The 144,179-nt window shown below is 34.8% G+C and overlaps 2 protein-coding genes and 1 pseudogene across 3 annotated transcripts; 2 read left to right on the top strand and 1 right to left on the bottom strand.

Annotated features, from left to right (window-relative positions):
- The first annotated feature begins 55,587 nt into the window (after nt 1–55,587).
- LOC114310117 (heat shock cognate 70 kDa protein-like) lies at nt 55,588–75,432 on the top strand (annotated as a pseudogene). The gene is made up of 3 exons (XR_014350209.1): nt 55,588–55,953; nt 66,137–66,876; nt 74,483–75,432. The product of XR_014350209.1 is annotated as a heat shock cognate 70 kDa protein-like (transcript).
- Nucleotides 75,433–76,664: 1,232 nt separating this feature from the next.
- Nucleotides 76,665–83,742, bottom strand: LOC114290855 (WUSCHEL-related homeobox 2). The gene is made up of 2 exons (XM_028234864.2): nt 83,316–83,742; nt 76,665–77,317 (listed from the first exon to the last, which is right to left on the bottom strand). The coding sequence occupies exons 1-2, from the start codon at nt 83,647–83,649 to the stop codon at nt 76,881–76,883; spliced, it is 771 nt and encodes a 256-aa protein (XP_028090665.2). The 5' UTR covers nt 83,650–83,742; the 3' UTR covers nt 76,665–76,880.
- A 21,201-nt stretch (nt 83,743–104,943) lies between these two features.
- Nucleotides 104,944–106,617, top strand: LOC114261383 (uncharacterized). The gene has a single exon (XM_028201652.2). The coding sequence runs from the start codon at nt 105,555–105,557 to the stop codon at nt 106,479–106,481; it is 927 nt and encodes a 308-aa protein (XP_028057453.1). The 5' UTR covers nt 104,944–105,554; the 3' UTR covers nt 106,482–106,617.
- The last annotated feature ends 37,562 nt before the right edge of the window (nt 106,618–144,179 follow it).

Genomic DNA, 144,179 nt, shown 5'->3' with positions numbered 1-144,179 from the left:
ACGTAAGGCTTGATTCCCATCTTTGGGATATGTAGGCAACTTCATTCTGAAGTCCAGCCCTAAACAATTCAAACTCAACTGTTCTGTCCATGAGATTGTTCAAGGCATCTTTGTCTTTTCTACATCCAAGAGTCCGGTTGTCATCTTCATTATGAGAGCTGGTTACAGTACAGTGCTATTCAGACAAAGGGCAACTTTCCAGTTATTGGATTCGGGGTTGCACACCTCGAGCATAGATTCCATGTGTGTCAAGTTGTGATCCTTATCGAAAATGGTTTTGAAAAGTTTTAATAAAAGTTGATTTTGTTCAAGTTAATCTTTTTACAACTTAGACCATTTTTGGACCAAAAGGAAAATTTTCAATACTCACAACTTCAATTTCATTGATTTCAATACAAAGTTCTCTAACTCTTGATACATATCAAAGTTGCTTTTTATTACATTCAAAGGAAAACTTGAAAGTTAGATCAAAGCAATAAACTTGGGGCACAGATGAGTTAGGTGTTCTTGTGTCCCCTCCCAGAGCTTGTGGAAGTTTTAGATGCTAAAGTAGGCCCAGTTTGTGCCTCTTCTTCAAGCCAAGCTATGCATTCGAGAAAAGGTGCAATTGAAATTGGAAGCGAGAGCCAGAAGTTCTCTTGTCCTCCATGCAATGGGATATCGAGCTAGTTGTGAACCTCGAATCAAAAATGAAGCCGGGTACTCCACCCCCTCTTCTAGGCAAGTCTGGTCATGTCCGAACTGACACCAGAATCGGAATAGAAAATAGAAGGCACAATGAGTTAGCCCAATCAACTGAATACTAGGTTGTCGGGACATGCTATAGCTCATCTCGGGCAGATCAAACTAGGGCAATGCCAAGCAATGTCAGTAGCAGACCTGTTACACATCCAATGGCACCACCATCCCTCGTTCGGAAAATCAACTAGCCATTGGCGAAAGAAATAGCCTCGTGCTGAGTATGCAGGGCAAGAGTCCACTACCTTCAACTTGTCCATGAGCCATATCTGGGGAGGGATGAAAAATAAGAGAGATTAAAGAATAGAGAGGTCTATGTTGAGAGAGAAAGTGAGAAAGGGTTGTAAAAGAAAAAAAAAACAGAGCATGAGTGTTGAGTGATATGAGAAACACATGTGAGATAGGGTGGGAAAGAGTACCTGCAAAAGTAGTGGACTCCCTGCCAATTTCGTTGTCTCTCGCCAATGGAAAGCGTCCAAGCCTATCAAAGTCTCGGCTAGTGTCAAGCCAATACAGCTCTTGCCCTCTTTCAAGCCTTGGGCCACTTTGATCAGGTGAATACTAGACCCTCCAGAACCGGGGGCAAGTAGAAAATTAGCCAACATACACAAACAGAGGACATGCTGTCGAAAACTCTGCCAAAGACGGTTGTCGCGGTCCACAGCATCAGAAAATCGATGAATGAGACTAGGAATATCCAGCTCTCCATTGTGAACCAATGATCAAGCCTCATGTAAAGTGAGCCCGCATATCCTTCCTAGAGTTAGGATGTGGCCAAAACGGGACTGGGGCAAAATTGCCTCGTCAGGCCGGGATTCCATCAGAACTTGGAATTCTTCAATTGTTAGGCATAGTTCTTGCCCCCCGAAGCTGAACACATGTGTAACTGGGTTCCAACACCTAGCTGCGGCATGAAGGAATGAAAAACACAGCGGGGTACGACTTAGTGGGAATAGTGCATTTATCCCGAAATCCCGGAAATTCACATTTTCCAAGCCATCTAAAGTTGCAATCCAAGTTGAGAGTTTTTCAGCGAGGAATGGCTCCATATGTGGCAAAAACAGAGCTGGAAGGAAAAAACTACGAAGTCCCAAACTTTTGTAGAAGATAAGGCACTGAGTGGAAGATAGGTGACAACAATCTGAAGGCCCCTGCATTAATGGCCAATCGGCCAGTTCTGGTGGCCGACCGGCCACCTTATATAGCCGACCAACCACTATTGGTGGCTGACAGCTACCACTAGTGGCCAACAGCCCCTGTTTATGGCCAACAGAATTCCTTCAGTCATCCTGTGTTTTAAGAGTGCTGAGAACTTGTGTCTTGTTCTGCTCTTGATGCATTCTGCTATTTTGTTTTAGTAGTTTTGTTGAGTTGCTTGTAAATTGCTTCAATTTGTTTATTGAGTTATTTCACTCTGTTTATCGAGTTGTTGTATTGCTTATTGAGTTGTATTTGTTTTGTTTAGTGAGTTATTGTATTGTTCATTGAGTTATTTTACTCAGTTTGTTATGTGTTGGTCGATTCATTATCTGATTAAGCAAATGTCATTACAATGTATAGTGTTCAATGTCCCTCAATCTTGTTTTTTATGTTATGTGGTGCAATGCAGTGCTCAGAATGCAAAAGAAATACAAACACTTTTTCATCAAAAGTTATTTTCATTCCGATCATGGTTTCTTTTTACAAAAGAGTACAAGTTTTTTTTAAAGAAAATAAAACTGTCTAAGCTGTACAATGTGCTACACTACTAGCTAAAAGAAACTAAGCAAAATACAAAAAATCAGCGTCAGCTAGCTCAAGCTCTAGAGGCCCTCTTCGTCCTCTTCCTCCTCTTCCTCGGCGGAGTGGACTCTACAGAGCTGTCTCCATCCGCACCGCTATCTAAACCTGATGCTGAATCAGAACCGAAACTGGAGTTGCCGTCACCCTCTACATCAGAACCTAACTCAACCTCATCTCCACTAGCAGAATCTGAGCCAGTATCATCATTTCCACTCTCGGATGACTTGGCATGCTGGTCTACAGTCTCCTCGATCTCGCTAGTCTCTTTGTCATCACGCATGATAGGCTCACGACAGCTCTCTTGGTCGTGTGCCGGAGCCTGTCTCTCTCTCCCTGTTGCTGGAGAGGGTGCTGATGGTCCTGCTCCTACTGTCGCCAGTGCCGTCGGTAGAGGTGGGACCTGAAAAGGCAGTTTAAATATGTCAGCCACAGTATGTCTATCAGATACAAGTATGGTGTGTGGAATGAGTACATGCAAAAGTCAAATATGGTGGGTATATGCAATGTGTCAGATGTGATCTATCAGTGCAGTTTGGGGAAATGTTCAGTTGAAGTGCCAGTTTCAGTATGTCAGCAGAAATGTGGTGACCGAAATACAAGGGAACTAAAAAATTACCTGGATACCGTGGAAGCCGAGCAGTTCCTCCCTCCTAAAGATCATGCCCTCGAATAAGGCCAACATCTTGAGCAATCCCTCGACGTACCTACAGGTGCCTGCAAATGCAATTTGGAATGATCAGTGTCCAGAAGGAATGAATGTCTGAGTATCTGAGCAAGAATGGAAAAAATGAAAACTGTAGTACATACCAGAGGTGAATCAGGTGTCCTGACATATCTGTGACCAGGCAACAGAGGCTCAATTAGATTCTGATAAGCCTCTCCGGAGTACCGCCAACCTGTTAACTCAGTCGGGAGCTTTGGCTAGCCAAAACTCTGCCTAGCGGGGGGCATCCCTCTAGCCCTGCCCCTCAGTGCTCGGGCCATGCTTATCGAAGGGGCATTAACTACTCTCCCGGCATGAGCATGAATACCCATCAAAAGAGACATGAGGTGCGTCTGGACGTACGTCGTATAGTCTCCTTCTCCAAGAAAATAACCGACCTCCGTGTAAAGTCAATAATCTCCTGGGATGAGAGATTCTCCGTGGCCTGCATGGATGGCGGAGGTGGCATGGGAATTGTCTGTAGTGGCAAACCTAAAGTCTGGCGTAGAAAGCACTCGCCCAGGAACCAGGCTTGGCCTATCGATCCTTCAAGCACAAGCCGATAATGAGAAGCGCCCCAAGCGCCGGCAAACTCATATCTGACACCTTCTGTCATCGTCTCCCAGGGCTGCCATGAGATCTGTGGACATCAAATGCACAGATTATTAGTTGCGATTGGACATGTAATATGAATTAAAGCCGAAGATAGAAAGAACTGTAGGTTTTGAATTACCTCTGCTACCCTCACTGTATCGAAATATCGACAGAAAAATGAAAGAGTCTCTCGGGCCCTCGGCTGGCATCTCCCATCATACCAGTGAGAGTATAGCACGCCAAGAGGCATCTCGACCTCCGGCTCTGGGGCAAGTGTCAGAAAATAGGCATACACCCATAGCTACAGAAGCAAAAGGGTGAGAGTGAGCATACAACCGATAAACACAAGTAATGCGAAAAGCAAAATATGTGTGCAATGTCTAGAAAATGCAGAACGCAAAGAATACAGAATATCGAGAAAATGCAAAAAGCAAGATGTGTAGTACAGCGTACGGAAAGTGCAAATGCAAAGTAGAAATCAGACTATGTGTGTGCAGTGAACAGAACATGCAAAGCAGAAAGCAGGAAAGTAAAACATACCTCCCAGGCTCTCTAATAGCCACCGACTCTGTTCCCGTTCTTACAGGACATCGAGCTCATGTAGCAGTACAAAGTAGCGAGGCCAACGCCGCCCCAGTCGTAATGCTAGGCCTGAGACAAGTCCACCAAGGCACTCAATAGATATAGCCCAACAGTGTTCGCCCTGTCGGCGAATAAGGTGGTGCCAAAAAGGAACATCAAGAAGCCTCGGACATACTACTCGATCTCCTCTAGGGTCTTAGGCTGTGTCCCTCTGAAATGGTCTGCAAACCACCTATATCGAACTATCCCCGATCGAAAAAGAGGTGGGCGTGTCCCCAGCAAATAAATCTAGGCGGCCTTCCACTCGCCCATGTCAGTATCATATGGGATCGGCCGGCCTCCTACCTCGATGCCGATGAGCATAGCAAAGTCGTACGGGGTCATTGTCATGTCTCCTATGGCAGAGAAGTGGAAAGAGTTAGTAGTGTCCCATCACCTCTCAACTAGCGCGCCAAGCAGGGACCTACTCGTCATGAGACGCGACAAACCCATGCAGAATAAACCAAACCCGGCCTTGTCGACGATCTGGCAAACACTAGCGGGGAGGTCCATGTACCACTCTCTTGCAAACGTGGTCCCATATCCTTGGGTAAAGCAAGAGTCCACCTGTGTTCAGAATGAGCAGATGAAAAGCAGTGTAAGAAATACAGTGCATGAATATGTTTGGAATGAACAGATAAAATACAGTGCAAACGTGTGAGCTATATAGGAAATGTAAGTACGTTATAGAAAATATGAGAAAACGATGCGTACTCGGAGGCCTCATAGGATAAGTGAGACTCTGGCTCTCGCAGCAGGAGATCCTCTGGCGCGCCTCGTGTAAATCCGCTGAAATGACGGACTGTATCGGACGGTAATACATGCACCTCCGAGTGATATGCCGTTGGGTCGAAGGGTCGAACTTGAGGTGGCAATGGGATGTGCTCGGGATCTCCCTCTATCCCTGGAGAATCTCGGTCATGTGGAACGTCGTCTGCCATCTGGAAAGAAGGTGAAAAGGTGTGCGAAAATGAGCAAAATGGGTACAGAACGCCAAAAGTCAACAAAAGTCAACTCTTGGAGAGATAAAATGGAAGAAAAAGTCAAAGCTCAGGAAAAGGCACCAAACCCAAGAGAAACTCGAGGGAAACAAACCTTAAGTGGCAAAAATGGAGGAAAAAGCACCGAAAACAAATTCCAATCTGCTCAAAACGGAGGAAATCAAGAGGTTTTAGCGAATCAACTTCGCGTGGGGCATTAGAAAACACGTATAAAGCACAGATCTAGGAAGGAAAAGTGTCTAGAGAGGAAGATGAAGCAATTTCGGCAATGGAGGTGTGAGGAAATAAGGCTTGGAGATGTGTACTTGAAGATCTATATGCAAAAAGACCAAAATGGCCTCAGATTGCCACAGGTGGCCGACAGCCACCATTTGTGGCCGACAACATTCATAAGTGGTCTACAGGTGGCCAACACCCCTCCAGGGTGGCCAACAACCTCCCAGTGTTCTCCCTGTGTGTTTTGTTGCTGTTTTGTGCCCTTGGTTCTTAAGAAAGTGCAAGGAATGTTCACTTTTTAGCTCAAAGTGTCTCTGCGGAAGTTTCGAACCATGTCTTCGGTGCATGACTCATCACTAGTCAACCTGAACGAGGTGTATCCTTTTGAAATATATTGTGACTCCTCCGAGAGGTAAATCAGAGGTTGCAATTAAGTCGGTGTTATTGCTAGAATGTGCATTTCTTTATTTGGTGTTTTGTATCAAGCATGGTGTTAATCTCGCATTGAAAATGCATTTTCTACAATTGGCCATTGCATGCATCCTATCCTATTGTGTAGGATATGCATTTCTCTGTCTCTTGCATAGAACATGCTTTTGTCGTTACTGCATAGAACATGCTTTGCTAACCTTGAGTAGAACATGCACTCTTATTGTGTTATGCTTGTTAAGTCTCTTTCTTATGCAGGCACGATATTGTATGTACGGTTCATTCAGAGGAATTCCAGGTGAAATCATTCCTGTCCTTCAAAATACTCTTTTCGGTTAGAAACATTCAGATACGCCCGGTGTTTACACCCCTCTCTTTCTCCTCTCGCACGCAACGCGTTAGGATGCTTTGGTTAGAAACATTTGGGTACGCCCGGTGTTTACACCACTCTCTTTCTCCTCTCACGCGCGACACGTTAGGATGCTTTGGTTAGAAACATTCAGGTACGCCCGGTGTTTACACCACTCTCTTTCTCCTCTCGTGTGCGACGCATTAGGATGCTTTGGTTAGAAATATTCAGGTACGCCCGGTGTTTACACCACTCTCTTTCTCCTCTTGCGCGCGACGCGTTAGGATGCTTTGGTTAGAAACATTCGGGTATGCCCAATGTTTACACCACTCTCTTTCTCCTCTCACATGCAACGCGTTAGGATGCTTTCAGTTAGAAACATTTGGGTTTGTCCAGTGTTTACGCCACTCTGTTTCTCCTCTCGCGTGCGACGTGTTAGAACACTTTGGTTAGAAACATTCAGGTACGCCCGATGTTTACACCACTCTCTTTCTCCTCTCGCATGAGACGCGTTAGGACGCTTTTGGTTAGAGACATTTTGGTGCGTCCCAGTGTTCTCATTGCCTTTTCTCCTCTCGCGTGCAACGCGTTAGGATGCTTCAGTTTAAAACATTTGGGTATGTCCCTGTGTTTGCATCATCTTTCTTCTCACGTAGGCAACGCGTTGGAATCTTGTTTAACGCCTCGAGTGCGCCCGACGTTTGTGTTATTCTTTGCCTTTCTTGCGTGATGCATAGGTGAGTTTGCGTAATTTTCTTACATCCTTTCTGCATGAAATGTGGTTTGGCCCATGTACTTACTTCTTTTATGTATGAGATTACTGTAACATTTCTTTGCATAACATTTGCATCTAGATGTTTCATTACAGCATCATTGCATGATCATAAGTTATGTTTTTGCATCGTGCATGTCACTCGCATCTTGCCCCAGAACTACGCTGGTTTGATCCTTGTAAAGGGGTATGTAGGCAGCGTGCAGGCGTAACCGCTCTTTGTGTTACTTGTCTGTTTGTCCAAGTCTTTGGCCTTGTCAAAAATGGGTCGTCTCTGGGCTTTGACATTCACTCCCGTCACTTTATGACTTCCCAGTTCTGTCAAAGAGGGGCAACTGTAAACACCCCGTTTTTTACCATCCTCAAGACTTGGACGTTATCGTTTGTACACTCAATGATTATCCTCGCTTGTGTTCATTTGAGCACCGAAAGTCTTCGACGGAACGCCCTGACTTTGAGCCTTGAACCTTGATTGTTTTGTGCTTGTTTTTGGACCAAGGGTTTGTTACCTCTTTCCTGGAAAGGGGAGGGGACCTGTCGGCCAGCCCAAGGCCTTGTCGGCCACTTGTTGTGCCTACCAATGGTGGCCGACAGCCATTTGTCCCTATTTTTAGATATTTGTTTGCCAACTATGCCAGGTGTTGCTCACTAAAGTGCATCATCATACACGTGTATGGTAGGATGAATTCAAGCTTAAACCTTGGTTTTCTATATATAGGGGGTGCTCTCCCCCATTTGGAGGGGTTAGAAAATTTGGATCAAATTTCTCTCTCACTCTCTAGAATTCTCTCGCTCTCTCTTCTTATTTTGTGCCTTAAAGTCTAGTTCCTCTGCACCTTTGCACATAAAGCCTTAACCAAACACTCTCATCTTTGAGCTGAGGTTCTTTGAAGTTTAGTTTGAGCTCTTGAAGGATGTTTGAGCTAGAATTTGGGGTTGTTTTGTGCTTGAGCTTCAAGAGGTAATTCACTTGCTTAGTGTACTTGCTTTGACTGCTTATTTCACTATCCTTTTGTATTGTTTTTTAGCTGGTTTTCAACCACAAAAAAACTCAAGTTTTTTAGGCTTAACATGATGGTTTGAGGCTATTTTGTGTTAAGGAGTGATCCACCCTTCTTGTTGCTTAATTGTGTAGACTTTTACACCATCTTTTAACATATTCAAATCAAACTTTTTGGGCCTTTAAACCACTGAAATTCAGAGTTATTTCAGTGGCAAAAACCTTCTTTTGAAGTCCAAAATTGGAGGGGTTAACCTCCCCTCCTTGTGTCTTGTTTGCATGCCTAGGTAGCTTAACATGTGAGCATGTTTTCCTAGCATTTTGTACCTTAATCTCAACATATTTTTTCTACTATTTTGATTGGTTGTAGCTCTGTTTTGAGCTGGTTTGGTCCTTTAAGGCTTGTATTGTGTGGTGGTAGCATAATTTCCTTCACTAGTTTGTTGTTTCAATGCTTTGATCATCATTCTTTTGAGTCAAAAGCATGTCTTAGTGTTATTTTGCATTCCATTTCAGCATCATAAGCTCTGTTACATACTCTTTTGTTTCACTCCTTCATTTATTTTGAAAGTGACTTTGAACCCCTTGTTGGCTAAAGTGTGAAATTGAGACACTCGTACTTAATGGTTTAATTCCTTTGGGAGTTCATTATCAACGGCATGAGGTCTCTTTCATGCTCAAGGCACTTGTGGTTTAAGCCTACTTTCAATTAGAGGACACTCACCTTTTGGACTAATCAATTAAAAAATGGATTGGTAATCTAAAATAAGTAAACAAAATGAAGAAAGTAAAAGAGGCAAGATAAAGCATCTTTTGTGTTACATTGCATGTATTTGAATCGGACGTTAATTCGAACACGAGAAAAATGGGACGTTTCATACTTAGAGTGATGAAACGTGCCATTTTTCTCAGTCACCATCACCCTTGATCATACGTGATAGGGTTATGGCTTTGTTGAGTCTTGTTTTTGCACTCATTAAGCTTGCACAAGCTTGGTTCTCTAGCCATCATGCATTGAAAATGCTTGGTTGATAGTTTGAGGGCCAAAAGTTACTCTCCTTTGAGCTTATGTGATGATAAGGAGAGTAACAGTACACACATTCTGTGAGAATACACTGTTTTGCCTCTGTTTGCTCTCTGTTGCAGCAAAAGAAGAAGTCCAAGGAAGAGGTGGCCGACGGGCCACCAGCATTAGCCGACGGGCCACCATTTGTAGCCGACCGGCCATAAATGAAAAATTGCACAAGTGTGCTCCTGAGTTGGAGCAGAGGCATTCTGGAAGGTGGCAGCACTGTTGGTGTTCAAGCATGTGCAAACAGAGGTTGCAATGGCAAGGCGGTGGCATTTTTGGGAGGAGAATCCCAGCATGCATGCATCCTTCGCCCCGAGGTCATTTATTCGCTTTATTCATACAAGTGTCAAGTGTTGTAATTATTCGATTAGCGTAGATAGTTAATTAGTTTAATTGCTTTAATTAGCTTAGCATAGCTAGTTATTCAACTTTGGTTTGCAATAATTAGTTAACTAAAATAGTTAATTAGTTTCGGTTTGTAATAGCTTAGCTTAGCTTAATTAGTATAGCTAGTTAACTTTTATTCATTCGGACCCTCCTTCTTGAGGGCGTAATGTTGTAATAAGTGTGTGTGTGTGTGCGTATGTCTTCCAACACCACATCTTTCTCCCTTTTATTTAATCGCTTTTGATGGTTTGATTAGGAATCATGTTTCAATTAGCATACCTTATGCTTGCATGTTTGCATCCATTCATTTGTCTTGCATGCACCGAGGCTCGGCGTATCATTCAAACTGCATTGTCAATTCAATACTTCTTTGAATGCGTGTTTCGAAGCATGCTATCAAAGTGTTGCAAATACCATGCAGGTTGTGTGACACCTCAGCTGATGTTGTAACACCTTTCCGTTCGCTCTTTTCAAGCCCCATTCCCGAGAAATGCCGCAGCTTGTTCATGAAGTAGATGGATTGGGCACTGACGTACATGCCTTCGTCCACGGCCAATGTTGTCTGCACTACCCGGGCCTCTGTCAAAGTGAATCCCAAGAAAAACACATCCTCCTCACCAGGGTTGATCTCTAGCACTGGTGTAGTCACCTCTGGTGGCTGGCGGATAGACGAGTTCCAAAAAACGGTTGCTACTCCTCCCTCATGAGGATACTTCAACATCTAATGGAGGGTGGAGGACACAGCCTTCACATCATGTAACCACGGCCTCCCTAATAGCAAGTTAAAGGTAGCTGGCATATCCAACATGTGGAATTCAATCTCTTGCTCTGATGGGCCCACCTAGACTCGCACTTTCACTGTACCCATGACCTTTCTGCTTATATTGTCATACGCCCGTATCACCTAGGCTGTGGAGATAAAGTCTGCGAGTTTGAGGCCAACCGCATAGGTAGTATGGGAAGGACAGACATTAATGACAGAACCAGTATCTACTAACACCACTGGTACCCACTTCTCACTGCATTCCACAGATATGTATAATGGCTTGTTGTGAGCCGAGCCTTTCGATGGTAGCTCTTTGTTAGAGAAAGCGAGCATTGGCTTGGCACCATTTAGAAAGTCCAGGCGCACAAGTTATTTGGCCATAATATCAATGGACAATTTAGCCTTGTCCATTGCCGACAATATTGTCTGCCGGTGCACTCATGAAGCCATAAAGAGCCCCCAGATAGAGATATCAGCTTGGATTTTCTTGAGCTGCTTTAGAACTAACTCCTCTTCTAGTTGCTTCTCCTTCTATTTCTCAACCTCCTTGTCCTTTCCTGATGGCTCTGCTTGATCTAGGTGTGGCGGCTTAAAGTGCCGTCCACTTTAGGTAAAATGGTTTATCTCCTCAGCAAACCATGTATTATCTGGGATGCAATCCCCCCAATCTTCGTCAGTATGGGCCAAATGCAAATCATTGTCATCCCACCACTCACCCTTGGCTGCCGACAAAAAGTTATTTGGCTCTACTCAAATCATCTTCGTAGTATAAGTGTCCTCCTTAGGGAGACATGCAGTTGCGATTTTCTGGTTGTCTTCAATTCTTTCATTGTCAAACCGCATCAGCTCAGCTTCCTGTTCAGTATTGATAGTGTTCACAACGCCCACTTCTTGGGTTAGGTCTCCCACACATGCGCCCTCCGACAGTTTTCTTTTCTCATAAGCCTTCCTAGCCACCTCAGCTACCTCTATTTCCTTTCCCTCTGGTTTCATCCTAGGTTTTTCTTCCTTGTCTAGCTCATGACTCAGTCATCTGGTATTATTAGTCGATCCGTTCAGGTCAAACCACCCGATATGTACATCTCCCTGATCATGCTCAAGTTGTCTAGATCTTCTCTGAGATCTGCCAGGTCGTCCAACCCTTGGCTCGGGCCATCCTCCCTAACCACATTAATCTCCACCGAGGTTGGTAACACCACTTCGGGCCTGGTTTGAGTGTTTGGCATGATATAGCAAATTGGATCATATGCCCTTTCAAATAGGCCCCGAGACACCCCAATGATAAACTAGTACCTCCCTCTGAGGCCAAAACCTCATTTACTGCAAGTATTGTCACAACATTGTAAGGCTCAAGTTGTGGATTAAATGTGCCCATCATGCACAAATTTGTGCCCTCAGGAATGAACGACATCGGTTTTGGTAAGTGGAGGGGGTAATATATACGCTGGAGTCATAAAAGGTGGCCAGTGTATAGATAAGTTTAAGGTTTTGAGGTGGAGGGGACTTGATTATGTGTTGGGAGCAGGTTGGTGGTTACATTTGATTTCTAGGATGGAGTGATGACGTTGTTGTCAATAAGATCCAAAATCTCATGACACAACTGGAAGCACTAGTCGGTGTCATGACCGTGCTGCAGGTGAAAAGCACAGTATTTTGCGGGGTTATGCTTGGGTGAAAGCAGGTCAGGAAATGGGTGAGGTTCTAAGGGTTTTAGGTGTCCTTTCTTAACCAGCACCTGCATGGCTTTGGAGAGGGTCATGTATAGTTAGTTAAAGTTCTACCCTGAGGTCGGGTAGGGTTGGATGATGTTTGTGAGCTTATATTGGCGAAGGGGTCAGCAGATTTTTTTTGTGGTGACAACACTTACGTCTGATGGCCTCGCAACTGTGCTACCACTGGCAGCATTGGAACTGTGAACAAACGACCTGTTAACCGGCTCCTTATTGTCGGTGATAATCCCTTGCTTCATGGCATCCTCGATTTGAACCCCCATCTCATAAAGTTCTTTGAATGTAAATAGGGGGAGAACAATCATTTTTTGCAATAACTTGCCATGCAGATTTCGAACAACCATTCTGATCTAGTCCTTTTCTGAGGGTCGAGTGGTCATCATTGATTCTTTAGCCCTCCATCTTGTCACAAACTCGGAGGAACCTTCCTTTGGCTCTCGATGCGTCATCTTAAGATCATGAGTTGTGACCTCAATTTGTGTATTGTAAGAGTACTGAGTAATGAAGGACTCAACTAACTCCTCCCAGTTCTGTTTTACGAAATCTTCCAATTTGGCATACGAAATGGCCGCTATACCTAACATAGTGCGACCCAAGAGTGATAGCTTCCACGGTCTTGTTAAACTTATTGGTCGCAAAATAGCTGAAAATAGCTGTAAATGAACCATCGGGTCCCCGGAGCCATTAAAGTAGTCAATGTGTGGCATCTTAAATCGCTCTGGTAAAGTAACCACAGACTTAGTGTATCCCTCCTCTATGTCTGGAATGGAATTGACTCCTTGTGCTTTCTTGAACAACTTTTCCACCTTGTTGACTTTGAGTGCGGTTAAATCAACCTCAAATTTGAACGGTGCCTCGGTCTGATAAGCCGGGGCTTTGGAAGCTTGTGTTGGGATGGGTTATGTTTGAGCGGAGAAAATCAGAATACCCTTGGTTTGTGGATCTTGAGCAGTGGCAGTATTAGTAGCGGCACCAGGCATAGGGATAGCCGCGTTGGGTACATGTAAGGTAGAGGCTGCAGCCGGCTACTGCTGTTGCTATAGCCTAGTTATGACCTTGACCTGACGGGCTGCATCATGCTGTAGTGTCTCGATTGTCTATTGCAGTTGGAGTATCAAGTCTTCCATATTTTCCATGGGATACTGCGCCATGGGAATAGGTAACTGTCCCTGGGCTGGACTAGAAGTAGATGACTATTCCTGAACCAGACTAAACACAGGTGAGCTGATGGGTGACTGTTGTAAGAACTGGACTGGTGAATTCTATCTGATCCTCCTTCGCCTGTAACTGGTGATAATAAAGCAAACACAGGCTGTCCTCAAAAAAGATCTCCAACCTTGCACAGTCTTCCGACTCGAGTCCAGAGTACTTGGGGGATATCAGAACCTTCTGAAGCTATGGTTTTAAACTACCTAGCAAAAGAAATAAAGTAAAAGAGCAGTAATCAGAAATTGTACAGCACCTCAGCTAAGATGTTATCAACACAAACATGATCAAAGCTGTAAGACTGTACTCCACACTGAATTCTGTCCCAAAAAAGATACCAACTTGGCAACTGATATGCACATTCTTGTACAGTTTCATTGTAAAGCACATACCAGTTAAGAGAGAGCCAAAACACCCCTATGAAGGGATAGGGTTACCCTATCCTAGTTTTGGCATGAACTAGGGTTCCACTACTTCAAACAAGTAGTTTCATGCAATCCTACATTCGGGTGAGCATCATGTCCTTGTTTGGAACAGTCACTATGGCTTTACTATATGCAACTAGGCTAAATGGTCAAAGTGGGTACCTTAGCAAGACTACCTAATATACCCCTCATACCTAACATCGAGAAGTGAAAGGAGGATCAAACGGTACAGCGACAGTCCAGATCCAAGGGTTGTGTTTCCCATATGGCAGAGCTTATAACCGATCAGCCTTTTGGCGAGTATTTTAGGCAAACCTCTGGCAAACCATCCAGGAATAGCAAATGGAAAACACAGTGATTTATAGTAACAATACAAATGAAAATGCAAAGAACATGTATTTGTAGATAAAATTTTACATCATGAATTTCAAGTCAAGTTCTCTAATTTCCCCAGCAAAGTCACCAGAAACTGTAGCTTGCTTTTCGTGCTCCTTTCAGATACGACTAGCCCTATAGTTCAAACTCCCATGATTCTAAATCTAATTCCACAAATGCAATGTGAAATAGATAAACACAAATGAGTCCAAATCCGACAATTCTTTTGGAAAATCAATTTTGAATCAAAATGCCAAAAATGAACTGCTTTGCCAGATTACAGAGTCGCCACCTAAATATTTTTGAGCAATTTAGAAAACTTGAGACTCATGCCAGAGGCCACTTATCCATTATCACCAAAATGTCTCGGCTCGGGAACTTAGGTACGAGGGGGGAAGGTCATGATTTGAGCACCCCACTCGCTCGATCAAAGATCGGCCTCTACTAATCATGATGTGAATCTTATGTACATTATATGCTCTTGTTCTGATTTATTAGGCTAATCTATTATGTGTTGCACACAAGTATAGACTAATTTGAAAAATTTGGAACGCTTTGATCTTATGTTTGTTTTGAAAGGTGTTTGAACATGTACCACTTGAAAAAGTGATCTCATATGTACATTTATCAAATTATCCCAATTTAAGCAATTAGTCTTCATCAACAGGCATTGAAATAGGCATATCACTTAAGCTCTTAGCCACATGGTATTATGTTTGATATGGCAACAATCACACACATGCTATGTGCTAAAGCAATAAGTGTTCACCTAGTACTCCGAGACAAGCCAAGCAAAGCAAAAGAATTAGAAAACATGCATGCCCCTAACTAGTGCAATATGACTAATGCAACACATGCAACATTCAATTTATATAGGCTTGGCTACTAACATGGTATGTGAATCAATTTGATAGCATGTGGTTTAAGCACATTTTCAAAGAAGTAATAAATAACAATGTGAGTTAGAATGATGAGCCGACCTTTTATGCATGCAAAACATGTGGACGCAAAGCATGAAAAATGCTAATCGAAATATGATGTACTATACCATCCATCATAAGCAGGTAAATAAAATGGAGAAAGAACAGGAGTTGGAAGACATACACAAATTATTACACATTTGCCCTCGCACAAGAGGGTCTGATTAAATGTTCTAGCTAATTACTACAAATTAACTAACTATTACAATACCCAAAATAAATGAATCAACTATTCTAGCTAATTATTTACAAGTTAGAACCTATTAAGCAATTACAACACAAAATTTAATCAACTAAGCAATTCCAAGTGTGAAGGAACTACACTTAATTACTTGCAAGAGACTAATTAACGAGCCACAATGAGGAATTGTTCATGCATGAAATATGGATTTGCCACCCGAAAATGCCCCTGTTTGGCTGCCAAAATGATATTGTTTTGCAGTCAGAAAATTGCACTGTTTTTCACCTCAGTCTCTGCTCTGTTCTGTAGGAAAAAATGACACTGCCTGGCTGAAAAAGGTGGTCGGCCGACCAGAAAAAGTGGTCGATTGTACAGTAATGTGGTCGGCCGGCCACTAATGTTTGATACTACCCTGCTGCAACAGACATGAAACAAAGCACAAACAGAGTATTTTTAAGATATGTGTAGCTCGACTTTCTTCGTGCCCCCTTTTGGAGAGCTCGAATTGGTCCTACAGTTTGGACTCCTGTCACGATTCTGAATCTAATTTCACAAAGTGCAATGTGAAACTAATAAACACCAAAGAGTCCAATCTGGCACATCATTTTGGAAAATCGATTTTGAATCAAATAATGCCAAAACTGGACTGCTTTGCCAGATTACAGAGTCGCCACCTAAATATTTTATTTTGGGAAAATTTAGGAAACCCTGACTCGTGCCCTAACTCGTGCCAAAGGCCACGTGTCCGTCATCACCAAAGTTGTCTCAGCTCAGGAACTTGGGTACGAGATGGGAAGGTCTTGAAATGAGCACCCCCGCTCGCCCGATCAAAGATCGACCTCTACTATCATAATATATCATTTTATAAACACATGTGTTCTTATTCCAGTTGTTAGCTAACTTTACTATGTGACGCACACAAGCAAGTATAGACTAAGTCGCAAGACTTGGAACAAATTCAACTCATGTTTGTTTTCAAAAATGGTTTGAAGTTGCCACCCTCAAGTGGCTTAGAAATGCGGATTTTTCCATCAAACATGATGGGCTTAAAACATGATTTTCCACTTCGTAAAGTGGGCTTAAAACTCACATTTATCGAATTGTTTCAATTCAAACAACAAAGCCTTCATCCACAGGCATTCATGTAGTTAATCACTTAAGCACATAGCCTCATGGCAAGCATGCGAAACATGGTATGTATGGCAATCGCACTCACGCAATATGCTAAAGTGTAAAAGCTTACCAAGTACTCCAAGCCAAAACAAAAGCTAGTTAGAAATATGCTTGATCCTAACTATGCTAGATGCCTAATGCAACATATGCAATAATGCAACTAAATAGGATCGGCTACCTAATCATGGTATTTGCAACACTTTGATAGCATGCTTTGAAAACACGTATTCAAAGAAGTGTATTGAAATAACGATGCAGTTTGAATGATGCACCGAGCCTCGGTGCATGCAAGACAAATGAATGATGCAAACATGCAAATATAAGGTATGCTAATCGAAACATGATCCCTAATCTAACCATCAAAAACGGATAAATAAAAAGGAGAAAGACATGGGGTTAGAAGACACGCACACACACACGCACACTTATTACAACATTACGCCCTCTCGAAGGAGGGTCCGAATAAATAAGCTAAGTTACACTAAGCTAATTATTACAAAACGAAACTAATTGACTATTCTAGTTAACTAATTATTACAACACAATTGAATAACTAGCTACACTAAGCTAATTAAAATATTACAAAACGAATTGAATGATTAGCTACGCTAACTAACTCGTAAAGAAATTTAAATGGCCTCGAGGGATGAGGGATGCATGCATGCTCGGTTGCTTCCTCTCGAAAATGCTCTTGCCTTGCCATTGGATGCCTCTGTTTGCACTCATTTGATCTTGGAAAATTACACCAACTTCTAGATTGCCTCTGCTCCAACACAAGAACACACTTGCACAAAAATTCACTGGTGGCCGGTCGGCCACAAAAAGTGGTTGTCGGCCACCTTAACTGGCCGGTCGGCTACTGCAAGTGGCTGGTCGGCCACCCCTATTTTCTGGACTTCTGCTTTTGCTGCAACAGAGAGCAACATGGGCAAAACAAAGTATTTTCAAGGAATGTGTGTACTACTCCTTATCATTTCTCAAACTCAAAGGAGTGTAGCTCTTGGCTCTCAAGCCATTAACCAAGCATTTTCAATGCATGATGGCTAGAAAACCAAGCTTGTAAAAGCTTAATGAATGCACAAATAAGACTCGAAAGACCACCACCCTATCATGCATGATCAAGGGTGTCGGTGACTAAGAAAAGTGGCACGTTTCATCACTTTGAGTATGAAACATCCCATTTTTCTTGTGTTTGAATTAATGTCTGATCCAAACACATGCAATGCAACACAAATATGCTTGTCTTGCTCAAGTTTTACTTGGTTCATTTTGTTTACACATTTTACATTACCGATTAGTCCTTTAACCGATTAAGTCCAAAGTGAGAGTCCTCTAATTGGAAAGAGGGCTTAAGCCACAAGTACCTTGAGCATGAAAGAGACCTCATGTTGTTGGTTAGTAGAAACCCTTAACAGAGGATTAAAACCATTAGACATGAGAGCCTCAATTCCATACTCAAGCCAACAAGAGGCTCATAACCACTTTCAAAACAAAGTAAAAAGTGAAGAATAGAGGGAGGTTGCAGATATTTCAGTGCTAAAATGGCATGCAAAAAGACACTAAATCATGCAAGCAACACATGCAAGACATGCTTAAGAGCCTAAAGCATCAAACTAGTGAAGATCACAACACTATAAGCATGTAACACAGCTCAATTGACCAAACCAGCTCTGAAAAAAGTTAAAACATGCCAAAACAGTGGCTAAAATATGCTGAGATTGAAGCATAAAAGGCTAGAAAAACATCCTCACATGCTAGCTTGCAAATAAGACTCAAGACACAACTCTCAAAAGCAATGAAAGAGAGAAATAAATGAGCATGTGATAGAGCTATGATACACTGAAATTACATGCAAAATGACGCTACACCATGCAAGAAACTCAAACACTTCATGCTTAAAGCCTTAAAACAATGAGCTAGTGAAGACCATTACACTATAGCCTTGCAAAACAAGCCTCGAAGGGCTTAACCGACCCAAAACAGAGTTAAAGTAGGCCAAAATAGTAGCTAAAACAAGCTAAAGTTAAGCTAACACAAGCTACAAAAATAGGCTAAACCATTAGGCATGCTAGACTAGTAAGCACAATTGCACTACAAGTACAAAAAACAAGCAACAAATGGTCCAACCAACCCAAAATAGAGTTGAACCATGCCAAAACAGAGCCTAAAACATGCTTGAATTAAGCTAAGTTAAGCTAGAAAATTAAGCTAACATGTAAAGCAACCTAGGCATGGAAGCAAGGCACAAAAAGGGGAGGCCAACTCCTTCATTTTTGGACTTCAAAATAACTTTTCCACCACTGAAATAACTTTGAATTTTAGTGGTTTAAAGGCCCAAAAAGTCTAAAGGCCCAAAAAGTTTGACTTTAACATGCTAAAAGATGGTGCAAAGGCTCATACAAATAAGCTACAAGAAGGGTAGACAACCCCTTAACATAAAATGGCTTCAAACCAACATGTTAAGGCTCAAAAATTAGAACTTTTTGTAGTTGAAAACTAGGCCCAAAAAAGTATAAAAAGATGGCCAAGCAAGTGATTAAAACTAAGCCTACAAGGTAAGCAATATACCTCTTTAAGCTCAGCACAAAACAAGCACTTTCTTAGGCTCAAACAACCTTCGAACAGCCCAAAATAGGTTCCAAGGGGCCTCATCCCAAAGATATGCAACTTTGGTTGAGGATGTCTACGCAAAGGAGAGGTGTATCTCTACTTCTATGCACAAAAGGGCAAGAGAGAGAGAGAAATCTAGAGAAAGAGAATTATAGAGAGAGAGAGAGAGAGAGAGAAATTTTAGAGAGAGAGGCTCCCAAACTTTTCAACCTTCCAATATAAGAGATATGACCTCTATATATAGAAAAAAAAAAGAGCCTTGGTCGAAAATATCTGAAAATAAGACAGTTGGAGCAGTGCAGAACAGCTAGAGGAGAAATATCTGTAAAAAATCTTAGTTTTGGACACCAGTGGCAGACCGGCCATCATTGGTGGCCAACTGGACAAATCCGTGGCTGACCGTACACGCCCATTTCCGACTAGCCACTACCGTGGCCGACAGCAAAAATCTGTTCTCCAGGTCCAACTTCAAACAGCCATAACTCCTTCATCTAGACTTCTTTTCAGGTCATTCTTGACCCTAAATTAAAGCTCCAGAAGTCTTTGTTCCAATGGTGGCAGCCTCATATCAAAATTCAAAGTGTGCGAAGAGATATGCTTCTTTTAGTGCAGACTGCTAAGTTTTGGTCCTCACAGATTGATACCTAACTGCTCCTCAGCTAGTTTTCAAAGTGTGCAAAGAAATAAGATGTTTTAAAGATTTTTTCCAAGAGTTCACCTCTCTTTCATTTATTTCCACTTTGTCCTTGCTCAGTTTACCAAAAAGCGCAACATTTAATGAAATGCGAGTTTCAGAACATCGTAGGAACTTTGTTTCAAAAATATTTTGAAAGAGAGGATTTTAGGGTCTAAAAATCATTTTGGTCAAAAGTCTTGGTCCAAAAATGGGGTGTGAGGTTGGGATTTGACACTTTCCTTGCCAAAGAAATCGAACATTTGCACTACACAACTTTCATCACCAAGGAAGAAATTAGTGGTGCCCAAGTCTTACAGGCGATCAAAAATGGAGTGTCTACAGTATGTTTGTCTACCCTGCCTCTTCTTATCATCAAACAGATCAAAGGAGGGGTAGGCTCGATTCACAAGCCATCAATCGACGCAAACGCATTGCATGATAGTTTATGAATCAAGGGGCAAAAGCTTAATAAATGAAGCTAAAGACCAACAAAAACATCTCCCTATCATGATATTGATCAAGGGAAATGGTTGACTTGACATTTTGAACCATTACCATTACAAGAGAGTATAAAATGGCTCAAAACTCAATGGGTTCAATTAATGTCCGATTAAACCTCAACCATTTTATTATCATGTTACCTCTTAGTCTAATTTTATTATCTCTTTTAATTACCTTTCCATTCATTAGTCATTTTAGTCCAATAATGAAGATTAAGTCCACTAATGGAGAGAAGTGTCAAACAAAAGGTTGTTTTGGGCATGAGAGAGATTTCATGCCTTTGGTAATGAACCTCCAACAAGATTAAAGCATTAAGTACAAAGATCTCTATCTTAAGCTTTAAATAATACTTATTTGAAACAACTCTCAAAGCAATGAAAAGCCAAGAAAAGAGGGAGTGTAGAGACGATTAGAGGTGAACACAAGTATGGAAAGCTTGAAATAAATACTATCAACTCAAATCGGTTGGCATCTAATGCCTACAACACCAAACCTATACGGACCATTACACTACAAACCTACTATACAAAGCATGAATGAAACTAACACATAAAAATAGTCCTAAATTAGGCTGAAATAGTGCTGGAATTAAGGTAAAAATAGCTAAAAAAGCAAGCTAAAATAATGGAGCGATTACGCTAGCAAACAAGCTAAAAGAGGGGTGGCTAACCCTTCTATTTTTAGGACTTCAAAATAGCATTTTTAGCCTCTGAAAACCTCTGAAAATCAGTGGGAAAAAGTTAAATAAATGATGGGAAACACAAGGGTAAAAGCTTAGGAAATAAGGTTCAAAGAAGGGTAATTAATCCCTCTACCTTTAATATCTTTTAACCACAAGTTTCAGCCCATAACTACAATTAAAAAAAAAAAGCCCAAAAACAGTAAGAAAATATAAGAAATAATTAAATGAAAGAACCTAGAAGTATACCTCTTGAAGAGGAATAACCCCTTGGAGTTATAAACCACCAATTTATCACCCTCAAGAGCTAATATGCAAGCTCAATAACCTCAACAAAGAACCCTTAAGATTTGGTTTACGAAGTGTAAGTGAGGTGTGTGTAGGTTGCAAGGAAGAGAGAGATATTTTTTCCAAGAATTTTGCTTCACCAAAATTTTTCTAACCTAATTTTATGAGAAGGGGTCAAGTATATATAGAAAAACATGTTACTCCCTCAAAAATATCAATATAGAAATAACTGGTGCAGTGCATGCACCTGTGGAGACAACTGGCACAAATATCTATTTTTACTGACACAAGTGACTGGCCGGCCACTAAAGGGACAGCCGTACACTTATTTGTGGCCAGCCGGCCACTAAGTGGCTTGCAGGCTTCTGGGTGGTCAAGCTTGGAAAAAAAAACCGTTTTGGTCCAAAAATGGTGCAAGGTTTATAGGTTTCTGAGGCTTAAAATCGAGGCTTCATGTTGAGGAAATCGAGCGTTTGACAAGCGTATAAATTCATCATTGGGTGATCAATCGGTGGCGCCCAAGTCTTAAGGGTGGTCAAAAATGGGGTGTCTACACCCTCATTTATCCCCTAATTCTGGTTGCCATGTCTTAAACATTGCACATCCATTCTTGTCTTGCTTTATGTTGTATTCTTGGACATGCTTCATTGTCTGTTCCTATACTTCTGGAGTGTCAGTTATACTGCTTGTGGTTGTTGCATATTGCCTCACACACACCTACTCAATGTTCATGAATTTTGTCGCTCTGTATATGCATATCTATTTTCTTGAATTCCTGGTACTGTTCTTGTGATATTTGTATTTTTCACTGTTTCCTTCTTGGTTTTGAATCATGTTGCGTTTCTGTTTTTCTTTCTTGTTTTCAAATCTTTGCCAGATCTTTGCATTTGATACCTATTTTTGTAGTGCTAGGTTTGGGATTTGCTTAGAACTCTTTACAAATTAGGAAAATTGAAACAAAATCCTCGCCTTGATCTTCAAAAACCCTCACCCTAGTGCTCTCTAGGGTTTAGCCGAGCTCTTCAAACCTGCCTTAACTACTTTTCTCTGAAAATCAGCACAAAATACTTTGAGCCGATATCATGGGTATGTTCAAGCAGAGGGTAAACACCCCTACCAAGTTAGATTACATCAGGAAAGAGTTCTCCATTCCAGCCAACGTTCAATTTAGGTTGGCTGGGAAAGAAGACTCCATGATGCCTGGAGAGACTTTCTACCCTTTTCCTATTGTATCCATAATCGAGGGTGAAGTCAGATTCTCCATTGATATCTTGTTTAGAGAAGTCCTTCATTACTACAAAATTAACCCCATGCAACTCGCAGTAAAACTTTTAGGGTCATCAATTGTGTTACCGAGTTGGCACGCCGAGAAAATGCTCAAATTACCCTATCCGACCTTCAGTACTGTTCTATCATGTGTGGCCTCAAATCTAAGAGCGGTTACACTTACTATCTTAAGCCTAGATCCACCGCCTACAAACTCATTACCGACCTGCCTAATTCTAACAAAGGCGCTAGAGACGTCTACCTGATTGTCTCGGGCAATTAGGAGTTTCACACCGAACGATGATCTTCACCTCTACCCTCTACGTTGAGGAGTTTTTAGAGAGGATGAGGGTAAGGACTTAGTTATCTCATGGTTTTATTTTTGTTAACACTTAGTAATTTATTTCTCTTAAACATAAAAATGTTGCTTCATTATTTTTGTTGCTCATCCCCAACCATCGAAAGAATTTTCGCCAAGAATACATCCCAAGCCAAGATCTTATCTGGCTTCTGGGTCTGCCAATTGAAAAACGCAAGGCCTCTATCCTTCTAAATTTCATCCCCACGTACAAGTCTCCCTGGTCAAATGTCCCCAAACGAAGCAGGACCCCTCCTTCTGCCACAACTCCACTGGTTGCTTCATCGCCAAGGCCAGATCAAACCTCCACATCAGATCCAACAGACCAACCGTTCATTTTTGTCGCCTAGTTAATTCCATCTTCTCAGCATCGTCGCAGATGCTGAGCTCCTCCGAACGTTCCTACCGACAGAACTCGCAGCCGCAAATATCGAGAATCTGAGGCATCGGCTTACGATCCAGCAAACCCTCCCATAGCCTTTCCTGCAATCCATTTTGGTACAAAGATTACCCTCGCTGCAACAGTAGATGAGATGGGCCACAAACCAACCATTGTTGAAGACCTCCTTACCAATATTCTTGGGGTTATGACCATCCAGTCCTCCTTCTCTCCATCCCAATCCAAACCAAAGCCAAAAAGACTGAAGAAGGCCAAGGCCAAGGCCACAGTGACTCAGGTTCCTTCTGAATCTGAGAAGAATCCTGAGGATTCTATGTCAATATCAAAGCTGGCCCAGTCCGAAAAGAGGCCAGCCGAGGCCGCAAGATCCAATGTCCCACCACCAAAGAAGCTGAGGTCTGACCGCCTAGAGGTTAGTAACAGCTTCCCCCACGATCAGACCTGGGTGCCCGAGGTTATGGTTGGGGACTGACCTTTGACAGTCGGCGACAGTGTAATCGAGAACGTAGAGCTCGGCACCGCCCTGTTAACGGCTATGCTCCTTTCAATTGACATGAATCATATGGCCAATCTTCATGAGTATGAGAACTTCGACCTTATGATGTAGCACTCCATCTTGGTAAGTTCCTAACTTTATCCTTTAAAGCCTTCCAACACTTAGCCAAATTTTACTAATCTGCTCTATTCCTTGCAGGCTATCCAGCATGCATATTCGTACGCAGTCAACACTGAGATGACAAAGAATGAGTTAGCGAAGAAAACTCAAGAAGCTGCCAAGCTCTTTTCCTCACTGAACAATGCTAAGACTAGTAATCAAAATTTCCTAGATCAAGTTAAGGTTGCCAAGGCTGCGCAAAGCCAAGCTGAGGCTAAAGCCGAAGCTGCCGAGGCCGATGTTGAGGCTTCCAATGCCAGGGTAGCGGAGTCCGAGGCCAAGCTCAAGGAGGCCATTAAATCAAAGGAGGCTGTGGTCAAGGCGGCCAATGGGAAGGCTTTTAAAGAAGGCCAAGCTGCTGTCTGTGATCAGTACAAGGAGCAACTTAACCTAGCCTACAACATAGGCTACTACTTAGGCTGGGTAGCTGCTCTTAGCAAGCTGGTGGTGCCCCTTGACTCGCCACTCTGAGATATTACCCAACTGCAAGTTCCCTTCCCCCCTTCTTCGGATACTTCCGACGCTTAGGCCGAAGAAGAGGATGAGGTCGAGGTAGAGGTTGAAGCTACCATTTAGGCCGAGGTTGATGCAGTGGCCAAGTCCCCAACCTTTAACTATCAAGCCCTAGACTTGATCAGAGAGGATAAGAACGAGGTCCCCAAAGAAACCTTTACTGGGAAAACTACATCTAAGGCCAAAATCACCTCGGCCGAGAAGAGTCTTAACCAGACCTTACTCGAAATCGACGCCGAGATTCAAGCTGAAAAATCTGCCCAGCTGACTGTCGAGGCTAAAACAATGCCAATTGCCGAGGCTGAAATAATGCCAATTGCCGAGGCAGGACAGTTTGAGGAAAATATTGGAGACTCATGTACTTAGGATTTTTTTTCCTTTTTTATTTGAACTTTTCTCTTTTCATTACTTGTAATCTTTTTTCTTGTAAATAATGCTTGCTTTTGTTTAGCCAATGTGCCTTTTTTTGTATCTGAACAAGTTGTCTTTTTTAGCAAGTCCTCTTTTTGACCAAGTGTTGAATGTTTGTCTCTGTCTTTAATGTCTTGTATGTTTCCATACTTAAAATATTTTTGTACTTCTCCCAAGTATACTTTAACTGTGTAATCATTTCAAGTTTGAACACATTTGACATGTATCACCTCGAATCCACTTCATCTTGGGTGCACCTTTAGTTGGTCACCTCGGACCAACTTAGTTCGGAGTTCACCTTTTACTATGATCTCGGCCAACGGGCACTTCATAAAAATTCTTTGAATAACATTCAATAAGTATTGTTTTCTCACTTGTACTTGTTGTCTTTTATCAATACTTCACCCTTCCAACATTTCTAGGTTTGACGACTTGGTTAGTGATCTCGGGTAACAAACAACTCGAGTGTCCCCTCATCTGGATACCTCGGCTAACTCTAACTTGTAAATTTTTTCAAAAATTTAAACAAGCGTCAAGCCTATTCCTTATTCCTGCTTCCTGCCCTCTAATGTGAACCTAACTACCACTTATGTTCACATTAAGCATGTATCTCCAATTTTTGCCGAAGTCTGATTCAGACCAATTTTAGCCGAGGTTTTCTACCTCGATGTCTCTGTTAATCTGACTAGATAAAACTTAGTTCAACTCTACCGTATGGCAAGTTTAATTTATTGATCATGTTTCATTCTGAAACATCGCCAACTTAGTTCAACTCTACCATATGGCAAGTCTAAGCTATTCATCATGTTTCATTTGGAAACATCACCAACTTAGTTCAACTCTACTATAGGCAAGTTGAGTTCAACTCTACCATATGGCAAGTCTAATTTATTCATCATGTTTCATTTAGAAACACAGCCAACTTACTTCAAGTCTACCATAGGCAAGTTGAATTCAACTCTACCATATGGCAAGTCTAAGCTATTCATCATGTTTCATTCGGAAATATCGCCAACTTAGTTCACCTCTACCATATGGCAAGTTGAATTCAACTCTACCATATGACAAGTTTAAGTTATTCGTCATGTTTCATTCAGAAACATCGCCAAGTTAGTTTAACTCTACCATATGGCAAGTCTAAGTTATTCATCATGTTTTATTCAGAAACATCATCATAAGACTATTCAGTCTTATTGCACAAATTTCAACAATAATAAAAAATCAAGCTAGTGTTTTATTAAAACTTAGGCTAATAAAATAATTACATAAATCTCAAAAAAAACAAAAACTAATGGTAGAAAAACTTCAAATTGCAAGTGTTCCAAGGTTTTGGCAACTCCTTCCCATCACTGTCTTCCAGTCGATATGCTCTATTGCCGGCAACCAAGATGATGCGACATGGTCCTTCCTAGTTTGGGCCAAGCTTGCCCTCCCTAAGATCCTTCTTATTACTGACAACCTTTCTTAGGACGAGGTCCCCAACCTTGAACTCCCTTGGGTTGACCTTCTTGTTGTAAGCCCTAGCAAACTGTTGTTGGCATGCTCCCAGCCGAATTGTTACTCTCTCCCTTCTTTCTTCCAAAAGATTCAAATGTCGAGCCAAGAATGCCTCGTTGGTCCCATTCTCCACTCGTTGAGTTCTTATTCCGGGGATGCCAACCTCCAATAGAATGACTGCTTCAGTGCTATATGCCATGGCAAAAGGAGACTCCCCAATTGATCTTTGCAACGTAGTCTGATATGCCCACAACACATTGGGCAATTCCTCTACCCACTTTTCCTTGGCTGCTTCCAGCCTCTTCTTGATCCCAGATGGTCTTATTGGATGCTTCTGCGCGACCATTACTTTGGAGAAAACTAGGAGTAGAGTAATATTTCTTAATCTTGTACTTTGCACAAAAGCTCTTGATCAGCTTACTATCAAACTAGGTGTCATTTTCTACCACAATGGCTCTTAGAATCCAAAACCTAATGATTATATTCTCCAAATGAAGTTCTTCACATCCACATCTCGGATTTTGGCCAAAGGTTCTGTCTCTACCTATTTTGTCAAGTAGTCAATAGCTACCAGCAGGAACTTTCTCTGTCCAGTTTCCTGGGGCAATTGCCTAACAAGATCCATGCCCCACTGGGCAAATAGCTAGGGGCTAGATACTAGATTCAAATCTCCAGTTGGCTAGTGTATCAAAAGTGAAAACCTTTGACACTTTTCACACTTTCTCACATAGGCTTCAGCATCCTTCTGCATGTAGGACCACCAATATCCCTGAGTTATGGTCCTAGGAGCAAGTGTTCTGCCCCAGCATGGCTTCCGCATATACCTTCATAGATCTCGTACATAAAGTTCTCAACCTGGGATGGATGCACATATCTCAGGAGGGGCCTAGTGAAGTTCTATAGAGATGGCCTTCTGCTGACAGGCAAAATCTGGCTGACTTTAATCTGATTTTGTGTGCTTCCTTTCTGTCAAATGGCAGCCTGCCATCTCTGAGGAATACAACTATGGCATCCATCAAACTTGGACCCATCTCCACGCACATTGCTTCATATTCTGTGATGAGGGGCTCTATACTTGGGCTTGACAAATAATCAACCATTATTATTCTTGCCTCACCTGATTTCATCACGCTGGCTAGGTTAGCCAAGGCATCGACATGACTATTATTATCTCAGCTAACATGTTGTAGTTGGCAATTTTCAAGCAGTGTTAGCAGCCTGACAACCTTCTTGACATAACCTATCATCCTCTCATCTCTGGCTGCATACTCGCCTGTTGTTTGATTTACAATGACTTGGGAGTTGCAGAAGGCTACCACATCGCCGGCCTCACATAGCTACTGCTAGTTTCAGCCCTATAATCAATGCCTCATACTCTACTTCGTTGTTTGAAGCCTTAAACCCCAAACGAATAGACTGCTCAATCATTCACCCATTTGGCGATACCAACACTACTCCTGCCCCGCTCCCTGCCAGTTGGAGCTGTCGTCAATGAAAAGCTAGAAGGAGTCTCCGATGTAGATATCGTGTGACACCTTAAATATTTAATTAATACCATAACCAATCACGATAATAATAATAATAATAATAATAATAATAATAATAATAATAATAATAATAATAATAATAATAATAATAATAATAATAATAGTGGTAGTAGTAAAATAAAATGATTAATTTTATGGTTGTATGTGATAAAATGTAATTTGATTGGATTATTAAGATTTGGGGTCAAAGTAGAATTAAATCAAAAATTAAGCAAAATTGGCACTCGTTGGGATAAAGACGTATCTAAGCAGGATTCGGCTTAAGATTTGGCCTATCTAAGCAAGATTGGCCCATAAGCACGTGGCACACCTAGGAGACTCCATGTGGATGGCTAATCATGGTTTGCCTCCATATAAATAGGGACGATACGCTCTAGGTTAGGAAAATAAAAACAAAAGGAAAGAAAAGGGGGGAAAAGAGAGGGGAGCAAGAGAACAGGCATGAATAGTCCAAAAAAATAGGGGGAAAATAGTAAGAATTAATATTACGGTGACTTATATTATACTTGGAGTCACCATAATATATTTTACGTATGTTTTGAGTTACCATAATTTATTTTATCCAAGTTATGTTTTATAACTTATATTTATATTTCAATTACGTTAATTATTTTCTGAACTCCATTTGCTTAAATTGAAACCCATGGATATGTTTGTTTAAATTTTAGAAATTATTTGACAATAATTTTGTAAACAATTATTTTCTGTAAGTACCACCACGAGAGTCTCATGCCTTACGAGACTTAAATAATCATTGGCCTCTGTTTGGCCACTTTGTGGTCCTCTGTTTGTCATGAATCTATTGACCTCTGTTCTGATTGTCACTCATGTGACCTCTGTTCTGTACCGTAGTTATGGTTATAATTTATGTATTTTAGTTTATGTCACTTTAAATAATTTGTTTATTCAAAATCAGTTATGTAAATGTTTTAGCTTAACTAACTATCCATGGTTATTTTGTGTTCCCTATACTCTTGGTATAATGTTTCTCACTCCGCTATGTGCTTATAGTTGTTACCCTTTTAGGTGATGAGATGAAAGGAAGACTAGTAACCTCATGTAGTGGAACCCACACAAGAATTTGATACTGATCCGCTATTTTAATTTTCTTTTCTTTTCTCCCTTTTGTTTTTTTTACTGATAGTCGGTCATTGAATAATAAAATAATAAAAGTCCTATAGATGTTCCTTTTTTTTATCAAAATAGTAGAATGCAGTAAATATTCTGTTTAATTATTTTTATTTCCATTTGCCTCCGCCTACACCATTTAATTTGCTACGATTAGAATTATTTAGTATGTTGCGATTCCAGCCCTAAGCCCCTGGGGTTGTGTCATTACCCGAACCCGTCCCTATAGATTAAGGTCATAACCGACCAATAATCATGAGATTACCTACGGCCTCAAACCTGATATCAGTTAACTATTAATAATATGGGGCCAGATACGGAAGCAAGCTTAAAAATTTTGCCCAATGAGCTATGCTTACATGGCATATCAAAACATTTTACATATACTTAATAATAACTCACACCACATATCAGTAGTTAACATCTTCTATACCCAGGATCATTCAAACACATAGTCAGCCATGCCAAAAGCTTATACAGATAAATGGTCTATCATGACCAATAGAAATAGCAAAAGAAATACAAAAGATCATAAACAAAGCCTCTTGCGTGAAGCACCTGGGCTGACTTCACAAAACTCGGGTTCCTTTCTTAAATTCCACTAAGGCTGGGGTTGAACGTCCTTTTGCTCACCTACATACATATAAATAAGAGTGAGCTAACGCCTAGTGAATAATATCAAAATAAAGAAGTTAATGAATGAGATTCATTCATAGATGAGTCATACTTATAATGTACACATTTGAACCATTATTCTCATTCACATCAGATTTACAAATCTCAACAAAGCAAAACGACCTTGGGTCCAACACATCATATCCATATGCAGAACGATCTTAGGTCCAATTCTTATATAAGACAAAACAACCTTGGGTCCATCTATACAGAACGACCTTTGGTCCAACCGACTCCTTATTCAAAACGACCTTTGGTCCAATTCAAACATATCAAACGGCCTCGAGCCCAATTCAAACATATAAGGCGTATCAAACGACCTCGGGCCCATTCTCTTTATATTCATATCTATGCGTATTTCATATTCATGATCATGATCCCTTTTCATTCAAACGGCCTTTGGCCCATCATGGTATTCAAACGGCCTTTGGCCCATCATCATTATATTCAAACGGCCTTTAGCCCATCTTTATATTCAAACATATCAAATGGAAAACGGCCCTAGGCCCAATTTGGACATATCGAACGTGTCAAACGGCAAAGGGCCTTAGGCCCAATTCAGATATATCAAACATATCAAACAGTAAACAACCTTATAGGCCCAATTCAGATATATCAAATGTATCAAACGACCTTATACAAAATTATGCATATAGAATACTCATTCATATTTCAAATGAACAAATCCATGAAGCTTATACAGAAGTAGCATTTAGAAAGTAACATACTTGAAAATATCTTTACTAAGATATTACTCACAGTGTTTCGCCGATGAACTTGCCCTTGCGCTTGGCCCTACACATTTCATATTACAATGGGTCAAAAGCGATTCAATCCGTTCTTAACTTATTATTTCCCTTAGGCTTCTTTCTTATCCCTTTAGGTCATATACAAAGCTCAATGCATGCCTAAAAGTGCTTAGAAATGAAAGAGAACGGAAAATGAAACACAAAACATTTTTACAAAATTTCTGAAACAAGGCTCCCTGCTCGAGCGTGGATTCTGCCGCTCGAGCGGACCCCTTTTGGTCTGCAAAAGTACTGGTCACCTTATTTTTACGCTCGAGCGTGACTTCGAACGCTCGAGCTTAAGAGTCGAAACATGTGACTTACGCTCAAGCGTGACTCTCCCCGCTCAAGCAGACATCAAAGCCTGCAAAAGTACTGGGTATTCACATTTCACGCTCGAATGGTCATTACCCTGCACGAGCGGGATTGACAAATTATAGGTTTTTCTAGCAACCAATTTGAGCGTCAAACTTGCATTCAAATTAACATAGCTTGCATTTTATAACCCATAACTCTTATACACGATTTTCAAATCTTAAGAATCAATCAAATGCAAACCCAAATTATGCCAAACTTACTTCCAATACATTAAATTCATGCATTCCACACTCACACCTCTACAAATTGCTCTTGCATGTGGGATATAATCTCTATTCTCAAGTTAAATGGTGAAGAGATGATCAAAAGCATGAACTCCAATCAAAATTCAACATGGATTATACACTTTATGCTCAAATATGCAAATTCATAGCAATTTCTTACATGCATGCATTCATTGACTCCAAATTCATCAATTACCACTCAATTCTTGCTCTTGGTCACATATTCTCTTTGAATTCATATAGTTACAACCTCAAACTCATGAATTAAGGGCTGATTACTCACCTAGGAGCTTCAATTCTTCCAATTATAGCCAAATCTTGAGTTAATCCTCTTAGTTTCGTGAATTCTCTTGCAATATCTTCAAGAATGGCTCCTTTCTCTCTCTAAATTCGGTTCACCCTCTCTCTCTAGAGTGTAGAATCTGATTTGGGCTAAAAAATATGAGCTTAAGCATGTATGGTTCATTTATATAGGCTTTCTTTAATCACACTTAATTAGAACTAATCAATGGTGCTTAATTAATTCGATTTAAACTAATTAATTCGTTCCAAATCAGTTTTCAATTCAATTTCACCGTAGGTTTTAAAAATTACGCTAATCACAATGGCGTAGTCAATTTCGGTTTCGGTGGCCAATAAGGCCTTCAATTTTCAGTTCAAAATACAGATTCTAACAGATTTTCCTACGATGAATAGATACAAAGCCAAAATCACATATATTCATGAAATTAACACCCAAATTCAAATTAAGCACATTATTACAGACATAATCATGATTAATTAACATAGCACAGGATAAGGTTATTATAATCTTCTCCCCTTTAGGAAGTTTGGTCCTCCAAACTTATTCTACCTTTAGTCGAAAACAATTCGGAATACTTTTATTCAACGATTTCAATCTTTTTGATAATCATTTGCATAGTCTCCGAATCAGGCAACACTCTGTCCTCAACCAGTCGGAGGTCCACCTTTTCTGCCAATGGTGAATAGGTCTTTCCAACTTCCCTGAAAATCTAATGCATACATTTGGAACATTTTTTCAAAATCTAAAAAGTTCTTTCTGACTATACATTGATTTGCGGATGGAAAGCGGCATTGAATCACAATTCAGTTCCCATTACCTCTTGAAGGCTTATCAGAATTCAGACACATTTTAGGATTCCTGTCTAAAACAATAGATACTGGGACCCCATGCAAATGAGCAATCTTATTGATGTAAACAGTGGCTAGTCTATAAGCATCATACGAAAATTTTACAGAGAGGAAATGAGCAGACTTAGTAATTCTATATACAATAACTCAAACGGGACTTATATCTTGGGTGTCCAAGGCAGCCCCACAATGAAATTCGTAGTCACATATTCTTATTTCCATTTCGAAATAGAGAGAGGTTAAAGTAGTCCCGTCTATATCTAATATTCGACTTTGACTCATTGGCACCGAAAATATTTAGACACAAATTCAACAATTTCCTTCTTCATTATAGGTCACCAACATATTTACTTCAAATGTCAGCTAACTTTACCATAGAAGTTTGGTCTATTCCCTTGTCACAGAAGTTCAATTCATTCTTCAATAATTCCGCAATTCACAGTCCAATTCGGTATTTAGTTTAGTGACTCATCACAATTATCTAAGGTCAATCAGAAGTCTCCAGGAATATAAAGTGGATCCAGACACTGATTCCCGAGTCAACAAAGGTAACAACAAAGCAATCAACCACACGACGTACATAACTCATATATCCCCATAGTATCGATTGTAAAGTACAGTAATATCGAAGTAGTCAATTTCTAACATAATACACGTGTTTTCAATTTATTCAACAGTTTACAATGCAGTCCAGTATTCAATTCCCTGTTCCATCAAGTCTTTCCACATTATCTGATAGTCGTCAAAAGCATAAGGCAATTCATATATTAATCCCCATGACGTCAAAGATAATATCAAAGGAGTCAATCACATGTTAAGCACAATTTACACATCCTCAGAGCCGCAATTGCATAATACAATGGCACTGAGCAGTTATTTACAAGGCGTACTGAATTCACACACTTTCGAATAATTAAGGTTTTCTAATTCTAATAGTGTTCACAATCAAAACAGTTCACGGTCAGCAGTTACCATAACATGATTTCCCAAAATCCGATAGCACTGAAGCAACTATTTTCCCATACAAAACATATTCTGATCAGTCAAGATAAATGTTCAGTACTATTTATAATCAAATCAATCTGCCATCATCGGTTTCCATAGCGTCAAATAAGTAAGCATATGGTAATATACAAGCATTGTTCCTTAAACATCCAATCACTAGATTTGCACAATTCTGTTCATCTATAACACGTATGTCTCCAACAATTAAAGGTTGGTTCTTAATGGTGTTCATGGTTAGGTCGATCTATTGATAGCCCACATAAGGTCCTCTAAATAAGTCAAGTATTCCAAACGGATTCAAGTTTTGGGTCTGTCAGTTTCCTTGCCAAGAATAATCTGGTTTTTTATTCATAAGCAATTCGTAATCTCCCTTAAACGAAATCAAATCAGATTGAGGTTCTTATCAAATCAATCCAAGCAAAGGTCTTGTCAAATTAAATCCAACAAAGGTCCCATCAAGTTACATCAAATGAGGATTCTATCAGGCCAAATCAAACAAAAGTTCTATCAGATTGAATCAGATAAAAGTTTTCTCAAATAGGGTACATTTGGTTCTGTAAGGCATACTTCGTTTGCTTAGGTACATAGTCAATAGTTTCACAACTATCCTAAGTTCATCAGTTCTCAAAGTCACATCAGAGTCATTCATCACAACTGTTCATATCAAAGTATTTCAAGTCATGTACAATATGGCATTGTCCACATAAGTTCAAGTGTAGTTGCATATGCATGCAGTTGTTCATATCAGGAGATATGCATCATAATCAATATAGCAGTTCCCAAATAAGTTTTATATGCAAGTACATGGTACACAGTAACACACTAAACAAAGTTCCTCAATTGCACATAATATAGGATTTGTTATGCAAAAGTCTCAAATCAGTCACAAAAACATAGGCTTACGGGTCAAGCCTAGTATAGTCACATAGTCCAGTCAATTTTCTATCAATCAAAATACACGATCTCACAATTTATAGCGTTCATCATTTGGGGTGCTCGACTCAGTCACACAATCACAGAATCATAATTCCAGCGGTTTAGTCGTTGATGGCAATGACATAACAAATCACCCTGAGCATAAATTTAGATGTATATATGCATGTGCAGAGTCAATCAATATCCCAATACGTATTTCACAATTTCTCAAATGGGGCAGATACATACAGTAAATAAGGTATTGATCTTGTGGGTCTGACCAATCTAGATACATATAGCAAATATGAAAGAATGCGCCAAATCGAATCAAATAATATCCCAAGCAAAGATGTACCATGTACCAGTCCAGAATCAGTCAACATATAGGCATTCGTTTATAAACAGTATAAATACTTGGGATAGCGGTCGCAGTATTCTGAGTACTTTCTAGGACGAGTGCAATTACTATATCTTGATTAGCAATTCCTACTATTGGTACGAATCCAACTGAGGCAGAGGATCTATTCACATTTTGTTCAGTTCGAGGACAGTTTCTTACCAGATGGTCCATTCCTCGAGGACAGTTCATATTTTTATCTCTATTTTTTTTTTTTTTTTGTTCATATATAAATAATTATCTTTTATTTTAAAAATTATTTGACTCATAATATTTTTTTATTTAAATATTTTTAATTGTTCATATATAAATAGTTAAATTTTTATTTTTAAAATTAATTGATTCGTAATATTTTTTATTTAGTTATTTTTTAATCTTTTATTTGACTCTTTATATTATTTTGTGGTTGAAATTTGAGTAGTTATCTTTCTATTTTATATTTTTTTATATATTTTTATCTCTACCTCTTTGTTATTCATATCTAAATATCTTTTATTTTATTTAAATATATATAATATTTTTGGCTTTAGAGATTTAGATAATTCACAAATGTTTAAAAATTAGAAAAAATGGGAGGGAAGACTTGAGAGGTGACACGTGGAAGAGAGAATTCGTAAGAGTTTAACATTAAGAGTTTGGATAATTCTCATAGTCCACTCATGTTTTTGGAATTTATATCTTAATCTTAATCAATTTAAATATTTTTTTTATCTTTTATTTTTAATATTTATTTTTCAATTCAAATCTAAATAGTTATATATTTTTTTGGTATATATTTTTATCTCTATTTCTTTTTTCATATACAAATAATTATCTTTTTATTTTAAAAAATTTTTGAATCGTAATATTTTTTTATTTAAATATTTTGTAATTGTTCATATATAAATAGTTAACTTTTTATTTTTAAAACTAATCGACTCTTTTTATTTAGTTATTTTTTAATCTTTTATTTGACTCTTTATATTATTTTGTGGTTAAAATTTGAATTGTTTTTCTATTTTATTTTTTTATTTTTTTATCTATACCTCTTTATCATTTTATTTAAATATATATAATCTTTTTTATTTTTGAGATTTAAATAATTGACAAATGATTAAAAATTAAGAAAAGTGAGAGTGGAGATTTGAGTGGTGACATGTAGGAGAAAGAATCTATAAGAATTTGGCATTAACTCATACTCCACTATATTTACTTATATATATAGTATAAATAGATAGATAAGACACTTCAATATACAACACACAACATGCACGGTTTTTTTTTTTTTTTGAATGCTTCTAATTTTGATATTTTCCCTCTCTTCATCCTTTTTTTTTTTTTTATTTCTCTTTCTAGTTGCCAATTATTCACGCTAACTGTTCTTGAACAATTATGATTCGAATATATATGGCGCATTTTGTGTGTTTATCAAAAAAATTAGAGTTGAACTTGGGCTTATTTTAACTTTGTTTGGAAAAGACTATTTTTTATTTTTTATGTTAAAATTTATAAAAAAATAAAATAAGTTAAAATAATTAGTAAAATAAAATATCACATCAAATTTATAATTATTTCATTTTTTCTCTCACAAACATCATATTTAACTAAAAAAATCTAACTATCTTCTCAAATATAAATATTTTAATCTACTAAAATAGTCAAAAACTAAAACAGCTACCTTTCCAAACAAAGCCTTTGGATATATAAAAAAAATAAGTAATTTATTAGCTTATTTAGGGTATTTTTGGAAGATGGTTAAAAGTTGATTTTTTAATTTTTTTGACTCTTCTGATTTTTTTTATGTGAAAGATAGTGTGACCCAAAATGAGTTAAAAGTTTACTTTTAACTTTTTTTTAGAAAGTTTAATAAATAAAAAAATGAAATATAATAAGTTGTATCCGAAATAAACTTTAAGCTCAAATTTGACTTTTGAACAAGTAGGACATAAGCATCATACTGTTTAAATCATATGTAAATAAAAATGAGTTGCTCAAATTACGTAAGGCTTCGTTTGGGAAGCCAAACCTTGGGCCTTTTTTATTAAAATAGTCACAAAAAATAAAATAGGCCTTTTAGTCACAAAAAACAAAACATTACTCCCTCCGTCCCATAATATTAGTCCCTTATTCCATTTTTTATTGTCCTAAAATATTTGTCCCTCTTCAAAAATCAAGTACAAAAATAATATAAATTTCCCATTTTGTCCTTCTTTTAAATTCATAAATAATATAAAAAGTACAATTATGACATTGATATTCCCAAAAAGGTGTACTATCAAAGGGTAATTTTGGAAAACCAACTTTTTAAAAGTACAATAATTGTACTACCAAAAAAAGTTGGATTCCCCAAAAGGGACCATTAATTTGGGACGGAGGGAGTATATCCAATCCATAATCAGTACATTCTTTCTCTCACAAAAAAAGTCAAAAAAGCCAAAAAAATCAAAAGTCCTTCCCAAACAAGGTTTTTTAGTCTCAAACTAAAATAGTCAAAAAAATCAAAAAGCTAAAAAGCCAACCCACTTCCCAAACAAGCCCTAAGATTAGCCCCAAGTTCGTGTACCTTGTCTATATATATATATAAGGAAGAAGAATTTTTTAAGGACATTGATTGTAGGAGATCCAAACTCTCAAACTAATTTTGTTAATTTGTTAATTAAATAAAAAAATCTAAATATCTATAATTTTGAATTTTAAAATTCAAAACAATATGATAAGTCACCCTTACTCTTTTCAAAAATAATATTGATCAAAATAATTCAAATAAAGAAACAACAAAGGCACTAATTATCTATGATTTTAAATTTTAAAATTCAAAACAATATGGTAAGCCACCCTCATCCTTTCCGAAAATAATATGGTACCTTATCTATATATATAAGGAAAATAAACTTTTTAAGAATATTGATTGTGGGAGCTCTAAACTCCCAAATTAATTTTGCTAATTTGTTAACTTTAAAATAAATTAAAAAAATCTATTGGTTAGTTCCTCAAGTAAAAAAAAAAAAAAAAAAAAAAAAAAAAAAAAAAAAAAAAACTCTAATTATCTATGATTTTGAATTTTAAAATTCAAAACAATATGTTAAGTCATCCTCACTCATTTCAAAAATAATATTGATCAAAACAATTCAAATAAAGAAACAATAAAGGCACTAATTATCTATGATTTTAAATTTTAAAATTCAAAATAATATTGTAAGCCACCCTCATCCATTTCGAAAATAATATAAATCATAAAATTTTAAAAACACAATCAAATTAAAAATTCAATACAATTCTCTTCTTAGAATAGTCAATATTTGATCCTTTTTTTTTCAGTCTGGTCAACTCCTCTCCAAATGTAATGATGAAAAGATCAGTCTCTTTCTTTGTCAATAATCCAAACTTATTTCAACTTTGTTTATTTGTATTTTTTTATTTTTTATTTTTTTTGAAAATTTCTATTTTCATGTGAGTATTTTTTTTTTCTCTATATGACTTTTTTTTCCAACTAAATTGATAATATATATGTATATATATATATATATATATCTCTTTGTTTAACCGTCTTTGTTTTGGGAGTTAATTTGAGTTTGATGTTTATTTTTTTGGTGGATGTTTGTGTATTTTTTATATTATTGTTATTATTATTTTTGATATATGCAAATCGATAATACAGTTATGAGTTTTTTAATAAAATAAGACGTCTTATATTATACGCCATTTTTTTTAATTTCTTAAACAAATTTTTCAATTTTTTTTATTTGTAAAAAATTAAAAACATTTAATTGACTTGCCCATCAATAAATAAAATTTTAAATAATGAACACTTTTCTATAATTTATAGATTTAAAAAACAAATTATCACCCATATATGGAGTAAGAAAAACTAAAATCACACATTTTTTTCATTTTTTATTTTTAATTCTTTAAAACTCTAACAGTACCTTTTTATTTCTCTAACATTGTCTTTTTAAATTTGCAAAGATAAAAAACTATACCGGAGTTGTATAGTAGTTAGTGGAGATGGTGAGCATGGCAACAATAAGGATAATAATGAACTCGGTCGGAGTATTGTTTAGGCGAGTTTTGAAAATGTAAATATTACTTAAAAGAATAGTAAATAGTTTGGGTGATGAATTGATTCAAAAAACTAATGTGTTGTTGAGATAAAGTGTAAATTTTACTATATAAAAATTGAATATGGGTCATATATTATTTTTTTATATATCATTTTGGGTATTTTGTATAACTATAAAAAATTATTGTGATCACATGTTATTTATCATCTGATATATTATTATTGTATTATTGTAATGACTTTTATTATTAATGTCTATTATCAATATAGTGGTGAGATGTCACATGATAAATAAAAATATGTTTTATTATTATTATTCAAAAAACAATTTATGTTCATTGTTAGTTTCTGTAGATGAGAAGTCAAAAATAAATTATATATAATTCAAGTTATATCTAATTTGATATTGAAAAGGAAAGTTCCAAAAGAAATTATAATTATATATAATTTTAAAATATTTTTAAAAAAATAGAAAGAAAAATTGGAACTATAAATTATAATTATCAAACAACCTAATTTTATTACGAAAAAAATTAAATGAAAAATTGATCAAATTTAAATTTATAATTATTAAATATTTTTAATAAGTCATCAATTTTTTATTTAAGTTCCAATCTGATCTGGTTTTAAATAGTTTTTCTGATATAAATATATATTTAAGAAGGGTAAATTATATCGATAGTTTTCGCATTTTGTCTCTTGTGTCAATTTGACCTCTATAATTTTAATTAGCTTGATTTTGACCATTAATTTTAGATTTTGTATCAATTTAGTTCAATTGATAATATCGATTAAGGTTTTTAAAATAAAATAGTTATTGAGTTAGTTGACCTTAACTTACTAAGTTGAACAAATTTCTAATTTTATTTATAAAATCATAACAGATGCTACTCATGTGTACATTTTCAATAAAAAAGAAAACACTAGCAATTATAACAATTGAATCAAATTGAGACAAAATTATAAATTCAGCATCAAAATCGATCAAATTAAAATTATAAGGACAAAAATAACACAAAAGTTAAAATATAAGGACTACCAATGTAATTTATTCTTTTAAAAATAACTCCATAATTTCTTAAGTAATTTTAAAATTTTTAATAAATATACCAAACAAATATGTACATAATTCCTATTTTGGTTATAAATTTTTTTAAAAATATATTTTCTAATTAAAAATTAAATAAATATGTGAGTCTACTAACTCATGGATTGGACATAAACTATACGATTCTCCAAGGATTAGGTTTAAATCAAGAATTATTGGTAAAAAAATCGACTTGAACTAAATTTTCTTAACTACTTTTTAGTGTTTAATCCAATATTAAAACCTCCAAAATTTGCTCATATCAGTTACGAATTGATAAGCTATGATAAAATTTAAATTCATTAGGACTAGAATATGACCTACAATTTAACATGGCTCTATCTTAGATAATTTTTTTATCCATAAATATATATAACTATTCATTTAATTGTTTTAAACATAAATATATAATTTTTTTAAACTAAGTTCAAAATTTTTAATTATTATAAAAAAATACTTACAAATATCCATTTATTAATTTAATAAATAGATAGGTCAAATGATTCATATAAGTTGGAAATAAACAAAGATAAGTTTTAATGATTAGGTGAATGACAAGTTTGTATAAATCTAATGTTAAGCCTAAATTTAATATCACAAGTGAATTCTAATCCATTTTTACGTAAATCTTATAATATAAGATAAATTATAATTTTGATGCTAGACAAATTTTTAGACTTTACAAAATATGAAAAGATTAATATATTGACAAACGTAATTTACCATTATCCTTTGATAAATTAAATTTACGAAACTCAGAAAAAGCCCTTGAAAGACGGCATATAGCCCTTGAAAAGTTGGCATGAAGCCCTTGGAATGGCATAAAGCCCTTGTAACTTGTAATGGCATAAAGCCCTTGTGATGGCATAAAGCCCATGTAACTTGTAATGGCATAAAGCCCATGTAACTTGTAATGAGGATGATTTCAGTCTTCTTAAGGTATCAGTATGCAATAATGTACATAAGTTTCCCATGGCCTGATTACAAATGAATACAGGTGTCTCGCAAGCAACTGGATAATAATAATCATAACAATTCTTAACTGAGGCCACATAATAATATTAAACATTGCATGCGTGTCATAGGTTCTTGATGACCTCGGGTCCATAAGTAACACAATAGAATAATCTCAGTTTCATACAGATACTTGGCTTAAAGATGAACATAATTCTATTTATTCATTAAGAAACGACGTAGTTTGCTTATAGATAATAGAGAATTATTATTCGCTATTGATAGAACGAAGTCATTCCAAAGTCATACCGATATATGCCAATCTTTCAACGTTCACATTGACTTTCACTCATCATAATTGTTCATGTAACATGTTCGTGCAACACTTACAAGAAACAGAGCGTTAGTGATAATAATCATCAATAATAAATAAAATGCACATCTTCGTACTATTACTCACAGTGCATTGGTGGAGCATTTATTCCTCCCGAAGCGTGTCCTACACACATATGAAGTCACACATTAATTCTTTAAATCATTTCCCATAATTTCCTTTCTCAATTTAACATGATTTATAATGCCCATAACAAGGTTCATTCGTAAATTTTTAACATTATTGCAAAACATCTCAAAAATCCAATTAAACTTGTACACGTATAACTCAACCCACCAATTCCATGATTCTATTTCCAATTTGAGCAAAATCATTCTTTATCATCACAAATTCATCTAGGGTTTCAAGGACATAAAGTTTTCCATAAAAAAATTCATACTTCTCATACCATGACCTTACATCCCAATTCCCTCATTGATTATACATCTAGGGATCATACTCCATCACTTTAACCCATCAATTGAACCTTCAATGTTTCAAACTCAAAATTCCCAAAATCTCATAATTTCCTCTATATGCTCAAAATGAAAATTTATACATTTATACAATGAAAATACCTCAAATCTAACCATGGATGTAAGTATTGGAGAGAAATAGAACCCCTACCTCAATAATCAAGCAAAAGAGTGACCTTGGAAAGAAGCCTTCGCAAATCCAAGTTCCAATCGGGTAAAAACATTAATCCTCCCTTGTTCTTCATCCTTGATGCCAAAAACCATGGTGGATCGTGATCAAAGTAAAGGAATTCAAGGGTTTGGCGGCTAAGGTTTCAGGCATGGAAGAGAGGAAGGAAGAGGAAAGAAGAAAAACATCTAAAATGATCCAAAATCCCGTTTTTAAAGCTGCTGGTCCGAAAAACCCGCTCGAGCGCACATATTCACGCTCGAGCGTACATGCATTCAGCACAGATGTCAAAACTTCAAATAGGCATAACTCTCCCATCCGGACTCCGTTTTAAGTCGTTCTTGTGCTCAAATTGAAGCCCCGAAAAAAAGATTTCCAATGGTTCTAACCTCACATCCAAATTCAAAGTGTGGAAAAAGAAAAGGGCAAAAGAGTGACGGCTGATCGTAGACAAAATATTCAAACTAAAGTTTTTGTTCCAATCTTACTCTACCATCATATTACCACCACAATCAAGACCCCAAATAAAATAACGAGGTTCCAAATACACCACTACAATGACAAGGGAAATCTTACTTCTCACGCTCGAGCGTCGCTTCAACCGCTCTACCGTGCACAGACCAATAAAGCAGTCCGCTCGAGCGTCAACTTCTCCGCTCGAGCGGAGATTCACAACTCCCAAAATCTCAGGCCGTCTGCAAAATTGCTGAGAACCCCAAAAGTCCGCTCGAGCGTAAACTCCTCCGCTCGAGCGGAGGGAAAAATTCTGGGTCGTTACATCCTTCCCGCCTTAAGAAATTTCATCCTCGAAATTGAAGAAACCAAATAGAAGACAGTTCAAACATAAACGGAAACACACCCTGCAATGTTCCAAAACTAGATCCACACTTGGGATAGGATAGGGTCACAAATACTTTCGATCAACACATACATATCAGAATTTCAACGGGTAAGGAGCAACACTAACCATTTATAATCCCAAAGTCCATAATAACTTCTCAATTAACAACAAATTTTCAATTACACTTCACTTAACGGCATCATCAATTCTTTATTCCACTTGACATAAAAAAAAAAAAAAAAAAAAAAAAAAAAAAAAAAAAAACAGAAACAGTGATGACCATCATACAATTACTCCTTAAAAACAATTACGTAGAGGAGTTCCTACTTAACTTCAAGAGAGGCCAAACAAACATACCTTAAGTTTTAGGATTTCTATACCCTCTTTCACTTTCTCATTTGCTCCCTAGAAGATCTATGCTCTTCTTTTCAACCCTTATTCCTTGCGTATGAAGACTTAGGTATACATATAGATAGTCATATATAAAAACATATAGGACAAAATCCAATCGTTAAATCATTCCGAAATTGTCATACTTAAGATTACATAAAATTATGTTAATCACAGGTACATAATCAATTCAAATAATTAAACCTTTAAGGATTCCAATTCCTTATTCGATTATTCTAAGTATAACAGATACGTTTCTTGTTAAACAGATAGGCATCCTTAAACATGGTTCCACTATTTAGTCTTAACTGTTCAGGGGATTTCACCGTAAACATTTAAAGGTACAAAACAAGGACTGAAAACATGATTTATAAATTCCCACAGCATACATTAATTCCTTAAGTGAATCTTATAAGGCAATTTACTCGGTGGTTCATGACCCTTACGGTTACGTATAGTTCTCAAAACAACTTAATTACGTGGTCAAATAAAAATCCGATTTTGCATCATTGAACCAGATCTTATAACCTACCAAATAAGGTTCTGCCTAAGAGGCACGATATATTCCATTTCACCAGTCCCCAATACAGTGATAAGCTCAAAGTCATATTTCATTTCCGAAAACATATCAAAATCATATCGTTATGTGGAGTCAAAACCACATTTACTAATTGTTGACAAGATCGGAACGTTGGGAAGAAGAATCCCCATTATAAACACCTGATCATGCCGTCATAAGTTCAAATCTGGATAATATATACAGTTATCAAACAAGGCTAGAAATCGAATTCAAAATCTTACTTGATTAATCAATCATAACCATAAGGTATGATATTTTCCTCTGCTAACACTTTTTCTTGTCATAGCACAAATTAATTTGGCCTCTTCTCTTCTTTTTTTTTTTTTTTTTATCTTTCAAACGATTCTTCTTTTTCTTACTGGAAGACACGAGGTCAATCACATGGTTTCGTATTCACATCATAACTGCCATATAAGTGATATAGGACAATGTCATAATTGCTAACATTTGCGTAGTTACACAGATAGTTCACAGGAATGATTTTCTCAATCTTAAATCACTTAATATACAAAAACAGAATTTGAATTCTTGCAGTAGCTTAGCTATTTACCGATCATTTAGTTTGACGTCGAAGTAGTCAATAGCTACTCTCTCTTCTTCTTTTTTTTGTCTCGTGTAAGTAGACACGCGATGTGGGTAAGGTCCTTTATATCATTCAATCATTTTTTTACACGAAATCCTGATCGCAAAATTACAGGATACACGTAAACAAATCAGATTACAGACTTCAAATCACAAATCATGGATTCCATAATCGATCCCGATTGCACATAAACGAAACAGATAAATAGAAACATATTCATACATATTCCTAGTTATGCTTGAATCAAAAACAGAAATCAGAGTTTATGCTTGATCATAATCCACCCGTACAAGACCGTCAGTGGCACCATCCGTACAAGACCGTCGATGGCAAAACATATCTTGTAACATACTGAAACCATCATCATTCCTTAATTCGTAACATAACATATCAGAAAATAAAGCATTGCTTGTCATATCATGTCATTGTCATGCGCTTAACAAAATAGGATAATCAAAGTACATATCCCAATATTTTGTTTTCAAATCATAGGTCCATACAGTACCATGACAAGGAAGACATAACTGTATCATAAATATTCCATACTTAGTATTTAAGCAATTTGCAAATCATCTAAATAAATGATAGGTAACTATCAGTTCAAAATCAACCAAAAATTGCATGTGCATTACTCACCAATCACTTTCCCTTTTCATTTTGTCTAACCAACCCGAGGTGATCCTCTATCCTTATTTCCGTCATGCTCTACACAACAATCAATCAAAATATACACAAGGAATATACAATAAACATGACTCATAATCATTAACGTGAACAAATTACATTTACCGTTGCTATCCGTCTTTTCGTATGTACTAAGGATGTCATGCATGAAGCCTAAGTCTTTTCTAGACATCCTACAGCTCAATGGATCCGTGTGTGAGATAGCAACTCGTGCTCTGATACCACTTGTCACACCCTGTACTCGCCCCTAAAAGTTTTGGCATGACCACCTCAGAAAAACGGACATAAAACCTGATGAATATAATCTACGGGGCCTGAACGAAAGCATTTAATAGTATATAATAGCAAACAAAAATAATAATAATTATAACAATATATCCATTGAGCTACCACTACCATGCCAGGATCACAAACAGAACATAATGCAATTAAATATGACGTGCACCTGAAGATAGCTATGTACATATACATATACGCCGATCTTAACGGACATTTAGGGTACAAATTAAAACTAGCAAAACTCCATAACTTGAACAATCAACATCTAAGGGCTTAGATACTCAGGGTTTGACAACTGGTTAACAAAAGCCACAAGTGAAGGTTGATCTCCAGGTTGAGTGCCTACAGAAACAAACATAAAATAGAGTGAGTCAAGCTCAGTGAATAATAATACATAACAATTCAATGCTCAACGTGAATTATAATCCATATTCGTGTGTTTATCAATAAAGAGAACATATGGTTTATTTGTTTCTATATGCATAGCTAAGTATCTTTTTCAGAAGACTTGTCATATCTTGAACATTCGGGGTTCCATAGTGCATCTGGGCATTTTGGGGAAAATTATCCGGCAAGCATATCATATTATAAACATATCATAAGTTCATAGCATTTTTCTCATTTCAGAAATTACTTATCATATGAAACATTTCGTAACTCCAAATACGGATTTCATCAAAGTCATTTATATTTTAAGTATCTTTTACGGAACGGCCTTGAGCCTAATCTTGAACACAATGGCTTTAAGCCCTTAACAGAACGGCTTGAAATCCTTAACAAAATGACATGAAGCTCTTATCAAAACGGCATAAGGCCCTTGAAACACATTGGCATTAAAGCCCTGAAACATATGGCATAAAAGCCCTTGGAACATGAAACATATGACATAAAAAGCCCTTGAAAGACGGCATATAGCCCTTGAAAAGTTGGCATGAAGCCCTTGGAATGGCATAAAGCCCTTGTAACTTGTGATGGCATAAAGCCCTTGTAATGGCATAAAGCCCATGTAACTTGTAATGGCATAAAGCCCATGTAACTTGTAATGAGGATGATTTCAGTCTTCTTAAGGTATCAGTATCCAATAATGCACATAAGTTTCCCATGGCCTGATTACAAATGAATACAGGTGTCTCGCAAACAACTGGATAATAATAATCATAACAATTCTTAACTGAGGCCACATAATAATATTAAACATTGCATGCGTGTCATAGGTTCTTGATGACCTCGGGTCCATAAGTAACACAATAGAATAATCTCAGTTTCATACAGATACTTGGCTTAAAGATGAACATAATTCTATTTATTCATTAAGAAACGACGTAGTTTGCTTATAGATAATAGAGAATTATTATTCGCTATTGATAGAACGAAGTCATTCCAAAGTCATACCGATATATGCCAATCTTTCAACGTTCACATTGACTTTCACTCATCATAATTGTTCATGTAACATGTTCGTGCAACACTTACAAGAAACAGAGCGTTAGTGATAATAATCATCAATAATAAATAAAATGCACATCTTCGTACTATTACTCACAGTGCATTGGTGGAGCATTTATTCCTCCCGAAGCGTGTCCTACACACATATGAAGTCACACATTAATTCTTTAAATCATTTCCCCTAATTTCCTTTCTCAATTTAACATGATTTATAATGCCCATAACAAGGTTCATTCGTAAATTTTTAACATTATTGCAAAACATCTCAAAAATCCAATTAAACTTGTACACGTATAACTCAACCCACCAATTCCATGATTCTATTTCCAATTTGAGCAAAATCATTCTTTATCATCACAAATTCATCTAGGGTTTCAAGGACATAAAGTTTTCCATAAAAAAATTCATACTTCTCATACCATGACCTTACATCCCAATTCCCTCATTGATTATACATCTAGGGATCATACTCCATCACTTTAACCCATCAATTGAACCTTCAATGTTTCAAACTCAAAATTCCCAAAATCTCATAATTTCCTCTATATGCTCAAAATGAAAATTTATACATTTATACAATGAAAATACCTCAAATCTAACCATGGATGTAAGTATTGGAGAGAAATAGAACCCCTACCTCAATAATCAAGCAAAAGAGTGACCTTGGAAAGAAGCCTTCGCAAATCCAAGTTCCAATCGGGTAAAAACATTAATCCTCCCTTGTTCTTCATCCTTGATGCCAAAAACCATGGTGGATCGTGATCAAAGTAAAGGAATTCAAGGGTTTGGCAGCTAAGGTTTCGGACATGGAAGAGAGGAAGGAAGAGGAAAGAAGAAAAACATCTAAAATGATCCAAAATCCCGTTTTTAAAGCTGCTGGTCCGAAAAACTCGCTCGAGCGCACATATTCACGCTCGAGCGTACATGCATTCAGCACAGATGTCAAAACTTCAAATAGGCATAACTCTCCCATCCGGACTCCGTTTTAAGTCGTTCTTGTGCTCAAATTGAAGCCCCGAAAAAAATCTTTCCAATGGTTCCAACCTCACATCCAAATTCAAAGTGTGGAAAAAGAAAAGGGCAAAAGAGTGACGGCTGATCGTAGACAAAATATTCAGACTAAAGTTTTTGATCCAATCTTACTCTACCATCATATTACCACCACAATCAAGACCCCAAAATAAAATAACGAGGTTCCAAATACACCACTACAATGACAAGGGAAATCTTACTTCTCACGCTCGAGCGTCGCTTCAACCACTCGACCGCGCACAGACCAATAAAGCAGTCTGCTCGAGCGTCAACTTCTCCGCTCGAGCGGAGATTCACAACTCCCAGAATCTCAGGCCGTCTGCAAAATTGCTGAGAACCCCAAAAGTCCGCTCGAGCGTAAACTCCTCCGCTCGAGCGGAGGGAAAAATTCTGGGTCGTTACACCAAACCTCATCAAACCCCGCCTAGGTGATATTTTCAAGAAGACATGATCACCGGCTTCAAATGCCAAAGGCCTCCGCCTACGATCGGCATAACACTTTTGGCGACTCTGGGCTGTAACAAGCCTCCTACGGATAAACTCAACTTTCTCCGTCGTTTCCTGAACCTACTCCGGGCCCAACAAAGGTGCATCACCCACCTCAGCCCAACAAACTGGAGACCTACACGGTCGGCCATACAAGGCCTCAAACGGTGCCATACCGATACTCGACTGAAAACTGTTGTTGTAGGCAAACTCTACCAAGGGCAAGTGTCTCTCCCACGACCCACTAAAGTCAAGAACACAACCTCGAAGCATATCCTCAAGGATCTAAATAGTATGCTCGGACTGCCCGTCAGTCTGAGGATAATAAGCCGTGCTAAAGGTCAATCTAGTGCCCAAGGCACTCTGCAAACTCTGCCACAACCTAGCAGTAAAACGTGGATCTCTATCTGAGATGATCGACATTGGGACCCCGTGCAACCTCACTATGTCCCGAACATACAAGTCAGCAAGATGATCTACCGAATCTCTCACGCACATAGGGATGAAATGCGCCGACTTAGTCAACCGGTCTACAACCACCCAAATAGCATCACTACCCCGCTGAGACCTCGAAAGACTTACAACGAAGTCCATAATGACATGCTCCCACTTTCACTCGGCAATAGGCAAGGGTTGTAACAAACTTGCTGACCTCTGATGTTCGGCCTTCACTTGCTGACAAGTAAGACACTTAGACACAAAAGCCGCCACATCTTTCTTCATACCCTGCCACCAAAACTGGCGACCCAAATCACGATACATCTTAATGCCTCCCGGATGCACGCAAGGCGTGAGTGGTGAAACTCTCAGAGTACTTCCTCTCGGCAAGACTCCGGCACAAACAAACGGTCTCGGTATCTCCTACTCAGGTCGGGATACACCGTCAAACCCTTCTCAACCTTCCCACTGGAGATCTTCTCCCGGAGAGATTCTACCTCAAGGTCACTTCTCTGTGCCTCTAACACTCGAGTCACAAGTGTAGGCTACACAACTACAGAAAACAAGGCCGCAGCCTCAACAAATTCTCCTAGAAGCAAAACAAACTCGCCAAGTGCACCCAACATCTCCCACTCTCGGATGGCTATACAAGCTACATCACTAATGGATTTCCTGCTAAGGGCATCGGCCACAACATTGGCCTTCCCCGAATGGTAATGCAACTCGAAGTCGTAATCCTCAATAAACTCCATCCACCTCCTCTGCCTCAAGTTCAAGTCTTTATGTGTAAACAGATACTTCAGACTCTTATGATCCGAGAACACCTCGAATCTCTCACCATAAGGTAGTGCCTCTAAATCTTCAAGGCAAAAATCACAGCTGCTAACTCTAGGTCATGCGTAGGGTAATTTCTCTCGTGTATTTTTAACTGCTGCGAGCCATAGGCTACCACTTTCCCCTCTTGCATCAACACACAGCCTAAACCCTCTCGTGAGACATCACAATAAACCGCATAGTCCAACCCTCTCTCCGGAATAATCAAAACCGGAGCGGTGGTAAGTCTAACTTTCAACTCTTTGAACGACTTTTCACAAGTCTCACGCCATACAAATTTGACCCATTTCCGCATCAATTTAGTCAACGGTGAAGCTAGCCTGGAGAAATCCTTCAAAAATCGGCGGTAATACCCAACTAATCCCAGAAAACTACAGATCTCAAAAACACTCTTAGGCTGTGCCCAATCCTGCACTGCCTCTATCTTGGATGTATCAACAGGCACCCCTTCCCCGGAGACTACATGGCCTAAGAACTTGACCTCACTTAACCAGAACTCACACTTCCCAAACTTGGGATACAGCCTATGGGCTCTAAGCAACTCAAGCACCACTCTCAAGTGTTCCTCGTGCTCCTCCTCAGAAGGTGAATAAATCAGAATGTCGTCCACGAAAATGACCACAAAACGATCTAAGAATTCCCGGAATATCCGGTTCATCAAGTCCATAAAGACTGTCGGTGCATTAGTAAGCCCAAAAGGCATCACCAGAAACTCATAGTGGTCATACCGCGTACGAAATGTCATTTTCAGAATATCTTCCTCCCTGACTCTCAACTGATGGTAACCCGATCTCAAGTCTATCTTAGAGAAACAACGGTACCCTTTTAACTGGTCAAACAAATCATCAATACGAGGCATAGGGTACTTGTTCTTAACCGTAGCCCGATTCAATTTCCAGTAATCGATACAAAGTCTCAAAGCCCCATCTTTCTTTTTAGCAAAGAGGGTCGGTACTCCCCATGGCGAAGTACTAAGGCAAATAAAGCCCTTATCTAGCAATTCCTGACGCTGAATCTTCAACTCAATCAACTCGGCAGGGGCAAAACGATATGGTGCCATAGAAATCGGCACCGTGCTGGGCACTAGATCAATAGAGAACTCAATCTCTCGATGAGGTGGTAAGCTAACAAGGTCCTCAGGAAAAACATTCGAATACTCACAAACCACTCTAGGTAATACAGTCTGGGTCTCATCACACTCACTACTCATAAAGCTAGCAAGAAGACCACTAAGCTCACTCCGCCCTCGCAGATCATACACTGGTGGCAACACACTACCAACCCGATCCCCCAAGAAGTGGAAACAATCCCCGCTCAAGGTACATACAGTCACCCTCTAGCGGTAGCAATCAATAACAACCCGATATGACGATAACCAGTCCATACCCAAAATCACATCAAAACCCGACATAGCCATAACTACAAAAGAAAATGGAAGCCGGCAGTCGACGACCTCTATATCACAGTCCCGACACCCTTGTTTCAAAATCAATTCACCCCCAACAGGTAATACAACACAAATAGGAGATGCTAACTGCACCAACTCCAATCCCAAAACAGAAGCAAATGCAGCAGATATAAAGGAATGGGATGCACCCGTATCAATCAACACATTGGCAACCGAGTTGCAAAACAAAAAGGTCCCTCTCACAACAAATGGATCCGGTACAAGATCTTGCGCGGTAACAGCATACACACACCCAGAAAGTCTCTGATCTACCTGCTCACCCCTAGAAGCAAAAGACTGTTGCACAGACTGAGATGATGACTCCCCCTGATTGGCCCTCGAGGCCTGAACAGACTGTGTTGGCTGAAAACTCTGCGCCTGCATTGAACCAAACGCACCCGATATGCCACTCAACTGCGGGCAGAACCTCTTTAGGTGCCCCGCCTGACCACACCGGTAACAAGAGAGCAGCTGGCCTCTGCCCTAACTCTGGCTCTGAGGATGAGCTGAAGATAAAGCTGCTCTCTAACCTCCTCCCCTCTGCGGGCAAGCTGGAGACTTGTGGCCCAGCTGACCACATTTGTAATAAGTAACGTCTCCCTGACCGCCTCTCCCAAAGCCTGAACTCGGCACTAGAAAGGTAGATCTAGCAAAAGCACCCTGGGACTGCTGAGGGTTAGAACCCCTCTGCCTCCTATCATCTCCCTAGCCATCCTGACTCCTCTTGGAGCCCCTCAACCTCTCCTCCTCCTCGTGCATAATAATCTCCATATGGGCCGCAGTATCCACAAGGCATCCATACTCCCGAGTCATGGGCCCAGTAACCCTAACCTTGAGTCCGTGCCTCAACTTCCTCTCGAACTCAAGACAACGGCGTTCCTCAGACACCACAAGCTCAGGTGCAAACCTGGATAGACTGGTAAATGCGGCCTCAAACTCGGCCACTGATGAACTCAGCTGCTTGAGCTGACAGAATTGATCTTTCAACTTCTCCCTGACAGCGGGAGACAAAAACTTCTCCTGGAAGGCGTCAACAAAAGCCTCCCAAGTCCCACCGATACGGCCCCGAACAAACTTCCACCACTGACCTGCGTCTCCCTTCAGCTGGAAGGACGCCAAGGTCACTATTAAAGCCCCGTCTTCGATGCCAAGCATCTCAAACGTCTTCGTCATCTGCTCAAGCCACTCATTAGCCTTAAGTGGCTCCTTAGGGTCGCCAACAAACTCGTCCGGATTAGACCGAAAGAACTCTCTCTTCAGAAAGGAAGGCCCTGCCTCAACTACATGGGCCTGGGCTTGGTTCTCAGCCCTAAGAATGCTCATAGATTCCCTCAACACTCCTGCCATCTTACGAGCTAAGGCGCTCATGGCCTGTTGACCTACTGGCTCGGCCACATTGGCCTGACCAACCCCCTCCTACTGCGCCGGAATATCATCCAGTATAGGTATCTCCAGCCTCCTAGGCCTACCTCGCCTACCACCAGGTCCTCGTCCTAACATCCTGATAAAGGTAACGAAGAATATTAGCACATTCACAAATATGCCGAAGCTATAACACTCGCGTTAATGCATAGACAACAGTAATTCATTCCACGTAAGCACATAATCACATAAACACTTACGAATTTCATTTCCGGATAATAACAGTCCCGAGGCGTTGCAAGAGTTCTGGTTAAAAACAGCATTGATCAAGTGCTTTTCCAACAAGACTCCCAGAAACCCAAGGATCCAATCAACATCCTAAAAATTACATTCCATACCCATATAACCACATAAACATGTTATCACATAAGCACATAACATTATACCTAAGTCTCTAACAAGTGAGACAAACCCATTATGGTACAAACCACTTCCCGCGTACCCAAAGTATTCGAACCCAGTACGCTCTGATACCAAGTTATAACGCCCTTAAAATTATACATATAAACCCACATTCTTGACATGCATAGACATAAGAGATTAAATCATATTTCTATTCATCAGAGTATTCACTACAAAAGTATTACATGTTGACAACAAAAGTAAATGCCCTATGGGCTTACAACTTTTCAAGTCAACAATTAGTTACAAAAAGAGAATACTAACTCTTATACAAAATAAGCCATTGGCTTGAAGTTACATGTAATACCAAAATAACAAAACAAGCAAAGAGTCTTCAACTCCCAAAACCTTCCAAGCTATGTCCATAGAGGTTGCATATCACCTGAACCTGAAAATGATGTCCCATATAAGGTGAGCCACAGCCCAGTAGAGATATACTAAACCAAATATGAGCAATGACTAAAACAATGGCATTTGATAGATGGTTAACACTTATAAACCAATTTATATCACAATATATTTCTATGACAAATAGTCCATGTTACATTCCACTTTCCTTTACTCATCCAAATCATTTCATGAACATGGCTCAGAACTTGGCCAAACAATTCAATGAGACTATAACTCATATAAAGACACTTCCATACTTCACAATTTACATGAGATTACAACTCATATTAAAAACACTTCCAAACTTCAAATGATACACATATTTGCTATATCAATACTTCAATTTAATACACATATTTGCTATATTAATGGAGTCCATCCCCTATATCCTCCCAAACAGGTTTGAGAGTCCATCCCCTATCTTCCCTCAAACCGTGGAGTACATCCCCTATCTCCTCCCACACAATACACATATTTCAAGTATATAAACACTCATCATATACAAGGATCAATCAATACACACATTTGATGTATTATTCCAACCGTCACATTCAATGACATATTCAAGATGATTAGTTTCAGTTTTCCCTAATCAACATACAGTGTCTACAACAATCAAGACTATCCTCCACCGATAGCCCAAAGCAGTTATTTCTAAACAGAAAGTAAATGCATTAATCAGACATAATATCAGTATTTTCATAGGTGAGTGATTAATTAATCCAACTCCACCATTCAACTTTATAATTCTCCAATTTCATAATTTCCAACTTAATTTCATATTCCTACAAATTAATTATTCAAATTAATTTATCACATAGCTAGGGCATTTTACCCTAATTCTCAATATCAACCCTAAAGTTCAATTTCATCAATATAACAACAATAATTTCATTTTCCAAGCTCTCATATACCCATGCGATTTAACATTTTGAAAACCCCCTTTTTATAAATTATGAATCAAACCCTAACTTTTTCCAAAATTACCCAACAACACCAACTAATCAAAATGACCAAAATTTATGACAAAACTTATAAGATGGAGTACGGTATCCCTATCTCGAAATTAGAAGCCCAAATAAGAAGATGGTGAAAACCCAAAGTGCTCCAAATCCACAACTTTTCAGATTACAATGAAGCCTTTGCGACCCTCTATCTTTCTTACAAAGAGATTAGGGTAGAAGATCACTAAAAATAGATGAAACCTTAGAGAGAATGTGTATAGAGAGAGAGAGAGAGAAAGAGAACGAATCTAGGGTTTGAGAGAAAAAGGAGATGAAAAAGTGGAGTGTAATCCCGCTGCTGTCAACTGAAATACACCAGGCTCGCTCGAGCAAAGAAATGGTCGCTCGAGTGTAGAAAGCCTCGCTCAAGCGAAGAAACCCAAAACATACAGCTCGCTCGCTCGGGCGAAGAAAAGCTCACTTGAGCCAAGAAATGCAACTCTTAGGTCCAGAACCAGACGCAGATGCAAGCTCGAGCACAAGACTTCTCGCTCGAGCCACCAGACACAAAACTCAACTCTCGCTCGAGCGAAGGAAACCTGGCTCGAGCGAAGGAACTAAAACACAAAGCTCGCTCGAACGAAGACACCAAAATCTGGGCAACAACCATTTGTTTCCAAACACAACCAAACCTGTAACAAACCTGCCCAACACATCCTAAAACTCATATACAAAGATTTCAAGGACGGAAACAAGGCATAATAGCAATCAAAAGCACAGAACCCAAGTCCGGAATACTATAATCAATAGAGGGAAAATCGGGATCGTTATAATTTTTACTAAATATTCTGATAAATTTTTTAGATTATTATTTAATTTTAAAAATTAATTTTTAATTATTTATGTATATCGGTCATAGCACGAGTAATTATGCAAATAAGAAGTTTATATGGAAATGATATATATGACAATTAGAAAAAAAAAATGGGGGATTCTATTTTTTTTAATTTGAGAATTTAAAATAATTTTTTTATTTTATTTTTAGACTAAATAATTTTTGTAAAACAGGGATTAAATGACAGCAGAGACAATCGTTGCTTCGTCAACACCGCAATCGTATTCAATGTGTTTGGTTTGAGTTTTTTGAATTAAGTTTTTTGAAAATTAAGTTTTTAGTTTTCGTGTTTTTTTGTTTTTAGTGAATATTTTTTAAATTTTAAACATTTTTTTTACTTTTTAGATGCACCTTACTTACATGTATCTAAAAAGTAAAAAAATTGTAAAAAATATTTTAAAAAATTAATAAATACATAAAAATACAAAAATTGTACTGAATTCTCGTATTTTTTTGTATTTTGGGTATTTAGTGAATTTTTAAAAGGTTTTCTTCACAATTTTTTTACTTTTTAGATACATCTAAGTTAGGTATTTCTAAAAATTTTAAAAATTGCTTAAAATATTTAAAAAATCAATAAAAACAAAAAACACGAAAAATAAAAAAATAGAATTTTTTGAAAAGTATTTTTTGAAAAGTGAAACCAAGCATAGTGATTAGAACCACGTTCGAAATCTCTCAAACCACCCAGATCGCAAAATAGAATAATCAAAAAAGCCTACTGGGAGGTATGGCGCGAAGTATCTCTTATCGACACCGTCCAAAATTTGTAATTGGACGGTTATGACGCTAAGACTGGAACATTCTCGAAATAGAGCTTTTCCTTTATAAAGTGCTTCTTTTCCACGCTCTCAACCAATCAGACTACTTGTTTGTTCGAAACTCGCTCTCTTCTCTACGTATCTATTTTCTCGCTCGCTATCTAGCTTTCTTTTTCTTCGTCAGTTTTTGTAGTTGTGATTTTTCTGTTTGGTTCGCGGGAAAGATCGTGGGAAAAGGTGAAAGACCTGCGATCGGAATCGATCTGGGAACGACTTACTCACGTGTGGGAGTTTCGCAACACGATCGTGTTGAAATCATAGCGAATGATCAAGGAAACAGGATGACGCCGTCTTATGTTGCTTTCACTGATACAGAGCATTTGATCGGCGATGCTGCCAAGAACCAGGTTGCTATGAACCCTACCAACACTATCTTTGGTAAGTTCTAAACTCTTCAATTTTCTTGTTTAGATTGACAGTTTTTTACATGAATATTTGTACTGTATGTTCACTGATTTACTAGTTGATGAACAATTCCGTATATATTTGTTGATCTAGATGCATATACACTCTGGTTATTTCTTCAATATTCTTCTTCAAATCCGCACAATCTTTTCCATTAATTGTTGGAACAATCTTTTGTGTAAATAAAATAAATTGAAATAAAGCCAAACAAATAAATAAATAACGTACCGTATTTATTTATCGAACTGAATTAAAAATTCAAAGACCAAGTCGAGTGTGTAACACTCTGTCCTTAAGACAGATTCGCCCCGCTACGGTGCTTACGGTTGAGTGGCGTCTATCTCCCAGGATACAATGATCTTCAAAAACTTATAGTAGCACTCCATACAAATTTTTACGACGAACCAAACCTTGTGTTCTATACTCTCTTAATATTATTCTAAAACTAATAAATGAAGAATAAATGCAGTAGAGCAAATGGACAGGACCAAATTCAGACTGATTTTCGGATATGAAAAACATGTTGGACAGTGCTGGTATATATAGAGCCGAACAGGTGCAAAAATTTGAACTGAACAGATGGATATTTGAATTGAACAGGTGCTGTTTGAATTCAAACAGATTTCCAAACTATTTCAACAGATAAACTGCTGGACAGTTATACCCGGAACTGCTGGGCAGTTTCTGGAAGTTAAATAACTGAAAACCAGTTTAAATTTGTTGAGAAATTTCGGACATAAGTTGTCTTAAATGTTGGACAAAAAATTAAAATTCAAATTTGAATTAAATTCTCGCAATATTATTTTGAAAAAATTCAAATGAATTTTGTCCAAAAAATTAATACAAGAACCGGCCCGACCCACACCCGCGCCCGACACGGCCGGACGGACGGCGGCGGCGCGCGCGCGTGTGTGGTGGTTTGGGCTAAGGTTCACTTTGTTCATAACTCCCCCCTTCTACAAACTTGGGGTGCCCCTTGGGGCCCAACCCAAGTATTGTAGGCTAGAGCTTATAAACTTAACAAAACTCTTTTCAAGTTTCAATGTGGGACAAGCCTCTCAAGGAAACCCACACTCAAAACTTAAATGTTCAATTCCACGAACGCAAAAACGACGTCATGTTCCCATTCACTCATAAATGGTTTTGACGAACCGTCTTCACCGTGTGACTTGCCACGTGGCAAGGAACACTTAACCTCTTCGGACTCGCCCCAAAAGACGTTCGGGGCCCACTTAATTTTGGGCTCAAAGTCGGCCCAAAATAAGCCTATATAAACCATTTTTTCCAATAATCCCCCACATGAATGGAATTTGACGGAGAGAAAATGTAACAACATGATCTAATTACAGAGAGTACAGAAATTAGAAATATTCTGCAAAGGATAAGTAGCTTTTGGCTTTGAACCTTCCCTTGTGAGACACTATCGGATTTACTAACTAACCAGTGAACATGATGTCTTGAACTATTCAGCCATTTGTGTAAACCAAGACAATAGAACTCACACAGTATATTCCCAGACACAGTTTAGTTCTTACTATTGTGTTCATTTTGGCCCTAAACAACCTGGCCTTTCATGAGTGCTCTAAAGATTTGTAGCCCTTCACAAATCTTATAGAACCGGCCCAGTTCACACTCACATAGGTGATTCTTATGAAGAGTATCCTGCCATACTCCACTAGGTTTACCTAGATATAAGAATCATTAAAATTTTACTTAACCTCAAACGCTACAGACATTACTATTTCATCAAAGAAATGGGTAGGAGTTAGACTCCCCAGTGATCCTTCTGAGTCAATCACAACTCGGTTGTCCCTTTAAACCTAGATCTTGAGATCTCCAATCAACTAGGTTGGGTTGCCGTTGTGGTAACTCTTATTTAATAGGCTTAAGTCCCATTCCCCTCGATGAATTCTCAACTAACTCTCTTGCTAACCCTTTGGTTAGTGGATACACTATGTTGTCTTTAGACTTAACATATTCTATGGACATAATTCCATTAGAGAGTAGTTGTCTTACGGTATTATGTCGATGACGAATGTGTCGAGACTTACCGTTATACATATGACTCTGTGCTCTGCCAATTGCTGATTGACTATCACAATGTATGCATTTAGCAAGCACCGATTTTGGCCATATTGGAATATCTTCAAAGAAGTGGCGAAGCCATTCTGCCTCTTTCCCTGCTTTGTCTAAAGCTATGAATTCTGATTCCATAGTAGACCTAGCAATGCAAGTTTGTTTGGAAGATTTTCAAGATACAACCGCCCCACCAAGAGTAAAGACATACCCACTAGTGGACTTTGAGTCTTTTGTATCCGATATCCAATTTGCATCACAGTATTCTTCAAATACTGCTGGATATCTAGTATAATTAAGCCCAATGTTACGAGTAAATCGGAGATATCTAAAAACCCTTATAATTGTTTTCCAGTGTTCTACTCCCGGATTACTTGTATATCTACTTAATTTACTTATTGTATAAGCTATATCTGGGCGAGTGCAATTCATCAAGAACATTAAGCTTCCAATAATTTGGGCATACTCTAATTAAGAAATACTTTCCTGCACATTCTTAGAAAGATACAAATTAACATCTATAGGAGTTCTAGCAAGATGATCATCATCTTTGCTGAATTTGTCAAGTATTTTCTCAATGTAATGAGGTTGTGACAAAGCATATCCTTCTGATGTTTTGGTAATTTTCATACCAAGTATTACATCAGCAATGCCCATGTCCTTCATGTCAAAATATTTATTCAACATTTTCTTAGTAGTTTTAATCATATCATTATTACTACCTATGATAAGCATATCATCCACATAAAGACATACAATGACATAACCTTTGTCTGTGTTTTTAATATAAACACATTTGTCACACTCGTTAATTTTAAATCCATTTGACATCATTGCTTTGTCAAATTTCTCATGCCATTACTTTGGCACTTGTTTTAAACCATATAATGATTTAACCAATTTACACACTTTCTTTTCTTTTCCTGGAACAGAAAAACCTTCTAGTTGTTCCATGTAAATTTCTTCCTCTAACTCACCATTTAAGAAAGCAGTTTTAACATCTATTTGATGAATTTCTAGATCGTATAGATGCAATGGCAATTAGCATTCTAATGGATGTTATTCTAGTAACCGATGAGTACGTGTCAAAGTAATCAAGACCTTTTTTTTGTCTAAAACCTTTTACCACAAGTCTTGCCTTGTATTTGTCAATTGATCCATCTGCTTTCATTTTCCTTTTGAAAATCCACTTGTACCCAAGAGGTTTACAACCTGGTGGCAAGTCCACTAATTCCCAAGTATGATTTTGCAAGATGGATTCAACTTCACTGTTGACAGCTTCTTTCCATAAAGGAGCTTCAGGACTGGACATAGCCTCTCTAAAAGTTAAAGGCTCATTTTCTAACAAATATGTTAGAAAATCTAGACCAAAAGATTTTGAGGTTCTAGTACGTTTACTACGCCTAGGTTCCTCTTCCTCATTTTGATCTAACTCTTGTTCTTGATCATGTTCTTGATCTTGACTAGTAATAGCATCATGAGATCTTTTATTGTTACTAGTTTCTTGTCCAGTCTTATTTGGAAATACATGTTCAAAGAATAATGCATTCCGAGACTCAATAATAGTATTTACATGCATTTCGGTATGTTTTGATTTATGAATCAAAAACCGATATGCACTACTATTCTTAGCATAACCAATGAAAATGCAATCAATGGTCTTAGGACCTATCTTAGTCTTTTTAGGACTAGGAATAGCCACTTTAGCCAAACACCCCCACAATTTTAAGTATTTGTGGGATGGTACTCTTCCATGCCACAATTCATAAGGTGTTTGATTCACTTTCTTACGGGGTACTTTATTAAGTATATAATTAACAGAATGTATTGCTTCCCCCCACAAGTTCTGAGGTAATCCAGAACTTATTAACATGGCATTCATCATTTCTTTTAAAGTCCTATTTTTCCTTTCAGCAATTCCATTTTGTTGAGGTGAGTAAGGAGCGGTGGTTTGATGAATTATTCCATGTTCTTTACAAAATTCACCAAAAGGTGATTCATATTCACCATTTCTATCACTTCTAAGTTTCTTGATTTTCTTACCAAGTTGATTTTCAACTTCATTCTTATATTAAATGAAATTTTCCAAAGCTTCATCCTTGGTTCGAATTAAATAAACATAACTATATCTAGTATAGTCATCTATAAAAGTGATAAAATACTTTTTTCCACCTTTAGTTTGAATTGATTTAAAATCACAAATGTCACTATGAATTAATTCAAGTGGTTCCGTACTTCCTTCAATTGAATGAAAAGGAGTTTTAGATAATTTTACCTCAACACAAATTTCACATTTATGATTTGAATCAATGTTAAATTTAGGTAAACATTCCATATTAATTAATCTACGCAAAGATCCATAATTAACATGTCCTAGTCTACCATGCCATAAATTTGAAGACACAAGCAAGTAAGAAGAATATGTAGTATTATTAATAACTGATGGTACAACGGTCATTACATTTAATTTGAAAAGGCCATCTGACATGTAACATTTTCCTACATACATCCCGTTTTTGGTAAGTACAAACTTGTCACTTTCAAAAACTAGCTTAAACCCATTCTTACTCAACAAAGATCCAGAAACAAGATTCTTGCGAATGTCCGGTACATGCAGCACATTGTTGAGAGTGAGTTCCTTTCCAGATGTCATCTTGAGTACAATCTTTCCTTGTCCTTCAACTTTGGAAGTTGAGGAGTTGCCCATAAAAAGTTATTCACCATTGTCCACTGAAGAATAAGATATGAACATCTTTTTGTCGGCACAAATATGGTGAGTAGCACCAGTGCCCACCCACCATTTTTTAGGATTTTCGACAAGATTTGCCTCGGAAACAACTGCAGAAAGATTGATATCATCTACACCATTGGAAATATTATCCACTTCAGTCATATGGGCTTGAGTAGGCTTCTTGCTTGTTCTTCTTTTGCTTTTGCCTTTGCTACGGCAATCTTTGGCCCGATGTCCCTCTTTGTCACAGGTGTAACATTTGTCATTAAACTTGTACTTTTTATTATCCCCCCTTTAGAGCCTTGTGATGAACTTTCTCCAGAAGACTTTCGTTTCTTAATTTTTGAAGCATGTTCCACTACATTTGCCTTAGACTCCATAGGATGCTTACCAACCCGCTTTTCAGAATTGCGGTTGTCCTCCTCAATTCTCAAACGCACAATTAATTCATCCATAGAAATTTCTTTGCGCTTGTGTTTGAGGTAGTTCTTAAATTCCTTCCAGCCTTTTGGTAATTTTTCAATTAAGGTTGCAACTTGGAAGGATTCACTGAGAGACATGCCTTCTGCGTGAATGTCATGCAGAATGAGTTGGAAATCTTGAACTTGGCTGATCACATTTTTTGAATCAACCATTACAAAATTCAAGAATCTGCCAACCACAAATTTCTTTGAGCCGGCATCTTCCGTTTTGTACTTCTTTTCCAACGATTCCCAAAGTTCCTTTACTGTCTTGATTGGATTGTAGACGTTGTATAATGTGTTGTCAAGTCCGTTCAAGACGTAATTCTGGCAAAGGAAATCGACATGTTTCCAAGCATCAACCGCAGCAACCACTTGCCGGTCGGTTTCATCCTCTTTCAGGATAGAAGCCTCATCACGGGGAAAACGAGCCAGGTTCAGAGTTGTAAAATAGAACAACATTTTCTATTGCCATCTTTTAAAGTCAGTTCCTGAGAATTTCTCTGGCTTCTCTCCATGATTTATTGGTACTGTCATCATAGGAGAGGGGGTTGGTGCAATTGCAGCCACCACAGTAGTACTTGTTTGGGCATTTGTTTCAGTAGCCATCAATTCTAATTATAAAACAAAATTATAATTAGAATTTACACTACACAGAAAATTAAACCAAATGCACAGAATTAAATTCTGTAAAAATAAAAGAAACAAGAATGTAACTTTTATTTTCCAATTAATTTAGAAATAAAATAAAATTTTATTCAACCAAATTAATTCCACACAGGAAATTAAATTCTGTAAAATAAAAGAAATAAGAATATAACTTTTATTTTTTCAATTAATTTGGAAATAAAATAAAATTTTATTCAACCAAATTAATTCCACACAGAAAATTAATTTCTGTAGCACTTCAATAATTAAAATACTAAAACAAAATTTTAAGTAATGAAAACTCAGAAAATAATTTTTAAAACCAAAATTAATTTCTGAAAAAATTCCACAAAAATATATTCTGAATTGTTAATGACACCAGTATCATACTACTAGTTGTTGTCAAAGAAAAGAGACAGTATATTGCTACTATCTGTCAAATAGCATATAATCACTATTTATTTTTCTAACCAAAATATTATTTTGTAAATCCACAGAAAATAATTTTCTTCCGAAATTATTTACGAAGAATGAAAAAAGGGAAACAAACGAAAAATTCTGTAAACAGAATAATTCAGTTCTGTCTTAAGATTGTTGGAACAATCTTCTGTGTAAATAAAATAAATTGAAATAAAGCCAAACAAATAAATAAATAACGTACCATATTTATTTATCGAACTGAATTAAAAATTCAAAAACCAAGTCGAGTGTGTGACACTCTGTCCTTAAGACAAATTCGCCCCGCTACGGTGCTTACGGTTGAATGGCGTCTATCTCCCAGGATACAATGATCTTCGAAAACTTGTAGTAGCACTCCACACAAATTTTTACGGCGAACCAAACCTTGTGTTTTATACTCTCTTAATATTATTCTAAAACTAATAAATGAAGAATAAATGCAGTAAAGCAAATGGACAGCAAAGAGACCAAATTCAGACTGATTTTCGGATATGAAAAACATGTTGGACAGTGCTGGTATATATAGAGCTGAACAGGTGCAGAAATTTGAACTGAACAGATGGGTATTTGAATTGAACAGGTGCTGTTTGAATTCAAACAGATTTCCAAACTATTTCAACAGATAAACTTCTGGAAGTTAAATAACTGAAAACCAGTTTAAATTTGTTGAGAAATTTCAGACAGAAGTTGTCTTTAATGTTGGACAAAAAATTAGAATTAAATTCTCGCAATATTATTTTGAAAAAATTCAAATGAATTTTGTCCAAAAAATTAATACAAGAACCGACCCGACCCACAACCGACACGGCCGGACGGTGGCGCGCGTGGTGGTTTGGGCTAAGGTTCACTTTGTCCATAACTCTCCCCTTCTACAAACTTGGGGTGCCTCTTGAGGCCCAACCCAAGTATTGTAGGTTAGAACTTATAAACTCAACAAAACTCTCTTCACGTTTCAATGTGGGACAAGCCTCTCAAGGAAACCCACATTCAAAACTTAAATATTCAATTCCACGAACGCGAAAACGACGTCATGTTCCCATTCACTCATAAATGGTTTTGACGAACCGTCTTCACCGTGTGACTTGCCACGCGGCAAGGAACACTTCACCTCTTTGGACACGCCCCAAAAGACGTTCGGGGCCCACTCAATTTTGGACTCAAAATCAGCTCAAAATAAGCCTATATAAACTATTTTTTCCAACATTAATGTCGATGCATCATGTAAATGTTTACACGGTTTTATTATAAGCAAATTGTCTGGATTGCTTAATAATGTGGAAGTTAACAAGGTTCGTGGTACTGTGTTCTTCTACTACATGATACATCTGAAGTTCATTTTTTTCTACTATTAATTCTAGGAGTTTTCTTAAGTGTGCAAGTGCACACCATGTGCCACTTACACAAAAAGTGTAAGTGTAAGGTGTAAGTATAAGTATAAGGTGTAAGTGTAAGGTGTAAGGTGTAAGTGGGTTGCACACCATATGCAACCTCAAAAAAGGTGTAAGTGTAAGGTTTAATTTTTTACAAAAGGTGTAAGTGTAAGGTGTAAGTGTAAGGTATAAGGTGTAAGGTGTAAGTTGCACACCATAACCAAACCCTTAATTCTACTATCCAATTAATTTAATAGAATTCAAACTTGAAATCGTCTATGGTTCCTTTGGGAAGAACTGTTATACATGACTTTTTTGAATTTTTGGCTAATTAAGCTGGCCAAATTAGTTTCGTTTTGCAAGAATTTTTTTAATTTTTTCTTTTTTTAAAGTGAAATAATTATGATTTTTATTTTTATTATATATCTTTTAATTCTAACTCACTTGGCAAATGACAGCTATATAACTGACTTGACTTAGACCTCTGACCTACAGGTTTTTTTCAGTTAAGTTTTAATTTTTTCTAGGCTAAAGTATGAGATGTTAGGGATAATTTTTAAATTTTCTATGAATAATAAATGTGTAAAAAGATGAATGAAAAATAATTTTTGATTTTGTTATATTTATTGACTTTTTGTTACTTTTAAATTAAATAGAATTCCCAAACAACCCCTTACTGCCGCTCAATTCATTTGGCTAAAATTAAAATTCTAACTTATTTTTTTGACATGAACATTTTTTTTTTAAATTAAGAGTTAATTTTTTTATTTTATAGATCTATCTTGGATTCTAAAAATTTTAAAAATTGGGTTAACTTAATTTTCTTCTACTAAAAGACATAAATTTTATTAAAAGATTTACAAAAATTTGCTTATTTTTATATTTTATGAAAACTAAAATTTTTGTAATTTTTAGGATTAGGATCTTAAAGAAATTTGACATAATTAAAATAAATAAAAAATAGGGCAAATTACATTTATACCCTCTGAGATTTGGGTTTAGTACATATCACCCCTGACGTTTGAGAAATTCCCCGTCATTGCAATTTTTTAGACGGAATGAAAATATTAAACTCATACACTTTTTATTTTATGGGATACTTACGTGTGTACCCTAATAAGTAGACTTATTGTCTAATAGGTCCTATGAGAAAAATTTATTATAAAAAAAGTCACTAATTGTAAATTTTAGCGACAATTTATAAAAATCATGATAAAAAAAAAGTCACTAATTGTTAATTTTTAGCGACCTATGTAAAAAATTGTCACAAAAAATTTATTTTTAGCGACGATTTTACCAAGACTTATTTTCAATGGGACTTGATGGAAATTAAGTCCAACTATTAGGACCTATTGATAGTTTACTTTTATTTTTTTTTTGCTTTGCTTTACTTTTTCCTTTTTTTCCTCTTTTCTTTATTTTTTTTTTTTAATGTAATTTCCTTTGTGTTTTTACTAAGAGTTATCATTTATATAAAAGGGTTTGTGAAATGAAATTTTTAATTACAGGGGTGGGAATGTAATTTTTAAAACACCAAGGATAGATAGTAATTAGATCAAACCTTAAGGGGGTGTCAATGTAATTTACCCTAAAAAATAAAAGCCACTAAAGATAAAATAACCGGAAAAAAGTGTCATCTGCATAAAATGGGAAATTTGTTCAGTGATTTAATATTCACAATATCTTAGAAAAGTGATTTGGTCTTAGTGACTTGTAATTATGGTGGGATTTTAGTATGAAGTCTGATCAATTTGAATTAGGCCAGTTATGTTGAGTCTGAATTTTCTTTAAAGCCATGGTATTCATTTTACATTCATCTCTTTTACTCATTTCGTCCCAAAATATTAGTCTTTTATTTTATTTTTTATTATCTCAAATTATTAGTCCTTTTTTAAAAATCAAGTACAAAAATAATGTAAATTTCTTATTTTTTCATTCTTTTAAATTCATTAACAACATAAAAAGTACAATTATGATATTGATATTTTTTAAAAAATGTACTATCAAAGGGTAATTTTGAAAAATCAAAATTTTAAATTGTAATAATTGTACTATGAAAAAAAAATTTTGATTCCCAAAGTATGTTGTTTAATATAATTGTCGATTTTGTTGCATCCATTCATGTGAAGCATTTTTCTGTACAATCTTTAAGTCCTTTTATTTTAGTTCTGAAACTTTACAGGATTTGCAAACATGATTCCTTTTAAAAGTCTGAAGTAGGGGTATAGCTTCATGTATAATTTCAATGCTTTTTATCCATTTTTGAAATGTTTCAACAAAGTTTTCTACTATTGTCATGCTCTCTAGATTTTTAAGAATACTACTCTTTCACTGATCACATGTTTATCCTTTGCTCTTTGGATACTAACTGAGGTTTCAACTTTATGAGGTTTCAACTTTATGGTTTTCAGATGCGAAGCGTTTGATTGGAAGGAGATACAGTGATGCCTCAGTGCAGAGTAACATCAAATTGTGGCTTTTCAAGATCATAGCTGGTCCTGGTGACAAGCCAATGATTGTTGTCAGTTACAAGGGCGAAGAGAAGCAATTTGCGGCAGAAGAAATCTCTTCAATGGTCCTTATAAAGATGAAAGAGATTGCTGAGGCTTACCTTGGTACTACAATAAAAAATGCTGTTGTTACTGTCCCTGCCTACTTCAATGACTCTCAGAGGCAGGCAACGAAAGATGCTGGTGTAATTGCCGGTCTTAGTGTCATGCGCATCATCAATGAACCAACTGCAGCGGCTATTGCTTATGGGCTCGAAAAGAAAGCTGAAAGCAGTGGTGAGAAGAACGTGCTCATTTTTGATCTTGGCGGTGGGACATTTGATGTCTCTCTCCTAACCATTGAAGAGGGTATTTTCGAGGTCAAAGCTACAGCTGGTGACACACATTTGGGTGATGAGGACTTTGATAACAGGAATGGTGAACCACTTTGTTCAGGAGTTCAAGAGGAAGCACAAGAAAGATATTAGTGGAAACCCAAGATCACTGAGGAGGTTGAGGACTGCTTGTAAGAGAGCTAAGAGGACACTTTCATCAACTGTGCAAACTACAATTGAGATTGATTCTTTATACGACGGTGTTGATTTTTACACGACAATAACTCGGGCTAGGTTTGAGAAGCTAAACATGGATTTATTCAGGAAGTGTATTGATACATGCACACCCATTATCCACAAACATCACCTATTATCCCATGCTTACACCCATGATCTCATGCATAGGTGGAAATGGACTTAGAGAATATACTGCCTTAGAAATAGGCTTAGTGGTAGTTTGTTTTCATTATTTTCAGCACATGATTGTAACCACTTCTTCCACGATCAACCACATCTTTTTGCATTATCTTTTGTAGTTAGTGTTTTGACTTGGCTTATAAATAGCCTGGTAACTATTGAATAAAGGAGTAAGTTTAATTCCTAGCTTCGTTCCTCTCTCAAGTCTCTGTTCTTCTACTTCTTGCTCTCTCTCTAACTGTTTTCTCACAAATTCCTTATCAGTGGTATCAGAGCCGCGTTCCATGGATACCCATGGCAAAACCAACACCGAATTCCGCAATGAAGTAAGCGAAATTTTGGCCCGTCATGAGTCAAATTTCGATCAAATTCATAACACCCTTCAATTAATCCTTGCCAAGTTACAAACCTTGCAACTTTCCCCGCCGGCCGAACCCAACTCCGATATTACCAATATCAACCCATTCGGCTCCAACTCAAACCCCCGCCTTAACCCGGAACCAAGCAAACCAGCTACCAACCTGAAGCTCAGTTTCCTAAATTTCACAGGGGACGATCCTACCGGGTGGATATATCGAGCCAAACAATACTTTGAATTTCAAAGTATTGCGCCAGGCCAATGAGTCCAACTTGCCTCTTTTCATCTCGAAGGAATTGCCTTACAATGGCACCGATGGTTCACCAAGTTTAAAGGGCCCGTCGATTGGGGCGAACTCACTACAGCTTTGCTTCGCCATTTCAGACCCACCGACTTCGATGACCCTTCCGAAGCTCTCAATCGGTTGAAACATACCACCACTGTGGCTGTGTACCAAGAAGAGTTCGAAAGACTCTCCCAACGCATTGATGCTCTACCAGATAGTCATGTGATTGGATGTTTTATCGCTGGACTCAAAGATGACGTTCGCTTGGACGTTAAGCTCAAGAAGGCCCGAACCCTATCCGAAACCATTGGCGTGGCCCGACTTGTCGAGGAACGCAATACCTTACAAAAGAAAACTGTTGGTGATAATTACAAATAACACACCAGAAAATACAAATAATAAAATTACAATAACTTATTATCAAGGCTGAGGCGCGGGAAACTCGCTCTCTTTAAGGAGATTCAAGCCCTCTGCGGTTAGGCAAAGCCTCACACCGGTGCAGCAGAAAAACCTTGACTTGTCCCCCCCAGGATACAACAGCCCGACTAAGTCGTATGGTTCACCAATACTGCACAATTGGTTGAACCCAAAGCTTTATCACACACACCCTTTTTATTTGCCTGATAATCTCGCATTAGACATAACAAAACAACCCAAGACTCATTCTCTCATATATGTATATAAAAATATGACACAAGTTAATATATATATATATATAGGAATCAAAACTTAATAGGCAAGGCTTGTGGACGGATAAGTTAGAGACCAAGACTTGGACCGAGACCACGAAGACCAAGACCAAGAAAGCTTAATAAGCAAGGAATGGATAGGAGACTTGAAGAAGAATTGAAAAGATAAGCATGGGAGACTTGGCAAAGACTAGAGAGACTTAGCTTGGAAGTCATGGAGATTAGGAAGACTAAGAGGAAGACAAAAACACATTATAATATTAAAATACCGCTAACATTCCCCCACCTATTTTAATATTATAGGTAACAAAAATGAGATTATTAGGCAAATAAGGATATCATGCATCATGGTAGGTGTGCTCTGCATTGAACCTCCATTAGTGAAACAATAATATTTACTCCAGAGCCAATAGTATGCTCAGCATTGAACTATGACTACTTAAGGGAAATAAATAATTATTGCACACACATAATAGTCCAGGTGTTCACAGAAGCTTTAAAAGCTAGCACATTACGGCCTTGTGCGATCCCAGGATTCATGAGTGTATCTGAGAATTAGCCCAAATCTCATAGGTAGCGGCCCCACTACCACACTCACATAGGTGAATTCTGTCAGGAGTGCTCCTGTAACTATGACACCCCACTCAATAAGAGCTATAGAAATTCATTAAGAGTTTTTTTAATAACTCAACCTCTACAACGTTACAGGATAAATGCACTTACATCATAGGGATGGGTAAAAAGTAATTTGGTGCATTTCTTATGGCCATCATATGATCGTTTTTCTCATTGAACCCAGTTACAGGATCTCTGGTCCCTGGGTTGAGTATCCTCATACATGGCTCCTGCTATATTCAATGGGCTTCAACCCCATCCCCCTCGATGTATTCCAGACTCTATCTCTTGCTAAGGCCTTAGTTAATGGATCTGCAAGATTATCACCAGATTTAATATAGTCCACATTGATGATGCCATTATTAATATAAGATCTCACAGTACTGTGTTTTCTTCTGATAGGTCTGGATTTACCGTTATAATAACGGTTATTAACTCTACCAATTGCTCCAGTGCTATCACAATGAATCAATATAGGTGGAATCGGTTTTTCCTAACATGAGATTTCATTTAACAAATCTCTCAACCAATTTGCTTCTTCACTGGCTGTAGCTAAAGCAATAAGCTCAGCCTCCATTGTTGAATTAGCAATAATGGTTTGTTTTTTCGATTTCCAACTTATAGCACCACCTCCCAATGTAAATAAGTAACCAGTGGTTGATAATGAATCACCTGACAAGGTATTCCAATTGGCATCACTGTAACCTTCAAGTACTGCAGGATACTTATTATAAAACAAGCCATATTTTATGGTACCAGATAAATATTTCATAATACGCTCAATGGCTAGCCAGTGATCACTGCCAGGCTTGCTAGTAAATCTGCTAAGTACTCCAACTGCATATGCAATGTCAGGTCTAGTACAGTCAGTCGCATAACGCAAGCTACCAATCATACTAGCATATTCCTTTTGATTAATTACATCCTTATCATTTTCAACAGGAAATAAATGCACATGAGGATCAAAAGGAGTTAGAACATGCTTGCAGTTATAAAAATTATATTTTCTCAAGATTTTCTCAACATAATGCGACTGATCAAGAAATATACCATCACAAGTTTTGGTAATTTTCATTCCCAAAATATAATTAGCCTCACCAAAATCTTTCATATCAAAATGGCCACTAAGCATGTTTTTAGTTTCCATGATGATATGCAAATTAGAGCCAAATATAAGTAAATCATCCACATAGAGGCTAATAATGACATGTGAATTTTCTTCAGATTTATAATAAATGCATTTATCACATTCATTCGTTTTATAGCCATTCTCAATCATGCAGGAATCAAATTTCTCATGCCACTGTTTAGGGGCCTGTTTTAAGCCATAGAGGGATTTAACTAGCTTGCACACTTTGCTTTCTTGACCGGGTTCCACAAAACCCTCAGGTTGATCCATATAGATTTCTTCATCCAGGTCTCCATTTAAAAAGGCTGTTTTAACATCCATTTGATGAATTTTTAAATCATGAATTGCAGGCACTACAATTAATAATCTAATGGATGTAACTCTAGTAACCGGAGAAAATGTATCAAAAAAGTCAAGATCAGCTTGTTGTTTAAAACCTTTTGCAACAAGCCTTGCTTTATATTTATCAATAGTTCCATCCGGTTTAAGTTTTTTTCTCAAAACCCATTTACAGCCAATAGTTTTACAACCTGGTGGTAAATCTACTAATATCCAAGTTTTATTGAATAATAATGATTCCATCTCATCATTTACAGCCTCGTTCCAAAAAACAGAGTCAGGAGATGCCAAAGCTTCTTGTAAAGTTAATGGAGTTTCCTCCACATTAAAAACATGGTAATCAGGGCCAAAATCTTTTTCTAATCTGGCTCTTTTACTCCTTCTTGGTTCAAAAACTATAGGATCTTGGTTTTGTAAAAGAGGAGTAGAGGAACCGGTTTCAGATAAAATATTTTCTTGATAATTTTGACCCCCACCATTTTTAGATTTAAAAGGAAATTTTTCTTCATGAAAAATTGCATCACCTGATTCAAAAATTATTTTGTTTTCCATATCAAAAAATCTATAGGCTGTACTATTTGTTGCATATCCAAGAAAAGCACAAGTACCAGCTTTCACACCTAATTTAGGTCTTTTAGGGTCCACAAGTCTAACAAAAGCTAGACAACCCCAAACCCTCAAATATCTCAAATTTGGCTTATGCCCTTTCCACAACTCAAAAGGTGTAATTTTTATTTTTTTATGTGGCACTCTATTTATAACATAACATGCAGTTAAAATTGCTTCTCCCCACAAATTTGAAGGAGCACCTGCTTCAATTAGCATAGCATTTGTTAAATCAGTTAAAGTTCTATTTTTCCTTTCTGCTACACCATTTGATGCAGGTGAATATGGTGGAGTAGTTTCATGGATTATTCCCAAAGACTGAGCAAACGAGTTGAATCCAAAAGATTCATACTCCCGACCTCTATCACTTCTATATCTTTTAATCTTTTTACCGAATTGATTTTCAACTTCAAGAAGGAATTCTTTAAATTTTTCAAAAGCATCACTTTTATTTTTCAACAAGTATACATAAGTGTATTTTGAAAAATCATCAATAAAAGTGATAAAATATCTATTTCCACCACGTGTTAAAATTCCTTCAAATTCACATAAATCAGTGTGAATTAATTCTAACAATTCAGTATTTCTCACCGCACTTTTATGAGGCCTTTTAGTTATTTTTGCTTGACTGCAAACTTCACATTTCTCAAACTTGTTTGTTAGTTTGGGAATTAATCCTAAACTACTCATGACTCCCACATATCGACTATTAATATGACATAGACGAGCATGCCAAAAATTCATAGAAGACAGCATGTAAACAGAAACATGTGCTTTCTTATTTTCAACATTCAATTTAAACATTCCATCACAAGCATACCCTTTCCCCACAAATATGCCTTTTTTAGTGATTACATATTGGTCAGATTCAATAGTCTGCTTGAAACCAGCTTTGTTGAGCAAATAACTTGACATCAAATTTTTTCTCATGGACGGTGTGTACAATACATCTTTTAAAACAAGCACACATCCAGAGGTAAAATTCAGCTCAACATCCCCATACCCGAGCACCTTGGTTAAACTGGAGTCACCAAGCATAACAGTCCTCTCCTCATTAAAAGGAGTTAAATCTTTGAACCAATCTTTATCATAACAGACATGCCTATTGGCACCAGAGTCTGCCCACCATCCTTCCACAGATTGAACCATAAAAATATCTGTGATCATAGCCACAAATGGTTCCTCGGTAATATTGGCCTGTGGTCGAGGTTGTTGTTTCCGAAATTTGCAAGTTCGAGCAATATGCCCACTTTTGTCACACACAAAACATGTCACGTTTGTCAAATCTTGTGAAGGGGGTTCTTGGTTCCATTTCTTTTGCCTCGGGTAATTTCTATTTTGTGGTCTTCCAGTATTTTTCCAAATTTTCTTAACTGGCTTCAAATGACTATTTTTATGAAATCGACCTTTAGGTAAAGTATTTCCAGAAGTTAAATTTACCTTTGCAGTGGAATGCTCTTGTGTCATAAGCACATCCTGTCCTCGAGCTTCCTCCTCCACCCTAATCCGTGTGATTAGAGTCTCCAAGGACGTCTCTTTTTGCTTGTGACGCATTGACTTCTGGAACTCCCTCCAAGATGATGGAAGTTTGTCAACAATGCCTGCTACAACAAGATTATCTCCAATTTTGATGCCTTCAGATCTAACTTCAGCCACTAGCATCTGAAAATCTTGAACTTGCTCCACCACTGATTTTCCATCTATCATCTGATAGCGGAAAAAACGACTTGCAGCATATTTTTTAGCGCCTGCCTCTTCAGTGTCATATTTATTCTGCAAGGCTTTCCAAATTTTCTTGGCAGTGGTGTAAGTAGTATCATAATAATCATAAAATTGATCTGAAAGACAATTTAAAAGATAGTATCGACATTTATACTCATCTGTGTTGTATTTCTCGACTTTTTCAAGATGAGCAGCATACTCCTCGTCAGTCATCTCTTCAGTGGGGACTTTGTTCGGATTTTTCTCGGTCAGGATATATGCCACCTTGAGGAGACTGAGGTAGAAAAATACCTTGCCTTTCCATCTCTTGAAATGAGCTCCCTTGAACCGAAAGGGCTTGTTGAGATCGCCGGTGTTCTCGTTGGGTTTCTCCAGTACTGGCTCCATGGATTTTTACTATTTGAATCTCCTTAAAATTGTTGGTGATAATTACAAATAACACACCAGAAAATACAAATAATAAAATTACAATAACTTATTATCAGGGCTGAGGCGCGGGAAACTCGCTCTCTTTAAGGAGATTCAAGCCCTCTGCGGTTAGGCAAAGCCTCACACCGATGCAGCAGAAAAACCTTGACTTGTCCCCCTCAGGATACAACAGCCCGACTAAGTCGTATGGTTCACCAATACTGCACAATTGGTTGAACCCAAAGCTTTATCACACACACCCTTTTTATTTGCCTGATAATCTCGCATTAGACATAACAAAACAACCCAAGACTCATTCTCTCATATATGTATATAAAAATATGACACAAGTTAATATATATATATATATATAGGAATCAAAACTTAATAGGCAAGGCTTGTGGATGGATAAGTTAGAGACCAAGACTTGGACCGAGACCAAGAAGACCAAGACCAAGAAAGCTTAATAAGCAAGGAATGGATAGGAGACTTGAAGAAGAATTGAAAAGATAAGCATGGAAGACTTGGCAAAGACTAGAGAGACTTAGCTTGGAAGTCATGGAGATTAGGAAGACTAAGAGGAAGACAAAAACACATTATAATATTAAAATACCGCTAACAAAAACCAACATCTTCCCCTGACTAATTGTCGCCACCAACACTCCTCCAAACCATAACCCCACCAACGCCACAATGGCTCGCCTCCTTGGTCCACCCCATACCCAAAAACCGAACCCACATCCATCCCCTCCTCAAACCCACACGTTCAAGAAAATTACAGCCCCCGAGGCTCGAATCCATAGAGAAAATGGCCTATGCCACTATTGTGATGAGAGATACAAGCCCAGCCACCGTTGTACCACACCCCAACTCTTCATGATCGAAGATGTCTTGGCCGCCGAAGATCAAACCGAGCCACCTATAACCGCCCTTACTACAGAGGACGACCCACCTGCATACTACCAAGCTGTGGCCCAATTTCATCCTTGCGGCCAAGGATAATTCTAGCAGCGGGGAATGATACGTGCACACCCATTATCCACAAACATCACCTATTATCCCATGCTTACACCCATGATCTCATGCATAGGTGGAAGTGGACTTAGAGAACATACTGCCTTAGAAATAGGCTTAGTGGTAGTTTGTTTTCATTATTTTCAACACATGATTGTAACCACTTCTTCCACGATGTACCACATCTTTTTGCATTATCTTTTGTAGTTAGTGTTCTGACTTGGCTTATAAATAGCCTGGTAACTATTGAATAAAGAAGTAAGTTTAATTCCCAGCTTCGTTCCTCTCTTAAGTCTCTGTTCTTCTACTTCTTGCTCTCTCTCTAACTATTTTCTCACAAATTCCTTATCATGTATGGAGCCCGTGGAGAAGTGTTTGAGGGATGCGAAGATGGACAAGAACAGTGTCCACAATGTGGTTCTTATCGGAGGCTCTACTAGGATCCCAAAGGTTCAGCAATTGTTGCAGGACTTCTTTAATGGGAAGGAACTCTGCAAAAGCATTAACCCTGATGAGGCTGTCGCTTATGGTGCTGCAGTGCAGGCTGTAATTTTGAGTGGTGAGGGCAACCAAAAGATGCAGGACCTGTTATTGCTTGATGTCACACCTCTTTCCCTTGTTTTGGAGACCGCAGGAGGAGTTATGACTGTTTTGATTCCAAGAAACACAACAATTCCAACCAAGAAAGAGCAAGTGTTTTCTACGTACTCTAATAACCAACCTGGCGTTTTAATTCAAGTCCACGAGAGTGAGAGAACCAGGACCAAAGACAACAACTTGTTGGGAAAATTTGAGCTCACAAGCATTCCTCCAGCTCCCCGAGGTGTCCCTCAAATCAACGTCCCTCAAAACTACAAGGCAGAAGAACAAAATAACCATCACCAACGACAAGGGTCGGCTGTCGAAGGAGGAGATTGAGAAGATAGTGCAAGAGGCCGAGAAGTACAAGTCCAAAGATGAGGAGCATAAGAAGAAGGTGGAAGCGAAGAATGCATTGGAGAATTATGCGTACAATATGAGGAACACAATCAAGGATGAAAAGATTAGCACAAAGCTTCCCACCGCTGACGAGAAGAAGATCGAAGATGCAATTGATCAGGCAATTCACTGGCTGGATGCAAACCAGCTTGCTGAGGCGGATGAATTTGAGGACAAGGTGAAGGAGTTGGAAAGCATTTGTAATCCGATAATCGCCAAGATGTACCAGGGTGCTGGTGGTGGTGACATGGGTGGAGCCATGGATGAGGATGGTCCTTCTGGTGGCAGCGGTACTGGGCCGAAGATCGAGGAAGTGGATTAAAATGGTGGCTCTTCAGTCTGAAATACCAGCCATACGCCAATATGTGATGCCGTGGGTTACCTGTTTTGTTTTGGTTATTTGGTAGTATATAATGCAATTTTTTTTTTTTAAACTTGGCCCTTTGCCTGAGATTAGATTGCAAATGAAATATTCTGAAGTCTTTGGCAATCTTCTCTTTTATTGCCAAATGAACTAGGGAGTGGCTTTCCTGTGGCAGGCAGTTTGCTCAATACTAGGGAATGGTTTTTTTAAAACTTGGGTATTTGCCTGAGAAAAATTGCTCTGCCTTGTTTGTTAATTTTCTAATATAATGACTTAAAGCTACCGGAAGAAAAAGTTATCCAAATGTAGAGTTCTGTTTAGATAGATGAAATTTAAATGTTAAAATCTGAGGTTGAAGTTCGGATGAAAATAAAAGGGAATATAAAAAATTTAAGTGGTCACAGCTGAAAATTACCCTTGAAAATCTCAAAATAAGAGGGAATATATATATTATGATTATAGGTAAATATATATTTTTTATAAATAGTATATATGAAAAATTTTATAGAATTTAAATAATTACAATGAGATTTATATGATAACTAATATGATAATCAAATTTATACTTTAAACTTAAAAAAAAAAATTCAATTTATGAGAATCTCAAAGCAATCTCACAAATCTTAACAACACCACTCTAAGGCCACGTTTGTTTGGGGTTATAGGGAGGGGATTGGGATTACCAATCCCTTGGTATTACTAATGAGCGTGTTTGTTTTGAAAGATTGGGAGGGGACTATTAGTCCCTTAGTATTAGTAGTCCCCTTGGAAGAGGGATTGATAAGGAGGAGGTAGAGATGGTCTTAGAAAAATAGTCAGGGGATTAGAAATTTTTTTATTTTTTATATATTGAGAATTTTTTTTTAAATATAATGTTTAATTTTTTATATTTTTTTATTTGTTTTATTATTTTATATAAAAATAATTTAACAATTCCTCACTATCAATCCCCTCACTATCAATCCCTTCACTAACAATTCCCTCCATTCTATCTCTCAAAACAAACGGACCTAATCTAATAGTGAACAGAAAAGAATCCCTTCCTACCTATATAGGTGAACCCAGAAAAATGGCCCACATGTATTTTCCTGGACATTTTTTTCTAAACATATTTAAACCAAAAGAAATTTAGACATAAAAAAAGCTAGCGCAGCTAAAAAGGAAAAAGGAGGATGTTAAAAACCCATGAAACCATGTACACCAAAACAAAGACCCGCAACCAAATCCATCCCTACAACGCACTGTTCCGAAACAACAAAAGAGAAACAACCCACCTCAACACACCCCCAAAAATCCACACCCCAAATTCACTTACAACAACCCAATTAGTAGTAAAATCCTCTCTTACATAACCAATTAGTGCATGGGTTAGTGCCAAAAAACCATCTTAACAATTAGCATTCAATTCAATCACTCTCATAATTTCCATTATTTCCAGAAAAGAAATCAATGAAAGGTTGATCACCAAAACCACCTTCTTCAATGCCTGTAGTGTCCGAGGAGCTCGAAGGAGTAGCAGTGGAATTCTCAGCAGTGGTCGAAGCTAGAGAAGAGCTTGTTGTTCTTGCTTGCAAAATGCCGGTAGGCTCCAGTGGAAACAGAGGCAAGGTTTCTTGTTTGGAGTTGGAGTTATTATCACCGGTGATCAAACCATCGTGATCAGTGGTATTGTAACTCAACGGTGCAGATTCAATGCCCACACCGCCACCAGAAGTTTTCATATTCTCCACTGTATCTGGCCTTGCTGGTTTTCGCTTGATGCCACCGGGTAGAAGCACCTTGGGGTAGTGTGGGTAGAACCCTAACTCGTTTTGTGGTAGGTAATATGGTGGGCTGCAAACAACTGAGAACCACAATTTTATGGTAGATGAAATAAGTTCAACTATCAAGTAAAAATTCAATACAACAATGGTGATATCATGTCATCGTTAACCTTTGGTATTATCGTTCAAACATAATTTATTTATATCTATACTATCTATCTATACTTCTATATACTATACTATAATATATAGCAAATGTATTGAAATATAAGATTTTTCTAAACTTTTAATATTAAATTTTTATAAATTTTCTCTCCTATGTGTCACCTCTGAAGGCTCTCCTCTCATCTTTTCTAATTTTTAATCATATGTTAATTATCTAAATCTCAAAAGGCAAAAAAATTATATATATTTAAATATAAAATGATAACTATTTAAATATAAACAACAAATATTTAGATATGAAGAACAAAGAAATAGAAATAAAAATATAAAAAAAATAAAAATAAAAATATAACTATTCAAATGTCAACCAATAATATAAAGAGACAAATAAAAGATTAAAAAATAACTAAATAAAAAATATTATAAGTCAATTAATTTTAAAAATAAAAAGTTAACTATTTATATATGAACAATTAAAAAATATTTAAATAAAAAAATTAAATAATTTTTAAAATAAAAAGATAATTATTTATATATGAACAACAAAAAAATAGAGTTAAAAATATATACAAAAAAATATATAACTATTTAGATTTGAATTGAAAAATAAAAGTTCAAATAAAAGGTAAAAAAAATATCTAAATAAAAAATATTAAGATCGAGATATAAATTCCAAAAATATAATAAATTTTTTAACGATCTATATTTACATTATGTGAGTTTGTTGTAAAATTCTCATATATTTCGGCTTAATCTTTTTAAAATTTATCTTCAAGTTGAACTTAATATTTTATCTTTTAAAATCATTTATTAATTATCCATATAAATTTTAAATATAATAAAATTCCATAAATAAAATATAAAAACATTTAAATAAAAAAAATTAAGATTGATATATAAATCTCAAAAAGATGATAAATTTTTTAATATAAATCTCAAAAAATGATAAATTTTATGACGATCTATATTTACTTTTTGTGAGTTTGTCGTAGAATTTCCATATGTTTCAATTTAATCCTTTTAATTTTTAAAATAAAAAGATAACTAATGATATATGAATAACAAAAAACTTGAGATGAAAAAAATATACAAAAATATAAATATAAAGTCGTTGCACATCTTTCTCTCTCTCTAAAAAACCTCCACCTCGGGGCCTCACCGCTGGCCAGTCGGCCGCCGCCTTATGGCCATGGCGGTTGGCTGGCCTAGCTTTTCCTCATGTTGTTGTTTTTTCTCCTTATAATCTTGAGCCCCTTTTTGTTTTTCGATTTTCTTCTTTTCAGATCTAATCTCTAGATTTGATTAGGATGCTGTTCTGTCCTTTCGTTTTTGTTTAGGTGGTCTGTTCTCTCTGGTTTTCTTTGGGGTTTTTTGCTGTGTTTTCCTTGGAAGGTGTTAGATCTATCTCTGCTTCGGCCATGGTGTTCAGATTTGGCCATGGGTTTCGGTTTAGGGTGGCTACGAGCGGGGGTTTGTTGATCTTGGGTGGGTTGGTTCAGGAACTTCATTCGAGCACTTCCACTGCGAGCGGGAGTTTGAGGGGTGGAGGATTTAGAGCTGTTTAGGTTCTTCATTCGAGCGCTCCATGCGAGTGGGAGTTTGAGGGGTGATTTATGTTTCAAATCTTTAGTGGTCGATGCTTTTGTTCGGATAAGAGGAGAATGGTGCCGGGTCTACATAGAGGGGACTGCTCAGCGTTTGTTGGTGAGGATCAACCAAGGGAGTTGTTTGGGTGAGTAAACCGTGGGTGAAGTTTAAGATGGTAATATGGGTTTTCAGGGCAAAACCGTGGTGAGGATTAACAGCACCAGCGGCTCTATTTACAGAGGCAGCGTAGAGGAGGCACCAGCAGCAGGTTCCGGCGGAGGTTGTTGACGAGAGCTAAGATTTTGTTGAGCCAAGAAGGAGTAACTAGTAGGGTTTGCAGTCAGTCATGGGTGGTTCTCGGCAGCAGTAGGTGTGGGGCTCTGTGTTTTAGGTATCAGTGTTTTAGGTGGTCTTCGGAAGTCGGGGCAGGCATGGGTGTTCTTTGTGTTTCAGCGTTGGTGTGGGGCTCAAGAGTTTGAATTTTAGTTTTTTGGTTTGTTTTGTTGTTTTATTTGTCTTTTAAAATATATATATATATATATAATATCGTGAGGCTGAGGGGTCGGTTGTAAAGACGTGAGTAGCAGTAGTAGGAGAGTGTTTTTACTCTTCGAATCTCTCTCAATACGTTTTTTTCCCTTGTACCTTTTAAATTTCATGTTTTAATAGAATTTTTTCTTTGCCGATCAAAAATATATATATATATATATAAATATTTAGATTTGAACTGCAAAATGGAAATTCGAATAAAAGATAACAAAATATTTAAATAAAAAATATAAAGATTGGATATAAATATCCAAAAAGATGATAATTTTTTTAAAGATCTATATTTATCTTTTGTTGGTTTGTTATAGAATTTCCATATATTTCAGCTTAATCATTTTAAAGTTTATCTTCAAGTTGAACTTAATATTTTATCTTTTAAAATTAACAATTAATTATCCATGTAAATTTTAAATATGATAGAATTGCATATATATCTTTTGTCTGAGCATTATATTTTCAATATAAAAACAAGTTTCTGTAAAAAGAACCATAAACAGAAGATTGGAGGGGAAAAGCAATCAACATTGAGTCATTTCTGATCCCTACCTAAAAATCTTAAATATTTGTTTTACGTTTGAAATGTGTATTTGCATGAGTTTTTGCATTTGTGATAAAGTGAGTTTATGTAAATGGATATTATTATTTTATTTTTAAATTTTTTAGTTACAATCTGTATTTTTCTTTATTTCTTTCTTTTTGCTAAAAATGTGTCATTTAATTGAGATTTTATTCTTTCTTCTTCTTCTTCTTCTTCTTCTTGACTATTTGTATTTAATTTTTTTTTTTTTTTTTTTTTTTTGGTGCACATGTTAGATTGAAAATGAAGAACACATCAAAATTTATTGGATATGGATTTATACTTTAAATGTATTAATCAGTTGATTTTTTTATTGTTACTATTGAAATAACTCATTATTAAATTTATTTTCAAAACTCATTTCTTTTGAGAACTAAGCCACAAATTTCTTCTTTTTTTAAAAAAAAAAATTATTCAAATTTAGAGTTTGAGCAAATGGAAGAGATCTCATATTAAAAATGTTTTTTTTTTTGAATAATTTAAATATTTATATTCTTTATATTTGTCAATTCGACTTTAATGCATTTCCAAACCTTTTTTTTTTTTTTTTATCATTCCAAACTTATTTATGTTTAATGAATCAATATAACCAAAAAACAAATAGCATGTGAAAAATTTTAAACCACTAACTAAATATAATGGGAATTAAAATTAAATTTATTTTAATTCATTACACTATGTGGGATGATTAATGTAATATCTACCATTGATTAAACAAAATTAGTTTTACTTTTATTTAATATTAGTCATTTTGACTAATTATAATATGCCTTTGTTACCTTACTTTTGATTGTCTAAAATAATTCTTAGATAAATTAACTATTATTTATGTGATAATTTACTTAAGGTATGATTGTTTTTTTTTTTAAATTTAATATTGTGAAATAAATATTTTTAATGTTGGGAAGTAAAATTTATATGCACAAGCTAAATAAAAATATTAAAAAATACAATTAAATAACAATTTTTTTAATTATTATTGACTTTTTAAAATCCCGGTCACATGGCCACTAGTATATTATATAAGAAAGTTAATCTCACTGTTCGATGATAACTATCCTATCCAACTCATCCTACTAACTGATACATATGTGTAGTGGCCATCAATGCACATATATGGGAGCCAACTATTGATTTGTTATTCTATGTCACCTAAACGACACGATATAATTGTTTTATTAGTTTTTTTTTTTTTTTTTGTCAAGAGTAGCTGACTGAAAAAGGAAACAATAATCTATTAGAATGACCATATTTGTTCTTTTTTTTTTAATATTTGATTTATCATATAATAAACTAAATGTGATTAACGTCATTCAAAAGCAAAACATTGAAAGATGGACATGCAAGCAAGTTAATGGGAGAAAAAAAATGATAGTATGGTAGTACAAATAGAATTATAGAATTTTCCAAAAGAATGAAATTATCACTTCGAAGGGCAATGTAATATATTAAATGATGTCCATTTATGTATGTTTCCTCATTTTTGGATACAAGGACAAGACTGGCGAATACCAAAGAAATGATAAACTTCATAGTCTTACTAAAAACATTAACAAAATAATAATAATAATAATAATAATAATAATAATAATACACACAAAAAAAATATATTACTTATGTAGAAAATGATGTGATAGAATTATGGGCTTATCACATCAAAAAAAAAAAAATTTAAAAATTAAGATGTTTCTTAGTATAAAAAATTGACATTATAAGGAATTCTATATAAAAATATATGGAGAAAAATATTTTCTATATATATATCACTACAACAAAAAGCAAATTTGGCGACTAAAACTGAATTTTTCGTCGCCAAAAGTAGTAGAATTATTTTTTGGTGTAATTTTATATGCACATTTTCATCGCCAAAATTGGTCACTTTTGCCAACTAAAAGACTTTAGTCACCAAATATAAGGGTTTTAGCGACTAAAAATCTGTTTAGTCGCCGAATATAGGGGTTTTAGCGACTAAAAATTTTAATATAACCTGATCTACACAAAATTGATCCATGATTTTCAAGTTTTGGATTTTTTTGAGTATTTTTCAGTACATATTGCACAAATATATAGCACATAGAGGATTTAAAACACAAGCGGCCAAACATTTATTTTATGAATAAAAGAATCATTTTGGATATAATTTACACAATACTAAATTTGAATTTAGATTTTTTTTGGTGTAATTTTATATGCACATTTTCTTCTCGAAAGAAAATAACCCAAAGTGATAGAAGCAATTACAAAGGAGATCTTAGCCAGAAAACAGCAGCACCAGCAAACTTCAGTCCTATTCAATGCAAACATGCTTTTAGTATAATTTTATTTTTTTAATTCACAAATGATCTCGATCCAAATCCTAGATAGGTAACAAACAACAGGAATGGGACAGTTTTAGGTTATATTTTTAGTCCTTGTCACTTATCTAGCCGCAATGCATGAACATACATGGCTAATATATGTCTGCAGACTCTATGTATTAAACTATATAACACAAACTACAACAAATCCCAATTTATTCGTATCATATACATACATATAAACAAAGGTATATCTACTCTTTTATACAAAAGCACGCAAATCATAATATGCTTTCAAACGATGTTACAAATTTTCTCATACATAAATTATCCTTATGCAACTATCCAGGATTTTTATTTTGATTTCTTCAGTTTTTCTTTCTTTCAATAAACAATTCAATTTTTTTTCTTCATATGACAATTATAATGTTGTCTTTTCACGCCCATCTTGTGTGTCTGCATACCCTTCTAATATATATTAACGATTGGTGCAAACATGATGCATTTTTATGATTATATTTCTAAATTTTTATAATTTGATGTATGGAGAATACATGTTGATTTTGATAATTGTTAGAAGATATTTTTTTAGAAGAAATTAACAAATATGAATAATTTTGGGAAATTTTTTTTATAAAATTTCAAAATCTTCTGCTTTTAAATAACCATAATGCTATGTATCTAAACTTATTCATTCAGATTTTTCTAATTAGAATATTTGTGTGATGGAAATTGAATTAGTATAGTATAATTAAGTTCAAGTATGAAATAAATTTAAGTCATAGAATGTTGTTTTCAGTAAAATTTCTGGGACCGTAGTATTACTGTTTAAATAATATTATAGATGGTAAATATATTCATATAAAAAGTATTGCATATATATATATAGAAAGAAGCACCAACCATTAGGGCAAGGAGGAGGAAAAACATTGGAAGCCTTGTGGAGATAGCGATTGAAATAAGCCAAGCTCTCTTGCTTCTGTTTTTGTCTCTGCCTAGCCTTGTGATTCTGAAACCAATAAAACACGTTCTTGCCTTCTATGTGACCAAAGCTCTTGAGTCTACCAGTGATCTGTTGTATCTGCTCTGCAGTGGGAGTCCTAATACCTTGCTTATACAAGTTCTCCAAAATAGTTATTTGTTCCTTCGTCGGATTCCACCGTGAACTTGCCGGAGTAGCTCCGCCGGAAGTTGACACGTCAACCACCGCGCTCTCACTACCACCCTCCATCTTCATTCACAAGGGTTTTGGGGTAAAATCAAAAACCAAGAAAATATTGATGGTTGGTTTACTTTTTTTGCATGGTTTTTGTAGTCATTTGGGAGAGAGAGAGAGAGAGTCAAAAGGGTAGTGAGAGAGAGAGAGAGAGAGAGAGAGAGAGGAGAACTTGACATGCGTATAGATTTTGGTGCAGAACATCTCTGAAAACATGGCGGGTAGCGGCTGAGTGAAGCCGGGTTTCGTCGTCGTCCGCATGCCACTGAAGTTGAAAAGACCATCATACCCCTTCTACTGGTTCTTACTCTTGTTGACTGCATGTGACTTTGGTCTTTTACTTTAAATTGATTGAGGAATGTTAAATAAATTAATATTTTTTTTAATATAACACCTATCATGTACTTTGTTAAAATAAGTATGTTATTATCTATATATTTTTAACTATTAAAATATATATGAAAAGAGTTGTTGAGGCGGATATATTGACCGAAATCCATTAATATGTTTTGATTTCAATTTTTGTAAAACTTTGAGCTTATTTAGTTTTTTTTTTTTTTTTGGTTTTTTTTTAAGTAAGAAGTTAACAATCAAGAAGTAAAAGTCATAAAAAATCATTTTTTATACATTTTTAATTTATTGAAATTATATATCATATGTTAAAATTGCATCAAATATTCAAATAGACTCCTTTAATTAAAAACTATAAGTAACTTCAAAAATTACATTAAACATGCCCTTTATGGCGCTGTGCATAAACTAATTAAAATAATTCACGCTGTGAATTTTATTTTGCCAAGACAATTATTTTTTTAAAAAATATTTAAGTACATAAATTTTGAAACAAGATTTGATGATTGATCTATGTTGATGCAAAAAGAAAAAAACATTTAAAGACACCGTTAAAATATCTTTTCAGATTTTAGATAACAATTTTTTATTTTTTAGAACCCAGATAATAAAATTTTATACTCACATTATACATCAATAAATAAAGCAATAATAAAAATTATTAATAATTTTTTCATAAATAATAAAATCTCGGGAATGACAGAGAGAGAGAGAGAGTTCTGAGAGTCCAGGTTACGTTAGGCCAAAGGGAGGGTAAAATGGTCCAAAAGAAGAAAAAGACAGCCGGTTGGGTTGTAAGGTGTAGGGTAGGGGGGTGGGGCTAGGCTTTGGAAATTGAAGTGAGAGAGAGAGAGAGAGAGAGAGAGAGAGAGAGAGAGAGAGAGAGGCAGATATTGGCTATATTAACAAACAAGAAGAAGTTTAAAGGTCGAGTCCAGTGGAGATGAGGTGGGGTGAGAGCCCTTTTGTCTTGTGGTTTGGGGTTGAATTGGGAATTGATTTGTCTTTCAATCATATCATAACAAAGATTGGGGCACAGAGATTGACAAATCTCCCATTTCGTATATCTTGTTTCTTTACCTCCACTCGAAATTAAATTAAATACAGATTGGTTGAACTTTTTACAAGTCAATTTAAATTTGAGAAAATTGTAGGTCTTTGCTGATTTTATTTTGAGTTTTATTTTGATAATTTAAATTACTTATTTTATAAATTTTTTTATGTATATTATTCATGATAAAAATTAAATTAATTTAATAATTATAATTTTTGTATTTTATGGTGCTTTCAAAAAAAAAATTGATAATACATTTCTAAAAGTAAACGTGATAAAATGAAATATTATGGTTATTTGATTATTTTAATTTTTTTCCATAGATGATATACATTGATAATTCTACAAAATTAAAAATTCAGGTCATCCAAATAAGACTTAAGTGCGCCTCATCGGTCGTCAAATTATTTATGTGTCCTTAAGGCATGTTTGATTGGATGGATTAGAGTATGGAATTGGAATTATTAATCCATGAGCCCAATTATCCTAGGTTTGTTTTAACATTTGGCTTTAAGATTATTAATCCAACGGATAATTAATCCAACAAATTTGTAGGATTATTAGTAATGGAGTAGGGGTGAGATTATTAATCCAATGGATAATTTATCCGATTAATCCAATTGGATAGTAAATACCACACTAATTTGATAGGATTATTAATACCTCACTATTAGGGGTGCAACTCAGACGGGCTCAACCTGAGCAACCCGAACCCAGCTCGATTTTTTTTAGGGCTTGAATAAGATATTTTCAAATTCGGTATAGGTTTAGGCAAAAATTCAGAAACCCGAATTAAATTTGGACGGACTTGGGCAAAAACGTCAAACAACCCGAGCAACCCGAAGCCCAACTTATACATATATAGATATATAAAAATACATATAAATTATTAGCTATTACATGATATTAAAGTAATTTAGATTATTAAATCATATTGAATATATATTATATATACAAATAATATAAAATCGTACTCTCTTTTTTTTCACTTATAAATTGTAAAGACCATAGCGGCATCTCTCTTATATTGTATAAATTATTTGTTTTAATGGTATTAATGATTTTCTATAATTAAAAAAATGTAAATGAGTCAATTTTTAATAATTTAATAATGCAACTGCAAAATAAAATAAAATAAAATAAAATTGAAATTCATTTACAATTCAAGAAACTCAGGCAATTCGAGTTTAACTCGGATCGAGTTTCGGTATGTAAACTCGAGTTACAATTCGGGCTTGGGTGTGCTAGGGTAGGTCTCAGTACAACTTGAGCTGGGTTTGGACAACCTCTCAACCCAATCGAACCCGCTCAAGTTGCACCCCTACTCACTATTAGTCTTGTAAATCAAACATGGCCTTAGAGTACAGGTTAAGAGAATGTCATTTGAGATAGGTCAAGTTTGGCATCTCTCCAAAAAGATAAAAAACCAAAAAGTTATTCAAAAAAGTTAAAAAGTTATTACTATTTAACCAAAAAAAATATTAAAAAATTAATTTTCCACACATCCATACAACTCAGCAATCATGTATGTTTAGCGCTCTGCAGCATTTGTTAAGAAAAATTACACAGTTTGGGTGTAATTTTCACACATTGTTGTTCGGCCCATGAAGGCCCATCACGCGTCCCGTTTTGATAATCTGAATTGTTCAATGTGTAAAACTCGTTGAGTACTATATGTTTGTAAAAAATCACATTGATTGGATATCGATAATTACATGATCAAATCAGTTTTGTATAAAAAAAGGATGGTGTTATAATTAATGATTGAAAAAAAACAAATCTGATTAGATAGCTATCGATATCCGATCAACGTGAATTTTTATAAGCATATAATACTCGACGAGTTCTATACATTGAACGCTCAGATTATCAAAATGGGACCCGTGATGGCCCCCACGGGCCGAACAAAAATATCCAGTGCAATGCCCGAAAAGTAACCAATAATTTCTTACCATCAATTCAGCTGTGCAAATTGTACGGCTGTGCAAATTGTACGGCTGTACAAGATGCATCTCTAATCTTCTCCTACACACTTCTTTATACAATTTTTTAATACACATTTTTTCATAAAAAAGTCAAAAAGTTAACCCAAGCATCTATATTTTTTTCTCAATTTTTTAGTCTAAAAAGACAAAAAGTGCACTTATTTAAAACACCCCAAACAACCCTTAATCTCTTTTTTTTTTTTAATTTTTGTTAAGTGTATGAAAAAAAAATGTTCATAAATGGTGTGTTTGACTTTTTTTTAGTGACTTAACAAATTTTGATTTTTTTAGTGACTTAATAAATTTTAATTTTTTTAATAGCTTTTAACTTTTAAAAAAAAAACTTTTTGAAAAAAAAAAAAAATTTGATAAATGAGGCCATAGTAAAAGGACTCTGATTCTTTATGTGGATTGGACAATGTTGTTCGGGTCTATGAAACTCACCACGAGTCATGTTTCAATAATGTAAACTGTAAAACTCGTCAATTATTTCATTTTTTCAAAAAATTACATTGATCAAATATCAATAGTTACTTGATCAGATCAGATTTCTGTCAATAATTTATTTTAAGAATCATATTTACCGTTGACAGAAATATGATTTGATCAAGTGGCTATCAATATTCAATTAACATAATTTTTTACAGGAATGAAATACACAACGAATTCTACATATTCAACAATTCGGATTAAATATGACCCATGATGGGTTCCTACACACCCAACAATACACGCTAGTTCAATCTTGAATTGGAGAGAAACCTGACCTGTAAAAGAAAACTAGTTACTTGGTTTATTATTATTATATATGTAAACATTAGATTTGGTGTCCAAAGCTCTGAACCTTCTACTTATGCCTTGTGTGGTAAATTTTTATATGTTATGAGAGGGCAATTTATGAGTAAATTGGGCCGAGCTAGGTAATGGGCCGTTTTATGGGCCATAGTAAGAAGGGCTTAGTAAGTGGACCGTAGTCCAAGTGTTAGCTCGGTGCAGGTATGGAAGTGACCTAGCAAGGGTTAGCTCGATCCGGGAATAATCATGGTCGCCACGGTCAGAATAGATAGTTAGCCCGGTCCAAGAGAGCTCCGCCGTTAGCTCGGTCACCACACTCAAAGCGGTAACAGTTAGCTCGGTCATACCATATTGATCCGAAGTGTGTTGAGCTTTCCTCAGAACCCTGCTATTGGTTAGCTCGGTCCAAGCTCGTTGTGGTTAGTGCGGTCTCGGACAACCCATTTGGAATATGTCAAACCGAGGTACACGCAGTGAAAGGAAGAACCGAGCTAATAGGAGCTCGGTCTAGTCTGCGGCTTTAGCATGGCCATGTTATCTCGGTTGTATTGACATCCAAGCATGGTAAAACCATCTCACTTGGTTTAAGCAGTGAGGGGGTGTTGAAGGATAAGCATTATCTTTCAGGAATGTGATTCCTAGGAGGACTCTATATGGAGGAGTAAGAGTCCTACTAAGATTGTGCTACACAGAACCCATAAAAAGCTCATAACATCACCTATGGAGAGGTAACACAACTTTGATTCTCGAATATACAGAGCCTTTTGTCTATTTGTCTATTTTGCTGACTTAGGCATCGGAGAGGTATCCGGCACACACCCGCCGGCTAACTCACGTTTGTGTTTTCAGGGAGTAAAGCGACGTCGTACGGAGGAGTGCAGACTTGATTAACAAGATCATACAAGAAGGTTTATTTCTTTCCCGTACATGTTAAAATAAAAAACTATTATACTACAACAGCGCAAGCAAAATTTGAACTTAAAACTTTGGATTTTATTAAAAATACACTTATCATTTAAGCAAGTTACATATTATTATATTATTTTTTTTCTTATTTATCTAAATTGCACACATATATAGCACTCACTAGTGTTATTAATATGATTATCTTGTTTGTTTACGTGACACGAAAGACAAGCGATAACACTGTCTTTGAAATTTAGACAAGTATATATGTTATGTTTCACTAATTTGTTAAAATTATATTAATTTTTTTTTAGTAAAATTAAACCATCCAAAACTAATATAAATGTTATGTAAATACATGAATAAACACTTTTCATATTAATTTTAATCTATTTAATCTTACTAAAAATGATATAATTATATTTAAAAAGTAAGACTAATTGTATTTTTTTCAAACCCTAATGAAAGGGAGTATAATTTTTTATTTTTTAAACCATGAAAATAATCATTTCAAGAAAGGTATTAGTTAACAAAAGAAATATATATATATATATAAATTAAAAAATCTTACAATTTTTTTATTATTGTTACACTACAAGAAAAAACACCTTTGGCGACTAAATTTTTAGTCGCCAAAGGTCCTATTTTAGTCGCCAAATGTCAAAATTTCACTTTTTCCGACTAAAAAGTTTAGTCGCCCGTGTTGTCGCCAATAAATGGTCGCGAATTCCTTTGGCGACTAAAATACTGTTTGTCGCCAATATGTATGTCTTCAGCGACTAAAGATTTCGTCGCCAATAGTCAATTTCTTTATTGGAAATTATACCTTTGCCGACTAAACTGTTAGTCGCCAATAGTTCATTTTTTATTTTATTATTTATACCTTTGGCGACCATTCACTTTAGTCGCTGAAAGTGTTTTCAGAAAAAAAAAATTTTACCTCCGCTGCTCCCAACAGGTTTCAAACTTGCGCCAAACCCTTTGCACAACACTCCCTCCACTCTGCTAGTATATCATCACATGATCATATTTGCAATATATATTATTTATATACTATATTAACCGCAATTAATACAAAATAATATTTATAAATATAATTTTTTTAATTCAATATAATTTTTGTCAAAAAATAAATTATTTGCTAAAAAAAAAATTAGGCGACTTTTGGCGACTAAAACCATTTTTTAGTCGCTAATTGTATTATTTTGGGCTACTAATTATTTATTTGTCGCTAAAAAACAAGTTCTCAATTAAAAATCAGCACTTTTGGCGACTATCCAGAAATTTCGTCGCCAAAACCACTACTTTGGGCGACTAAAATGGATTTTCGTCGGCAAAACCCCCACTTTCAGCGACTAAATTGTTTTTTAGTCGCCAAAACTGCTATAATCAGCGACTAAACCTGTTTTTTGTCGCCAAAACCGTAACTTTTAGCTACTAAAGTATTTTAGTCGCCAAAAACTGTGACTTTTGGCTACGAAACAAAGTTTAGTCGCTAAAAACCCTATATTCGACTTCATTTTAGTCGCTAAAACCCTGCTTTTCGGCGACTATACTCTTTTAGTCGCTAAAACCTTGCTTTTCGGCGACTAATTCCATTTTAGTCGCCATTTCATGTACTTTCAGCGACGAATTTTTTTTTTTTAGTCGCCGTTTGTGTTTTTTGTTGTAGTGTTAATTAGTGGGTCATGGCCACTTTAATGATATGTTAATCACTATCTTAAAAAAAAAAATGATATGTTAGTGGTGTACATATTTTTTCATCAACCGTAAATAATAAAAAAAAAAAGTACCACCATTTCAAGTTTAGACATATGTCAAAACAAATCTTAAAAAAAACTATGCAAACTCAATTCATAAATAAAAATATATATAGAGTGCTTGGGCGCAAATTTCAATTTTAAATTTTTCTTAAGGCGCTAATTTAATCTGTTGAACAATTTTCACTGTATTTAAAAAAAAATTATGTTTGTATACTTAATAACAAACAGAATACAGAAGAAATAAAGGAAAAAAGAGAGTTTGTTTGATTACAAAAATCAAACCAAAAAATAAAATATAATAAATAAAACAAATTTTTATTTTGTTACAAAAACAAAATCAAAATCTGAAATAAAAATAATAATAAAATAGAAAAGTAAATTAAATACTTACCAAATTAATTTATTGAACAAATTTTCTAATCAAGTCCAGTGTTTAAAACTGTATCATTAAGACAGATTCGTCCTCTCCACGGTGCTTTCAAATTGTGAACGTCTATCTCCCAAGATAAAATTATCAACAGTGAATAGTAACAGCACTACACACTATTCACACAACGAACACACTTTGTGTATACACTCTTTCTCATAGAAAATTAATACCACTTTTTCTCACAGAAAATTAATGTAATTAATGCAACAAAATGCAGAGATGAATGGCAGCAGAGAAGTACGAAAATATGAGTGAAAATCCAAATGAGGGACATGTCTTATTTATAGATGATTTCGTGGTTGTATAGATTTGAATAAACAGGTTCAAGACCGGTTTGGTTTTGAGTTAAACCTGTTCAGTTTGAAATTGCTGAATCTATTTCGTTATAGAACAGATAGGAACCTGTTGGGTTTTAAATTTCTAACAGATAAAACCTATATTGAACATATTTGAATCTGTACAGAAATTCGGAAAAAGGATTTGAATTATTCCCACAAAAATTTGAAATTAAAACTTTGGACAGATTTTATTTTATCAAAAAATAAAATTAAATTCATAGCCCAAAAAGATAGGTATTGGGCTAGACAAGCCCAACCTCACACCATGCACCCTCGTCCAAGCCCAGCCCGTCCGACCGATCGGACGGACGGCGCACGTGTGTTTATTTTTTGGTCCAATGGGTCTAGCACCGTTGCCCATAACCTCTCTCCTCTATAAACTCGGAGTACCCCTTGGGGCCCTCTCCAAGTTACAACCCATGCCTTATAAACCCACAAAATTCTTCCCACCAAATCAATGTGGGATAAGCCTTTAATCAAACCTTAAGGAATTTCTACCAAAAACTCCATTTCCATGGAGCTCATTTTGGATTCAATTTCTCATTCACTTAATAATGGTTTTGAGCAAACAAATATACTGCGTGAATCACAACGCGACATAATGTATTACCAGTTATACTCGCCAACTTTGGCATATGGGTCCCACCTAAAAAATATACCAAAAATCATATTTTCCAAAACCATTTCTAACATAATCTGTCCATAAAAATAAGTTGATACAAAATGAACAAAATACCCCTATATATATATATCATATACACAATGATGAGCACAACAACCGCACTACACTTCCTTCTCTCTCTCTCTCTCTCTCTTCAAACTCTCTCTCATCCGCATTTGTAGTCCTCCGTTATCTAGGGGTATAATTTTGGTCCGACCCGGCCCATGTCGAGCCTTGCAGGCTCCCGCCAAAAATCGGGCCAGTCCACGAGCCAGAAAACTAGGCCTAAGCCTAGAGGTATTCAGGCTTTGGACAGACCAGTGGGCCAAGCCTCAGGCGGGGCCGCTGGGCCTAGGCCTGGACTCGGGCTTTGAGCGGGCTTGAGCAGGCTTAAACAATTTTTTTTATTTTTTACTTTTTTTTTTACCAAAATTTTATTATTTTCCATTAAAAATAGCACTAGGCACTGGGCCGGGCATTTGAGTGGGCCTTGAGCGGACCCACAGGCAGGGTCGGGTTTCAAAACGATGGCCCAAGCCTAGGCCCAAGGTCTTGGGCTAGGCTTGGGCCCAAGCCTAAATGGGTCGGGCCCCCCACAAGCCATCTTTACACTCTTACCGCCATTTCATTCTCCGACGCCGTTGTCAACTCTACCACCAGAACCATTATGTTCTCAATTTTCAGTCACTACTCCTACCATGATTGACGTGACTACCATCTCTGTCACCGCCCTCTCTCTCTCTCTTCTTTTCTTTTTACTACAACATATAAAAGTTTTAGAGACAGTTTTTTGGTCCCTAAAAGTAAAAATTCTGTTACAAAAAAAATTTAGGGACCAATTTCTATTGTCGTAAGGATAATCGGTAAAAGGCAACTTTTAGCGACAAAATTTTTGAAAATATCACTAATAAATATAATTTTAAGGACAAAATATTTTGGTCTCAAAAAAGTTTATTTTTTAAGAAAAAAATGGTCCTAAAAATATAATAATTCATCATTAATGTCCAATTTTTGTTGTTAAAAATATAATAATGACATTTTTCGCAATAAAAATATTTTGTCCCTACAAAATAATTTTGTCCATAAATTTGAAACCTATGACATTTTCCGTGTTTAAATCCAATGATCAAACAAAAATGTTTGTAAATAAATATTTTTAAAATGTTTGTAAACTCTCAATCATTTTTAAAATTTGAAACCTATGACATTTTCCGTGTTTAAATCCAATGATCAAACAAAAATATTAGGGTACTGTTTGGTAACACTTACGTTTTCAGTTTTCTGTTTATATTTACAAAAATTTTAAAAACTCAAATAAAAACTTGTTTGGTAAAATTTTTAATTTATAAATCAGTGATCTCAGTTTATAAATTTGGCCAAAAAATGTGTTTCTGTTTTGAGTTTTCAGTTTTTTTTTTTTTTTTTATCACCCAACACTAGTCACCACCTGCCACCATTTTCCACCAACGTCTTCCGCCACCACCACCTACCCCCCACCACCACCTGCCACCACCACTCACCACTCACCCGCCACCACCACCCACCAGCCACCACCCACTCGCCGCCGCCACCACCACCACCACCACCCACCACCCACCTGCCATCCACCCGCCACCATCCACCACCCGCCACTACCATCCACCGCCTGCAACCACCACCCACCACTTACTTGCCACCACCACTCACCACCCACAACTACCCATCACCACCAACCACCTACCACCCACCCGCCACCACCCACCACCACCACCACCCACTCGCTACCACCTACCACCCGCTATCGTCACCCACCCACCCACCACCACCACCACCCGCCACCATCCATTACCACCCGCTATCCGCCACCCACCACCTGCCACCACCACCACCCACTCGCTACCACCCACCACCCGCCACCGTCACCCACCCACCCGCCATCCGCCACTCACTTGCCACCACCACCCGCCACCGCCACCGCCACCCACTCGCTACCACCCCCACTCGCCACCGTCACCCACCCACCCGCCACCTATCCGCCACCACCACCCACCACCACCCGCCATCCGCCACCCACCTGCCACCACCACCCACCATCCGCCGCCACCACCACCACCACCACCACCACCACCAACTAGCTACCACCCACAACTCGCCACCGTCACCCACTCACCTACCACCACCACCCACCCGCCACCACCCATCACCACCAGCTACCCACCACCCACCGTTACCACTTTCCACCGCCGTCTTTCGCCGCCACTTGCCACCACTTGCCATTTCTCACTATTTTTTATATTTTAAAATTTTTTTAAACATTTTGTCAATTACCAAACGTGTTTGTAGTTTATGTTTTTCTAAAAATAAACAAAAAATAAACAAAAACCAGTTTATAAAATTTTTGTAAATATAAACTGAAAACGTAAACGTTACCAAACAAAGATGTCCCAAAAATTTTACCAAATATTTGACCAAATGTCTTATATAGGTATGGTCCCTCACTTATATGGGATCCTATGAGATCCATGCCTATGTAAGACATCTAGCCTCTTTTGGAAACAGGCTAATTTAGTAATTTTTTGATTATTTGGCTAAAATATGAACTAAAAAAAATTAATATGTTTGGGATGACTTTTTGACTTTTTACAAAAAAGATGTGCAAAAAGTAGAAAAAAAAAAAAAAAAATCTTTGACTTTTTGATATGGATTGTTGGCTTTTTGAAATTTTTAATAACTTTTTGACTTTTCAACTAAACCGACCTGTTGTCAAACGAGGAGTCAAATATTTAATAGAATTTTTGATATCCTAGCATAACTCATGATCAAAACTCATTTCATACAGTTTACTTGCTGAGAAATGCACAGATACTTAAGCTGATAATGGGAATGGACTCCATTTACTCAAAAGATAAGATATTTTGGAATCGATGGTTTTATTTTTAATTTGTAAGAAATTTTTTTTTTTTTGGGTCATCTTTTTAAATTTTTTTCTGAAGGGTCTTTGTAGTAACACCCATGTCAAATAGACGTTTTCATCCATTGGATAAAGATTAAAAGTCCAATTTTGTAGGCTCATATTAATGATTCAATTTGTTTATTTATCTTTTCATTATAATTTTGCAATAAGTTTTCAAAATAATAGACGGTATTTCTCAAAATCATAAATGTCATCTATTTCTTTGTAAATAAATATAATAAAATTATATGATTATAATTATAAAAATCAATCTAATATTTTTTTATGTATAAATAATTTACATACAAAAGTCCAAAAAGATAAACAAATCACAGGATTGAAGTGGACCTTATAGTGAACTCAAACGACTTGATGGTTCAGTTCTATTAATGAATATGAGTCCATAAAGTTAATAGATAAGCTTTGATAGAAAATGTGAAAATATTAATATATATATATATATATATTTTCCCAATCTTTAAATGAAACAATCTAGACCTCCTCCAATGGATTTTATGTTCAAAATAATGTTTCAAACTTTAGACAATGCAAATATTCAACAATTTTGCTGGGGGGGGGGGGGGATCAGATATTAATTACCAACCCATAAAATAATATTGGTTAAGTTTTTAAAAATTATTTTGAGATTTTTTTGTTGAAAAAATAGAAACTAATTTGTTAAAAATAAACATCAAAAAATATTTTTAAAAAAAAATGAATTTACCCCCCCCCCCCCCCCCAAAAAAAAAAAGAAATGAAAAACCTATATCAATAGAATTAATATTTTTAATTTTCCATTTTATCAAACTAAATTTTAATATTTAAAAATAAATAAATTATAAAATTAAACCAAACAACATCTCTTCATCATATGGTTAGCGTTTCAAATGTTGGTACTTATGTACCCACCAACAAGGACCTACTTTCAACATTATTTTTTTTTGGTCATCAACATTTTGATGGGTGTTCAATTGGGGAATCAATGCTCCATTGATATTAGGCAGAACTTGACACCCTAACCAAATTATGGGCCTTCATATCATATGTCCCTACCAACAACACTATGACATAATTTAGACCACCTTCTTTTATTTCAAAAAATGCCAGGACATATGTGGGCAAATATGAGGTCTAGTACATGCCCAAAGCAAGAGGCATAAAATGGATTCAACCAATGGAGATTTCTGGAATTTTTATAAATAAGGTCACTACATAAGGTTAAGTTCTACAAATTCTATTAGAATTATTTTTAAAAATTAAAAAATATTCATTCTGTATAATTTTAAATTTTCAAAAATAATTTGAGTTTTTATTTTTGCATATTTTTTTTGTCTTTAGGGAAAAAAAATTATATTTTAGTCTTTTTCTTTTTCTTATTTTGTTTTAAATCCACTTAACCTATATGTATTTAAAAAGTAAAATATTTTTTAAAAAAAAATATAAAAAAAGGTTCAATGAAAAAAGAATAAAATATAGTGATATTTTTTTATATATATATATATATTTTGTATTTAGTGAGCTTTTAAAATATTTTTCAGAAAAATATTACTGTTTAAATGTATCTATATAAAGTGGATCTAAAAACTAAAAAATATATATATATTGCTGAAAATGTTTAAAATGTTCACTAAAAATAAAATAAAAAAATTCAAAAATTATTTTTAAAAACTACTAATCAAATAGAATGATTTAAACTTCTCAAACAAAATTTTTAATGGGTGTAGATCCATGTTTGATGGGATCCCGTAAGTTTTTTGATGAGATCAAATTATATTAAATAAAATATTGACAATATAAATATAAAAAATTTAAATATTTATATAACTTGATGGGATCGGGGAGTCGCCCTTGTTTAACTATAGTTTTTTCATGCTTTTTTAAGATAGTAGGTTCGATATCGCAAGTGTAAGCAACTTTTTTTTTTTTTTTTGGACAACTATGTCGTAGCTTTTTTTCTAGACAATCTAGTTCTATCAGAAACGTTTAAATCATTGCAATAATTTGGCTAAACACATATAAATAAGAGTAATGCTATATATACAAATAAAAACTTTATATATAATTTTTATACTTAATGATATACTTCATTGTGAACTTTTTAATTTAAAACAAAACACCGATGAATCTATATATAATAATGTTATTGTCGTATCATTATTGTCAAATTTTTTATATGAATTTTATATATGTTTAAAATTTTTCTATAAATAATTTTGGATCTCCTATTCCTGGAGTCATTTTTATTGATCTATTGGGTATTTCTCATTAAGATCTGTATCTAAAATTCAGCTGTGTACTAAATTGTTGTCAATGTAATTATTCGTTGTTTCCTATTCAAAAAAAAAAAAAAAATTTAGAACTACAAAATGTCAAATTTGGGGGCTAGAAATTTAAGAGCCCGGATTTATATGTAGAATTTGAAACTAGCTTTGAATCAAAAAAAAGAATTTGAAACTAGCTCAATTTATCCTTGCATTTCATTAGAAGGAATTTGAGAAGGGCAAATATAGAAGGAAGCAAAAAGTGAAAGTTTTAACCTCTATTTTATTCAATTTCTCTTCCCTTTCATTTGTTTCCATAAATCACTATCTGAATTTAAAATTTAAACAAAGTCTATAAGATCAATAATTAATTTAAAATTTTTAATCTTCTCCCTCTTTCATAGTTGTATTTGTATTCTTATGGAACCCACATAAAATAAAATGTCATCTTGAAACAATTTCTGATTTATGACATTCTCTAATTCCAATTTTGAAGCCTAGATTTCATGCATATAAAAAAAAAAAAGGAAAAAAAAAAAAAATTGGTTGGATGTGAATCTTCACTAAGCAAAATAAGAAAAGTGTAATGTGAATCGGGGGGCCCGACGTACCAAACTATTGACCAAATGGGCCCAAAGAATGCAGAGATGTTATCTCACTGTCAAACCCATTCCATTGTATTTTTATGTGTCCAGGCCTTTTTTGTTGTAACATTTTTACCTTTCCGGATTTATGAAATTCAGGGTCCACAGACAGGCCCAATAAATAATAAATAATTAATAATTAATAATATTTATAAACAAAATAAATAAAAAATACACTATGACATAAATAAATTATACTCTTTTATTGTTTTTTTTATTATAAATGTATAACCTTATTTTTATTATAAAATACAAAAAAAAAAAAAAAAAAATTGACTATTCATATGTTTATGCACTATCCACATGTTTTTTTTTATATATTTTATTTTATTTTTTATTTTATGCCCAAAACACCCCAAAATAGGATCCTTAGTATTCATCTTTACAAGCTAAATTGGGAGAAGCTAGCCAATCCACTTAAACCGTCGAACTTCCACTTGAGTTTACAAGCCAAACTAAGAGAAGCTAGCCGATCTACCTAAACCGGCGGACTTTCAGTTAAGTAGTTGAGAATTCAAATCTTGGTTGTGAGGAGAGGAATAAACTTTCTTACTAACTACAGCGGCCCCTTGGTGGTTGTTTTTTTCTTTTTAATTTTACTAAAAATGATATTAATGTGATTGTGTTAAGTTTATAAAACTCGGTGTATCTACTATCTATCTATTATTATTATTTTCATATTTTCTACTTTTTACGTATCTCGAAAATATTCTCATAAACTTATTAAATATCAAACATCAACCTAAATTTATCGAACAACCAAAAACTTTTTGGAATTCAAATATCTTCAAATATCAAACATCTTGAAACATCATAATATGATTATTTTTTTAATAATTTTACTATTGTGGCTTGTTCAATATTTGTCTTCTCCACCATTTTTTCATAAACGGTGAGCATTCAAACATCAACACCATCAAATACCATAATATAATTTTTTTTTTAAATAATTCTACTATTGTGGGATGTTCAATATTTGTTTTCTTCCTTAATTTCTCATGAACAATGAATGAGAAGTTTTGTAAGATTCAAATCAAGAAAAATCATGAAAATATATAAAGAAAATAAATTTGCAATTGATCTACTTTGAATGAGTGGTAATGATTCAAAGTAATCTTACTGGTAAACTGATAGTTCTTGAATTGCTTTTTTCAATTGGGTTTTGTGTATTAATAATAAAATTTGTTTCAGAGGGTTTGGAATAACCGTTGGTCACAATCTACTGCAACACTTTCATAAATAATAATTGACTTTGCTTTGAAGGGTTCAAAACAATTCCGTTTCGCAATCTAAAATAGATTCTATAATTAGTATTACCTACTCTGAGGCACTAAAACTTACTTCTGAACATACATACATATTTTTCACAAGGTTATTAGATATGATGAATGACAAGGATCGCACATCTGAAAAGATGGTAGCAGAAGAAGTACAAAATAAGAAATATCAATATGAAATGAACAATAGTAATATAACAAGGATCAAACTAGACAATAAATGAATTTTATAAAAATACTATGGTTTTCAAATTCCTTAACTTATTTTATTTTAAAATAATAATAAAATTACAATATTAGTTAGATATTTTATTTCTTCACCTTTAATAATAAATATTATTACTATGCTAGTTGGATGTTTTTATTTCATCGTCTTTTAATTACCAAGTGATTTTTACATATATACATATAAAAAAATTAAACAATCTAATGAATTATATATTTAATAGTAATAAGTTCAATAATGTAATATAGACTACAATTATTTTATGTGATTGATTTCGATTTACTTTCAAAATTTTAATACATAAACATTAATATAAAAATATAGAATAATATGTGAAATATTTATGTTAATTTTTATTCTTTTATCATGCATTTAATATCCACTCATGCGATCTAAAAAGGTAAAAGAAAAAAGTTAAAAACTATTACAAAAACTAATAACTAAAAAGAGATAAGAAAATTACTCTACTAGTTATTTTTAAAATTTCAAAGATAGCCGCTGTAATTTACTTCAAATAAAACATAAAAAACGCAAGAGTCAATCAATTTTTGCCTACATCAGCCCCCAAAAAAATATTCAAAACCCAATATAGTAAAAAAATAATTTTGAATTTGAGAGATATTGAAGGGTTTGCGGGTTCAATATAAGTTCTGTTTTGATAATCTATTTATTTTGTAGGATCTTTTATATATATCATCAATCAAAAAATTATATCGGTTTAATAATTATAACATTTTTATTTTAATGTGTTTGTCTACACAAAAATATATGATCTATTTAAAAAAAATAATTATCGTCAATTTTTTAAAACAAACATGATAAAATAAAAATATTATAGTTATCATATCAATCTAATTTTTTAATGAAAGACATATATATATGAAAGATTCTATAAAATAAATAGTTTAACAATGCTAGACCCCCAAAAAATACAACCTCTCACTTGTAATTGGTCTGGGAAGGAAAGAAAAAAAATAAATAAATAAAAACACTGGTTCACATCATTTTGAAAGTCATGGGAATCCCCAACTGTGGAGGTCCCAAACATTTGTAAATAGTTTATATTATCAAAATAAAATCTGTGAATGGTCTCATATAATTTTAAATTTTCTCACAATTAGATTTAGATTAGGGAGAATTACAAATCAATAAATTTTTAAAAAAATTATTTTTAAATAGATGAAAAGTTTAAATTTTAAATTTTTAATATTTATAAAATTTACCATTGATAATTTAATTTATTTATAAATTTAAACTGAACAATAATGTTTCCTTTAACTAATAATAAATAAATAGATAAAAGGACCATCAATCGACACTGAATGCGCAACATATGAAAGTTAGCCCAGCTGGACCTTTAAGGGTTAACGGGTGTAAACGCTGTCGTCTAATAAAACCTTACGTGGGTCTCCGCGTGGCTGATGCAATCTCATACTCATCTCTCTTTTCTTTTTAAATTAGGCGTATTTTGACGATTAATAAAAAAATTAATTTATTAATTTATTGACTTATTTAGATTAGAAAAATTTATTAGAAATTTTTTTTTTGAGTATTTGTATCTCAATTAGTTCATAAAATATTCTTATATTCTAACAAGTCCTATTATTTGAACATTTGATCTACCAAATCTTAATTCTCAAATTTAAAGTATTTTATAGCTATTTTTACCTTTATAAATATTTTTTGAACGGTTAGTAATTTGATGATGTAAATATTCGTATTTTACAATGTGAACATTCACATTGATGGTGTGAATATTCATATCACAGAACATTCATACTGTAAATGTGAATATTATTAGGGATATTTTGATAATTATTTCACCCATAAGATTTATTGGAAATAATGTGGACTAAATATTACCTTTTTTAAAAAAATAAAAATTAACTTTTTTTTCTACTTTTCAAAAGTACGAAAAGTTGTTTGGTTTGGTTTTTTTCAAAAGATGTTTTGGAAAATTATTTTGAGAGAGAGTTTTGGAAAAAGTGATTGATTTGATGTGTGTGAGAGAGAGATTTGTTTGGAAAACTTGTTTGGTTTACAAGTTTTGAGAAATTTTTTTAGGAAAATTTGTTTGGTTTGATTACTTTTAAAAACTTATTTGTAAAGAAAATTTCCCAAAAATTTTTCAGAAATACAAACCAAATGAGAGCAAGGATCCTCTAGAGTGATTTTTCCCTAAAGTTTCCTAAAGTGCTACAGTGTATGGTTGAGATTTACTGGCAAGTCACATCAATTTTTCTGATGTGACTTGCCAATAAATCTCAACCACACAATATAGCACTCTAAGAAACTTTAGAAAAATTTCACTCTAGAGGATCCTTTGTGACCAAACGAACCCATAGATTTACATTTTTTATTAATTAATATAACACCTATAATATTATTATTAGTAAATATCATCTTAAGTTTAATTGTTGTCTGGCACACACAGTTGGTAAAACATATTGTACAAACTATTTCTTTAGTTTTTTTTTTTTTTTTTCCTTCAAATTTTATATACTCTAAAATTTATTTTAAAACCAAGTGTTAGAATCCTTGCTTATTAATTAGTTAATAATTCAAATAATGTCAATGACCAAACTCTCCTCTTAACCTCCAATGTATCAAATTTTATTTCACAAAGAACAATGCTTAGTTTAATTTTTGAAAACTATTTTAAAGCTTTTTTTATAGTGTTTTTTTTTTTTTGTCTATATTATAATTATATATATTATTTTTTAGATGTACTTAAATTAAGATACACTTAAAATGTAAAAATTTTGTGAAGAAATCTAAAAAACAAATTTCTAAATACAAAAGATATGAAAGTGTACTAAGTTATTCGTATTATTTTGTATTTAATGAATTTATTTTTAGATTTGTTCACAAATACTTTACTTATTAAGTTAATATAGATTAAGTAAATCTAAAATGCAATTTTTTAACTAAAATATAAAAAAATTACTAAAAGTAAATAATATGAAAAACAAAAACTTGAAAACAATTTTTGAGTTTCAAAATCAAACAGCATAGTTTGGCAACAAGCCAAATGAGCAATTTACTGACTTTTTTATATCACATTACTTTTTTTATTTTTTTTAAATATCCTTTCATAAGAGATTAAAAAATTAAAAAACAAGTCATACTCAAACCACCAAAACTGCCTCAATTTTTTTTGGTAGAAGCCATGTTTGAAGGGAGAATTTTTACACCCTACTAAAAGATAGCAGATTTAATTTTTGACTGACAAAAATCTCCTCCAAACTTCTCAGTTACAAAATTTTATTTGGAAAAATTATTTATAAGTCCTATTAGAGGGACTTATACTACATATGGTCCTACTAAAAAACTTATGGTCCCATAAGTTATGTATGAAATTTGTTGACACATTTACCATCAACATTAGTTGTTAATATCATAAATAATGGTAAAATCATATATAGGAAATTAAATGTTACCATAAATTAAGTTTGTGAAATGTAACGTGACACCTACATAAACGTAACATAACGTGACCATATCAGATGAGACATTACATAAACATAACGTGACGTGACACCTATATAAACGTAACGTGACGTAACACCTATATAGACGTAACGTAACGTGACTCATATATAAACGTAACGTAACGTGTCACGTTACGTTTAACGTAACGTAATATGACACCAACATAAACGTAACGTAACGTGACACCTACATAAACGTAACGTAACGTGTCACGTTACGTTTTGCAAACTTGCTAGGTTTTTGATTTGTTAAATTGAATGTGAAAATGTTACTTATTCATGTATTTTGAAATTCACATTCATACAGATATGATTTATGGTAACATTCAATTTCCTATATATAGTTTTGCCATTATAGTGTATAATATTATATTAATACCATTTATTTACAACTCATAGGATCTTGTAAAATACATTCCTATCTAAATAGGACTTAAAACTCTATAAGAAATTACACAGGACTTAACATAGCATAAGTGTCCGAAATATGACTTATAAATAAGTCTCCCATTTTATTTCAAAAAATATTTCTTTTTTTGTTTTTGTTTTTTTAGGAATTTAATAAGAAATTCTTTTTTTAACTATTGTCATTTCAATTTTCCTAACATATTATTATATTATAATGTAATTTGGATGTTTAATCTGTCAAATCTTAGTTATTATATTTAGGCTAAGTTTGGGAAGTCCCAAATAAGCCAAAAAGTCAAAAAGTTACTCAAAAAGCTAAAAAGTTAACACTATTCACCAAAAGTCAACAATTACGGCTGCACAACTCCCAATTCAAATTTTTCTCTACAAATCAATTTTTACAATTTTTTATTACACATTTTTCAATAAAAAGTCAAAAAGTTAACCCAAACATCCATATTTTCAACCTCAATTTTTTAGTCCAAAAAGACAAAAAGTGCACTTTTTTAGTCTTCCCAAACTTGGCCTTAATATATTTTATGGATAATTTTGTCTTTACAAATATTTTTTGAACACTTTAATAATTTAGTGATATGAACATCCATCTTTTACATTGTGAATGTTCACATCTAGAAACATCCATACTATCAATATAAATATTATTATTAGAGATATTTTAATAACTATATCACTGGTAAAATTTATTAAAATATAAAAAAAATCATTTAAATAAAATAAAATATATATATATATATAGATAGATAGATAGATAGATAGATAGATAGATAAAATAGATTTATAAATAAGAGCTATTTTGAAAAGTGAGTTAAAAATCACTTTCCAACTTTTAATCGACCTCCCTCTCTCACAAAAAAATAAAAAAAAAAATAAAAAAAAATAATTTTTAATCATCTTCTCAAAATAATCTTAAATGTCCCATTTGAATTAAGGAAAATGTCTCGTAGCTCAAATTTTGTGACTCAAAAGTGGCTCAAATGGCCAAAACGACGTCGTTTTGGTCATTTTTATGTTGTTCTGTACTCAAAACGACATCGTTTTGACCATTTAAATCACTTTTAAACCACAAAATTTGAACTACGTAACATTATCGTTGAATTAATTACCCATGCTTTGCTAGCGCCATGTGAGCTGCCTATGAAGGATGTGATCACTCCAACAATTCCACACCCCCACACACATAACAAGATTTGGCAGTATAGTACCTCCCTCCCCATCCCCAATACCTTAAATTCCTCTCTGTCTTTTGCTTTTCATTTCTTTTGTTTTGTTGTACCATTTAGCAGCTTGTTTATTTATTTGTTATAAATTATTACATCATTATTTTTTTTTAAATTCAAAAGATCACTGAATAAATAAATTCAAAATCAACTCTTAAAATAAGTATGAAAAATAAAAATATACAGAGAAGAAAAATAAATATGGAAAAAATATAAAAAAATAATAATAATAATTTAAAGTCAGACCCTTAAAACAAAATAAATTTTTTATTTTTTATTTTATCAATTTAAACTCTAAAATTTTTATTTTTTTAATTTAAATTATTTTCTTATTTTTATTAAGTAAATTGATTAAAAAAATTGAATACTTTAGTCATTAAACATAAAAAAATTGAATATTTTAGATATTTTATACACACTTATCTTGAATTTAATGATTAAAATATTATTTTTTCGTTAATTTTACTTAATGAAAATAAATTAAATTAAGAATAAATTAAAAATTTTAAATTAAACATTTATAAGATCAAGAAGATTTTTTTGTAATTTCACAAAGAAACCTCTTATTTTGGGTAGTTGAAATCTTGGGCTTAAAAGCCAAGTTCACTGTTGTCCACACGGTGAATTTCCACAAAGTTTCCTTTTCTCTTGCAGCGTATGTTTTAGGCAACAAAAGCCCTTTATCTGGAGGACTCATGACTTTTGGGTCTCTCCGTAGTGTGATGTAGAGAAGTGGGTTATTCTGGGTTGTGTGATTTTTCTATCAAACGAGTGTTAGATCATTGGAAGAATTTAGGGGGTGGGTCTTTCTGGGTTTTGTGATTTTTCTATTCAATTCGAATCTTTTAGCCATTTTCTTTTTACTTTGAAGTGGGTTCAAGAAAGAGGGTCCTCTTGGATTTTCTCGGAAAATTGGGTATCATAGCAGTTTCTCTCGAAACAAACCTTCAGTTCTCTGTTTCTATGGTTCTTCTGATTCTTGGAGCTTTAGGTCTCTGTTTTTCATAACAGACAATGAGATTGATCATGACTTGTTTGTTTGATTGTCTCTTTGAGTTTTAGTCTAGTGTTGATTGCTGATATAAATTGAGGGTTTTTTGAGATTCTTTAGCAGATTTGAACCAAGATTATTGTTTTTTTTTTTGGATGAGATTTTCTAGGCTAAGATGGCCTCTTTCAGTGGATTAGGTATTGGTTTGAGTTTTGTATTTGGGTGCATCCTCTTTGCCCTTGTCGGAGAGCTTTACTATTTGTTGTGGTGGAAGAGAAGACCCACCAACAGAAGAGGGATTGCAGATCATCATTACACCCACCATGCCAAAGAGCTTTCCTATCTCTTGTTTTTCTGGAAGAAACCCAGTTGTTTGGGCACTAGGAAATCTGATCAACAAGTCACCAATTCAGTGACAGACCCAGATGCCAACAATGGGCATGAACCAGACCTTGAGTTGGGTTCAACCAAGGACTTGCTGAGGAAAGGCTTTGGCGAGGAAACTGTGGAGTCAGAGCTCATGAGGCTGCACAATCTCTGCGGCCCACCAAGGTTTCTCTTCACAATCAAGGAAGAAACAAAGGAAGATTTGGAGGCTGATGATGTGAAATCAAGAGGGGATAGAAGCAGAAAAGGGTCTAGAAATAAAAGCCTGAGTGACCTTCTTGTTGCTGTTGAGACCCCAATTCTCACCCCCTTGGCTTCACCAACATTGAAGCCTCATAACCACCGCTTGGATTCTTATAATCAACATGGGTTCAACTTCAATCCTCTCTTTGAATCATCAACAGAGGTGGAGATGAACTGGTGGAGATCTTCACCCCCTCCAAAGTTCAAGTTCTTGAGGGATGCTGAAGACAAACTTATGAGAAGATTGACGGAAGAAGCAGAAAAAAGGTCCTTTAAAGTCCAAGAATCTGTGGCTACAGAAGAGAGAGATGGTTCTTTTATTAGAATCATTGTTGGGGGGAAGAACAGAGAAAGAGAGCTCAATCAACAAGTTCCACAGTCCCATTCAAATACTTCACAGGTACTTCCACTGGCTTCATCCCCTTCAACAACATTCAGATCACTTGATAACAACAAACCCATACAGCAATAGATCTTCATGAACCAACATGAATGGGTTTTGTATTTTTTTTTCCTTTTTTTATTTTTGTTGTTTATTGGAATTTACAGGTTCATTACATCTATGTATTTATTCTAAATTCCTAATGGAGAATAGAGGTTTGTTTGTAGGCTTTTGATCTCTCTTAGTTCTTTGGTTGTTGGGTAAAATATAGCGATGTCGTAATCAGCAACATCTATGGGCAAAGTACCTTGAGTTTTCAAGGCAAAACAAATTAACCTTCTTTTGCAAATTGATGATGTTTCTTAATTCTAGTAGACTTGTTTGGGTATTCAGTTTTTTTCATTCAAAACTAGAAATTGCTTGTCCTGAGGATGGTGCTTCCATTAATGTCAAAAGGGTAATGTAACTCTTCATTTGAGATAATGCCATATGTTTACATTCTTCCTAGGTTCATGTCATCAGAGTTAGCAATGCATGTTTTTAAAAGATATATATATATATATATATACACATACATATGAAATAGTATTGAGAATTAAATTTTGAATATTTTTCTAGACTACTATGGAGAAAGCTTTTTCTTTTATCTTTTTCTTCAAAAGAAATTCATTCGAAATAAATAATTTGACAGTGATAATTTTATAATTAATAATCATCCTAATAAATTATTATTTTAAAGTAATAATTTCATAATTTATTTATATTTTATTTTTTTAATATTTACCTTTTAAGAAAGTACAATTTTATTGCCTCTCCTGGCACTGTTCCCATACTATTATGACAAGTGCAAAGTCCCCAAAAAGATTGTGAATGTTTTTTAAATTAATTTGAATCATGAAGTTATGTTTTATACATACCCTTTAATTAATATTAATAATTTTATATATTTACCCTTTTAATTAATAACAAAAACTTAAATGTGACATAATTTCACCAAATTTAACATTGCTCTTATAATTAAATTATAATAAAGTATAGATATCTTGACCTTCTGATTCATGTTGCTTGGGAGCTTTTGGACGTTTTATGCTTAAACTACATTTACATAATACATATATAGTCTTATTATGCTTCCACCATGAAGTGGGTTGGTAAGCACTACATGATCAATGTGTAAAAAACATATCAAACCTTTTATTTGCTCATATTTGACCACAAATCATGTACAGCTGATTCTCTCTTCTTATTTTTTGTTTGTGTGAAAACTTCTCTTCAAAAGTAGATAGAGCAAAATGCACACATGAAGTTCAAACAATAAAAAAGCAAAACAAAACAAAGTGCAGATATGAGTTTAATGGTTACGAGATTTTCTGTCCCCATTCTCATTTGTCTCTATGTTCCGAGCTAATTTTTCTCGCATTGTGTGATTGTTGGCTGTTTTTTGGCTTTTAAGATTAAAAATATAATTTGAACATATCAGTAAGGACCAATAAATTCTTACAGAAATAATAAATATCAATCAATTAATCAAATAACTGTTTTGAAATTCTCTTAGTCTCAATGAAGATAACTTTTACTAGTAGCTTATTTTATGAGAAAATTTAGAACTAATCACAATAGTAAAAGAAGAAGAGAGAGAACAGTATCAGAAAATAAATTTCATTAAGTAAACAACTGTTTACAATTGTACTTTTGCATTTCCACAACTTCGAAGGGAATTATAGTTTTGAACAGACTAACCTAAAACTACTCCTAAGGATTTGAAATGCACTGCAGAAAGTAAATGACTAGAAGGTAAAGAATTGGAAAGTAAAAAACTAAGAAAAATGTAAAGTAAAATAGACTGATTTCTGAATCTGGTTTTGGATCCTGTAAATGTAGCTATCAATGGCTATTTATAGGGAAAAAACTTCCCGCAATAACTATCCAATAACTATATAAAACTACCCATTCTTCCACCTTCATTCCTATAATGCCATGTATCCCTCTATGTCTTCTACTAAGTCACTTTATACATCATATTCTTCACATGTGCTTTAACTTCTTCCACATTGTCTTCTATGTTCCACCATGCGAGATCACTAATTTTGTAACTTCTCTTAACTCCTGATTGATTAAGAAAGTGTCACATATTCTGCAATAATAGTAATAATAATAATATTATTACTATTTATGGTGTTAACAATGACAGATACGTAATTTTAGAACCAAAAAATAAATAAATAAATAAAAAGGGAGGGATGGGGATAGACAATTCGATTTTAGACCAATTTTTTTATGAAAAATGATTAAGGCCTCGATTTTTTTTTTTTTTTTTGGCTGCATGGGTGGTTATGTGTAAGGGTGTATTAAAAAATTAGACATCTCGCACCAACTCAGCCTGTGTGGTTTGATAAGGTGAGTGAATTGGAATGGACTGGTTTGGTGATAAAATTAACTGATCAGTTAGGCTGCTGGTTAAAATTTGTTACTTTTATACCGTTTTGTACGAGTCCTTACTATATTTTTATCTGATTAGTTAGGTTGCTCGTTAAAATTTATTAATTCCATATAATTTTGTACGAGTCCTTACTATATTTTTATCACCCAACCAGTCCAACCCAACTCACTTACCTTATCAAACCACACACCTTATCAAACCACTCAAAAAATTTTGAAAAAAACTCTCTACAAATAAGTTTTCAAAAGTAATTAAACCAAACAAATTTTTCCAAAAAATTTTTCCAAAACTTGTTTGGTTTACAAATTTTTCAAACAAATCTCTCTCTCATACACATCAAATCAATCACTTTTTCCAAAACTCTCTCTTAAAATAATTTTTCAAAACCTCTTTTGAAAAAAAATCAAACCAAACAAATTTTCGTACTTTTTATCTCAAAATATATTTCTCAAATACAAACTAAACAAGGCTTCCTTTACTTGATAAAAGATGTCAGATGTGTACTTTTTTTCTTTTGGTTATTTTATTTTAATTTTTTGCTACCCTTTGTCCATTTCTCAATTTATTCATTCTTATATTGCAAAAATCGCAGATGATTCAATTACTGTGAGTAAATTAAAACAAGCACAAACGATTGTTGTTATTTTCACAAGTTCTAAAGTAATTTTATTTGACAATATTGATAACTTTTAAATTAAGTATAATATTTGAGTTAAGCAATTGATAACTTTTAAACTAAGTATTGTATTTGAAATGGAGAAGCATAGAGGAAGAAGTCATATTCAAAACCTAGAGAAGTGACAAAAAGTTGAGGAGACTGATGTGGGTATGGATTGTGAGGTTCTCGAGCTTTTTAACCTGAAAAAAACAAGCAAAGACATGTCGTTTGTAATCACGCGACCTTGGCATAAAGTTGCTCACAGTTTAACATTCTTTCAAAAAAAGAAATTAAATTTAAATCTAGAATGAAAATTTTGAAAATACCCATTGTTTATAATTTCATGCAAATATTTTTTAAAAAATTATGAAAACAATTTACAGGTTTTTCTTAAAAAGGGAGTGTTTTTGGGAGGGAAAAAAATCAAAAATAATTTGTCAAAATAATTTTTTTGTATCAATTTATGTTTTCACTTTTTATTTATTTATTTATTTTTTTAAAAGTAGAAATCCTAATCAACTACATAAAATATAAGTGGAGTACTAATGTTGGGCGCATATCCAGTTATCAACTGAAATGACTTTTTAAAAATAAAAGAAATGCTATTCACTTTGCTTGTTTTTGATTTTTTAAAAATATTTTTCAGAAAATTTTTCTTTCTTATTTTTCGTATTTTTTTTGTTTTTACTGATTCTTTTTAATATTTTAAGCAATTTTTAAAATTTTTAGACACGCCTGACATAAATACACGTAAAAAATATAATTTTTGTGAAAAAATCTTTTAAAAATTCACTAAATACCAAAAATACAAAAACAAATGAGAATTCAATATATTTTTTGTATTTTTATGTATTTATTAATTTTTTAAAATATTTTTTCATAAATTTTTTACTTTTTAGATACATCTAAGTAAGGTGCATTTAAAAAAGTAAAAAAATGCTTAAAATTTTAAAAATATTCACTAAAAATAAAAAAAAAAATACGAAAAATAGAAAACTCAAATTTAAAAAAAAATTCAAAAAACTGGAACCAAACACACATATTGTTATCGCATATTTGACTTAAACTTTACTTATATCACCTTACAAGTAATTACTTTAAACCAAATTAACCACTTCAAACATTGGCATATATTTCTCTCTATTTTTATATTTTATTTTTAAATAAATTTCGAAATTAACTGGATCGAATTCTCAATAAGAAGAAGAATATGTAAGGGAGTTTTGTCGCAACCCAAAAAGATAATAATAATAATGTTAGTTTGGCTTGTACACAACAGGTCATAAATTTCAAATTTAAATGCAGCAAGTTGTGAGTGAGGTGAGGGGACATAGAGTCGTTATTATGTTGGGTATATAGCAATCACTGTTGTATAGTTAAATGAGTTCATTTTGAGATTTACGCTAAGTTTGGCATGATTGAAAAAAGATAAAAAGTCAAAAAAGTCACTATCCTATTTAAGTCACATCATCTTTTTTAAGTCACATCACCTCTCTAACACATCACTTCAAACCCAACCCAAACCCAACTCATATTTCATAAAAAGTCAAAAAGTGCACTTATTTAGTTTTCCCAAACTAGGCCTTATTTCGATAATTTAAATCGTGCACATTTTAGAATATATCAAGTAAAACATATCTATAAAAAATCAAATTAATCGTATATCGTTAATCCTTTCATTCACTCACATTTGTATCTAAAATAAATAATAATTGTGATTTAATGTAAATATGAGTGGATGAATAGGAAACGATATCAGATGAATCTAATTTTTTATAAATATATTTTACTTGATGTATTTTAAAATATAGACAATCAAAATTATCAAAATAAATTCTAAAATGAATTTATTTTACTGTACAACAGTAACTGCTGTGTCCTGCACAACAGCCCCCCAAATTCGAGGTGAGGGTCAGAACAAGTCTGTGGACCCCTTCCTCTACTTACCATCTATACAATCAGTTAAGAGTCTTAATAGGATGGGCTCTACACATCCGCCCATCCAAGGACCACTTACTATGCTCTTCTCTACCCTCACATGAACACATGTTCTCTTTCCCTCCTTTGTCTCTCCTCTCTCACAAGACTTGATCCTCTCCAACTTTAATCATTCACCTAAATACAATTAAAAAACATTAAGAATACATATAGCTTATGAAAAACTCTATGACTCGAATATTGGGCATAAAAGTGCAGTTGAGATTTGATTGTGGCGGTGTTTGGTAATAATTTTTTTGGGTTTTTTTTTTTATATTTTTTTTACTAAAAGACAAAATTTTTGCAAAATTAAAAAAAAACAAATTCAAACAAAATATCACATCAAACCTCATAATCATTTCATTTTTTCTTTCACAAACATCACATCCAACCACAAAAAAAACCCAACTATGTTTCTAAACACAAAAAAAAATTTCTCCTATAATATCCTCCAACTAAAAAAATCTACATAAAAATTCATTTCCCAAACACCCGCTATGTATTGTATACTCTATTCATAGAATGATTTTGAATTATAAATTGACGATTTTGAATAAATTTCTAAGTAATAATTATGAGTGTATAGTCTAATTCACAACATGTTGCAAAATCAACTATATAAAGTAATTTTGATGATACATATCAGACAATAGTTCTCGTTAAATCTTTTCGTGTTTGTCTAATTCATTGGCTTAAGGAGTTGCCTTTATATTTTGAATTTATTTTTCTAAAATATGCGTTCAGAATAAGTTCTCGATTATAAAAAATAATTAAATAAAACAATGACAATTCTTTCTATTATCTTAGGTCGAATATGGTGTGATGCTTGCCAAAGATTTCATGCCCACGTTTAGCATGGGGCTATTAGACTAAAATAGTCATAAAAAGAAAAAATAAATTAAAAGTTAATAAAATTAAATGTCACATCTAAATTACAATCATTTCATTTTTTTTCTAACAAAAGTCAAAAAATTCAAAAAAATTTCAACCCGAACGAGGCTTTTTAGCCTTAGGCTAAAAAAAATTAAAAAGTCAAAATGCCAACTCACTTTCTAAACGAAGTCTATTACTTTCTGATATTAAAAAGCTTGAGTAAATTATAAATACACTTTTGAGATTTGCTTAAAATACGGATTACTTTTTGTAGTTTAAAAAATTAAAAATATCTCATTGTCAGAATTTTTTATTTGATAGAATTAACTAAAAAATAAAATTCTTAACTACTCTATTATACAATGATAAAATTACCTAAATTATTAATTAAAATAAATTTCTGCAATCGTTAAAAACTATTAGTTGATTTGATAATTTATTAATAAAATGAGTTATTTGTTATAAAATTGGAAACTTCAGAGGACATAATGTAATTTCCATAAACAAATAAAGCAAATTATTTTTTAAGCAAACTTTAAAAAGTATATTTAGAATTTACCTAAAAGGTTTTAAAGAAAATAAGATCTAATGAATGGCTTGTCTCAACAGGTTGTCAAGGTACTATCTTGTGGTAATCTTTGGATTGATTTGTTGGGATATAAGAGTGTGGTTGTTTTGAGGGATTATTTGGATTGGATTATTAGTCAATTCGGATTAATAGTTTATTATTTGGTTCAATTTTTTTGCTCTGAATTAATAGTCTCTCCGGACTATTAGTCCCTCATATGAGGAATTACTCTATCCTAGGAGGAGGGATGTGATTATTTCCATGGGATTGGTATCCCATGGGACTAATGTGTGAAATGTCCATCTTACTCTCATGATATTACTTAATAAACAATTGGAAAATGGTAAGATAATTTTTTAAACATTTATAGATTATTTGTTTAGTTTTGTCAATTTAAAATTATATATTAAATAAAAAATATAAATTATAAATTTAATTTAATTAAAAACAATAAATCAAAAATTATGGCCTTATAAATTAAATTTTTTTAGTGTTGTTAAAAAATTATATATTAAATAAAAAAAATTAGTGTTGTTAATTTAAAATTATATATTAAATAAAAAATATAAATTATAAATTTAATTTAATTGAAAATAATAAATTAAAAATTATGGCCTTATAAATTTAAATTTTTTAGTGTTGTTAAATTATAAATTATAAATTATAGATTACAAATTTAAAATTATATATTAAATAAAAAATATAAATTGCAAGGGTAAAAAAGTCTTTTAAACATTTATCTTTATCCAGTCTGTCCAACCAAATATTGAATTCACTAAAAATAGTCTAATCCAGGCATCTAATCTCATGACTAAACAAATATAGAATGCAAATCTAGTTTAACCAAATAGTCCGGAGACAATGTCTCCAAGACTAACAATCTGATGGATTACAATTTTCCCTTATCCAATCCGTCCAAACAAACACATAAATCTACTTAAGTCCTGCTATCGTTGGATTGATTTGTTAGGGATTTAAATCTATTTAAGTCCTGCTTACTTAATCGTTAGCTTGATCAATGGTTGAAATTAAAGACATTATTTACATTTCCCATTTTTTTATGAATTTTTCTTTTTCTATGAAAATATTATTATTTTCATAATTTTTTTTTCTATACTTAGTTATGATTAGAAACTAATGTTCTAGTGATTGTATTAGGGTTGTTTTGAAAAATAGGTTAAAAGCTAATTTTTTGATTTTTTTTTATAAAAAATTCTAAAAAAATATATAAAAAAATAAAGAGATAATATGACACAAATTTTTTTTTAATGTTGAATGTGGTGGAGTAGCGGCAATGATAAGGTTATGATAGTGGTGATGATGGTAATAATAGTGGGATTGGCGATGATGTGATTGTGGTAATAGCCAAATGATAATGGTAGTGATGTTGATAAGATTTTAAATTCTAAGGGCTACTTTGATAAATAAGCTAAAAAATAATTTTTTAATTTTTTTAAAGAAAAAAGAACATTAAAAAAAAAAATAGAGATGTGATGATATGATTCAAAAACTTAAAAAAATAAATAGGTTTCGTTTGAGAATAGGTTATTTTAGTAATTTTTTGACTTCTTACGAAAAAATTTGTAAAAAAATAAAGAGAATAATATAACAATTTATAATAATTTTTTAACCAAAATTAAAAATAACATCGTTTTGACAGATTTTGAGTGTAAAACGACGTCGTTTTGACAGATTTGAGCCATTTGAGCCACAAAATTTTGAGCTACCAAACATTTTCCTTCTAAAATAGACCTAAATTGTTTTCCACATTTTGGAAGTAGAAAATTTTCTTTTACGAAAAACACTTAGCCTCCGTTTGGGAAGTGGGTTGGTTTTTTGACTTTTTTACTTTTTGACTATTTTAGCCTGGGCTATTTTAGCCTGGTTTGGGAAGGGCTTTTTAGCTTTTTTGACTTTTTTTGTGAGAGAGGATTGTAATGATTATAAGTTAGATTTAATGTTTTATTTTTTATGACTAAAATAGCCTATTTTATTTTTTGTGACTATTTTAACCAAAAAAACTTAGTTTTTTTCTTCCCAAACGGAGCCTTAGTTTTTTTCTGTTGACATAATGGGTCAGTCTTGATGCTGAGCTGGTCTTTACGTGTAGTCTTTCCGTGTGCCAGTCATTAACGATGCCAATCTAATTGTTATTGACTCCACCTTAGCCTAATCTAATCACCTTCCTACTCGTTAAGATATATATAAAAAAATATTATGTATTCTAAATATTTTACTAAACTTTTCACATGAGATAAGACTTTCATAAATTAATATGTATATGGTCCTACATTCATATAAAAATTTGATAAAATATTTGAGAAAATATTTAAAATTTCTAATATAACTCAATATATAATACTAATTTCTTAAATTTTGTGTCCCCTTTTTTCTTTTTCTTTTTTTTTCGGTTGCGTGCTCGTGAATGATGTATGATTGATTAAGAAAAAAGGAAGGCTTTTAAAGACTTTTTAAACAAGTGATAAAAACAAATGACAACAAAATCAATAAGTGGAAGCCACACAGAGCCTCCACCACCATCAGCAGATGCACATGGACTTCTAAATTTTTTAGCGATGTGCCCTTTCCAAAGTTAGTTTTGTTTTCTTTTTCATTTTAATTTTATTTATTTATGAGGAGCATAAGAGGTCATACATTAATCTCAAAAGATTGGCCTAATAATAATAACTAAAAAATGAGAGGTCAAATTTCAAGTTCAAATTATCTAAAAATATCAGTATAAATTTGTTTAGATTATTGAAATTAGACCTATGGTAAGATCTACGAGTCTAAATAATATCATTCAGTCGACTTTACAGACCGAAGACAATCTGGATCCATTATTAAAGTCAAAATGAAAAAAAAATAAATTACAATTACTGATTGCCTCAATGTGAAAGACCTTGTGGCTAAGTTGAAAATGAAGACAACTTCGCATTGTTTTCTTTACTGTATTCACCTCCAACAATTCTAAGATTTTATAGGTTCTATAAATTTTTCAGAAAATTGTCTAATTTGTTTTGCACAAATGAATTCAAATTTAAATAATATGATTTTTCAAGTTTATTCAAAATTTGAAAATTTATTCTGGATAAAATATGTTTTAGTAATAAAAGTAAAATTAAACCAACTAGGTTAGATTAGTTGGCCACCATGACTTTCATAAAGATTTAGTTTTTAGGGGAGGTTATGGATTTAATTCTTCCTAAAAGAAGTTGAATTAAGGGGACAAGTATTTAGTGGTTTGCATAAGATGGAGATGCTAACTCTCATAGGTATTAATTTAACTACTAACAACTAACTTTCACTGATCAAAAAAAATAAAAGTAAAATTAAACGGATAGGTGCCGTTTGGTAACACTTACGTTTTCAATTTTTTGTTTATATTTACAAAAATTTTAAAAACTCAAAATAAAAACTTGTTTGATAAAATTTTTGATTTATAAATCAGTGGTCTCAGTTTATAAATTCGGCCAGAAAATGAAAACACAAAAAATTTGTTTCCGTTTTGAGTTTTGAGTTTTTTTTTTTTTACCACCTAACACTAGCCACCACCCGCCACCATTTTCCACCACCGTCTTCCGCCACTACCACCCACCCCCCACCACCACCTGCCACCACCACTTACCACCCACCAGCCACCACCATCCACCACCTACCTACCATCCACCACCCACTACCACCACCCGCCACCTACTTGCCACCACCACTCACCATCCACCTGCCACCACTATCCACCACCTACCACCACCAGCCACCCACCACCACCACCACCAGCCACCCACCCACCACCCACCACCACCCACCTGCCACATGCCACCACCACCACCCATTCGCTACCACTTACCACCCGCCACCACCCACCGCCACCTACCCACCACCACCACCACCCACCACCCACTCGTTACCACCGACCACCCGCCACCGTCACCCACTCACCCACCACCACCCGCCATCCGCCACCCACCTGCCACCACCATCCGCCACCGTCACCCACCCACCACCACCACCACCCGCCACCACCACCACCCGCCATCCGCCACCCACCACCTAGCCGCCACCACCAATCACCACCAGCTACCCACCCACCCACCACCACCACCCGCCACCTACCCACCACTACTACTACTCGCCATCCGCCACCCACCTGCCACCACCACCCACCACCGGCTGCCACCACCACCGGCCACCGTCACCCACCCACCCACCACCACTACCCACCCGCTACCACCCATCACCTCCAACTACCCACCGTCACCACTTTCCACCACCGTCTTCCGCCGCCACTTGTCATTTTTCACTCTTTTTTATATTTTTATATTTTTTAAAATATTTTGTCAATTACCAAACGCATTTGTAGTTTATGTTTTTCTAAAAATAAACAAAAATCAGTTTATAAAATTTTTTTAAATATAAAATGAAAATGTAAACGTTACCAAACACACCCATAGTTTCTTGACTGCCGTAGAAGGAGAAGAATTGCGTAGAAGTTGTACTTGATATGCTATAAAATAGCCTTGTTTGGTATATACTAAACAAGTTAAAAAGTCATTATCCTATTTAAATCACATTATCTTATTTAAATCACATCATTTCTCTACCACATCATTTCAAACTCAACTCATATTTTATAAAAATTTAAAAAATATACTTATTTAAAACATTCAAAATAACCCGTCAATTTTTAAAAACCAAGTGGTGGTTTTGTGGACAAGGTCAAGGTGCTATGACTACTCAAAGACACAGGTTACTATTAAAAGACATAAATAATTGAGTTTAAAAGGAAGTGAGCAATTAATTGAACTTCATCATGTGTATTTTTAGTTGAGAAGTCTTTCAGGGCAAAAATTATCTGGAAGATCAAGTGATAGTGTCTTCAATGACATGTTATTATTTTCTATTATTTTATTGTATTTAAGACCATGTAATTATTAGGCCCTTGTTATTAATTTGGAACATTGTGCATATGAAATTCTTTGAAGAACAGTAACTTCCAATCCTTTACTCTCTCTCGCTCATCAAATTTTACTAAAATTTGATTAAAAACTTGATCGAACATACTAGTATTTATTCTCTCTCTCTTTTTAGATTTTGAAAAATGATTCGTAACTTGAATATATTGGGCTCAAATTGGCTCGAAATCTAAAACGATATCGTTTTGGGTTTTCTTTTCTTTTCTTTTTTTTCTTCTTTTCTTGCTTTTAAATACAGATAGAGGCGAGAGAGAGAGAGAGAGGGGAGAAAAGAGAAGAAGAGAAGAGAAGAGAAAGACAAGATGAAGAGAAGGAGGAATAGAAGAAGACATGTGATAGCATTGATCGCCGATCGCCACTTTCAGACTCTGTTTCTCTACTTTTTTTTTTCTTTTCTTTTCTTTTTTTTTTCTTCTAATAGATCGGAAAATGGAGGGAAAAAAAATTTGTTAGCTGATGATGATGTGTTGATGATGATAATGATGATGATGATGTTGATGAAGATATTGTTGTTGTTGATGACGATGTGTTGATGAAGTTGTTGATTTTTTTTTTTTTTTTTTTGGATCTGAACATGAATGGCTGTTGATGATGTGTTGATAATGATTTTGGTGAAGATCTTGTTGTTGATGATGATGATGTGTTGATTAATGTATTCACCAACTGCTCCCTCTTCTCTTTTTTTTTTTCTTCTTCTTCTTCTTCATCTTTATCTTCAAAAAAACGAGGAAAAAAAAATCCAAAATAACATCATTTTGGATTCGAGCCAATTTTGAGCTCGAAAATTTCAAGCTATGTAGCAGAACTGTTAAATTTTTTTGAAAAATTGCAAACGCATCCTATAAATTTGTTTTTATCATTTTTAATATATAAAAAAAAAGTAAACTATCAATAGGTCCTAATAGTTGAATTTAATTCTCATAAAGTTCTATTGAAAATAAGTCTTGGTAAAATTGTCGCTAAAAATAATTTTTTTGTGACAATTTTTTATATATGTTGCTAAAAATTGACAATTGATGATTTTTTTTGTCATGATTTTTATAAATTATCGATAAAACTTACAATTAGTAACTTTTTTTATGACAATTTTCTCATAAGACCTATTAGACAATAAGTCCACTTATTAGGACATATACGTAAGTACCAAAAAAAAAATCATCTTCAATCCTGATTTTTTTTTTTTAAATTTCATCAAATTGAAATGAAAATATAACAATTGAAAATTTGATAATGTTTGGTAAAAAAAAAAAATTACATTCGTTTAGGAAGTGGGTTAACTTTTTGACTTTTTGATTTTTTTGACTATTTTAGCCTGAGACTAAAAAGCCTGGTTTAAGAAGGGCTTTTGGTTTTTTGATTTTTTTTGAGAAAAGAAATGTAATAATTATGGATTGGATGTGATATTTTGTCTTATTAAACTAAAAAATCTATTTTATTTTTTATAACTAAAATAGTTAAAAAAAGTCCCAACTTAGGCTTCCCAAACGAAGCCATACCTTTAAGCTTCCTTGTAACTCCATTTAGTGCTCATTTGGAAATTAAGTTTTTTTAATAATATTTTTAATTAATCAGACGTGCAAAAAAATAGGAAAAATAATTTAGTAATATGTAATAACGTTTTTGCTAAAATGTTTGGTTTCCAAATATTCCCTTATGTCAGTTGTTGGGCCGATTTGAGCTTATTTCTGTTTGGGTCATGGCCATTCTGATTCTTCAATACAAGGTTTTGAAATTTGAATTGACTGCCCTATTCAACCAGTTGAATCGGTGACTGGGTGAGGTTCTGATCCGACCGATCCTCTTAAACTATTGAAGCAAAAAAATGGTGTATTGTGTTTGGGAACCCGGGTTGCCTCAGATTTTATTCACCACGGAAAAAAATTCAAAAAACAAGCACTGTAGCTGAGTCAATCAGGTAGGTCCAGCTGTATGGCACTTTGTGGGTAAAATGACGAAATCACCCTCCGTTGCTCAACCTATTTCGCACCATGACATTCATCTCCATATCTCAAAAAACTCTCACAGAACCCCTCTCTACCTGGACGCTTTGACCGAAATAGGTTGAGCACCTCTCCGGCGGCACTGTTACGGAAGACGAAGTAGCCGATCGTCGACAACCTACTAAGGTACAGTTGCCAAACACCATCCTCTGAAATTTATCTTCACCGATCTGCAACCTAATTTACAATAGTTCTCCCCTGTAATTTTTTTTTCTCTGTTCGTCTTTAGTAGCTGATCTTCGTACTTAGCTTCACCTACTCGTGTGCAACAGAAATCACATTGCAATGCAAACAATTTTTCCTATTTCCCCTCTTCCTTCATTTTGGGTTTTGTTCAGATCTTCTTCACCAAACTTTTTTTGGCCCTTTCTGCCGACCATCTGGAAGTTGTCTGCATCTGGAAGTTCAAAAATGAATTTCTGCATCTGGAAGTTCAAAAATGAATTTCATTTGGAAGTTGTCTGCATTCAAATGCATTTAAAAAAATACATTTAAAAATGAATTTTTTTTAAAAAATGAATTTTATCTGGAAGTTAAAAACCCGATTTCCATGCTAACAACTATTGTTAGTGTATAATTGTTAATAGCTGTTATAGCATCATAGCTTAGCATTATAGCTTTAGCACTTTATCTTTTATATTGTAAATGCTTTATGCTTTCGATGGGCATCCAATGCATCATATCCTCTTTATAAAGAGAGTGCATTCTCTTTGTAAACTTATATACACAATTACAGACAATTCAGTGTGTGTGTGTGTGTGTGTGTCTCTCTCTCTCTCTATCCTCTCTCTCTCTATCAAATTATTGTTTCATGGTATCAGAGCCTAGGTATACAATTCTGGCATTTTTCAATTTTGGTGTTTAGTTCCGTACATAGTGGAACTACACCAAACAGCTAGGAATCTCCTTACGATTCCAACGGCACCACGCACGTCATCAGAAACTCCTTCACGCGCTCTCACGCGCCTCCTTTGTGATCGGCGCGTCTCTTCTTACGTCGCCATTCTCACACGCGCCTTCAGGTCTGCTCCTTCGTGGGCCGCGCCTGTTACCGTGCACTCCCGTGCTCCATCCCTCTACCGTGAGCCGTGCCTGTGCCGTTTCACTATTGTGCACCCGCCTGCGCCATCCTGCTATTGTGAGCCGCGCGTGCGCCAGTTTTGCTAACGTGCGCCGCTGACATCATCTTGCATTCTGCTGACATCATCTTTACACAGCACATCTTTCCTAGTTATTTTCGACCTTCCGGACTCATTGGTACACTCTGTTTTATCTAATTTTGCTCCTACAAGTATATTTCTATTAATTTAGCCCGACTCAACTAGTATTATGGATCGTCATGATGCCTCACATCCCATTTTTATTATTTTGAATGGTTTAAACTATGTTCTGTGGACCCAAGCCATGTCTTCTTTCCTCAAAGAAAAGAAGCTCTGGCGAATTGTCACCGGGGATGTGACCAAAATGGTGAAAGACAGTGACACTAATGAAACTACTGCTACATATGAAGACCAACTTAAGGAATAGGATAGTAAGAATTACCAAATCATTACCTGGTTTCGTAATACCTCTGTTACCTCTATCAGTCTTCAGTTTGGTCGCTTTCAGCTTGACTCTATAACTACTCCTGCAAAAGACATCTGGGATTTTTTTAAAGAACGATACCAGCCTACTGGTCTTGCCCATCAATATCAACTTCAGAACCAACTTCACCGCATGCGCCAAGAATTCACTCAGTCCATTAATGACTTCATTTCTCAAATGTACTCTGTTTGGGATCAGCTTACTCTTTCAGAACCAACTTGGCATGGCCAAGAAGATGCTGTTTTATTTACTATCTATCGCAACCAGCAAAGGTTGGTGCACTTTCTCATGGCTCTTACTTCCTCTTTTGAGCCCGTACATGCCTTTCTGCTTCATCCCCATCCATTGCCCACTCTTGAACAAGCAATTTCTGAGTTGCTATCAGAGGAGACTTGTCTCGGTACTCTTCAAACTCATCATGTGGACTCTGTTCTTGCCACTCCTCCGTACCGGCCATCATTTACCCAGCGGATCACTGCCTGCCTCTATTGTCAAAATCGGGGCCTTCCTTCAATCCATCTCCTGGTCAATTGCCCCGTCAGATCCTACCGCTACTGCAACAAACTTGGTCCTGGTTATCTACAACAAGATTGTTTTCGCAATCCATCCCGATCATCCTCCAATAGCCACTTTCTCTCGTGGTGGCTCTTCCCGGGGGAGCTTTCATCGTTCCGGGAATCAGTCTCATCACACTGCTGCTGCTGCTGCTTCCGGGAATCAGTCTCATCACGCTGCTGCTGCTGCCTCTGAGGGGTTCTCTGAGTCACCTGCTCCGTTTCCTCCTCACTTTTCTCCAACGGATGTAGAGGCCATGCTCAAACATCTTATCTCCCCTTCTAGTACACCTCCTCCTACTACTTTGTCTGTGATCCCAAGTAACTCTTCTTGGTATTTTGACTCTGCCTGTTGTAATCATATGACCTCAAGTTCTACTATATTTTCTTCCTTCTCCTCATCTCCTCATATTCCCTCAATTCATACTGCTGATGGTTCCCTCATGTCTGTCTGTCATGTTGGTACTGTTTCCACATCTTCTTTATCTATACCTCAAGTTTATCATATCCCTGCTCTCACCTTAAACCTTATTTCTATTGGTCAATTATGTGAACTTGGTCTAATTGTCACATTTTCTGTTACTGATTGTTTGGTACAGGTCCCTCAGACGGGGCATACTATTGGGATCGGCCGTAAGCATAGACGTCTCTATGAACTCATTCACCTTCATGTTCCTGCCTCTCCTCAGATCGCTGCTCTTGCATCTACTTCCTCATTATCTCCCTTTCATCTTTGGCATTGTCGCTTAGGGCATATTTCTGTTAATTGCTTAAAGTCTTTGGTTTCTAATGGACAATTAGGTCATGTAATTCTAGATAATTTCGATTGTATACCCTGTCAACTTGCCAAATAACCTGCTTTATCATTTAATAAAAGTACTTATGTTTCCCTTGCACCTTTTGATCTTATACATTCGGATATTTGGGGCCCCTCCCCTATTACTACTATAGGGGGATCTCGCTATTTTGTTGTTTTTATTGATGATTTTTCCCGGTTTACTTGGCTTTTTCTCATGAAAAATAGGTCTGAACTTAAACACATTTATTATAGATTTGCCCAAATGGTCCACACCCAATTCTCCAAAGCCATCAAAATTTTTCGCTCTGACAATCCTATGGAATATCGGGATTCAGATTCCTTTCCTTTTTTCAGCATCATGGTACACTGGCTCATCGTTCCTGTGCTGGCACGTCCCAGCAAAATGGCCGCGCTGAACGGAAAGATAGGCATATTCTTGACACTACTCGCGCTCTCCTTCTATCTTCTTCCTGCCCTGAAAACTTTTGAGGGGAAGCTGTCCTCACTGCTGTTTACACTATCAATTATGCTCCTACTTCTGTCATCCATAATCAAACTCCCTTTAAACGTCTGCATGGCACTCCCCCTCCTTACGCCAATCTTCGGGTTTTTGGCTCTGCCTGCTTTGTTCTGCTTCAATCCCATGAACACACCAAGCTTGAACCTCGTTCTCGTCTTTGTTGCTTTCTTGGGTATGGAATTGAACATAAAGGCTTTCGCTATTGGGATCCTCTCTCTAAACGTCTTTGTATCTCTCGACATGTCGTTTTCTGGGAGCACCAAATGTTTTCCTCGTTATCCTCCTTTCACTTACCCGCACTTTCCACTAATGTACTGTTTACTAATCCTTCCATAGATCTTTTCTCTGATGATTTTGATACAGGTTCCTCCTTCATCGAGACGCCATTGCTCACTCCTGATCCCATCCAGCCTGCTCTCCCTGAAGGTCCACCTCTCATGGCCACACCTCCTTCTCCACCGGTTTTTCTTCCCACCGATCCTCCTACGGGTCGACCAGACCGGGTAACTCAACCTCCTATCCATCTTCGTGATTATATTGTTGGATCTGCTGCCTTCTCTACTTATGAACCTACCTCCTATCGTGAGGCTTGTACTAATTCTCTTTGGCAGCAAGCTATGACTAATGAACTCCAGGCCTTGGACAAAGCTCATACTTGGGATCTTGTTGATCTTCCTCCTGGCAAGACTGCGATTGGCTGCAAATGGGTTTACAAAATCAAAACACATTCTGATGGCTCTATTGAACGCTACAAAGCTCGTCTTGTTGCCAAGGGTTTCAACCAGGAATATGGTATTGATTATGAGGAGACATTCTCTTCTGTTGCTCGGCTTACCTCTGTTCGCAGTTTACTTGATGTTGCTGCTGCTCGCCACTGAGGGCTCTTTCAGATGGATGTCAAAAATGCTTTCCTTAATGGTCATCTTCTTGAGGAGGTCTACATGCAACCTCCACCTGGGTCCACTTTTCCACTTCATCAGGTTTGCAAACTACAGCGTGCTCTCTATGGCCTCAAGCAAGCGCCTCGTGTTTGGTTTGCTAAGTTCAGTTCTACCATTCATGACTTCGGGTTCACCTCTAGCACCTATGACTCTGCTCTTTTTATACGAACTACTCCTCATGGTACCACTCTTCTTCTTCTGTATGTGGATGATATGATTATCACTAGTAATGATTAAGCTGGTATTCTCCACCTCAAACAGTTTCTCCACCGTCAGTTTGAGATGAAGGACCTTGGTACTTTTAATTACTTCTTAGGCCTTGAAGCCTTTCATGATTCTACTGGTTCCTATTTGTCCCAAGCCAAATATGCATCCGATCTTCTGGCTCGTGCTGGTCTTACTGATTGCAAAACTACCTCTACTCTAGTTGATACTCAGATTCATCTCACTCCTCTCAATGGGACTCTTCTCTCCAATGCTACTCTTTATAGCCAGCTCGTCGGCAGTCTTGTCTATCTCACAGTGACTCGTCCTGACATTGCCTATGCTGTTCACATTGTCAGTCAGTACATGTCGGCTCCTTGCACTCCCCACTATACTGCTCTACTCCGCATCCTTTGCTACCTCAAAGGCACTCTGTTCCATGGCCTTCACTTCTCTGCTTCATCCTCTCTTGAACTGCGTGCCTTTTCCGATGCTGATTGGGCTGGGGATCCTACGGATCGACGCTCTACCACAGGATTCTACCTCTTCTTAGGGGATTCTCTTCTTGCTTGGCGTAGCAAAAAATAATCCATCACTGCTCGCTCTAGCACCGAAGCTGAATACCGAGCTCTTGCTGATACTACTCAGGAACTTCTCTGGCTTCGCTAGCTCCTTGCTGATGTGGGTGTTTCTTCTTCTGGTCCTACCCCTCTCTATTGTGACAATCAGAGTGCCATTCAGATTGCTTACAATGATGTTTTTCATGATCGCACCAAACATATTGAGATTGATTGTCATTTCATTCGCCAGCATGTTACCTGTGGTACTGTTTATCTTCTCCCTATTGCTTCAGTCGATCAACCCGTGGATATCTTCACTAAGGCTCATCCTCCTGGATGCTTCAATGATCTTGTTTCCAAACTCAACTTGGTTGATGCTTTCCCTCCTTGAGTTTGCGGGGGGATATTATGTTAGTGTATAATTGTTAATAGCTGTTATAGCATCATAGCTTAGCATTATAGCTTTAGAACTTTATCTTTTATATTGTAAATGCTTTATGCTTTCGGTGGGCATCCAATGCATCATATCCTCTCTATAAAGAGAATGCATTCTCTTTGTAAACTTATATACACAATTACAGACAATTCAGTGTCTCTCTCTCTCTCTCTCTCTATCAAACTATTGTTTCAACTACAGTGTTAAAAAATGAATTTGGCACAGATTTCAGTTTGGAAGTTGTTTGCATCGAATTTTTTTTTTTCAATGAATTTCATTTCCTGTGTAGAGTACAAAACATGGCCAACATTATTTCTCAAAGTTAATTTTTTTTTTCTGGAGCAAAATTATTCCCATATATGAAATTTTGCTTTCATCAAAAAATTAATAAAATTTCTAATTTACATCTTTTCTATTTCATTGAACCTATTCTTTGTAGGCCCTAATTAAATTTTATATGTGAAAATTGAAATAAATGAAAATAACCCAAAAAAAATAGTTGACAACATAAATGAAGAATTTAATTTAAAATAAATGAAGAATTAAAATAAATTTTATATGTGAAACCAAAAAATCTGAATTTATCAAAAAATAAATGAATGGAGAATGAAGATCAATTAAAAAAATTGAATTTAATAAATTGAAGCACAGCACAATAAATAAATTGAATTTATCAAAAAAAAATAAATTACAAAAAAATAGTTGACAAACTAAATTTTAATTCGAATAAATGAACAATTAAAATAAATTTTATATGTGAAAATTAAAATGAATGTTGACAAACAAATTGTTTTTATTTTCTGCAGAAATAGTTGCAATTTTCAATTAAATGAAAAATATCATTAATTTTAATATGGCAATTTTCAATGAAAAATACAATTTTTATTTTTAATATGAAAAATACAATTTTCAATTGTTTGCAACATGTGATAATTGCTTCGTAAATGTGGCCACGTGTCAACGCAGATTTCCGTTTCTAATGTGGGAGGAATGGTGGCCACGTGGCCATTACCGAATATGTGCAATTAAATATTTAATAGGGGCAATTTGGTAAATTTACATTCCACTATCATTTCAAACACATTTTCTAATACAATAAATCTAAAAAAGTCCATCCCATCTTCTCAAACACGCAAATAAACTACTCTACTAAAATACTCAAACCACATAAAAATCTCAAAAAAACTCACTTCTCAATCACTCACTAAGAATCGGTGAAATCAATGGTTTAACCAATGAATCGGTTTACCCGTTCACAGGTTAATTGAGCCGAACCGGTTTGCCTAGGATATATATAATTTTTTTTTTCCAGAACTACTTTTCTTTTTGGAAAAATTACAAACCCATCTTAAAGTTTACTTAAATTACAAATTATCTCTGTAGTTTTAAAAATCATACTATGTCTTCTAGAATTTCTAATTTTATAACAAATAGATTTTTTTATTAATAAATTATCAAGTTAATTAACAATTTTTTAATAATATTAAAATTTTATTTTAATTAAAATTTCAAATAATTTTATTATTGTATAGATAAAGAGTTAAAATTTTTATTTTTTTAATTAATTCTGTTAAATAAAAAATTCTAATAGAAAAATATTTATAATTCATGTTTTAAGCAAACCTGATGGGTGTATTTATAATTTATCCTTTCTTTTTTCGTTTTTGATCTTCCAGCAGCCATCTAAGGCTTCTTTGCAAGTCTCTCTCCCTCTCTCTCAAGCAACCGATCTGTCTCTGCGTTTTTTTCGTCAATCATCATCATTATCACACCATTAATGAATCAAGTTCTCAACTTTACACACAGATTCACCACCACTGCTGCCAAAGAATTTCAACCTCCAGCCTCCAGGTACTACTTTTGTGTAATTTGTACGGCTACTTAGTGATCTTTGATTTGGTTTAAGGGGGTTGATGAATGTTTGATTTCCTTCTTGGTTTTTCAAAAAATTAGGGTCTACTTTGGTGGCCGCTGTAGAAAGTGGTGAGATGGTCGATGGTGGTGCTGTAGTTTGGTGTCTAGTTTAATGGTTAACTGCCTGGTTTTATTATTATTTTTTTTCACTAGTAATGGAAGATTGTTGCAGTAATCAATTTGTGGGTATTAAGAGTAAAAAATAGTTGTTGCCTTGAATATCTTAGGTCCTTTTCATACATATATATATATATATATATATACACATATACATATATGTTTTCTTAGCCCGTGCCTAAAGGCACGGTATAAATAATATTGAGATTAAAATGTAATTGTAATTTATACATATCATGTTCAAATTTGTAGAGTCTTGTCAATTTTTGATAAAGATATTGAAAAAATATAAAGAAGTATTCTTCTTCTTAAAAAACTTATAAAGAATTAGCCTCTTTAATTCTACATCATTAGAGGTGGAATTAGAGAAGCAAAATTAGATGATGAAACACACGCGGTTTAATTTCAATTTTAGACTTTATTTATTTTTAAATAATAAGAATTACCAAAAAATAGGAAATAAAAATAAACAAAAAATACTGAAACAATTCTCAAGCGGAAAAAAAGACTAAAACAATTCTCAATCTTACCTTGCGAGTACGAGTTCGAAGGGTAATTTCAAACTGCGATTTCATAAATATATAGTATAAACAGGAGTACTAAGTTAAAACTGTAATTTCAAATTTGTAATCTCATATTCTCCAAAAAGAAATCTCATGTCCTACATATTTAGCAATCATATTTAACATTGAATCTCGTGTTCTACAGTATAAACAGGAGTATTGAGTTAAAATCTATTCAGCTACTAACAAAATGTTGAAAATACAATTTTTATTTTTATTTTTATAAAAAAATATGAACTTCGGTCACCAAAACCCCAAATTGTTTTTCTTCTTTTTTTTTCCCTTTAAAATCTCAGCAACCAAAAAATGCACAAAAAGTAAATTATCCGAAAAACACCTTCGTAATTTCTAATTTCAAAATCAAAACAACAGTGACCAAAGCAACCAAAATCAAAACAAACAATCTTACCTAGCCAATTCGAAATTTAGGACTTTGATTTCTTTCACGAAAAAGAAAGAGTTTTAACTCAACATCAATCTTACATAAACTCAACAATATCTAAGATATAAACAAAAGTAAATAAAGCTAAAATCAACTCTAAGCTAGAAAATACACATATGCACAAACACAACAAAAAAAAAAAAAAATCACCTAATAAATATGATAACATACACAAAAGATGAAGAATTCAACTCAACATCAATCTCATATAAAGTGAACAACCTCCAATCCAAATATACTGTATAACCCACACTATAAAATGATGAAATGAAAGCTCTTTCCACCTTAAAAACAAAAACCAAGAACTTCGGAGGAAGAGTTTTAACTCAGCATCAATCTTACATAAACTCAACAATCTTTAAGATACTTTAGGAATTCAAAATTTAAACAGAAGCAAAGAAACAAATTAATTGGCGATAACCCTCGATTAATTGGCACTTGAACCCCACTTTCAAATATGGCAGCAAGATAACAATGTCAATCCCATGTCCATTATTAGTAGGTTAAGAGAAAACTGTGTAACTATACCTTAGCATCATTCCAACTTGATGTAGATCAATCACAAATGTTGATTGTTCAGCATTCATAAATTTGCTTCCCATGGCACAAAATATCCTATTTTTTGGAATTCTGGTAAGTTCTCGTAGTAAAATATGCAAAAATGCAGTACCAAAAAAATTAATGATACCAAAAGGCCAGGGATATAAAAATCAAACCTGTCAGTCAAACCCACAGTAGCAACATCTGCAGGTACAAAACTTCCAATATGGGAAAGGAAAACAATTAAAGCTACCTGAAAGAAAAAAAAAAAAAAAAGTTATCTTTCAAGATGTGTCAAATAAATATTTCTATTTATTAAGGATTAGTGCATTTATACAGAACATATATGCAACATTATTATACAGAACTTCTGTTGGAAAAAATGGTTTTATATAGGCATATTTTTTAACCCAATTTGGGTGGACCCCAAATGTCTTTTGGGGTGGGTCCGAAGAGGTGAAGTGGTGAAGACGGAACGTCAAAACCATTTATGTGTGAATGGAAAGATGACGTCGTTTTCGGGTTTAACATTAATTTTTTAGATTAAATTCTTTTGAATTTTTTCAATAAAAATTATTGTGGGAATTTAATTTAATTCTAAATTCAAATTTTGAGTTCCTAAGTGGTTTCTTAAAATGTGTAATTTTAGAATTTAATTTAATTCTAAATTTAAATTTTAGATTCCTTAAATGTTTCCTAAGGTTTGTACCTCTTTATTTATTTATTTATTTAACTATTTCAATAGTTTAATATATATATATATATATATTTGAAATAGTTTAAATAACAAATTGCCTACAGGTTTGACTTGGTCAACTTCGGATCCTTTATGTTTGAAAATTTGTTCATTAACAGATTCAATTTTCAAATGCACCTGTTCATAGGTTTTGGACAACTTCCACTAACGGTAAACTTTTTTGAATTTTTGTATTCATTGTGCTAACAGTCCATAACTGTTTGGTTACTTAAAAGGTTGCACCTATTCGGATGTCTCATTTTTTGCCTATATATATAGATCTTATTCCAGCAGTCTTGGAACTTGAAAAAATTCGGAAAATTCAGTCTGATATTTGGTCCCTTTGCTGTCCATTTCTTTTAGTGCATTATTCCTCATATTTAGTTTTAGGAATAAATATTCAGAGAGTTAGAACACAGGTTTGGTTCGCCGAACAAATTGTTTGGAATACTATTACAATTTGTGAAGATCATTGTATCCTGGGAGATAGACGCCACTCAACTGTAAGTACCATAGCGGGGCGAATCTGTCTTAAGGACAGAGTGTCACACACTCGACTTGGTCTTAAATTATTTATTCGGTTCAACGAAATAAATTCGGTATGTTATTTATATATTTTGTTTGAGTTATTTCAGTTTATTTTATTTACACAGAAGATTGTTCCAACAATCTTAAGACAGATTCGAATTATTCTGTTTACAGAATTTTTCGTTTGTTTCCCTTTTTCTTTCTTCGTAAATAATTTCGAAAGAAAATTATTTTCTGTGGATTTACAAAATAATATTCTGGTTGAAAAAACAAATAGTGATTATATGCTATTTGACAGATAGTAGTAATATACTGTCTCTTTTCTTTGACAACAACTAGAAGTACGATACTGGGGTCATTAACAATTCAGAATATATTTTTGTGGAATTTTTTCAGAAATTAATTTTGGGTTTTAGAAATTATTTTCTGAGTTTTCATTAATTAAAATTCTATTTTCAGTATTTTTATTATTGGAGTGTAACAAGAGATTTAAGTTTCTGTGTGAAATTAATTTGGTTAAATAAAATTTTATTTTTCCAAATTAATTGGAAAAAATAAAAGTTATATTCTTATTTCTTTTATTTTACAGAATTTAATTTCTTGTGTGGATTTAATTTGGTTAAATAAAATTTTATTTTATTTCTAAATTAATTGAAAAATAAAAGTTATATTCTTATTTCTTTTATTTTACAGAATTTAATTTTCTGTGTGGAATTATTTTGGTTAAATAAAATTTTATTTTATTTCCAAATTAATTGAAAAATAAAAGTTATAGTTTTTATTTCTTTTATTTTCTGTGTGGAATTAATTTGTTTAAATAAAATTTTATTTTATTTTCAAATTAATTGGAAAATAAAAGTAACATTCTTGTTTCTTTTATTTTTACAGAATTTAATTCTGTGAATTTGGTTTAATTTTCTGTGTAGTGTAAATTCTAATTATAATTTTGTTTTATTAAATTAGAATTGATGGCTACTGAAACAAATGCCCAAACAAGTACTACTGTGGTGGTTGCAATGACGCCAACCCCCCCTCCTGTTGTAACAGTACCGGTAAATCACGATGAAAAGCCAGAGAAGTTCTTAGGAACTGACTTTAAAAGATGGCAACAGAAAATGTTGTTCTATCTTACAACTCTGAACCTGGCTCGTTTTCTCCGTGAAGATTCTCCTATCCTGAAAGAGGATGAAACCGACCGGCAAGTGGTTGCTGCGGTTGATGCTTGGAAACATGCCGACTTCCTTTGCCGGAATTATGTCTTGAACGGACTTGACAACACATTATACAACGTTTACAGTCCAATCAAGACAGCAAAGGAATTTTGGAAATCGTTGGAGAAAAAGTACAAAACGGAAGATGCCGGCTCAAAGAAATTTGTGGTTGGCAGATTCTTAGATTTTGTAATGGTTGATTCAAAAACTGTGATCAGCCAAGCTCAAGATTTCCAACTCATCCTGCATGACATTCACGCAGAAGGTATGTCTCTCAGTGAATCCTTTCAAGTTACAGCCTTAATTGAAAAATTACCAAAAGGCTGGAAGGAATTCAAGAACTACCTCAAACATAAGCGCAAAGAAATTTCTATGGACGAGTTAATTGTGCGTTTGAGGATTGAGGAGGACAACCGCAATTCTGAAAAGCGAGCTGGTAAGCATCCTATGGAGTCTAAGGCAAATGTGGTGGAACATACTTCAAAAACCAAGAAACGAAAGTCTTCTGAAGAAAGTTCATCACATGGCTCTAAAAGGGGGGATAATAAAAAGTACAAGTTTAATGGCAAATGTTACATCTGTGACAAAGAGGGACATCGGGCCAAAGATTGCCGTAGCAAAGGCAAAAGTAAGAAAAGAACAAGCAAGAAGCCTGCTCAAGCCCATATGACCGAAGTGGACAATATTTCCAATGGTGTCGATGACATCAATCTTTCTACAGTTGTTTCCGAGGCAAATCTTGTCGGAAATCCTAAAGAATGGTGGGTGGACACTGGTGCTACTCGCCATATTTGTGCCGACAAAAAGATGTTCACATCTTATTCTCTAGTGGACAATGGTGAACAATTGTTTATGGGCAACTCCTCAACTTCCAAAGTTGAAGGACACGGAAAGATTGTACTCAAGATGACATCTGGAAAGGAACTCACTCTCAACAATGTGCTGCATGTACCGGACATTCGCAAGAATTTAGTTTCCGGATCTTTGTTGAGTAAGAATGGGTTTAGGCTAGTTTTTGAAAGTGACAAGTTTGTACTTACAAAAAACGGGATGTATGTAGGAAAAAGTTACATGTCTGATGGCCTTTTTCAAGTTAAATGTAATGACCGTTGTACCCTCAGTTATTAATAATACTATATTTTCTTCTTACTTGCTTGAGTCTTCAAATTTATGGCATGGTAGACTAGGACATGTTAATTATAGATCTTTGCGTAGATTAATTAATATGGAATGTTTACCTAAATTTAACATTGATTCAAATCCATAAATGTGAAATTTGCGTTGAGGCAAAATTATCTAAAACTCATTTTCATTCAATTGAAAGAAGTACGGAACCACTTGAATTAATTCATAGTGACATTTGTGATTTTAAATTAATTCAAACCAGAGGTGGAAAAAAGTATGTAATCACTTTTATAGATGACTATACCAGATATAGTTATATTTATTTAATTCGAACCAAGGATGAAGCTTTGGAAACTTTCATTCAATATAAGAATGAAGTTGAAAATCAACTTGGTAAGAAAATCAAGAAACTTAGAAGTGATAGAGGTGGTGAATATGAATCACCTTTTGGTGAGTTTTGTAAAGAACATGGAATAATTCATCAAACCACCGCTCCTTACTCACCTCAGCAAAATGGAATTGCTGAAAAGAAAAATAGGACTTTAAAAGAAATGATGAATGCCATGTTAATAAGTTCTGGATTACCTCAGAACTTGTGGGGGGAAGCAATACGTTCTGCTGATTATATTTTAAATAAAGTACCCCGAAAGAACATAAATCAAACACCTTATGAATTGTGGCATGGAAGAGTGTCATCCTACAAATACTTAAAAGTGTGGGGGTGTTTGGCTAAAGTGGCTATTCCTAGTCCTAAAAAGACTAAGATAGATCCTAAGACCATTGATTGCATTTTCATTGGTTATGCCAAGAATAGTAGTGCATATCGGTTTTTGATTCATAAATCAGAGCATTCCGAAATGCATGTAAATACTATTATTGAATCTCGGAATGCATCTTTCTTTGAACATGTATTTCCGAATAAGATTGGACAAGAGACTAGTACTCATAAAAGATCTTTTGATGCTATTACTAGTCAGGATCAAGAACATGATCAAGAACAAGAGTTAGATCAAAATGAAGAAGAGGAACCTAGGCGTAGTAAACGTGCTAGAACCTCAAAATCTTTTGGTCCAGATTTTCTAACATATATGGTAGAAAATGAGCCTTTAACTTTTAAAGAGGCTATGTCCAGTCCTGAAGCTCCTTTATGGAAAGAAGCTGTCAACAGTGAAGTTGAATCCATCTTGCAAAATCACACTTGGGAATTAGTGGACTTACCACCAGGTTGTAAACCTCTCGGATATAAGTGGATTTTCAAAAGGAAAATGAAAGCGGATGGATCAATTGACAAATACAAGGCAAGACTTGTAGTCAAAGGATTTAGACAAAAAGAAGGTCTTGATTACTTTGACACATACTCACCGGTTACTAGAATAACATCCATTAGAATGCTAATTGCCATTGCATCTCTATACAATCTAGAAATTCATCAAATGGATGTTAAAACCGCTTTCTTAAATGGTGAGTTAAATGAAGAAATTTACATGGAACAACCATAAGGGTTTTCTGTTCCAGGGAAAGAAAAGAAAGTGTGTAAATTGGTTAAATCATCATATGGTTTAAAACAAGCGCCAAAGCAATGGCATGAGAAATTTGACAAGGCAATGATGTCAAATGGATTTAAAATTAATGAGTGTGACAAATGTGTTTATATTAAAAACACAGATAAAGGTTATGTCATTGTGTGTCTTTATGTAGATGATATGCTCATCATAGGTAGTAATAATGATATGATTAAAACTACCAAGAAAATGTTGAATAAACATTTTGACATGAAGGACATGGGCATTGCTGATGTAATTCTTGGTATGAAAATTACCAAAACATCAGAAGGATATGCTTTGTCACAATCTCATTACATTGAGAAAATACTTGACAAATTCAGCAAAGATGATGATCATCTAGCTAGAACACCTGTAGATGTTAATTTGTATCTTTCTAAAAATGTACAGGAAAGTGTTTCTCAATTAGAGTATGCCCAAATTATTGGAAGCTTAATGTACTTGATGAACTGCACCCGCCCAGATATAGCTTATGCAGTAAGTAAATTATGTAGATATATGAGTAATCCGGGAGTAGAACACTGGAAAACAATGATAAGGGTTCTAAGATATCTCCGATTTACTCGTAACATTGGGCTTAACTATACTAGATATCCAGCAGTACTTGAAGGATATTGTGATGCAAATTGGATATCGGATATTAGAGACTCGAAGTCCACCAGTGGGTATGTCTTTACTCTTGGTGGGGCAGCGGTATCTTGGAAATCTTCCAAACAGACTTGTATTGCTAGGTCTACTATGGAATCTGAATTCATAGCTTTAGACAAAGCAGGGGAAGAGGCAGAATGGCTTCGCCACTTCCTTGAAGATATTCCAATTTGGCCAAAACCGGTGCCTGCTATATGCATACATTGCGATAGTCAATCAGCAATAGGTAGAGCACAGAGTCATATGTATAACGGTAAGTCTCGACACATTCATCGTCGACATAATACCGTAAGACAACTACTCTCTAATGGAATTATTTCCATAGAATATGTTAAGTCTAAAGACAACATAGCGGATCCACTAACCAAAGGGTTAGCAAAAGAGTTAGTTGAGAATTCATCGAGGGGAATGGGACTTAAGCCTATTAAATAAGAGTTACCACAACGGCAACCCAACCTAGTTGACTGGAGATCCCAAGATCTAGGTTCAAAGGGACAACCGAGTTGTGAATGAGTCAGAAGGATCACTGGGGAGTCTAACTCCTACCCATTTCTATGATGAAATAGTGATGTCTGCAGCGTTTGAGGTTAAGTAAAATTTTAATGATTCTTATATCTAGGTAAACCTAGTAGAGTGTGGCAGGATACTCTTCATAAGAATCACCTATGTGAGTGTGAACTGGGCCGGTTCTATAAGATTTGTGAAGGGCTACAAGTCTTTAAAGCACTCATGAAGACCAGGTTGTTCAGGGCCAAAATGAACACAATAGTGAGAACTAAACTGTGTATGGAGATATACTGTGTGAGTTCTATTGTCTTGGTTTACACAAACGGCTGAACAGTTCAAGACATCATGTTCACTGGTTAGCTAGTAAATCCGATAGTGTCTCACAAGGGAAGGTTCAAAGCCAAAAGCTACCTATCCTTTGTAGAATATTTTCAATTTCTGTACTCTCTGATTAGATCATGTTGTTGCATTTTCTTTCCGTCAACTTCCATTCATGTGGGGGATTGTTGGAAAAAATGGTTTTATATAGGTATATTCTTTAACCCAATTTGGGTGGACCCCAAACGTCTTTTGGGGTGGGTCCGAAGAGGTGAAGTGGTGAAGACGGAACGTCAAAACCATTTATGTGTGAATGGGAAGATGACGTCGTTTTCGGGTTTAACATTAATTTTTTAGATTAAATTCTTTTGAATTTTTTCAATAAAAATTATTGTGGGAATTTAATTTAATTCTAAATTCAAATTTTGAGTTCCTAAGTGGTTTCTTAAAATGTGTAATTTTAGAATTTAATTTAATTCTAAATTTAAATTTTAGATTCCTTAAATGTTTCCTAAAGTATGTACCTCTTTATTTATTTATTTATTTAACTATTTCAATAGTTTAATATATATATATATATATATATATTTGAAATAGTTTAAATAACAAATTACCTACAGGTTTGACTTGGTCAACTTCGGATCCTTTATGTTTGAAAATTTGTTCATTAACATATTCAATTTTCAAATGCACCTGTTCATAGGTTTTGGACAACTTCCACTAACGGTCAACTTTTTTGAAGTTTTGTATTCATTGTGCAAACAGTCCATAACTGTTTGATTACTTAAAAGGTTGTGCCTGTTCGGATGTCTCATTTTTTGCCTATATATATAGATCTTATTCCAGCAGTCTTGGAACTTGAAAAAATTTGAAAAATTCAGTCTGATATTTGGTCCCTTTGCTGTCCATTTCTTTTAGTGCATTATTCCTCATATTTAGTTTTAGGAATAAATATTTTGAGAGTTAGAACACAGGTTTGGTTCGCCGAACAAATTGTTTGGAATACTATTACAATTTGTGAAGATCATTGTATCTTGGGAGATAGACGCCACTCAACCGTAAGTACCATAGCGGGGCGAATCTGTCTTAAGGACAGAGTGTCACACACTCGACTTGGTCTTAAATTATTTATTCGGTTCAACGAAATAAATTCGGTATGTTATTTATATATTTTGTTTGAGTTATTTCAGTTTATTTTATTTACACAGAAGATTGTTCCAACAACTTCTAATGTGGGAAAGGAAAACAATTAAAGATACCTGGAAAAAAAAAATTTATCTTTCAAGATGTGTCAAATAAATATTTCTATTTATTAAGGATTAGTGCATTTATACAGAACATAAATGCAACATTATTATTAAAACTTTGACACAAAGAGAAAGGTGAAACACTAACAAAACTTATACTTATAGTCGTCAGATAAAACTATTGAAGTATATAAATTTGAGCAGACATGAAATGATGAAAAACCAGAAACATTAACAATTGAAGTATTTGCATGTGAGAGTATTTAATTAAAAACAGAAGCAGAGTGAAAGTCAAAAAATTAAGAGGAGAAAACGAATCTGCTTTATTATATAGATGGTTAGAGCAACCCATATAAGTTGCTATCAATTTAGAGCAACAAAGGAAGTTAGGTTGCTGGACATCAAGTCAATTTAATCAAAATTAATTGCAGGTTCGTTTTAAATTTGTATTATGAATACCATGTTCTACAACTTAAAAAAAAAACTTTTACATCATTAGATGAAGTTTTGATATGGTGTTTAGTTTTTATTTTTGGTCACATAAATTATTCTTAGATTAACAATCTAAATTAACAATCTAAATTATCAATTCCATTTGTAATTGTCAATTTCAATTCACATGAACCCCTCTTAGAGCAGATGTTGCATATATGTATACTATAAACAGTATAATTGTCAATGTCAATTTCAATCTAAACACATTCATATGGGTATTTACAGTATGTAGCATATATGTATACTATAAACCCCTCTTAGAGCAATATGGGTATTTTACATAAAAACCCAATACATATAGATATAGAACTGATAACATATCAAATGAATACACTATATGGGTATTTACACTATATATTTACATTCAGATGAATACACTATATAGAAATGAAAACCCAATACATTCATATGGGTATTTACAGTATGTAGCATATATGTATACTATAAACCCCTCTTAGAGCAATCCAAAACATAGAAACCCAATACATATAGATACAAAAATGAAAACATATTAGATGAAAACCCCTCCAGTTAGATATGTATAAACTATAAACCCCTCCAATACAAATGAATACAAATTCATATCACCTATCAGATGAATATAGAAACCTATATGACAAACACAAACACAAACTTTTGAATATAAATGAATACAAACTCCATAGCAGATACAAACCCAGATATTAGATGAATGAATGAAAGAGAGAACCATAGTGTTAACCAAGTCAGCCAGAGTGTTAACCAAGATTTGGGTATACCAAATACGGCATTACCAGTCTGCTCTTACAAACGGACTGCTTAGTCCTAGTACTGTTATTCCAAAACCACAATCAAGACCATGATTGGAGACTCCAATCCATTTCGACCGATATATTGTATTATTGTAAACTGTTTCATCATGTTGTCTTAGAGAAGGTGGAGCAAGATGTAGTTCAAGATGCTCACCTTCTTGCAATTGTTGTAAGCCACTCTGTTTAGCTTAATATATTTGTGTTGCTGTGTTTTGTTCTAAAAAAAAAAAAAAAAAAAAAGATTTGGGTATGTGCAAGATTTGGGTATAAACTAACTCAAATTCTAAACCCAGATAGACCTAGATATTAGACCAATAGATATGTATAAACCCAGGTATTCTAACTGAAACATGACTATTACTTGCGCTTTCTCTCTCTTTTTGGTGGTTTAAGCCAATTGTCACTAACAATTTTCTTAAAGTCCAACTTGTTGTCATCCTTCATCAAAATTAAACAAAGAATGAGAAAAAAGAAATAGAAATCTACTTCAAACAACATTAACCAAAAGATAAACAAATTGCGAATCGAATCGCAAATCATGATATTTTGGTAATTGAAGTCCAAAGTAATAGCCGAACATGTGCAAGAATGATCTGTACCTTTTCATCATCAAAATCATATAGATCAGCAGCTGCGAAAACCTAGACAGGTTGCACTTAGCCTCAGTTGCAAAAGCATAAAGTAAAAAAATGTTTAATAAATAAATCTCGATATCAATCCACATACTGTCATCCATTTTGAATTTGATTGCATCTTCAGCAAACTTCTTCATCTTAGCATCAAGCTTAGCTGTTGCCTCTTCTCCTTTAGCAATGATCCGATCTATATCCTCATCGGTAATTGTGCTATCCTTAGAACTGAAAACCATTTCAGCACCAAACCTCACCATTTGCGGCAGCTCATCTTTGTTAACAACTTCCAAAACAAATTAAAAAATAATCAAATCAAAGTATTTTACTTCAAACAACATTAACCAAAAGATAAACAAATTGCGAATCGAATCGCGAATCATGATATTTTGGTAATAGAAGTCCAGAGTAATAGCTGAACATGTGCAAGAATGATCTGTACCTTTTCATCATCAAAATCATATAGATCAGCAATTGCGAAAACCCAGACAGGTTGCACTTAACCTCAGTTGCAAAAGCATAAAGTAAAAAAATGTTTAATAAATAAATCTCGATATCAATCCACATGTTGTCATCCATTTTGAATTTGATTGCATCTTCAGCAAACTTTTTCATCTTAGCATCAAGCTCAGCTGTTGCCTCTTCTTCTTTAGCAATGATCCGATCTATATCCTCATCGGTAATTATGCTATCCTTAGAACTGAAAACCATTTCAGCACCAAACCTCACCATTTGCAGCAGCTCATCTTTGTTAACAGCTGCCAAAACAAATTAAAAAATAATCAATAAACTATCAAAGTATTTTACTCACATTAATTTGAATATAAATTCATGATAAGGTAACCTCTACAAAAACAACTTACTCTTTTGTTCTGCTAATCGCCCTTGTTGGATCACTAAAGCATCAAGAGCAAGCTTTTTTATAAGCCCTCTCAATCATCTTTTCATCTCTCTGCTCCTCTGTTTTTTAAACAATACAAACAAATACATGAATTATGTATGTATATACATAAATTATATAATTCACAAACCAAAAGAGCATTTTTAGGAAGCACACTCCTAGAAATACACAGGCATAATAAACATTACAAAACAACAATGTGTCGTAGATAGGTTAGTACATTCCATTTTACTCAGAACATGGCAATTCCAATTCTACATTGCATCCTGACAATCTCAATTCAACCTCCGATTCCAATTTTTCCGATTACAACTTCATTCGCAATGATTTTTGGATTAGAGAAGGTCTTGTTGTCGGATTGGTTCAATTGGTGGCCTTTTTGGCGCCAAGAGAAGCGGTTGCAAATCTAATGGACGTAGCAAAGCAGAGTGCTTTGTTTACTGTCAAGACTTTAACTTAACTAAGTGCTTATTCCTATTTTTTTCTATTTAGGTATATAGTCCCTTCTTACAAAAATCCAAGATTTGGTATTTCAAAGACTTGGTTTTGTAGAATTTTTCGGACCACAATATCAAAATCAGTTTCTTGTCATCAATGTGAAGATAACACATTTTCAGTCGCAATCAAATGGTGAAAGCATTTTACATGATGCTCTTGCCATGCATCATTTGTCATGTCTACTAATTCACTTCTCAACACCTTGAGCACATATTGCTGCACCAACATTATCTGCAGTTGTGGCTAAAGAATTTCTTTAAATCAAATTGGGATATTTGCCTTCTTATTGTTCATCTTAGTATAATTCTAAATTCTAAAATTATAGAGAAAAATTAGAAACTTAACAAAAAAAAATTAATTCTAATTTTTATAGATAGGGATCTAAAAGTTGACCCAAATAAATGAATTTCAATAAAACAAATATACAAAAACCTGCCATTATTAAAATTTAAAAAAAAAAAAACACAGTTGTTTTAAAAAAATTTAATGACAAAAAATAGTATGTTTTTTTCATTTATTTCATTGAATTTTGCAAGTTTCAAACACTATAATGAAATATACAAATTGAACAAAACAAATATACTTTAAAAAAAAAAATCAAAATCACACTCATAATCATCATTTTCATTGATCTTGTTAAAATTCCACAAAATATAAAAATTTCAATGAAACCTGAAAATTGAACCAAAATAATAATTTCTGAAAATCCACACATAATCATCTCAGATGATTATAAAAAACTGTTAAAAAAACATTTGTCAAACATAACCCAAGTGGGAGGTATCATTCACAAAACCTCCAAAACCGTGTGCTTAGTTACATTCTTATATGTTATGGTAATTATTCAAGTGTCTCTCCTTTTGCAGCGGACGAAAACTCCCTAGCATTTTCTGTTGTCAAAACTTGCTGCGATACTGCTCCAGAGAAAGAGAGAGAAGAGAGAGAATGGATTGAAAGAATCCTTAATAAACCCTAACTAAAGCCATGACTGCTCTTCAAGCTTCTCTCTTCTGCAAACCTTCACTTCCTCACCTATATTCCTCCTCTAAGCATCTTCAACTTTCTCTCTCTACTACTCACCGCCGCTCTACTTCTCTCTCTTCACTCCATTCAACTTCTCGATTTCGCCGCCACCACCTTGTTTCCAATTCTACATTGCATCCTGACAATCTCAATTCAACCTTCGATTCCACTTTTTCCGATAACAACTTCATTCGCAATGATTTTTGGATTAGAGAAGGTCTTGTTGTCAGATTGGTTCAATTAGTGGCCTTTTTGGCGCCAAGAGAAGCGGTTGCAAATCCAATGGACGCAACAAAGTAGAGTGCTTTGTTGGCCGAACTCAATAAGCATAGGTCAGACTCTTCAATGCTGTCATGTCGATTTAGTTATTCTTTTTGGATTTTTTGTTTTGAAAAATATGCTACATTTTAGTCTTTTCTCATTTTGCTAGCTTCTTGGCATAATTGATTGATATTGGAATATTGTTGAACTGACTAAACTTTGCAGAAACTTAATTATGATTTTACATAGAGTAAGATATCAACTTAGAATAAGTTTAGAAAATGAAAAATGAAAAAATATAGATGAATTAAGTTGAAGTTACAGCTTGCTCTCGCTCGTTGGTATCATAGATGAAAAGTTATACTCATGATGGACACATAGCTATGGAGGACACTGTTGAGTTGACCCTGGGGGCATACCCTAAGAATTATATGTTAGAAGCCATTTATCCTTACTCCAGTGATAACACAACAGCCATCCAGCGCCTAGGTTATACCCACTGAACAACTCAATTCCTAATCAAAACTTAAAATCTGAGTTTCCACCAAGACTGAGACTGCCCAGATTGTAGCAATGAGCTCAAGCGGGCACTATGTATTCTATCCCCTGTTAATTCTGTGAGTCCATTACCGAAATCATAAATTATAGAACTTGTCATGATTTACATTCTTAAACACGCATTCCTGTCTATCCGGATTTTATACAGAAAATAGTAAAAAAATAGGGATCTGATAAACGACCTTAGAACTCAGAAATTAACAGTAGATCAATTGAAAGAGGGGAATAGAGACAGAAATATTACCTTGCACAGATAGAAGACTCAGGTTTGGTGTAGCTCTGAAGTAGCTCTATCGGAGAGCTCCAATCGGGGTTCAGAAAGGTAGCGAAAGGCAGAGATCGGGTGGAGGAGGAGAGGCAGCGAGCAGGAGGGTGGGGGGAGAGGGGGAAAGGCAGAGATTGGGTGAGAGAGAAGGAGAGAGGTAGCGTTTTTGCGAAAGAAAGGGGGGAGAGGGGGAGAGGCAACGAGTGGGAGGGTGGAGGGAGAGGGGGAGAAGCAGAGGTCGGGTGAGAGAGAAGGAGAGAGGTAGCGTCTGTGGAAAATTTCACAGGAGAGGAACAAAGAAGGAGATATAGATGGAATGGGGGAGGAGACGTGGGTAGGTGGGAGAGAGCACCGAGTGTTTGGGCGGGAATTGAAATAATCTCAACCATTGATTTGTATCATAATTGATCTAAGCCTTTAAAATGAAATGTATCGCTTATATATTTTACATATTTTCAAAATCCATTCTTCCTTATTATATAGATATACAGATATTTGTGATTAACAAACAAATAAACATCTATTAGTATAATTTTAGATGTATTGACTTTGTTATTCTTTGTAAGTTTGTAAGAAGAAGCCTCTATTTTCCTTTTATTTGAAGAAGCATCTGTTTTCCTTTTGTCACATGATATAATTAATTATAGTATTGAATCTGATTTTTTTTTTTTTTAATTGAGTCTCTGAATCTGAGCTGTAATATTTGAACATTGATAATAGATCAAATAACCCGGGCTCTAGTGCTAACGCTAATGAGAATGATGATGATGATTGGCTAAATTATGGTCCCTAGGAGATTTAGGCAAAAATTAAAGATTGTTTGTGATGTGCTATGTTGAAAAAAAAAATTTCATATATTTTTTTTAAAGAATGATGTCATGTCGTAAACATCTTTTTATATTTGTTGCTTGAGATTTATGATTTTTGTTAGTAAACTTTGTACTTTGTGACTTGCGGGTTTATTTTATGTCAGTTTAGACTTAGTTTTGTATTTTTTGTAACTTATGTTTTATGGATTGCTTTAGTTGGATGCTTTCATAATTTTTATTACTATGATTGTTAAACGGCTAAATTTTCATCTTTAATTTTATTTGTTGTTAGTGTGTGAAGTATTATGACTTATATTTAAGATTTTTTTTAAAATATAGAAAAGCATCACTAAAAATATTTAAGATTTTTTTTCAAAAAAATTGAAAATTTAATATTTACATTGTTAATTTATATTTTTTAGAAAATTATTTTTGATATAATTATGACGTTACGGTTCGATCCGGTTCAACCCAACGGTTGAAACCGGTGACCCGTCCACCCGATCTTTTTTTCCAGTTTATTCACCAGTCCGAATTTTAAAACCTTGATTCAATAAGTGATTCACTTTCTTTCTCTTAAGGCCATGTTTATTTGGCAGATTAAATTAGATGAGATTATTAGTGAGATGATAGTTAATGAAAAGATTAATGTGGGGATGTTAGTGAGAGAATTAATTAAAAGTGTGTTTGTTTTAATGATAGTGTAAGAAATAGTTAGCGATGAAATTGTTAAATTATTTTTATATACAATAAATAAAAAAAATTATTTCTATATTAAAAAAAAACTAAAACAAATATTTAAACAGATAGATGCACTTGGTAAAATAAAATAAAATATTTATATAAAATAGACTCTATTTTTTCTAATCTTATCTAAAATCCAACCAAGCTGATCTCGTATCGAGGGATTAAATCCCTCACATTATCAATCCCCCCTCCCAAAATCATCACCGAACAAACTGCGGGTGAGACCTACAGTAATAGCAATCTAATCCGGCCACCCACACGGTACA

This window comes from Camellia sinensis, chromosome 14 (assembly GCF_055761805.1).
Source record: "Camellia sinensis isolate YWXY chromosome 14, ASM5576180v1, whole genome shotgun sequence".
Taxonomy (NCBI): Eukaryota; Viridiplantae; Streptophyta; class Magnoliopsida; order Ericales; family Theaceae; genus Camellia; species Camellia sinensis.
The sequence above is the reverse complement of the archived record's forward strand: the minus strand, read 5'-3'. Positions and strand labels throughout refer to the sequence as shown.

Coding starts and splice junctions, on each gene's coding strand:
- LOC114290855 (XM_028234864.2), bottom strand. CDS start 83,649: ATGAAGATGGAGGGTGGTAGTGAGAGCGCGGTGGTTGACGTGTCAACT. Junction 77,318..83,315: donor TCCTCCTCCTTGCCCTAATG/GTTGGTGCTTCT, acceptor TGTGGTTCTCAG/TTGTTTGCAGCCCACCATAT.
- LOC114261383 (XM_028201652.2), top strand. CDS start 105,555: ATGGCCTCTTTCAGTGGATTAGGTATTGGTTTGAGTTTTGTATTTGGG.